The sequence below is a fragment of the Gallinula chloropus genome (assembly GCF_964237585.1).
Source record: "Gallinula chloropus genome assembly, chromosome: 8".
NCBI classification, from domain to species: Eukaryota; Metazoa; Chordata; class Aves; order Gruiformes; family Rallidae; genus Gallinula; species Gallinula chloropus.
Window position 1 is genome coordinate 14,442,294 of NC_140093.1, and position 144,179 is coordinate 14,586,472.

The 144,179-nt window shown below is 41.5% G+C and overlaps 1 protein-coding gene and 1 long non-coding RNA gene across 2 annotated transcripts; both read right to left on the reverse strand.

The window, feature by feature from the left end:
* Positions 1-993: 993 nt before the first annotated feature.
* ATP11B (ATPase phospholipid transporting 11B (putative)) lies at positions 994-60,112 on the reverse strand (the record flags this gene model as incomplete). Its single annotated transcript, XM_084267570.1, has 27 exons — positions 994-1,630; positions 12,771-12,936; positions 13,537-13,640; positions 13,928-13,993; positions 17,178-17,316; positions 18,169-18,296; positions 18,588-18,647; positions 19,722-19,867; positions 21,032-21,134; positions 24,652-24,805; positions 25,055-25,258; positions 25,959-26,140; positions 26,281-26,384; positions 28,154-28,253; positions 28,522-28,719; positions 31,255-31,405; positions 32,553-32,634; positions 33,189-33,253; positions 35,984-36,031; positions 37,280-37,383; positions 37,508-37,636; positions 37,808-37,915; positions 42,001-42,081; positions 45,134-45,223; positions 46,019-46,135; positions 47,559-47,665; positions 59,992-60,112. The coding sequence occupies 27 exons, from the start codon at positions 60,110-60,112 to the stop codon at positions 1,412-1,414; spliced, it is 3,276 nt and encodes a 1,091-aa protein (XP_084123696.1). The 3' UTR covers positions 994-1,411.
* On the reverse strand, positions 26,516-28,105 carry LOC311194254. The gene is made up of 4 exons (XR_014617436.1): positions 28,095-28,105; positions 27,641-27,813; positions 27,180-27,248; positions 26,516-26,581 (listed from the first exon to the last, which is right to left on the reverse strand). It is a non-coding gene; the product is annotated as an uncharacterized lncRNA (long non-coding RNA).
* Positions 60,113-144,179: the final 84,067 nt, after the last annotated feature.

Below are 144,179 nucleotides of genomic sequence, written 5' to 3' on the forward strand. Positions count from 1 at the left end.
GAAAAAAAACACAGAAAACTTTGAGCAATTGCCACCAAACCCTTTGATTTTTCAGACCAATTAAATGCTCACCTTGTAGATTAAAAATTCTATTAAATTGTTTATTTTTTTTACATCATGCCTGCTTTCTATACAGCAAGAGTTTGAATTAAAAATGTACTTAATCATAACAGTTCGTTTCTCATATGGAATGAAACATTTTGCATAATCATACCCTAGATTTGTAGGAACGTTGAATAAATTTCCGAAGCAAGCCAGGAGAGAAAAAACTGACTGAAACCACAGACACGGTGTTCAACACAAGAGTTTGAAACAGAGATGTCCTACATACCAAGCCAATACCTAAAGGCAGAATCAGAACTGACAGTGCTTGTCAGTGAGGGTTACCCAGACAAGAGTTTGTACTGACTGAATGATATCACAACCTTTAATCAAAAGGGACAAAGTTGTTCGGATGCAAAATGAGTTTCCTTGAAAAATGTGTGAAGTGCAACTTCTTCAGGTTTGCCTTTTGACCAGTGAAGGGCCATGATATCGTTCAGGGACCGAGAGATTACGATGTACAAAAGACTATTTTTGTTTCTACCCCCAAATATTTCCATGTTTGTTAGCTGTCCTTCTGCATCTGGACATGGGGAGATGGCACAGTAGCGGATTTAGCAGGAGCTTTCTCAGAAGTATTGCTCCTTAGACATATTTGATTAAGGTGTTTAGCTCATTGAGGTTTGTTTCACATGTGGTTTGTGAAGGAAGAAGATTTATTTAGCACATGCTTTGGAATGGCACACATGACTTTGACAATATACCCTCTAGAACTGAAAAAAAACGTTTAAAACTCTTAGAACCTGAAGGCTCTGTTCAGTCAATTACTCTGATTTTAGAAATAGATTATAAAAGTTATACTACAAAAATATTTCATCTTCGTATCAATCAATGGCTGAAAGGTTTAAAGACTCTCCTTCTATCAATGAAGTTATATTTAAGGGGGGGAGCACGAGTCTTTTGTATATCTTCAGGAGTAACACAAGCTCCAAGGTAAATATTTGGAGGTCGTACATCAAGAATCAAAGGGAAAAGTCTTTCAACTTTACAAACAACTCCTGATTTGTGAAGGCAAAAAAAAAAAAAAAGAAAAAAATCATGAAAAGGAGAACAAAACCAGCAGCAAGGATTGATTTTTCTAAAGAGAAGAATGTACAAAATCAAGAGAAATTACGATTGATACAACACAGGAAGGTGTAATAAGCAAAACTAAACATTGTAACAGAAACCTTTTGAAAACGGTTTTCCCCCCTTCCCAGCCCAAAAGAAAGCACTCAAAAAGAAACAAGGAACTATTCTTTTAGGATGAAAAAAGTACAACAAAGAGTTGCATTTCCTACTTAAATAAGCGAAACCTGCAGCTGGTTTGCTAGACATCTATGGCTGCAGGCTCATCGGGTTCCAGTTTATAGGAGAATCGTCTGCAGCAAAGGCTATTGAGAGAAATGCCACACCTGTTGACCCGGGTCGGGCTACATCTCCCCATCAGTCGTTCCAGCATTCTTCTAAGAGATGTGCATGCTGTTTCCCCATCTGAGAAGCAGCACATGGAGTCCAAGCAGTTGATACCTGAACTTGCCTCAGTAAGCTGGAAGGAGGAAATAGAAAAAAAGCAATCAGTACTCTTAGACTCCAGCAGTGAAGATATTATCAGCAAACTCAGCAGGTTTTCTTAAAGCTAGAGTGTTGAATACTTTTCAATTTTATTGGAGAACTACAATGATCAATAGCATTACCATTTCCCTTCCTAAGGTCTATATATGCTAAATTTCCATCTTCCCAAGGTTTGCCCACAGCCTGGGTGAACATATGGAAACTGTTTAGCACCTCTGCTGCTCATTGTTGGAAACAAACTGGTTAGTAATTCTCCGTGTTACAGCTGTGATGAACCCCTGGGGCAGAGCATCGTGCGGGTTAAGCTGCGATGCTTTGATTTACCTCAGCAGAGGTACAACGATTTATACAAGCTATGGGTCTGCCCTGTTTTAAGGGGAATGTACCAGGAGGAAGCTCCAGCCCAGGGCTGCAGGTTAAAATGCAACAACCTGATTGTAAGGAATAATTTTTCCTCAGGAAGTACAGAGTGCAACTTCCTACAGGGATTTACATTCTACCTCCACCACAGATACCCTTGGCTTGGGGTAAGGGACAAAAGCACATTCCCAGCTTAGTGAACATCTTTTATCTAAATGTAAACAAGGCTGATGTTAGAAAGCTTCAGTCATGTTCATGCCAGCACGAAGAGTAATTCAACATTCACATAATAAACTTTCTACTGTTCATTCTTAACAGGTGAGAAAAAGACCCAAACAAAATGGAAGTAACAGAGATGCAGGGGTTTAAGTGAAGTGACATCTACCAGTGTGCTCCTCTGCAGCATTTCTGCACCCTAAGCAACTAGAATCTAACAGGAACCTAAGTACTGCTGGAGAGAGGATATCCCAAACTGACTCCAGTATCCTTTCAAGCGAGTAAAAATGTGGAGTGTGGAGATGCTTAATTTCACTTTAAATTCCCCACAAGTGCATCCTGTCAAATGCTGATCACGCAGGCTAAATTTAAGCATCCATTATCCTCCCCTCACTCTCAGACACCAGTGAATGAGGAAATCTGGGAGGAGGCATCTTCGTCACTGACAGAACACACTCACCAGCTTCCTCCAACTTTTCACCATATGACCAAAGGCTGCTGACTGTTGTCTGAAGAGTTTGGTTTCCAACTCCAATTTCTTTCCTGCCACCCACACTTGCCCAGAACCACAAGGAAAGAAAAGAACCTCAGTTTCCCACGGGAAGGATTTACTCTGAGTGGACACATCGCTTCCTACCCCCTGCCCAAAACATGTAACTGGACAGATTACAGCTTCCTAATGGAACTACTATCCTACAAAGGAGGGGCAGCTAACAGAAAGGAGAGGCATGTGGAAATCCCAGCAAGTAGGACAAAGGGGAACATGCAGACAGAACTGGTGTTTCCATGCATCTTTTCCTATGCCTGTCCGTCCGCAGCTCTCTCCCACGTTCACCATGGTCCCTCCAGATCTCCTGTCACACCACGTGACACAATACGTACAGGACTGTCAGTCATGAATGGACAGAAGCCATTACAACCTGAAACCCAGGATTTGACTGCTGCAACTCAGAGGGCGTTGTGCAGGCACAACACACACTTCTGACTCACACTCACTTGGAAGGTCTTCCGGACACAAAACAAACATTCACTGCAACAATGCCCTTCTGTAAATACCAGAAGACAGGAGCAGCAGCATTACAACTGACAGTTCCATAGGGGGTTTTGATTAAAACCAAACCAAACCAAACCAGAAGACACCTTGAGTCCCTGCATGCCCTTATTTGATGACCGTCACAACTGGTCACAACCCTGCTGTTGCAGAAGACACCATAAGTAGCAACAGCACAACATGCAGCATTGCAGTACTAGCAGATATGACCTTCACACGACTTCACACTGTGCTCACAGTGTATCAGACCAGAAGTTACACTGAGCAGAAGGAATTCCCATTAGGAAGTCAGAAAGCAAGCTCCCTGCTGCATACACAGTGATCCTCACAGCTGAGATCACAGTAATACAAAAACTCTCACATTCCTACACTTAGGAGTTTGAAAATATTTACCCCACCCATTATCTCGAAGCAAACCAAGGAACACCTTAACATTACTGCAGAAGATCCTGTTACAGTGGTTGTATGTAGGATCAGACAGACCAGACCTCTCCACCGCCTCCTGCAATCTGCTGATCTGAGAGCTAGCAGCCTGAGGTATCACTCAAAGCATGGCAGAAAGAGGAACCAAACTAGCTTCCATGGAGTGCACCGCTCAGCTCTGGTGCTTCCTCTTCACTATATCTCCTTTGTTCTTCTCACATTACTCACAAAAAGCCAGGGCCATGCTTGAACCTCAATTTACAGAGATGTTGGTATTGACCCCTTTTTAAAAATCCAGCAAATGTCACCTTAAGATAAGCCTGGAAACAGCATTTATGTTTTATCCAACTCACAGTTAAGTGTTTAGTAATACTGGGAGAGCATCAAGGACAACAGAAGAATAAATTCAAGTTTTATGTGTAGGTATATTGTGTATCCCTCCCTGGTGAACATAGGTTTTGGTATTGACATTCACTACCTGGAAGGAAGATAAGATAATTATACTAAAGAGTCCCTTTTCTCTCTTTTCTCTCTGTGGCAGCCACGTATAAGCATAGTTTAATATCGAAGTAAAACCTGGCATGGTAAGGCAGTAGAACATACTGGTCTCTCAAGACGTGAAACAAACTCTCAGACAGCAAAAGGCAGGAGAGACAACGCTTTAAAAAAGTATAGAGAAATATCTGGTATTATTCACATCTGGGCTGCAAATACAGTGTTTTCATAAGGCAAGATCCAGGATCACAGCAAACATAATACTTCATATGATAATGGCCCGTTCCATGTAATAAATAAAAAAACAACTGAAGCACAGAATTAAAGAATGATTCAGCTTGATAAGGAAAAAAAACTATGATGCAAATTTTCTTGTAGATATCAAAAATATGGGTATTTTGGAGATGGCTCCATGACTGTCTATATATGACAGATATAAATAAATATATATACACACACGTAGAGTGGGAGTACTACCTAGTGAACGTAAGAACTGTCGGGTAGGCTAGATGGATCTAGCAGTTGCCTATTGTCCTCCCCTCTGTGCCTGCTTTCAGCAAAGTCACATGCTGAGCTGACTGAACCCTTATCTTCTTCCATCTAGAAGGACAAAAAAGCAACAAATCTTATAAAGCACCAGGCTTGCATTGCTTTACAACATTTTCATATGAACTTTCACTTTACAGATCTGTTCTTGAAAGAACAAGGCATATTTACAAGGTAATGAGGTAATGTTTTCAAGTTAATAGGTGGAGCAAATGCAGTTTGTCAGTGCAACAAGTATTAGAAGCGTTCAGTGGTTTTGGGCACTACAGACTACAAAAGGGAAAACACAACAAATTTTAAATGTATTTCAATTTTGGGAATTTTGTTTTCCCCCTTTCCTGCTTGGTAGAAAGGATCATTTCAGCTTGTCTTATTACAGGGTATTCTGTATGCCACAAGACAGACGTTTCAACTAAACACTTAATCACACTGAAATACAGAGTTGGGACTTTGCTGAACAGGAAATGCATTAAGAGCACGGAAGCATATTTCTCCAGAGCCCAGGTCCTAGCTGCCAACATGACTGATGCCACATGGATGTTTCAGAAGATATATATGAGACTGTTGTTACTATTCAACATTAGGTTAAAACTTGCTCCCTACTATAAAGCTCACTTTCTTTAACCCTTAATATGCTGCATACCAAAATCCCAAGCAATTAGACAACTAATCTAACAACTTTGCTGGCACTTCTGTTTTCAATGTTTTTCTAGTTTCTCTGATTTTCATTGCCTTGAACCAAATAAACCTAAAAAATGCCAAATTATTTCATTCCTTCAAAACCATCTTCGGGTAAGTAAATATGTGCACTTTTGTGACTGAAGATAAATATGAAATAGTCGATTGTTCTTTCATTTGTTCCTCCTTGGGCGACAGATTCTGTGGATTAGCTAACAGATGAGTACACACTATGCCAGCGCAATACACAAACCTGTAAAGGAAGATATTACCCTTGCTCCAAGTTTAGCATATTAAGATGTGCTGGTACACTTCACTAGTGCCAGTGCATGTTTGCACTTGAATAGCCTTCTTGGAAATGACACGTTCCTGACAGCAAGCATATGCTGTACAAGGAACAGAAACCTGTCTGTTCCCAACTCCTACCCAGCGGGGTTGGATGGGAGATGAAAGTTATTAGGAGGGGAATCCTATGAAACAGTAACTAGAGGAAAAATACAGACAAGCAATGAAGGCCATAAAGCCAGGGCCAGAGTCTGGAGGTGTGGGGACAGCTACAGTGAGCAGGTCTATAGAGACAAAGGGAAAACAAGGCAACAATAGACTCATGGGCCTGCAGATGGGGAGGGAATGTGGTTTGGCTGTGCTAAGGGAAATGCTACAGCTTGAGAGTCCCCAAAATGTTAGACACCAAGAGCCTTCCCTGTAAATAAAACCCTTTGTTGTGTTTTACATTTCCCTAGTGCTCTGTACAGTCGTAACACACTGCACAAAGGTAAAAACTCTACAAACATTGTTAATCCCATCCCCATCAGTAGAATTAAAGCATTTACCTGAGCCACACTTCTCACATGTGGTGTAAGAATTCTGCCAGTTCTTATGAAGCACAGAGACAGGTCTACTTACATACATACATTCATAACAGCTTTGTTTACAAAGAAAAAACTGAAATGGGACACAGTGGGGCCCAGTACCCCATGACCTGTATTTCACATCTTCCAAGAACAGGAGAGACAGCTACAGAGGATACTCAGTCAGTCTCAGTCAAGCATAAAGCCTCTGCCTGACCTGTGCTGCCCGATCTCCTCTTCATCCCAAATTACAGACGTGACAGCACAGTTCAGAGGCAAGCAGAGATTAACAGGAACACACAAGACCGCATTTCTGACTTACAGGAATCACATGGACACTTAAAAGACCCCCCCCTCAAAGCTCTTACCCACACACATCACAAATGTACTTAATATAAACTGGAACTTTTTTCACAGACTGTGAAGCCTACAGACATAAAAATTCATTCTAGCATCCTACTTGTCTTATAGTTTGCATTCATAAAGGTATTTTCCTTTCGTGGGCACAGTACAAGGCACAGCTCAGTTTCACCTAGGCTATACTCCCTTACGGTGTTTAATAGCTATTTAACAAACAACAAAAAGCTGCCAAAGTCTGTTCATCGCTATACATGTATTCTGCAGTCACAAAGGATACAATTACTGGGTGGGGATGTACAAATGAGGCATAACAAAATTCTTCACCTGTTTTGTGTCACGTTCCTACAGTTTTCCTTGCTTTCCCTGCTCTCCTTTTGGAAAAACAGCTGCCTTGGACACCACAGAAACCAAACCACAGTCTTCACTCCAAATGAGTTTTTATTAATTCTGTTTATTAATTGATTTTCCTTTTTATTGTTCTAGGTAAGGATCCACAGGACAGCTTCTGAACTTCATCTGAAAGTTCTGAATAAAAATTAGAGAAACCCGAATCCTTGTTTCTTTCTTGCTGCACTTTACAACTTCATCTGTATAGGATAAGACACTCTGTGCTTCAATTTCAGGTACCTTACTATTAAGATACTCCAGTTACTGTAAGACACTCCAGTGTAAAAATTCTGACACACAAGACAACTGGATTTGCAGAATCATTTACTACTCATGGGCAAGACAAATTTCCCTTTTTTTCACCCCCTTGCCTAAGTGTAATGAAGAAAATCCTCTTGTTAGTAAGAATTCTGCTGTTTTTTGTATTTTAATAACTACAGTGCTGCCTTTCTAGACAGCTTTGTTTTTCTTTTACCATCCAGTTGCATAGCCCTTAAAACGTGTTTAGTTTTGGCAGGTTTTACAGAATCTTTCATTATAAAAGCTCTAGTGTATATATAATGAACCTCAGAATTCACTTTAGTAACTCAGTGAGAAAAGAGAAGTCTACGGGAAATGTAGACCAAGAATTTTAAAAGCCAGCTTGTAAAAGTTTTTGCAGAGGAATCTCCCCAGTACGTTGCTAAGCTGCCTAAAATTGAAGAGGTATAATGCAGTTTTCCTGTTTTAAAGCAAGTAAATGCCAAATTTAAAAAGAACCTAACCAAAAAAGCCCTTGCCACTCTCTCCCTGGGGAGCTGGGAAATCTGCTGTGTATCACAGTGTGACAACTAAGAGCTAAACGTGATCGCCACTGCAAGCTTTGCCTTGCAAAGGCAAGTCAGCTTCCTGTCTCTTGCTTTCCCTCAGTAAACAAACAGCCAGTAAGTCTAAAAAATGTAGGTTGGTTGGTTTTCATAGCACCTGTTTGCATGTTTTTAAATGACACAGTCACCGTCAAAGTATTTAATAGGAACCAGTTCCTGGCATTAATTCTTGCTACACAAGTAGGTAAGATTGGGTTAAAACATCAAATAGGTTGAGGCATTACTGATGCATATGAGTGTTTTAGCCTTACAGATGCCAATCAGCATTTGATAGCACTTCATGTACTGAACTCCGTGCGTTTGAAGAGTTTGAGAATCACAATGGTTCACCTTACACAGACACATGTACCCTTTGATCTTCTGACAGATTTTCTAGGACTTTGTAGCCAAATGCCTTTAGGAATATGTATCCATACACATTGAAAACAAACAACACTCACTTGACAGATGCACAAAACAAACACAAAAAGCCTCAGCCGCCACAGGGGTATGAACCCACCCAAATTTACAACATTTTCTGCTCTTTCAACACAAGTGAAAGCAAATTAAAATGGCAAACAACTCGCAAGAAATTACTGTCTGGACCTTCCTGTCACAGCCTTAGAAAGCTGAAATTATCCAACATGCAAAAAGCACTATTAATGTTGATAATAAAGAAATTAAAAGCACTATGACCATGCTAGAAACGGATTATTTAGAAATGGATGCAAGAAGAGCTAGATCTGTATTCTGAAAGTTGAGCATCATGCTAGGGATGTTTTTTCCTACAAAGCACGTCCAACACATGCTACTTAGGAGAAGCATTTACTTAAGAGAAGCATTTGGCTCAAAAACACAGAGCAAAGCCAAGAAATAACCAAACTGAATGTATCTGCACTACAGATATTGCCCTCTCAACCCACTAATATTCATGCCTCTTCCCATCTCTCTCAGCGCTGGTTAGTTCACCTTCAGCATGCATAAGAGTTGATGAGGAACTGTCCCTCCTACTCTACCTAATCTTGCTCAGCTGATTCCTTGCCCTGGACAATGGCTGCAGTGCGATGAACTCGTCACTTAAAGCAACTCTGTTGGAGTACATCTACAATTGGACAGAGAAGGGATGGAACATACATGTCAGTAAGTAGCAGCAGTAATTTTTCTAAGAGAAAGACACAGGACAAGACATTGTTATTTCAGTGGAATACACATCATATACAGAACATAAGCCTGGTACCTTCAGGACAGCTCTTGGGATCATCACAACCAGCAGGACCATTCTGAAGTGTACCTTAGCTTTAATACCAAGAAGAGGGCCGATAGACTTTTACATCTGTACTTTAGCAGACATCTCTATTCAGTATTACTTTCTCCCCTCAATAGTGCTGTGATTTATATTTACCCAAAGATTTAGATTTGATTCAGATTTACCTTACTCTCCACTTCCTCCTATAGGATTCTGTAGCAGACCTATAGTCAGAAATTACCCAGAAGCTACTTCAGGGCAACAGACCCAAGTCAAACATAAGAAGATGGATTTTCTTTAAGGCCAGCAAAAAAACCTGAGAACACTGAAATAAAGTAACATGCACCCTAAGTCCCTCTGTAAGAATCAACTCTGGCTTGCCTGTCAAATTTTTTTACATACTGACTTCCCAAACTGGAACAGACAGATTTTTAAGTTGTGACAGAACATTTACATTTAGAAGTTTATCTTTAACTGAAATCTCCAGGTGTTTCTCTCACAGTAGTTAAAATCCTTTGCTCTCTTACAAATAACTTTGCTACACGTGACATCTGAGGAGAGACAGACTGCCTCTGATACTATGACCTTAAGCAAAATAAAATACACAGAATCAACTTCCTTACATACTCAGTAGAGTAAGACGGATGTCTACAGGTACAGTGAATTCACAGCACTATGTGGGTAACTTGCAGAACTACTGTGCTCTTAGTTTTGGGAAAATTAAAACAGGGACAAGAATTTTCAGTTGAGAATCCTGTTTTGCTCACTGCTTCTGGGAATGTTTTATAATTTAAATAACAAATAGCTATGAAATCAGGAGTAATTGATCTAAACAATTTATCTTGTCCTGATAAAAAGTTAGTAACTGTAAACTAAATTTTTCCTTTCCTGAATATGTAAATATACTAATTTAGTCCTACACTTAAACATGAATAATTAAAACTACTCAGTTACATGGACAGTGCACCTACACTACAAAAACATACTTAAATTCACTCCTTCAATGACTTCAACAGAAAATTTCTCAGTGTTTAGACAAAGACATACTCCAGACTCATTCCATCTGCAAGTCAGAGCCCTCTCCTCTGCTTTGAAACCGAAAGAAAAATATTTAAACAAATCTAATGAGGCATACTCAAGAAAGAAGCACTCTGTCACTTCTTGACAATATATGTGCTAAGTTGGTCATCTGTTCTAAGGGATGGTCAAGATCCCTCCTACTTCCTCACTACAAGAACAGCTGATGAAATTCAGTGGGGTTGATTCAAAGTAAGAGTGGGGAAAAGCTCAATGGACTAAATCTCAAGAAAGGAATAAATAGGTGTCTTCCTTTCACAAGTAGAATTTAACTACAATTTCACTATCAGACAGATTAGACTGAATGGCTGCTGAAGTATTTTTGTTCAGATTTTAAATACTTCAACTTTGCAGATCAGGAATTAAAGTGTTTTCAGACAGACAGTATTTTGGTAAACACAAATGTTAATGCTGGTCATTCAAGGTGCAAAGTAGAATGGGAATAAGGAAAATACCAAGATGACTATTAGAGATGCACAAAGCAAGCTCCCAATGGCTGTGAACCAAGCTATAGCCACAGGAAAGGTGTTAGACATTCATCAAGATTCTTAAAGGCAAGAAGTCCAACTATGTCCTTGACAACACAGCTGGAATGGAAGCAAACTGAACCTGGAAATTCTTTAGGATTCAGAAATCAAGAGACTGCAACAAGTATTATCAGAATAAAGCTAAGGAAAATGATGCAAGCTTTCTTCTTGTCATTTCAAGCACTTAGGAACCTGAAAAACATCAGCAAACATACCAATACACTGCCAAGCAGCTGACATACTGGAAGGCAGGAAAGTGTTCAATCAGGATTGCCACTAGTTTGTTTGTTTGAGGTTTTGGGTTGGGTTGGTTTTGGGCGGGCGGGGGGCGGGGAGGGAAAGAAGAGATAAGTTACATTACCTACAGGGTTTTTTTTCCTAAATTAAGACTCCCTAAATAAAAAATTGCAATAACATGCAATCAAGAGTCTTATCAGATCTAGCTGAACAGTTTTCTGAAACTTATTAGATATTTACCTTGTCTTTCAACTACTAAATTCCAAGACTGGAAAAAGCAGCTATTACAGTTCTGAAAAGGGACTAATGGATACTTTGGCTAGGAAGAGGTTTGTCAGCATGATGCTGATCCTAGATAACATGAAAGAGTGTCTCACATGGATTTATTTTTTTTAAACACACAAATTAGAAGGATAATTTAGTCAAACAACATGCACTCACATCAAAGTAATTTGGCAGTTAGGTGCTAAAGGTAACAGTACTGATGTAATGCAGATAAGGGTTCTGTATGGGACAGAGCTCAGTGTAATGTGGATTAAGCAACCAGGACACCACAAAATCAGTATGGTACAGGAATGGGCCAAAAACTGTTTCAGAACAGAACTGCATGTGGGAGCTTTGTCAATGGGATTCTCCATTCCCGTTCACTTTTTTCCAGGCCCTACGCTATCTGACTGCTTATCAGTGACCTGGGAGAAACCAACATCATCACTTGTAGATGAGGAAAAAAAAGCAGATTATGACAGCTTATTGAAGTATCTTGTTTTGTAAGCTGAATACAGCTGGGGGATTCATCATTTCCATACTTGGCACTGATGTACGCTGTGCTGGAATATTGTGTCCACTGGCAAAAACCAAAATTCAAGATGAGGTTTAGGAATGGCAAACATTACAAGAGAAACACAAGAGTGATTGAAAGACTGGAGAACAAACTTTTTGATAAAAAATGGAAGTCCAATCTACTCTTCAGTGAGAAAATTAACTTGATCATAAACTTAACTATGAATAAATCAAAAAATTGTTAATGGAATGCTTTTCTACAGAAAAACTGTAATAAGATAAAGTGCTGAAAGCAGAAACCAGAGACAGTAACTACTAGAACAATGGGTCAGAGTGACTTCTCCCTGTCACTAAAAAGAAAACAACACTCAAACATAATAGAGATACTGACCTAAAAGAGCCTAATTTCAACAGAACTATTTCAAGGTGTTTTCGCAGCCTGTGTCAGGCAAAAGGACGATCCTATTATCACAGCTTATCTTTAGACCTCTTCTAGGAATTTATGAAAATGCCAGACGGGTAATTATCCTTAATGACAGAATCAACAACCAAATGTGTGATGTATGATATGATCAAGATTTAAGAAATATTGACTAAAATTTAAAGTCCTACTAAAGTACTTTTTAAAATTATTGTTTTCATCACATTTTAAGAACTATTCAGTGTCAATTGCAGTTGAAGAGAAAGCTTCTAATTCCTAGGCAAAAATCAGAACAAGTTGCCATCTTTAAAGCAGTATAAAAATGCAGATGATCCTCTCATACAGTTGCAAGCTGAGATACAAAAGACTGACCTCTTTATGAATAATTCTACTGTTAATATGAATTAATTAAATATAAGTTATTTCCTTATAAAACAATGTCTTCATTTTTAAATTTTAAATTAACAATTACCTCTTGAATTGAGAACACTTCCATGCATTAAACATGACAGCAGTGTAAGAGGATAATTAAATATCACAGGAAAGTAATTAGCTTACAAGACAGAACAACTGTGTAAATATTGATCAATTTGGATACAAAAGTGTAACATTACCTGAGCTTTTTCAGTACTTGTTGGTTGCAGATGTCTGTACAGCACTTTCTTCACAACATCAAGAAACAAACAAGCAACTACTATGAGGATTATGGCAAACCAAGCAGAACCACTTGACAACAGTTGAACAAATACAAAGTACATGTCCTGGGTATGTAAAAATGGCCTGAAAAGTTAAAGAAGTGGCAATTAGTAAAAGGAACTTAGAGAAACAAATGTACAGCACAAGCAGGCTCAGTGAATCTCAACACACCTAGCAGCAAGTCTCTCAGGATACAGAGCTACAGCTACATGGTGTCCATATCCATGCAGCAACTTGTCCAGCCTGATCTGCAAAGAACTACTGGGGAAGCAGGGTACCAAAATTTGGTGGCAAATATTCTGGTTTAGTTTTAAATTGTGTTGCAGGAAATCAATCACCATCCTATCCCTCCAAGACTCCAAAATACAAGCAAAAATGCATCATTTTACAGATTCAGAGCCCAGTATCTTCATTTTGGTTGCCAACATTTACCTATTTACATCACACCTTTGGGAGCCTATCTGGTCGCAAAAAAAGTAATTCCTGTCCTTGTGCATGGGGCAGCTTAGCAGCACTGCTCAAATTTCTCAAAGTATCACCAAAAGTGAGTGACTATGCAACAGCTGTCACAAAATTCAGAGCAACATGGTAGAACATAATACTTTGGTGTTTTTTCGTATCTTCACCTATCATATGTGCTATACAAAGGAAAGGAAAAACAACAAGAAGAAAAGAATCACTCACCAGATAATTCCCCCATAAAACAAGGAGAATATGAAATAAAATACAATGGATCCCCAAGTAACAAAATGGTTTATCCATGTCCAGAAGTGAGTTTCTAGTGCCATCTAAAACAAAGAGAACATCAATGAACTTCCTTTTTCCTCCCACTTCACAGAAAATGATTGCTACTGGTCTGAATTTAGGAACTTTCAGCTCAAACACTAAATATGGTGACATTCCAAAATTACAAGGAATAATTTTAACCACCACTGAAGCCAAACATAAAAATAATTTATCTGGAATCCTGAATAACCAATTACTCCCATATAACTTTTGAATCAATTTTATATTATTGTTCTATTACATATTCACCTACATACCCAAACACAGAGAGCAATTGAGTGTATCATACCTTCATCGTAACAGTTATAACCATAACGGTGAAGACCAAGGTACCAAATGTCCAGTTTCCAAACATCTAAGAATATGGCAAGGCAAAAATCATGGAAGAAAAAGAAAAAGAATCAATTAAGAACATTCCTGGTAAGTTAGATGCTTCTCGACTCAGCAATATTAATGAAACAAGTCTGTGGACACAAGCTTGTGACAATTAATCATCATGAAAAGCAAGAAGGATACAGCACAAAGTACTAGAAAAAATACAGCTTATGAGGGGAACAAAATTAACAAGGCACAAGTCACCTTCCTTCTTGGTTCAAAACAAATCACCAGAAAGACTACATGAAAGATGAAGAAAGTCCAAAACGGTAATATGAAATGGTAGGAAAATGAAGATATCAATTTGATCAATTAAGTATAAACATCAAATAGAAAATAAATATTGGATAGAAGGTATTCAGTTTAACAAACGTACAAAACACTGAGTTTAAACTTTTCATTTTCAACATGCAGCATTACCTGGAAGTTCACTTTTTACCCCAAGCACAATTTTACAATTCAAAAATAATGGTGTCATTCTACTTTAAAAGAAATAAAGACACTTTGTTTCAAGGCTAACACACAATTAATTAAGCTTCAACTCCAAACTGCTGTATCTGTCACTTTTGTATTCTCTTGCCCACGTAAATTAAACTATCAAAACTCTGAACAAGTTCTACAACAACAAAATCTCAGCTCTGACAACCAAGCAGGGATGCTGAGTTTGTCATCTATCTACACACATGCTACTCAGACACACGCTGCCATTCTACAACAGGTCCCACACTTTGCTCCTACAAGCGGTCCGGGTGCTGAAACTACGACGTTGCTGTTCCGTAGCGATTATTCCCACTGACATACTGAACAAGGACTAAAGCCTCCACTCGGTATTTACCAGTGGCAAACTAAGCAAGCAAGGAGAGAGGTACCACATGCAGACAGGCAAAGTCATCCTAGAGTTGATTTGTTAGTACAGCACAGAGGCACAGTACTGGGATTCGCACAGTTGTAGTCCTTGTTACAGAGCTCTGACCAAAAATTCCCAACAGCCTGGTGATAAACTCACAACTGCTCTTCTCATCTTTACACAAGATACGAAATTGAGGCAGCCGTGAGTCTGGATTTAAAGTTCATTTTCAAGATCTCTGTTACAACATGTCTTCTGAAGCCTTCTATTTACTTTTCACCACGACACGAACCTTTAACAAGAAACATGCTTGTTAATGACCTTAAGGTAGAATTAGACCACTGCTCCTGAGCGACCCGTGAAAGAAAGTGTCTTTGCTAACACTGCTCTGGACGGCCACAGAGTTAGAATGCACAACGCAAACAGGTTCTTGCCACCATTTTATTTTTGAACACATTTACACTGTGGATGCTGCATCTTTTAAGCCTGTGAAGTGACAGATACAATATTTTGTATCTCCTCCTCTTCTAAACTCTTACCATTTGCCTGTTAGGTTTCAATATCTGACGACATGCACGGCATGGAAAAGGGGGGAGAAAAAAAGAACTAAAAGATCAAATTGTTGTACAATCCGTTGAGGCAAGCCTAACAAGCTACCAGCATTATCAAATTATTTACAGTCCCCTTTACTCTGCTTTGCTGACAAGTGAGAACCCAATGAAAATGTGAGGCCTTGCATTGACAGTACATGTTCACACAAAGTGGTCGCTTCTGGAGGCCTGTCACAAGGAAGCACTTCAGCAGTACACGAGTTTTGTCTTGGTCTTAACTTTGGCTTTTCAAGGCACACATTAAATTTGCAACATACTTTATACCGTACATATATTACTGCAACACAAGCTCCACCAGTCCCAATCTTTTAGCAAACACAAAGAGGTAGAGAGTAATTCCAAATAAAAAAAATTGAAAAACTTGGAATGTAAGATCACATCACAGAAAACATGAAAAGCCAAATGGCATCTGAAAACTATTTCTAGAATGCTCATTCACTAAGCATAATTAAAAAATCTTGAGGTTAATTTAGACAAGAAATAATTAAAAGAAGTTTCTCCATAAAGTCTGTATTAACACACTAGCCTAGATGTGTGGTCTAGGACATAATCTGTTCCTCAAACTAAACATTCATTATTAAATACAATGAAAAAATGGTTCCTGCCTTGTGGACATTTGCTAAGCTGTTTTGAAATGAGGTGCTTCGTCAACCAATACAGAGGCACAGAAATGGGCTGATTCACAGTGTAAATTATTTCATTATACGCGTACTGACAGCCCTTTACCAATTCACAAGAACATCAAAGTCACACAGCTTCTAGCAAATGACAAGAGAGGATACATTCCTATCTGCACCTAAGAGAAATTTTAATCTGAAGCACATTATTTTAACATTCTTATCAAACATCTCATGCTGAAATATGTACTCCAGCTAGCTGCACCACTCTCCTTTTATTGCTCCTTTCTCTGCAGGGATACCAGTCACCAGTTTGCATGCTCACTGGTTTTGGTCACTCAGGACAGTTCTGTCCATTGTCTGCACACCATCAGATGCAAAACTTTTATTCTTGGTAACCTCCTTGAGCTCATGCCCACCATCTGTCAGCAGGTGACCACTGCAAAGCCAGCATGATGCTATTTTTGTACCTCGTGTCACAACTTGCAACTCTACCAAGCACGAGAACAAGCAAGTATGAAGAAATGAGTAAGGATGAGGGGAACAAATGTCACTACCCATAACAGTATTATGAGAGAAATCAGAATCTAATTGTTCTAAATGGGGTTAACTAAGAACTGTGAAAAATGAGGAAGCAGACCTGTAACAGTTTCACCCACGTTCTAGTTTTCTGAGTATGATTGTTCCTGTTAACTTTTACATCTTTAAAACAGAAAGAGTCAAGCTGGTATTTGATGATTTAAGCTATTGTCTTAAAAACATTTATGGAACAAAAAGTGTAATTTGAAAGCAGCTTGCACTACTTAATTTTTAAGATTCCTGAGTCACTAAATAATACCTTTTCAGAAGAAGCTTTAAGATTTTCACACTTAAGCCTAGTTTTGTAACAGATGCTGAAGAAACAGCTTCCACACAAAGAAACATCACTCTTGATAGCACACATGAATATTGGCAAAACATTACATAGTTCATAAAAGAAAAACAAACCCAAACAAACCCTAAGAGTCTTCTGACACAAGAGGACTTTTCAAAAAAACATTTAAGAAATATCACCAAAAGTACAGTGGTAGAATGATAATTATATTGTACCTGGCCATTTCCCAGCAGAGAAGTATCTTCTCCCATTAGAAGATATGAGCCATAAAAGAAAACAAATGCATGAAAGAAGCCCAAGATGGTCCAGTAAAGAAATGGTTTAAATCCCAGATGGGCATTTTTACTGATGTCTCTGCAGAAATAAAACAGATTTTGGATTTCAGATTATCTTTATGTAACCCATTAGCTATTCACATTGCATGACTGTTCTGCTTTGAATAAATGTAACTTTCAACTGTACCAAGATACATTTAATGAATGCTGACATATGAAAAAAATGTATAAATCATGAGCAAAAAAAGAAATCCCAAGTCCTCATGATTTGCCTCTGCTTTATAGAGGGATCACCAATGGCAAGGGTCTTTGATGGGTCAAATTCAGAACAGCACAAACTAGAAATATTTTCCCTGGAGGTGGAATTTCAAGAGGAAGAAAAAAGTCAGGTCTCTTGATGCCTACCTCTTGTTCTGCTTTAAAGACCTTTAGGAAAAGAGAAACATCTAATAGACATATCTTTTTCACAAAAATATATACTTTTTTTTTCCTCAAAGCAGCAGCATGCAGTGCAACATGCAACCACTGGGAGGACATCTAATTCCACAGGAAATCACTTTGCCTCTTAGTAAAGCATTTTCATGGTGATTCCTCTAACCAGTGTCCTAGTTTTTCATTTGCATATCTGAGTGATTTCAACCTCATACTATAATGAAGAAGGGCTTCCAATCATGTAAGCTGACCAAGCGCTTAAGTCTCTTCCAGTCTTAGCATGACTGCCATAAAAAGATGCCTCTCAAAATACTCATGTTAATTAACTCTTAGGATGAAAACTATGTAGCTGCAGTTCTTCCCTCCAGAACAGTTACTAAAAATTGCATAAATTACAGATAAAAACACTGTTGGAATGCATATTAGCAAGTTCTGATTTCTGCAGATGCCACTGTTGTTCTGATGTGTTACTGTGACAAGACATGAAAGCCATACGTACCGATAGAGCACAGGTTTACTCTGCAATACATGCGGATGCACATGCTGCTCAAAAAGACTGTATATGAGGACAGGCAAGGAAGTGAAACAAATATTGTACAAAGTCAGGTATACACTGTCATAGAGCGTCTGAAAAAGGAAACAAAAATTACTCTGCGGCTTGTAAAGAAAAAAGTTGTCTAGATTTATTAAAACACTAATAGCAGCAGCAAGTCATTAGGTGAATTTACTGGTCAGAAAACCAGCTATACTTGTATAACCATGCAGTAACATCAGGCTATCAAATATAAAATATTAAGCTGGGTATTTGTTAACTGTGAAATCTGTGCTGCTACTGAGTAGTTCTTTCCTGGTTTTTTTTGTTATTTATCCTGAGTGTTTCATACACATTTACCAAGGTGTAATGCATACAATACTTACTTGTTGTGAAAACAAACAGAAGAACTGATATAAAAATTGTGGTGTAATAAAGCACACATTCTGAAAAAAGAAATAGTGAAGGATAATGGTTAATCCTCAGTACATCTCTCACGACCCTAGAAAAAATTGATAACTCTTACAGCTGATAAAAACACACAGGGAGAGCATAAAGCATGTCAGCTTTTTACTTGGCTATATGAAGCAATATGCTTTGCTTAACAGCATATTTTTTTTGTTCTTTGGGACAACAAAACTGAGAATATAAATCGTATGTACTTGATTAACACATCTCATTATGGGAGTACAAGCACTATTAAAGGAGGGGAAAGAAATCCATTTTCCCATCAGTTTCTTTTTAAGAATTTATTTGCAAAATAGTTTCCACATTTCATTCAAGAAAGCATGTGCCCTGCTCATGTGAGCTTTTTGCATGGAGGTAGACAAAGCAGAACCCCAAGCCTAACACCTGTTATCTTCAAATGAAAGCAAACAACAGAAGATAAAAGTGGCCTGGTGGTCAATGCTAGAATTGCTCAGAAATTTCAAGTCAGATAGTGAATTATGACTTATCAAAACTGATGATCAAGTAAAAGTTATTAGCCTTGTGTTTCAGTGAGCCCAGCCCTGCAGTGTCTCACCCCAGGATTTCTTGCATCAGTGCTGGGACTGTTAAGCTTTAAGGTGAGCCTGCCGGCAAAGAGCACCCTCTCCCCCTTCCTGTTGGTCCTTTCCTCCCTCAACTACCTCCTGTGCTTTTTCCTTTTCAGAAATATGAATAAATTTGGTTTATATTAAATCAGAAAAAAAAAAAAAAAGGTTCTACTTTTACATCTTGCTAAATAATGCATTTAATTTCAAGCTTGTAATACTGGTCTCAGAGAGTACATACTACTGCCTCCCAGCCTAGGCAAGCTCACTGTGGTATATTTAAAGCCCATTTCTAGGTGGAATTTCAGAGTTGAACTCCTGCATTTGGCTGTAAAATATATAAAAAAAAAAAAAAAGGCCCAGAAAACATGTTTGAACAGAGACATTTAACCTGTTCCAAACAAAATTAGATCTGAAATAAATTTCTCACTGGGAAAAAGTCACACATTTTTCTGTAAACTTCACTAGTGCTCTTGGAAGACTTACCTTATAAAAAAAGTACTGTACAAGGGTTGCTATTCTAATATAGTAAAGGTGCCCATGAACAAAAAGCAGCTTGGAGAGGAATTTAAACCGTGCAATTGCATAGTCACTGTTTCTTACAGCTTGTCTTCCTTCTTTGCCCATGATTCCTGTAGTATTTGGGAAACAAAACAGAAAATAGGCTAAATATTGTAAAAAGTAAAGTTACAGTTCTGTTTTCCTGCACTTCAACATTACAAAGACTTCAGCAACTTTCTTCTCTTACAATAACAGTTTACTTACTCTAATGGGGTGACAGTGCTTATCACCCGAAACATAGATTTCTAAAAACTATTATTAAGATTAGGATAAACAGAGAACTCACTACGTACTTTTACAGAAGAAACTGGCCCAGAATTCCAGAAAACCAGACACTTAAAAATGCTGGTTGCTTTTTCTAAAAAAACAAAACCAAACCCAAACAAAACCCAAAAAAGCTAAAGGTCCCTTGCCACCCTCCATGGCAAAGCCTTGCTAGTTCTTACCAACATACATGTAATGTCTAATACATTAATTACAATAAAACCTTGGGTGATTTTATTATTAATAAGCTTCATATAATTTTATTTTAATAAGTTAGCTGTATTTGCTATTAACCTGAAACCTTCTCAAGCAAGCTATACCCATTGCCTTAAAAATCACAGCCACACGATTTACATGATAAACATTATATACACCTTTCTAATCACAAAGGTGACAGATTAAATACCCTGATCTACCAGTACCCAATGTAAGAACCTTCAGCATTTACTACTAGAATAAACACCATCCAAAGTCAGTAAAGGAAATACCCAAACACTATGCAATAGGTACCAATTCAGTTGTGTACATTTTGGTTTGTACTCAGTTATACAAACACACTAGAAAAAAAGTTTTAAAAGTCCTGTCCAGATAACAGAAAATAACATAAGTGCAGAAAACTACCAAGCTTAGCTGAGAATCCGTAAGTTTATCTTAAGATATGTAATGAAAGGCTTCTCCTCAAAGACAAACTAGGCACAAATGGCATTTCTCTAGTGTTCTCAAGGCAGCATTAAAAGCAGGAGCTCCAATTATAGGTGGACTACACAATAAGCCTAACACTTGTGAAAGCAAACAGCCTTCAATTTTAAATTTCAATAAAACATTCCTATGAGTGACTCAGGTTAACATCCTGACATTCATAGGTGCAAGACCATCAGAAGCTTATCTGTTTTTAAACACTGTTCTTGATCTTATCCTTTACTAAAACGTGCATCTTATTGCCTTTATCTTATCTAACAAAAGTGAGTTACCTATGCCAACGTGTGCTTCTTGTATCATGCTCACATCATTAGCACCATCGCCGATCGCTAACGTTATAGGTTTCTCTGGAGAGGTTTTTAACAGTCGCACTACCTGGTGGGAGGAAAAAAGGCAGAAATTTTTCAAATTAGTCTATCTACAAACCATGCCTCCAAATTCCCATGTATCTTAGTTACCTATGTGTAAACACATTTACTATGTTTTATGAATGTGCACACTTGGGTAAAAAGCATCTTTGGCATATCACATGCACAAATACACTGCTCCTTTAGAAAAGCTTGTGCTTTGGGGCACAAGCCTTGTTTAAATGTCATGCTGGACTTGAATTAATTTTGCAGCACATACTTAGATGGTCTTTCACAATACTTATCTTGGTGCCTTATCATGCAAAACAGTCAAGTAAATATTGCATCGCAACTGTTACTCAAAGAGTAGTCCAGATTCAATACTCTTTACCAGACATGCCCAGACTCTTCACATTTTCAATAGTTTACATAGTAAAGGTCATAGAGAAAACTTTGTTGGCAGTACAGGTAGATGTAAAAGAAGATTAATTTCCTTTGTTTTACTTCTCTGAAGAGATGAACTACCGATGGAAGGTTTTAATTCTGTTCCCTGAATTCCACTCTGAACAACAAACAGTACCCCACCCTGCAGAAGCAAAGAATGTGGTGCTAGGATAGAAAGGCCATAACCGAGCCATGTGCATTGATTTGAGAATTCTTCATACATGGAATGAGATGACAACTCCATGTCTTCAACTGCAAGAACAGTAAAGAATGAGAAAGAGACTACTAAAGTAGCAGAACACCTGGTGCACTCATGAGACAATAGAAAAATATTTGTTTGAACTACCCTGAAGATTTAATCTCAGTAAAATCAGCTGAGGAAAATACGTGTTTAGACAGAAATTTCCACACAACACAGAAGTACGGTGCAAACCAGGCCTGCTAGTATGATCACATATGCATTGTTAGCACAGGCAGTGGGATGGGAACAGCCACTGGAGAACGTAAATGCTGTAAAGAACCCTGAACCAGCATCCAGTGCTGTTGGGAAAAAAGAAAATAAGTGATATAACTGCTGGAACTAATCACTGCAAAAGAAGAATAAACCCCCCCAATGTATTAGTGTGTAAAGATCAATATATGCTGCTATTAAGGAAAAGTCTTTTTTTATTATTTTTAAAGCAACACTGTTATCACCAATGGTATTCTCAGCCATGTTCTGCAAAGTAGGAGAAGACAGCACAGAAGGAGGAAAAAGGTTGTTTATGTAAAAGGTGCTAATGCCCCAGGAAGAAAGCAGATCTCTAATGTAAGCACCAACAATATTCTAAGTAGACAAGGGTTTCCCAGATGAGTTTTTACGTTAAGGAGAATTATTAAGTTATTAACTTCCTACAGAGCTCTAACAACATACATTTCACTAATTCAGTCATAAGTGGGCTGCAGAGGTAAAGGTGTGAATGCAGATCCAGAAGGCATTCTAAGAAACTGAAAACACTTGCCTATGAAAAGATATTGCCCTCTGCCTCTGAAGTTCCAGAAAACCCAAAGGGTAAATACCAAGAGAGCAAAAACTGTATGTGGCAAGCAGACCCAGACAACTGCATTCAAATAACGGAGCTGCAGCTGGCTGCGTCAGTCCATTGACTCAGAGTGATAACTCACTTAACATGAGGAAAACAATGGTGATTAAATACAGTCCACAGTTCAGAGACATCCACCAGACTGTTGCAATACACTATCTCATTGCAGGTACTGATATTCCAAGTTTAAAGGTTCCCTATTCCTAAGGAGTAATTATTTTGAGTATGTTTACCATTAGCTCTAAGTAAGCAGCATTAAAAAGCCTTTAAAGCATCCAAGGCTGTAGCATGTCACCCAGATCCTCCCTCAGGAGACATCGAAGACTGCAGTAATTCAGACAGACAAATATCCACGCCAAAAGGTCAAGACAAATCCTCTGGCAAATTTTACCAACAGCAATCAGCAGCAGCTCTGAATGACTGACATGAAAGCTGTTTAAGAAGGCTTCTGAGCCATAAAATATACAAAAATAAGTAGTGAGACCGCTAGCCATATATTAACAAGCATTAAAATTAAAGGAAGTGATGAGGGAAATATTAAAACTGAGTTTCAGCTTAACCTTGGAATAAACCTCACAAAAAGTGTGCCTAGAGCAGAAAATCAAACGCAAGGGTAGAATAAACTGCAATACATTTCCTTCCCCACCCTTCCCTCCCACACTGTACAGCATTTGTCTCAGTGATTTATAGACTCCAGTGTTTAAGATTAAAAAGTCACTTCCACAAAAATTAGGTTTCACTGTAGTTCATGACAAAACACAGGAAATAATGGAGATTATCTGCTGGACAGGATAAGAATTAAGGAAGCATTACTGGCTGCTATTTGCCAAACTTGGCAGTACAAAACACATTGCAAATCAAGTTAAATGACAAAATAAGAACAAGGACACAAGACAGGCAAGTAACTACACCCTAAAGAGAGGATGGCAAAAATTTCAGCTGAGTGAAATTGGGTACATCCAACTGCTTTTCACATAGCAGTCACAAACAACTTGTAGCATTTTACTGAAACTAGTATTAAACTAGTTTTTATATACAGATGAACAGTTTCATGGTGAAGTGACTCTAAAGACTGCATTTTAAGTCTGGCTAAATGTTGGAAGTGGGAAGAACAATCTCAGAACAGGTCACTTATAGTATAGTAAAGCAGCCCACTCTCTTCTGCACATCTAGTACCTCACATAAGTGTTTCCCAGTGCTTGAAACAGATGTCTTTTTTCCTTTTCTCCTTGACAAATTGTAAAAATACAGTAGGGCAACAGTGTCCTTTCAAAGATTTAATACTACTGGAAATACATGCAAAAAGCCTGAAAAGCATACAGATAAGCTAGGAGCACAGTAAATTAAGAAATATTTCAAGACAGGTAGATCAGTGAAGAAAAAAAAAAGAAAGTAAGAAATGAAGAACACTTCAAACAGCAGAATAAATAATACAGCTCTTTGGACCTTAGCTTCTCAGAGTTTAAAAAAAATTTAAAAACTGAATTTAAATTGTATGTGATGTGTATTTGAATAAAATTAAGTACACGTGAAAGAAAAATGGTCTTAGAAGAGAACATTAAGGCAAACCTGCCCTGGAGACTGTGTCCCAGCTCCCCTTCCATTCTATTTCCTCCTCAAACTCGAGTAGTTTTTAAATCTTTAGAGAAGCTTATATTTTTTTTCCCCTTTGTGAACTTTCAATTTAGCTTTTTTCATGTTGAGAAGTGATGGAACAGGCAATGCAAAAGCATACAGGTGATCCGGACAGCTACTGCTTTACAGAACAATCAATACATCGATTAAAGATCAGCCTTTTTCTTGCACAGTGGCAGTATTTTGACTGTCTCCTCCACCCACTCACAAATTTTCAAAGGCACACAGAAACTGAGCAAACTACTCCAGATTAAATGAATTTAACAAGGACTCAAAAGTCACACAAAGGGTCAGGAAAACAAACAAAACAGTTCCAGAAACCCTTGCTGCTTCAAGGCATGATAAAAATACCTACAGGACAATCCTGATTATAATCCCACGTACCTTTGCTTTCTGAAGGGGTGCCATGCGACAGCACAACACTGCAGAACAGTTTTTGCAAACTTCCATGAACAGCTTTTCATGTTCCCTGAGTGCAAGAGAGAGGCTGGTCCCATCCACCACCAGTCCATGCTGGATAACATGGTCTTCCTTTATTCTATTCAAGGACAGAAATGTTGGCTTTGTATTGAAGCGATGGGAAAAGTTAAATTTTGTTATGAACTATGGAGGTGCCCATACAATAAATGTTAGCTCGTTACACAGACTGCTTCTTCAAGTCGTTAATAAACAGATTTCTAAAAATCAATGTGTTTGGCACAGACAAAGAGATTATGCTAAAATTTGAAAATAAAAGCAAGCCAAGCCAAGATCATCACTAAGATCATGCCATCTCAGGTATTTTTACCTTTTGGCTAGCTGCCTCAGTTGCTCTGCGCATGTACTGTCTGACTTGTGCTGCACAAGCTCAAGGATGTTCATGGTTCTGTGGAAGTGTCCACATGACAAACTGACACTAACAGCCGTTTCGTGCTTATCGCCAGTGAGCACCCACACTTTGATACCAGCCAACCTGAGCGCTTCTATAGTTTCTTGGACTTTGTCCTGCAGCCTAGAAATGAGAAAAATCTTAAATAAGCAATCAAAAACTTCACCAAAAGAGAGCTCACACTAACCCCACTGTCAGGATGATTTAAGAGTGCATTTCCAATGTTACATTTTCACAGCATCATAGTCCAGCAGACGATGTTCTGTTACCAGTGATAAAACAAAGGCCTTGATGAAACAAAAACTGAACTTCAACCTGGCTGAGTGGTCAAAACTCTGTAATAAGCACTTCTTAATTAAGTACCATCACAGCATTTGAGAATCTTTAGAACAGTCTACAACAGTTACAATCTACTGGGGTAAAGCTTTTAAGTGCTCCATATACACATTCCAGTGTGCAATACACACTCTGACTTACAGAACACACACCATAGAAACAGAATGCTTTGTAAAGTAGCTCTGTATAGAAGTTTTCCCAAGGAATTAGCCATTACCCTAAATATTTACTGCAATTACTGTTTCACACACATTAAATCTCTCCCAATGAAGCATACTATACGTCACCATTATTATGCCAAAATCAGATGGTACAACATATGTTGTGAACGCTCTGCACTCCAAAGAGCGGCAAACACACTACAGAAGAACAGCACAGAACCTTTGCTGGTTGCAGGAGAGTTTTTCATTGCACACATCCCATTTCAGTTATAAATCCTAAACTCGCTATGGTTTTGAATGTAGTTAGCAGAAACTCCATTGCATACTTGTCTTCTACTCCTGTAGCCCCAAGTAATTCCAGATCCCTTTCTATGAAGTTGAATACATCTGCTAATCTTTCTTCCCGTTGTTGTAAGGCAGTCCTGGCCTCATGAAGGCGTTTGCCAATTTCTTGATACTCCTCAGGTGTGAATCTTCTGTAGGCTACGCACAAAGTTCTTAGTCCTTTCTGTGAGGAAATAAAAGACTGCATTCAGAGTAGACGAGATTCTGATCTAACAAGGTGTCACCTGCAATTTCTTCACTTCAAGTCACAATTTGTGCCACAACAATTTTCTTCCCATCAGCTGGGCAACTGCAGACACTTACCAAAGCAAATTCATCCACATGTACCCTTGTTTTGTCTATTTCTCCACTCTTACTACGAGGAAGAATAGAAGATTCTGCTCCTTTTGTAAATAAAAGCTTTTCCCCTAAAAAGCAAAACAGAACAGAAATTAAGAATACATGCTATTTAAGAATACATGCTATTTAAGAAGTTCTCAACTGCAGCATGTGCAACTTCCAATTACTTACCAGACGGGCTCTCTACTTACCAGAGGGGCTCTCTACAATGACACTCATTCGTCTGCGATTTGGATCAAACTCCAACACATGAAGCAGTTTATACCTGTATTTTGTATTTTAAAAGAAGATGGAAGGGGAATAAAGCATTTTTTGAAATAAATTTCCAGATACAATTACTTATAAATACACACTTAACACACAAAGCTTTGCCCAAAGTTTCATTTTTATACAGAAACGCTATATGCTACCACTGTTGAGCAACAATCACTGTGATTGGTGTTTGTGCAACTGATTGCTTTTCATCACTTTATATACATTTAATTCTGTTTTATAAGAGTTTCTTATACTAATAGGAGGATTTTCTTGAATACTAGCTTTACACCTTTTTAGCACAAACTGTAAGACCTGAATAAACAATCCAGTTTTCCAGCTCTACTACAGTCTCAACCTTTGAGGAACAGAAAGATGCAAAGCATAACTAAAGTGTGCTTTAGAACTTCCACAACATTCTTCATCTCAGTATCAATTGGTAAGGAATAAGATGCAAGCTAACTTGAAGGCATCAAGGGAAAAGCTTTAAAAAGAGCATGTTGTGGAAAAGGAAGGTTTTCTTAGGCACAGAGAGGATTAAAAGGAGAACTTTACATTAGTCCTCACTACTGTTCTGTCCTTCAGAAGAAACAAGGAATAAAATTTAATACCTCTCCGGTTTTCCAAGGCTTTTTACTTCCATAGTGTCCCCACTAGTTCCAGTAAATACTACTCCAACCCTAAAAGTAAAAGGAAATATATATTTTATTATCACTTTAGACACAATAGCTATTGATTGTTAGGGATGGGGGGGAACAAAAGAAAAGAGACTCTTGCACCTCTTTACTGCTCTCCATTTCTAGATGAAATGAAGAATGCCCACTTTCTACAATGTTTTAACAGCAACATACCATGTCCCCTATAACTTCGCAAGGACTTCCATAAATATTTTAAATCATCACTTTGTAATACACCTGGGGTTTTTTGTGTATTTGGTTTTGTATGTTTTCATAACAAACTGACAGTGCCAGGCTGTGGGCTTTACAATCTGAGATTTAAGGTTGCTCTTACCCCAAATTGCCTGTCCTACGTGGCAATTTCTACATTAGGTAGTTTTGGCATTCCAACTCACCGTCTTGCAGCTTCAACTAAAGCTTTCTCATCTGGTGAAGAAGCATAATACTCCAATGGGGTTGCTATTCCATTGGCGTGCCAGGGACCATCAGCACCATCTGTCTGATCTGCACTGATCTGTACTGTATGACAAAGACAAACTGCTTTCAAGAAGAGTTCTTCTTCTTTCATCTGTAAGAAAGAAAATTTATTTGTAGCATTTAGATATAAACACAGCTTTGAACACACTTAAAGAAAAAAAAGTTTTTACTTAAAAATCTGGCAAGTAGTCCATGTTAAATAATCACATCTCAACGTGTTTAAGTGTTATTGAACAAATAACATTTATCATTTCAAACTATTAAGGAATTCTGAAGTTCTAAAAAATACTAATGCTAGAAGAATATTTCTCTTAAGTAAAGCATTTTCTATCTAGGATGCCTACTGGGGGGCGGGTGGGGGGGAAGTCTTACCAAACTATGCCTATTTCCATCTGGGGAATCTTCAGAAAAGCCCTCTGGAGTGAGTTTACCGTTGACCTCTTGGTACTTTATGCCATTAATGGAGCACTCGCGAAACTGCATCTCATTTTCAGTTAATGTACCAGTTTTGTCTGTAAACACATACTCTACCTTTTGTAAAATAAAACAAAAAACAAACTTGAAGTTGCATATACTTGTTAGAAATAATAAACCCAGCACCTCAACTTGCACTCTCCACACCTTTTTTTGATAATGTGTGAATTTTAATTTCTGCCACTGAATATTCATACCTTCTTTTCAAATAAATCATGGAACAAAGCACAACCAATAAAAGGTCTGCAATAATGCATCTTCATATCAAAAAAAGTAGAAAATAGAAGGTTAAAATAAAAGGAGGAGAAAGTATTGTTTACTCTACCTGTCCCAGTTCCTCATTGAGGTCTGAAGTATTTACTTGTGCTCTCTGGTTTGTTTCTTCGTGATAGAGGTCAAGATCCCAGCCAATAAAAAAAGATCCAAGAAATTTCTGCATCTCAACAGTCACATAAAGTGAAATAGGTATAATAAAGTTGTAAAGTACCAGAAAAGCAAGAAAATCAGAAATAAATCTCAGAATCTACAAGGGAAAAAGAGAAAATGTAAAGATTACTGCAGTGATCAAGTGAAACATGGTTACTTAGTTATGTTTCAACATGTATGAAAATGAAAAATTGACAGAGCTGAAGTAGAACAAGTCCCGTGTACACAAGAGAACACACAGTGACACCACCAACGTGGGCATTTTCAAGTTGACCTGGTAATGCCCCTTCAGACTGATGCAAAAAGACTGCTTAAGCTACAACTAGGTGTTTCAATTCTCACATTCATTAATTTTTGTCCTTTCTACTGAATCTGTCAAGAGGGCTGCCAATTAGTATTAACTGCTGTGGTGATTCTGATTTCAAATAAAACTCTTGAAAGAGCTGGGTCTGAAATAACTGACATGTTCCTCACTCCATCAAACAGCACCATTCAGAGGCTTTTTGAGGAACCATAAATGGTGAAGGCAAACAACTGGTAGTCCATGTGGTCAAAAGGTATCTGCAAGTTTTCCATATTGGATTAGGACAGCAGAGCAACAAGAGGGTTCCTGTCTACTGGCATTCCCCAGCAACATGGGCTCTCCAGACTACATGACAGAAAATGTGGTCTCAAACCGCTGTGTTTGACACATCCATTTCACATAAATACCGTTGTAGTAGGATAGAAATTTCTCTTCACTAGGTACAATTGAAACAAACTCTGAAATGCAGCATTACAGTCTCTTTGAAGTGTCTTTTTCATTTTCACAACAAACCCAGTATCTAACTTGTACTTTGGGAAGATTCTTACCAACACCTGAATATTGAGCCAGGGGGATTAGAGATGAGAAAAACTGGGACATCTCTTTCAACTCTACCAGATATCAGTGTAGGAAATATTTTGAAAAGATGGAGTATAAAAATAGTTAACAGTTTGCAAAGCTAAATTGTGTGTTCTTCCTAATTAGGGAGTCTTGTGATAATTACTTAATAGAAGTCAGTACCAGTGATTAAGGTGTCCTTCCTGGCAGTGTTGAAAGCTGGGTTGGAAGGGGCTTTGGACAACCGGGGCTAGTGGAGGGTGACCTTTAAGGTCCCTTCCAATCCAAACCACTCTGGTTTTAAGACTATGTAAAAGAAGATATACTGAGAAGTGACAATTACTAAAGTTAGCAAGTTTATTCAAGCACTGTCTACTAAATACCAGTTGGGACAGCTGAACAGAGAAAGCAGTCCAAGTAAGGGAGTCAGCGCACTGAGAAATGCAAAGCAGATAGACTGTGGAAGTAAACAAGGAAGAGAGAAAAACAGACATGATAGGAGGAGAGTGACACTGCAGAAACAGATGGCTCCATATGCTCCCGAAGGCAAAAGGATTGAAAGATAGGGTAAATACTTATCCCAATTCTATTTGGAACTCAAGAGGCTCCACAGGTTACCTTAATTTAGATAGCAGCTACTTGGAAACAAAAATTTGACTGAACACTTCAAGCAGTTGGAAGTGCATTAAAAATGGGTGCAGGTACTAAAAATGTCACTAAATTTGAAATCTTTTACATTAAGGTAATACTTTTCAACAGTAACACTTTTATATTAAAAAGTCACTATGTGATAATCTGAGATAATAATTTTACATGAAATGGCACTGAAAGGTATTTTTTCCAGTTAAGCCACAAAAACACTTTGCATGACAAGCTTCTGAGAAAGTTACATGTTCTACTGAAATGCCAGTAAGCTCTTAACTCTCCTTGAATGAAATACATTCTATATTTACTTCTCTCTCCTTCCTGAACCCACTATGTACCAACCGCAAGTTTGGCTCTGCTTGGGAAGCTCCAAACTTGGGATTTAGACTTTTTTGTAAACAAGGCACTTACTGAGTATATTCAACTCTCAAGTGTCTGGGAGATAAGGAGAGTGTTGGGGGTGGATGTTAAACATCTGATACCACATCAGATGTGGAAACTGGATTTCAAATTCTTCTTTGCTTTGAAAACCTCTACTTAGAATCAACTCCAACCAGCTCCTGAACTGCTTTGGAATAAGCAGACTCATATAGAAATCAAAAATTAAAATACAACACAGAAAAATACAGAACGATTAGAAGACGAGACCTCAGAACTGCAGATTCAAGGAACACTTCAAAACATCCTTCCCATCTCCACAGAAAAGCAAGAAGGCAAACAGGAGCTTGAGCAAAATTACAGCCTTACAAAAGTATCTGAACAGACTCAACATCACAGAACATCCAAAATGCCTTAACTGTGAAATCAATGTAATCGAAAGTGCCTAAGAACAGCTGCCCTCCTCCTCTTCTCATTTAAGGAATGACGAAGGACACCCAAAAGAACAACTATAATAAGAACACAGAACATCACAAGTATGTCCTTACAAAACCCAACATTTTCAAAAAGCTTGGTCTTTTCATAAAGGAAAACAAAGTCCAGCCAACAAGAGGGGTAAGATATTTTTACACAAGGGTGAGGCTAGACAGGACTAACTTTCTTACTCAGACAACAGCATACAGACATGTCAGGGATCATGTGGTAAATGGGGTTCCACAGATATGCAACTAGGTAGAACTACATTACCTTACTGCTGTTTCTTTCATGCTCTGTTTTTTCATTATACCAAGGCTCATCCCATTTTTCTTCAGCTTGCCACGCATACTTTAAAATAGTACTCAGAATGGCTTCAAAGAGGAGGATTATTAGGTAAATAATCAAAAAGGAATTCATGGACCTACAAAAAGGCAAAAAAGGAAAGCATCTTCAGTTTATGTTACTTAATCCATTAACACACTGGCTGCATGAATTGATCAAAAACTTACTGCACGATTTATTTTTTCCAAGTATTTCCTGTACTTGACACAGATACAAAGTTGCTATGTGACAAACTAAGTCCTACATCTGATACAGATATACTCTACATTTAGCAATATTAAGACCAGATTAAGGTGTAAGAGTACCTCAACAACTGAATTCTGTCACATCTGTCCTTCCAAGATTTTGGGGACCAGCTTATCCTTCCCTGCTTCCCCAAGTATCTAGCAAGGCTGCAATTGCCAAAACTGCCTCTGTGTTCTGCAATGCTAGCTAGATGATCTCTTCACCCTTTGCTTTGATGACTAAACTTGTCTTCTGCACTCTACAGTTCTATTTGTATCTGCCTATAAAAGAATAATCAATCTCATATTTGCAAAAGAGGGTTAGGAGGCTATCTTAGATTTTTAGTAACTGGAATAAAGGCAACTCCTTTTCCTTTCAAAATCATTCACAAGGCTCAACATACAAATGTCTATTATACTAACACCAATCCCATAACTACAAGCATAAATTTTTAAAACTGAGCCTACAACTTGTGCTAGAAGCAAAATTCATTGCAAAATAATCTGGATAGGCTATATCCTTTAGAATAAAGAGATATTTTACATTGTATCAAATACTAGGATTCAGAACAACTATTTGTAAACAATTAAGACTTAATTTCAATACATCCTCTTTAAAGGTATGATGCATTTTTACAGTAAAGGATACACAGAACAGCAGAGGCTGGGACTGTTGTCAAAACAGTCTCTGAGCATATGGTTCAAACAGCATTCCACCTATCATTAAATGTCCTCTACATCTCAGAAAAAGAAACTTCCTGAACTAATATTTTTCTGCTTTACTCCTTTTTATGCTTTGGTATTTCAACTCTGTACACTACTGAAAGAATCAATATAGGGTGAAATATCAAGAAACAGATTTTATCTTTATAGCTTCCTACTGAAGGCAAAGCAATTGTCTTGTCTATAACCCAATGAAGACATCATCAGGGTTTTAAAGTTACCAAGGAAAAACTAAGTTAAAACTCTACAAATAAGAAAAATATTGGAAAATAAACATACTTTTCTACTGCTGACCGTTTCTGAGATTTACTCTTGTAATTTAATGCCATCTTTGTCTCCATACCTGTATATACTGCAACACCTGGGAAGGAAGGGGAAGTGAAAAGAGTTACACTTGATTTTCTGAACCTATACAATTCACAAAGTTTTTCATTTTAAGAAACACAGGATAAAAAAAAAAATCAAGATGTAATATTACTTTTGTGTTTCTTACAATGGTGAAACAGTATGTTGTAAGTATTTGCAATATTCTGCTTTAGTAAAACAGTACTACTGAAGTAATTTTACCACCTACTAAAACGCTGTTCGTTATGATGACTGTACTGCTTTTCAATATGTATTTTATGGAAATCAGAATGGTAAATCTCAAGAGAAAGTCTTGAACAATGGGTAAGACTAACAACAGTCATTTATCCATTGAAGTTAAGCTATTCCTTTATCAAACCACTTCAAATATTTTCATGGAGTGGAGCTGGAACTTTACATCCTTAGAGATTCTTCAGCATATTATCATTGCTTTCATCTATAATCGTTTCCCCTCAGGTAACAGTCAGCAAGATTATTACTATTTCTTCGGTGTAAGTAGAATTAAAGCACAGTTCATTGACATGTTTAAATATTTAGGTGTCTACAAACCAAATATTTCTTTAGTGTTTTTTAATCTTGCTCCACGAAGTAAGAGACTTTCAGGTCCAAGAGGTCTAGAAAGAAACAGATGTATCAGCACATAAAAATCAGATGTTCTATAATCTGTAAGACTAATGAAATCCAGATTCCAATGCAAAGTTGTCCTATATCCTCTATGAAGTCTCACTGCAACAACTCCAACCCCACCCTCATTCAGGTCCCTCTTCAATCCTCTTACCCCTTGTACCACACCTCACCCACGTATCTCCATGGAACTCCCTGTTCCTTTCATGTCTCCTTTGGTCCCTGTTAACATCTCCCACCACTATTCAATATCCCATAATCAGTGATTAATTTATATACACCACATGGCTGGTTCAGAGACCTGCAAGTTACCTGAGAAGCCAGCAGGCAAAATACCTGTTGAGTTCAGAGTGCAACAGTAGTGCTATTTTAGGTTTGGGTGTTTTATCTACCTTACTTCTAGCCCTGTGTCAAACTGAAACCATCTACCAAGTACTGGTACCACAGAAACAAACAACTAGATGAGCACAGCACTAAAACAGTGCAAGTTCTGCTTCCTAACACAAGAGTACAATTTCATAAATGTTTCTTCCTCACATCTATCACACCACAATAATATAGTTAACTTTGTCGATGAAATGAATGTAAACAGCACTGTAAAAATAAAGGTCATGTAAGGTTAGAGCCATTTGTTCTACTCCAGCAGCTGTATCATCTTTAGCAACTGCATGGTTGGTTTGAAATAAAGGTGGGGAGCATTCACTGTTTTTGCCAGTGTTTCAAATGAAAGCACAAATTGAACAACTGCAGTGGCCAGCTTGACATACTGGGGATAAGCAAAACAATTAAAGACTACCACGTACTACAGCATACAAGCCTTCGGGTTTGTCTTAGTTTTCCATTAGCTGTACCTCAAGCAGTCCATAATCACTATGACATAAACCAAAGCTTACACTTGAAGTTCCTTCAAAAGTGTAACCCAGAGTTACTAAAAAAACACCCAACCCCAATCCAAAAACCTCCAAACCCACACCCCACCTTCCACAGGTAAACATTTACCTTAAATGTTCCTGCAAACATGACTGCTACCATCACAAATACCACATGCACCGATGATACACATGGATTATGACAATTCTTTAAATTACATATACATATGTTAGTATTTTAGGTTAGCTTTCAAACTTCAACTGAAAACTTCAACTAAAAAGAACTAAATGCTCAAGCATTTAACTTTTTCTTGTGAGAAACCTAATGTAAGTTTCCAGATTCAAATGTATTTTGCAGTTTGTAAAACCAGTCTGACAAACCCAAAACACAAAACCTGAATCAGTGCAACACAGACTAGACAGATTTCTCCTTGACAGTCAGAAGATCCACCTCCATCAGCAGCCAGAACTTGCAATTATTTTTCATGCTCCCCTTAAACAGACTCTGGTATATGTTGTCAAGTAAACCTCTCAAGCTTCTGAAAAGCTCTAAGTAACACAAAGTGACCTTAGAAAACAGCTGAGTGGTATTCTGGAGGGACTTGGGTGTTTTTTTTTAAGGGGATGACTAAAGCACTGGACTTGGGGCCACGTGATCTGCCTTCTACATTCCCATGTTTCCTGCTAAACCACTGACAAATTGATTCCCTTGGAATTCCATGTTACTCCTAAAATCGACAGATCTTTGACAGCCTCATAGGAGGCTCTCAGATTGAGAAACTTTCAGTTCTTCAGGCTGATGGCATACATCACATGGAAAACATTACTGCTTTAATGTTTGATTCAGGTAGAAATGTTATAAAAAAAAAATTGTGTAGAAGATAAGACTGTGGACATCACAAGGGTGAAAGAATCCTAACATATGTACCTGTTTGTGACATTCATAAAATGTGAATTTCTATGTGATGTTTTAAGAAGTGACCAAGTTTTTTGAAACTTCGAATATCAACAGCTCTCAAAAGAAGGAAAGTTAGTATCTTGTGTGATAAATATTGCTGAAGATCTGGCCATTTCTTGGAAGTGACTTCCCTGTCTGTGTTTCAAACCATGAACTTTCTCACTCCTGATCTGTCCTGTTGTGGTTGGGGAAAGTGAACAAGTGGATATGCCTGGCTGCTCACTGGGGCCAACCCACCACAATCAGCAATCTTTTGAGGAAGTCAGCATTTAGGTCTGCAAGTGGCTCCACATCACTATTTTTATATTTTCACACGTGTTCAAGTGCATGCTGCTTGCTATGAGCACACAGGGAAAGGCTGAGAGCACATGATTATGTGCACACAACTACTCCATACGTAAGCAGTTACTGTCCCAATCCAGACAGTACTGTAGTTTGAAACAAACACTAAGAGCTACAAATTTGTATCGGAGGTTTTGTTAAAACAGACCAGTCATTTCCCTGAATTTCAACTGCAAAAACACTCACTCAGTGCCTCTGATAAACAGATGACAGAAACTGTTGCAGTCTAATAACATTCCACTGGAAAATGTTTAAGATCAATATGTTTTAAATACCAAATCACAACAGTTACCAGCTGATTACCGGTGCCTAAAAATTATCCCCTTCCGAATAGCCCAGCTTTCCAGAACTGACCCATTAAATCTGAAAAACTGGGTACTAATTAACTGTTTCATTACTTTTTTTTTCTAACCTCCATCTGAACCATGTAGCTACTTTCAATAAGAATACCCCACACTTTCATATATACAACAGGAACTCTTTTTTGTTACAGTCATGATTTTACCCACCACCATCTGGTCTAAACATGAATTTTATAAAATGGAACTTACCGGACTATTTCTTCAGTTTGGTGACTTACAGTTATTCTTCCAACAAATCTATTAAAGATGGACATATATTAGAAACACTTATATAACGATTCAAAGATGTAAAAAACTCTTCTATATCTTACCAAAAAAGAGTCACTAATGGTTCACAAGTACAAAAAAATCAACTTTTAATAACAAACTAAACTAATATGGCAACACTGACAATAATTTTACAAGAGAGATCTACCAACAAAAACATTTATCCTTTTGACTAATAACATCAGAAGAGATTTTTCTTAGTTAAAACAGATTGTGACTTCTTGATGCTTCAGTACAACATAAATCCTTAGCAACTACCATAGCCTATTAACCATCAGAAATAGTATTTTATTTAATGAAGCAAATCTACTCTGTTTTTAAAATCTGACACGTGCCTATTTAGCGTGATCCCAGCTACAAATAGGACAAACTTCTATTCTTGTACCTTAACTAGATATTTTCTACAAACTGGAAGTCAAATATTTGAACAGCTGTTCAAACTAAGTATATTGGCTTTTAAAGAATTTAGTATTTCTCAAAGATCCCAAAGCTTACTTAAGAGTCGCTGCTGTGATATACCTGGATTTTGAAAACTACTACTTGATAACCACTATTTTCCATTATACGATTCAGGAGAAACCTGGATAGGTATATCACCTTTGTCACCTATGATGCTGTTTTACAGAGTCCAAGGTACTGCTTGCTGACATTCAAAGTCTAAATCAGAAGCAACTATTTTTAAGCTAAATTTTTGCTGCTGACAAATGGGACCTCAAATCTTCTTCTGAGCATAACTAAAACAGATGTGATCAACAAATCCATAAGGGTACAATAACTTGGTATGGTTTGAGTTAATCCTATTTTAAAAAAGTAAATTTTATGAAAGAAAACCCACAAAACCAAACTATATACTAGTGAAATCTCCTGACTGAGCCTTACAGGAACTTTCTCCAACCTGCTCAGACTGATGGGCCATTTAATTTTTTAAATTTGGAAAGTAGTTTATTGGTTAGAACAAAAATATACATAAAAAGCCATTATTAAAATACAAAAGATATTACCCAGTGATTGCTGATGTACTACTGAAATACTCAAAATTTAACTTGTCACTTGCAACTTTAAGTAACTACATATGTATAAACGTGTAGGCTAATTATTAAACCCAAAAATTTAAGCAGATGTCTGAAGCTATTTTAATTACAGCAAGATCCACAACATTCCTAATATTAAACACTTCACTTTGATTTAATTTCAAAATATTTACAAATAAAGCAATACCTGTATAGATCTGCTTCTGGCTGTTGACATTCGATAACAGCTACAAGTTTGTCCAGGTTGGCAACAGACTGTAACACTGCTGTTTCTGGGACCGCAATGTGTGTCTGGAAAACAGCGTCCACAAAGTTAACGACACAGGAGTAGAGGGGAGAGTGGTGTGCTTTGATGGGCAGAAGTACAAATGGCATCACAAATTAACTACATTCTACTCCACAGCAGTAACCAGACCTTAAGATTGGTTTCTCCATCCAAACTTGCAGTCGTTACATGGCATGAACCGTCGACTCGATCAGATGACAGAAGCACCAGATCAACAGGAAAAGTCTCATCTTTGGCTACTCTGACAATGTCACCCACCTAACAAAGTGAACACAAATGAGAAGTGTACAAAAGGAGTTTTAGAAGAGAAGAAACCATGTCAGCGTTGTTATCGAATCATCATGGGACAGGTCATGATGATTAGCAAAGTAACAAGAGCTTTAGCTATGCAACAGAAACACCATTTTCAATGTGTCCTTGGGCACATACCCGAATGTTTTTAGATCTAGTTTTCACAAGGCCACCACTTCGAACAACGTACACTGGAGCACCGTTGACTTCATTGTCTGCTTTATGTCGTAGCCAGTCTTCATAACCCTGTGGAAAACACAAATACATTTTTTAAGCAAGAAATATACAAAGTATAACCAGCATCTCCTAAGCAAATGTTCTTTGAATTACTTTCTGTGTAGCTTGAACAGTTACTAACTTCTCCTGAGTTTCTACTACAGCTGAATCTGGGAAAACGCTTCATTTTCTCTCATTTTACGCAAATTAGTATAGGCAAATGAAGTAGCAAAATCAGTGAAGAAACTTAAGTCCCATGTTCTGTTACAACAAGCAGGCAGTGACATTTTCCACAGATGAGATGAAAAGGCACTCATTCAATCTTTTCTTTATATGGATTAATATACCACAAGACTGAGAAAAAAAAAAAAATCACTCCCAGTCTCTCTTATGGATTCTACTATTTAAGAGAAGTAACAGACTGGAATGACTTCCTCACCTTATGCTATATAGCACTTCTTACAGTTACTGCCATAGCTTATGCATGAAAACTTAAGATTTCTTAATTTTACATGACATGCTGCTCACACATCAGCTCTGTGTAGCAAGAGATGACTGAGAAGATTTTAGTTCCTTGTGAATCTTCATGCAACAATTCACAGCAACTGAGTTTTTAATGGATAAATTAAGCAGTTTTCCTTTACCCGTTATCAGGCATCTCTAAGCACCCTTTATCCCATGCACACACATGCCAAGATTCATGTGACTGAGTCCAGGAATGTTATTCCCCTCGTATTTTCCTAAAACTATTAACACATTGCTTAATTAATCTAATAACATGATTGGCAAGAGCATGATCCCCAGGTCTAGGGACTATTCAGAAAGCCCCGTGAGCAAGCACAAGAAACGCATCAGTCTATGCAGGAAGTCCAACTACCTCTTACATCTTGGCAAGACTCCTACAACTGACTTGCAGTAAGAGAGACATTTCCTAAAATGCTTTTCTATAGGCATAAAAAATGTGAGAGTTAAAATCATTTCCCTGGAATTTTGCAGATGGAAGCAGGGGACCCTCTGAAACAGCAGGCATAATCCAAACTCATCCTAGAACACTACAAACATTTTATATGAAAGCCATTATACAAAGAGCATTAGTGCAGATGCAGTTTGAAGAATTCCACGGTTGACTGGGGTTCGGAGAAGAGTTGTATGATGAGGTTAGCATATCAGAAGTATGGTTTTGCAGTTCTATCTTCATGCACCTCCACTGTTACTAGCACAAACTACACCATGATAGGGGAGGGAAGAGGAGACTTTATATGCCAACTGCTTAAAAATAAGTAATTAAGTGTGTACTAAAAGCAGACACAGAGAGAATCCTAAAGCCCTTAAGTAAGATGAGTCCTTCCTAAGCAGTAGGAAAAAGCAAAAGTTGGTACCTCCAGCTCCTTGTTAAAGGTGACTGACAGAAGAGAGCAAGGATTTAACTAACATCCCATAACCTTGGGGCATTTGTCTCATAAACCTGAACAGCTGAGCAATATGGGCATTTGGCAAAGAACTGAAATTTACCTTCTTTAGAAAGTACAGATTTCAGCGCTTTCTCCATCTGACACCTATTGCTTACAACACAAGGGTGACACCTCACACCAGGGAATTCTTGAGAGCCAACATACTGTGGTCAGTTTAAATTCCCCCAAAATTTACCTACTGCGGCATTTTTGAGAGACTTCCTTATCCTTGCCTGCAAATTCTGCAAAAACTCTGTTATAAAGGAAGATGCAATAGGAATACAGGGAATGTTCCTGAATTCTATGATCAGGAACTAATGATAAAAATACCTTAATTAAATTATATTCTTAAGCTCTGATTAAATAACTGCATCAATGTACTGGAGAAAAGGACAAAATTAGAACAGGCCTGCATATTATTTACCAGGTTTTTCATTCTCAGTTTAGGTCTATATTTATTTAAAACTGACAAAGTAATGGTTTCTAATTTACCTGACAGTTGTGTAAACATCTGTCTCCAACCAGCTTGTTTGCTATATACCTATGAAGTTATTGCAATGGACTTAGTTCCCTGAAGTTCCTTAGGACACGCCTTTACTTTGCTATATTTTGGTTTGGGTTGATTTTTATTCGATTTTATAATTTTGGGCTCCCCCAAGGACTGCATACGCATCTTCAGAGGCATAAGGAGGCAAGCGCTCTGGCTAACAGGATAGGCAAAATGACACAGCATGAGTTGCATCACTTTGCAGTCTTGTATGTCCTTCTTCTGACCTAGGTGCAATTACACTTCTAAAAAGAAAAAGTTCTACCTTCTTGGCTGAGATTAAAATAAACCTGAGTTTTGAGGTTTGATAGAGGTGTCACATGAACTGGCCTTCTGCAAGTAGGGAAGAGTTTTTCCACTCACTGCTAAGCTTCTCAAAACAGCATATGGTTAATACTTCCACTTTTTCCCCCCTCATCTTTTCAGAGTTAAACATTTACCCTCATGTAACTTTGTACAGAACCAGTGCCACGCAGCTTTCAAAGGGGGGTTCTTCCCCTAAACCCTGCTTCCTATTCTGCTTCTGATTTGAGAGAAAATGGGATCTGATTTTTAGACCATATTAGGGTATTTTCCCCTCCACCTTCCAAGAGATTTATCTTTCTTCTTTGTCCAAGGGCAGCCTGCTGGAAACAGCACACTGAACTGTCTTTCCAAGATAACAGCTTGTAAATACTGTTTGCCTACTTTGCAGCAGGTAGGATAAAAATGAGAGTCCATTAGATCAGTTTAGGTATTTCCAATAATCCTTGCAGAGACACTGAGACAATCAGAAACATGCTTGATGCTTGGCAAGCCACGAATGATTTGAGACTTCTAGAAGGAATGCCAGAATCTGTTCCTTGCATTTGATGGCAAGATACTTAAATTTCCCAATATACAATTGTACATCTGGGAACAAGGTAGTAATAGATTATCTTGGACTATTTTAGACTTATACAACTACAACTTCTTTCTGGAAAAAATAAAATCTAATCTTTAGCACTAAGTCACACAGTCTGTTTCAGTTCACACAGCTTTAAGGGGTATTTTCCGTTGCCTGCATTTAAGTGATTTTTTTGGGGGGTGATGATAGCAACTGTAAATGAATGGGATTAGGGTTACATACGCAAATTGCACAACAGCAAAATGTTAGTTCAAATGTTACTCAAGCATTAAGGTCCCCTCTGCCCCAAACACCATTCTTTCTGGTTGAAAGTTAGAGCTATTTTTACTTTTGCCCTATTTCAGGATGGCTTAGAGTCTTACTGGCACAGAAGGCAAATTGAAATTCCAGTTGTAGCTCCATAGCAGTCCCCTGCTTACTTTTCAGTTGCTATGACTGCATCTCTTCCCCAGACAGCACTGTCAAACCCTTTGAAAAGGGGATAGTTCCTGAACATTACCTCCCTGCAGAAGAGATTATAGTTTCCATCCACATCACTTCTTTATTCATGTGCTTACTTCCTCCTCTTGCTTTAAGGGTTTAAAAAAAACAAACCCACATATTTCTTTGTCTTTTCCACATTCACCTTCCAAAGATTCTGTGTCTTAGTAGAACATACTATGGTGCTTGAACAAGATTTCTGCTAAACTCAGATTTCTATTTCAAGTGCATAATGCACTCCAAAATGTTTTATGTAACCAAAGAAAGAAAAAAATGCAGCTTTCTAAAACTGGACCTTTCACCTGGTACAGAATCACAGTTAATATATATTTTATGCCATGAAACATGCTCCTCGCAGCAAAATTTGCCTTCTAAGTACTGACAAACATGGATTGCACCATTGTTTCATCTACCCAAGCTCCTTTCTCAGTGTGTCATGTGGGAGGATTGGTTTTAATATGCAGCGAGGTGTGCCAAAGGAATAAGTGAGGAGCTTTCAGAAAAGGGCTTATAACAAGTGACGTGCAATGTTTAGACAAAAATGCTGTCTGACAGTCATTCACTGTCCATTTAAGGGTACCACAGTGAGTCACTGAGTGCTTGACAACTAACCAAAATGCTCAAATTCACGTGTCAAACAAGAAAAATTATATACAAAATCCTTTCAAAGCCCATGCTTTATTTAGTTTTAGTATCTTGCTAAGACTTTACCTCAGGAAGACTTCATGTTACAAAGAATTTTCCTTTTTACCTGTTTTATGGCTGTCACAGTAATGACAAAGAATAATGGCAATCCACTGGTAATAGGACTGGTAGGGGTATCTATCATGAGCTAAAAGAGAAGAAAATATGAAAATTAGCCCCAGCTTTATTTTTACAATTATACTTAAAAAAACCCCCAATGAAGCAAGATGACAACTATTTTCCAAACTCCCCATTATAACCTGTGAGTATTTTTACTGTGTTTTCTGCAGTATTTCTGTAGCAAAACTGAGTTCCTGACACCTAAATAATACATGTCAGTAATGATGCAAACAAAGGTTCTAGAGCACAGGGCAGACTTAATTACATTTGTAATGCGTGTGCCAATTTTAAAAGTCCTTAATAAAAGGAAGATACGTTTTCATCCTACAAAGATGAATTTTAAAGTGTATTACAAAGGAAGGAAATTACATTTCTTGACAGTTTCTACACTCTATACAATCTACTGTTTAACAGCAATGTAAAGTATAACAACATCCACATCAGCACTAGAAATAAAGTTAAAAATAGTAATTCCAACAGTTTCAATATTAGAGAACTGTCTTTCTTAGACTGTTCCTTTCTGGCTCTCCCAAGTTAACATGCAGTTTTAACAACTTGTGCTATTACTGCAGGCATGCCAAAAGTGCAGTGTATATACTAAAATTCTGTTTGTGGGGGGGATGTTAGTGGTTCTTCTCTGCTGCAGGAAAAAAACAACATAGTCAAGTGCTATAAAGAAAATATACACAAGAACTATTCGAAACCACAGACACTGATTTGATTCACTTTACCTGAGACTTATGGCATTGCTTTGGGAACCATTAAAGAAGAAAAAAATAATCATAGATGAAGTGCTGAATAATCATAGATGAAGGACCTCAAGATAAAACAGATTATGCCACCTCACAACACAGGCACGAGCATTTTTTCCCCCCGCTGCAACAGACCATTGACAGAACACAACAGAAATCAGACCTAGCCTACAATATTGTCTCTTCTTCAGCTGTCACATTGCTATTTCAGCTTGGCAGCATTCTGTCCAAGGAAACCCATACCAAAACCATCTGATTTTTGGCTGGATAGGGTTAACCATGACATTTCTGCCATCTACACTCTCTACTCCTTTCTCAAGGGAGGCTCATATGTGAAAATGGAGCAATTTTTGTGCTGGTGGAATTGTGAAGGCAGCCTGCTCCTTTTGCCTCTTTCATCAGAAAGGCCCTTTGCCTGCTACAGATACATCCACCACACAACTGGTGTGGAGTCTCACACGACCAAAATGCAGTCTGTCACCATGTTTCTGGCATGCATATGAGAGGTGAACAATGTGGACTGGATTGTGCTGCATGTTTAAACCTCGCAGTAACTTGCCCTGGCTCTGTCATCCCCAGTGGAATAAGGTGGTAATGACAGACACCGCATCTTGGTCACGTAAGATTCATATGACAGAGAAAATGCAAAGCTGATCAACTTTTAAAGGCCTTACGAAAATAGAAAAAAATTATGTCTCTAAATGTGATTTGAATAAACACAGAATTTTGTTTTAACAAATGAACAAAAGGCTGCAGCTTTTCCCCTTTCATTTCCAATACAGACATTTCCCACAGAAATTAGAGCATCTGCTTGAGTCACAAACTGAGAGAACAGGATTACACTCTGAATAGAAGTTCTGCCTTCAGATTTGTATTTGTTCAAAGATATAATATTTATGTATTACTGAAACCCAACAGTTTGAGAGGAATGTGACTCAAAATTGAATTAAAGAGGTAAATTTGCATTAAAAAGAAATAAAAGTTTAAAAACGTAACACCATCTGTGGTTACTTTAACTAACATTTATGTTTCATTTCCAGCATGCCCCTATCTTCCTCATGGTACAACATATTAAACAGCAACAAACTTCACAATAGGAATGACAGAGTCAATATTATTAACGTGGAATACAGAACAGGCAACACATTCTGATAGACTAAGTTGATGACTTTGGTAACTCTCAGCACAGGGATTTCCAGTCTGTCAGACATTCTTTCTAAATGTGAATAAACAACAGCAGGGGACACAGGAGGCAATGGATTATGACCTGCAGAACTGGCCCTGCTGCTGACATTTTGCACACTCACAGACAAATCTTAACAATTCTTTGATATTTCTACTTTTTGCCACAAGCAGTACCATCTTTTTCAGATGTACTGTAAATGTTAGTTAATTACTGAGGGCTGCACAAAGCATTCTATCTTATAATGAAAGGAAAGTCTGTATACCCCAAAACCTTGTCTTAGATATTAATTTGTCTTTCAAAAGCTCTCTCTCCTCAAAAGCTCTCTCACCCATCTACTAAATCTGCAATAGCTCAACAGAATTCAAGTCCAATTACAAAGTTGGATGTGCAAAGAAAACTGACAGACTGTCATACTTACATTTTAAGTATGTTATACTTATGTTCATGGTGGATGTTCTTAATTAGAGTAAATATACTCTACTACAAAAGCTGCAGTATTATTCTTGACCTATACTGTATCACCAACAGCATTAACTGATGTCTTCAAAATTGAAAAACTGCAAATTCTAGCTGTAAATTTGTGTGTTCATTTTATACAAATTGAATTTGACAATCTTAGAACTGTGTCAAACCAGTGTGTTGATTTATAAGAGCAAGACTCCACCTACAGTGCAACTATACACTAATCTATGCTCAGTTCAAGAGCAAGCATATTGCCCAATTTCATGCAAGTGAACTTGAATGTCTGTATTTCTACACAATTATGTCTGAGAAGCACTTAAAAAGGCACAGAGTAGAACTCCTGGTTTATTCAACCACCACCAGTGTCCATAAAAATCAAAACCCATGTATTTATTACTAACTTAACAGATTTAAAATTGTATTTTGAGGCAGACAATTGAGTCCCAGTACTGTCGGTACAATGGACTTTGAAAGAATTTGCATTCACGAAGATAAACCCTAAGGGCAACACTTAAATTTGGACAAAATTCTCTTTAAAGTTATGTTATTGTCCCAGAGAAACTGAAAACCTGTTTTTACGGACAGAATACATCAGTAGAGAAGTTAAATTCATAGAACAAAAAAAACAGTGGCAGAATTTACAACATAAACTGCAATTTCATGAGTATTATTCAACTTACCTGAACCAAAAATATTATCAGAAAATAAAAGTTGGCTACTCTTCTGAACTGCTCAAATAAGTTTTTGGGAACAAAATTCCACACTGTATACTGAAGGGAAAAAAGAGAGAGAGAGAGAGAGAGAGAGAGAGAGAACAGTTATGAGATACTGAACAATTTTTCAATGAAATTTAGTTCCACTCCCATTAAACTCTCTTAACCGAAACATTTTTCCATCTCCCTTCCCTCAAACCTTCTTCCAGTCTTGCCATAGTCCTACTCAGAATTGCTGTATCTTTCCCCCCCACCCCGGTACAGCTGGTGGGGAAGCAGGGGTAGCAACTGCATTGCCTTTACAGTCAAAATGTTCTCCCCCCAGCTGGGATAGGAGCAGCTGGAGTCATTTGCCACTTGCATCCTGGGTAGCAGAGAAGAAATTAATTCTTGCAGCGTTTTCCCTCCTACACTACAAGAAGACACATCCCCACCATCGGTTCTACTGATTCCAATCCAAGGTCACACCAGGAGGGAATCTGCAGTTCCAGGCCATTGCTGATTTATTTTGTACAGAGTACTAGCTTGCAATTCGGCTATAAATCCTCACAACCAGTTTCATCTTTCCTTTTAAGTGAATCTCTGCATCACATCCAGACATAGGCAACAACTGGTTCAAAACCTACCTTTCTTCAGAAATTCTGACCAACATGCTTAATTGTTCTGTACTAAGTGTCTGAGGATACAGAGATGACAGCAGGAGAAAAAGTATACAGGAAGCAACCTAGCCTCTTCCTCAAAAACTTGTTTCGTTTTGAATATTTCATATGCACCATTAGACATAAAGTGTGTAGCGAATGTGTATATTAAGTAACATATAAGTGGTTTTCCCATGACAAATGGATTTCTTACCTTGGATGATATGATTCTGTTGTCTGCAAACTTCTGAGGAACGTAATGGCCATGCTGGGGAAAACGATTTGCTATATAAATAGTTCTTGTATCGCTTTGATGCGGTGGGTCAAAACCCTAAAATGCAAAATAAAGATGATAAAGAAAGACTGTTTTACTAACTGTAGTTTTGTAAAATTATCATCTTTGTGCTGAAAAATGATATCCAGATATCAAGCAGCTTATCAAGTTTCAGAATAGCTGCATTTGAATGGGAAACAGAATTAAGGTGTAAGTCAAAGTCTGTGGAGTCCCAAAAACTGGGGGAAAAAGTCTCAACTTTGAGGTTCTGTACTCATTCTGGAAAACAAAACACAAAGATCCTAAGTCTCCAAAGGATAGAGAATACTTGCTATCATGCAGACTTGAAGCCTTGGGAAATTTTTTTAAAAAAAGAAGAAACAGAAATGGAGATTAAAACATATAAATTACAGGACCTCACAGTGAGAACAGTAAAAGGTCAAACCAAACAAGTCATACCAGCACGCTGTGATAACAACAAAGCATATGCACCTGACTAGAACACAGTATTTTTGCAAACAAGTTCTACCTCCAAGAACTAACCTTCTGTCTAACTTTGAATGTGCTTTCCTGACACTATAACCAATTCATACCTGAGCAGCAGCAACACAGAAAGCAAACTCATAAATAAAAAAAGCACACTCAGAAATAGTTATCAATTATTTCCTGCCATAACAGAAGATCTGAGTGAGGTTCCTTGGAGACAAAGTCCTATTTCAGATCTAATGCTGAGTACTTTCATCAACTGCCTCTGCGAGGGGAAGGGGAATGCAGATAGTGAATCTGCAGATGCCACCACTGCAGGGTTGCAAGAACACCAGATGACGAAAGGAAAAAATTCACTATCATCTTGACCAAGCAGATGCACAGAAGACTGAAAGATACAGCAGTCTGACACAATTAACTGCATCTTCAAAGAGAATAAAAGCCCGTATAGGTGTTCTGTAGGAAAAGATGAAGAGGCTACAGCTGCAAGTAAGCATGTAATGTCACCTCATTGAGAAAAATGCTTTCAGATCTAAGGAGGCTGGCAGAGGAGTGGGAGCCACACTTGAAGCACTGTGAACCAAATGGATGGCATCCAGGAATGGAACATGAGCCATGAGAGACCCTGAAAACATGACATATAACGCAAGGCTGAGCAATCTGAAAACCAAAAAGCAAAAAATCAAGAGTCTTCTAGCCTAAAGGAGAGGCAACTTGGGATACACTAGCACATCTTCCAATATATGCAAGACTGGTCCACCGCAAAAGGGGTAATCTGAAGGACAAAGCACACAAGTAGGCTTCAGTTGCAGCTAGGAAAACTTAGTTTGGATATTGGAAAAACAAAGAAAAAATTCTTTCCTATGGAAACGAATAATTAAAAACTAAAATAAGTCACAGGGGAAGGTTGCAATGTCTCTGTAACACAAGGGCTTATATTTAGGTCATTCAAGTCTATCTTTAATTGAGCCTTTCCTGGGGCTACATGACTCACCAGAACCCTTCCTAGCTCTAATGTTCTGACCTGGAGAAGCAGGTGATGGTAAAAGACAACAAGCAAGACAGTAATACAGTAACTCAGGTAACAAGACAAGTAAGTTACTAAAAGAAAAACACAAAAGCCTTAGGGCCCGGAACAAACTAGTGAAATTAAGTTTGGACTGTCAAGTTGTTCAATAGTGAATCAGTGATTGTCCAGAAGTGGTGAATTTCTGCTTGAGCATCAGACATTCCTTACTCTAGGGCCACCTCTGCACTGCGTACACAGTCACCTTGTTCTTTGACACCAAGTGAAAGGACAACTGATGAAGCAGGTAGAGGGCACATTACCAGTTCCACTACTGGAGGTGAGGAAACTACCTTTGCAGCTGTATTGCTCCATTCGTGAAACTAGGCTCAGACAGTACTCAGACAAATAAAAACTGACACTTCACACAGCTCCAACAGAAGATACCTTTGTACCAGTTAACCAGAGAGAGTGATGAACGAGAACAATGAGCTGGTATAATCAGCCTAATCAATAAAGTTCTCTATCACAGGGCATTAGGCATGTTCACATTCAGTATGGCATCATTTTTAAGTAAAGGATTAATTTAAAAATCCTCTCAACCATACAAATTTTTCTATTTGGCATCACTACTACAGAAACATTCTGCTTCACAAAGAGGTCCAGAAGAAACAAGGAAGAAAGGGGGATTTTTCAAAGAGATCTGAAGGAGAATAAACTTTAGATGATAAGCAGTAGAAGGCTGCTCTAGTCACATGTTCACTATGAAATCTTGTTTAAATATAAAAGTGGAGCAGGGAGACAAAGAGTAGATAGGGGAAATGACTGGAAGAAATATCTAAGATACCAAAAGAAAAAAGAAAGGAACTGTTCAAAATTTTTAAGAAATACAAGTATGAAAGTAAGATGAAAAAATGTACCTGCTTAGTGCTGACACAAAAGCTACAATGTTTGTAGCAGAAACATTTTGGATACCTGACATCTGAGACATTATTTCTAAATTAATCCAGAAGATACCACAGTAAAAGTGTTCTGAAAGCATGAAAGGAGAGGGGAAAAAAAAAAAAAAAAGTTGTTTAATTAGTAAGACTAGGTACACAGCTCTTTTCTACCTCAGAAAATGTCTGGCACTCACAAAATGCCAGACATCTTCACTTTGGAAAATCATATTCTACAGCCTGAAAAAATTCCACTCTGAAACAAACAGATGTAAAGCAGGAAAAACCCAGAAAAGGCAAAGAAAGCAACTGGCAGTGTTCTGATGGTGATAAATGCTAATCTCCATGCCACTCACTTAATACTATATTAATAGATAAATGAAAAATTTCAGTGACTAGGGAATTACTGAATTTATTCTGAAGTATTTACATGCCCTGTTTGTTTTAGGCCACTCTCTGAGCATGTGGAAGTTGATGAGTTTCATGACATTTTTCTTATGATGAGTAAAGACCTCCATGCAAGTCAAGCCTGACTACACAAGCACTCCTGAAGCAGACTCAACAGACTACAAGCGATTGATGTCTTTTCTCAATCAGACTCCCAGGCTGTGTGAGTTCACAGCAGCAGTTATGCAGGTAAAACAGCTTGAAGCCACCGTCTCTACATATTTAATTCTGTTTTGCTGAAATTTATCATGGAGAAAGTGCAGAAGCTGTGTAGTCAACAGATCTGTGGAGATAGTCATGCCCAAGCAAGGCAGGCTGGGGACAAGGACCCCTCCAGTCTTCAGATCTATGGTTGGAAAAGGACACGTCCTTTACAACCATAGTGACTTGCCCATGATCACAGCAGGAAATAAGAGTCAAAGTTAGGAACAGAACCCAGGTTTCCCAGGTTTCATGTGTGTAAGTACAAAAGATCATCTGAAATTACCCAACATTATCCCTCTCATCACATAATCAGCTGCCAAGACTGCAACCAAGCAGACCTTGCAGAGAAATTTTAATTACACATCTCTCGGAGGAAAATTCTGCCCAGACATTAAACTTACTTGTTCAAGGAGTGAAACGCCTTTAACTTCCCTGTAACTATGTGGCTGGTCACAGATGCTGCTCCTGACACAAAGCTGATTTCTAGACCAAATTTCTGCCTAGCAAAGGGAGTTCGCTACAGTATCTACATGCAAGCCAGTAAAGAGGAGCACACTGCTTCCTAATTTCACTTAGACAGTTCTTTCTAGTGCCACTATCAAACTCATCTGCAAAACTAGGGTAACATGCCCTTGTCAAAGGCTTCCTGCAGCCAAAGCACATAAGCAGAGAATCACTAAACTAAATTTTGAGTCTTGCAAAAAGATCCAGTTGTCACCAGTAACTTTCAATAAAAGTTAGTTTTCCTGCAGAATCTAACAAGGTGTTTTCTACCTAAGCCCATAGATAATTGACTAAAGAATAAAGCAGAGTTTATTACAAAACCTGGTATTAGTAATCAGGTGGTTTTCATGAATCAGCTGTAAGTAATATAAAATTTGACCATTAGACTGACTTAAAAAAATAAATAAGGTTTTCTTCCCTTCATGCTGCAAATTAAATCACGATTTATTAGCTAAAGTTCAGGGATTCAGCTGACGTTGTCAACATAAACCAGGCAGAAGCGATCCCAGAATACAGCTCTCATATTTAATCTTTGATACCCACCCCCATAGAAATTTTCCATGCATATAAACTTGACATGTTTTGAAAATAGTCTAAACAAATGCCATTTACAAACAACACACAGATGTTTGAGTCAAGCTGATTTATAAAGCACAAAGTGATTCCTAGTTTTCCTTTTTTTATAAATCTGCAATGATTTTAACCAAAGGCAAAGTCACTGTTACTAAGCCTCTTCAGCACTGATTTTGTTAGTGTTCTGAAAGTTAGACAAAGACGGCCTCTGTGTAATAATTAGGTTCCCTTAAAACAGCATAGAAAGCATGTCCTGGGGAACTTAGGAGGAATTTTTGACTGCAGCTTTATGCTATTTCTTTCATGGGCATCAACAGCCAACTCTCCTCCAAAACAACCTCTTCCTGCATTCTGTCTCCATCTCCACTGTTGAACTAGGAGAACTGCCTATGCAGCCAGATGGTAAAGTGGACTGGAAAACTGATCCAACTGAAACACCAGTTACTCGGTTTTGGTTTTAAACATATCAGATGCCTACAACAATTGTATGGTCTTTTCACTAGCATGATGGTCTGACAAAAGGGCACTGTGTGGAAGAAGAGTTTTATATTGCTGCTGAGGAGGCGTTATTAGAATGAACAACGAATTGGGCCACTGAAGAATCAAGCAGAGCAAGCAAATGAGAAGCACCAGAGAAAAGAACTGTGCAAAGGACAAAGCTGCTCTCCCAGTACCAGCAAGGGTAAACAAACTGGGGGGGGGATATATATACCCTGTCTACTGCAGACTCGTATCCCTTCAATACCCACCCTCCCCATGCACACTGCAGCACTCTGAAGCCAGACAGCAGTAATCTGCAGTCAGGACTAGTGACATGAGACCAGCACACAACAAACAGATTGCTGTTCCAAGCTCTGCAATACCTGCACTGATAACTACAAGTCATCTGACAAGCAATGTTTGCTTATGATTTGCATAAAGCTGGTACAGTTTAACATGATCTCCCCATGTTTCTTATTCATCATTATTCACAGCTGGGAGGGGAGGGGGCGGGAAGCAACATTATGTTTGCTAAAAGAACTTCTGCTATGTGACCAGTTTTTAGTAAAAGGGTTTGAAAGAGGGAAGTCTCAATTAGAGCCTCTTCCTCCTTTTGAAAACCACACTGAACACTGTTAAGGAGTAGTTCCCCCAAAAGCCCTTTGGACACTACACACTAGTTAATAAAACTAATAAACACAAGAAAACTGTTTTAGGAAGGTTTTTTCCTAGGGAGGTGAGTGACCATGGCCACAGAAAGACAACTCCAGTTTCCTGGCAGACAGCCCAAAAGCCAGCTATTACACTGCTGCCAAGATGTATTTTGATTAAAGGTGTTTTGAGGAAATGGATTTTCTTGCTTTGGATCTTTTTCTGAATATTCATGAAATACTTTTCCCTTTGTCAGACAAGATGATCTATTCACACTCCATGCACATTTTCAGGAATCTGTAAATTTGTACTGAAAACAGCCAATAATTCTTCCAGGCATATAACTGGGCAGTAGTCAAACTGTATTTGTCATATCAAAGGTTAGCGTGAAGGAAGAAACAGCCTCTCACAGCAATTTTAAACACTGCTCTAACAACTGAAGTAGTGAATCAGCTGAAGCACCCTGAGGTTTACATACTGCCATGCAATTTGCTCCTCCTCTTTTAAATAACACTGCAGTAAAGAAATAAAACAGTACTAAAAGTCAGGCGCTATTTGTGCAACTTCCTCTTCCCTCTTACTGAATCTACAGTTGTTTAGAACGTCTGAAAAACCATGTTGTAACCTCCCAAGAGGCCTACAGCCTGTATTATTTTGAGAAAACACGCACTCTAGGAAACAAGGCCTGAGAAAGCATGAAGTAATAATCCAGCCCTTTACAAAGTTAAAAAAAATCTAGTATCATACTTAGAAAAGTCATCCTGGTGCTTGGACCGAGATCCTAGTTACACACAGGTCAAGCTGTTCTTTTACCTTATTTTGTAAAAATGCCCACAAAAATGACTTGGAAAAATCCCTACTTAAAATGTAAAAAGTCATCTATCTTCAGAAATAACAATCAAGCTAGAGCAACCTCATTTGCCAGTACCATACATCCCTGTGCCAGTTTCGCTCTTCAGGTGGCTTGTGCCAAACATACTGGTCTTGTAGCATCAGTCAAACCAGAAAAGAAAAGGCAGTTGAGTGGTTAGTTGGGTTTTTGAACACGGTGCTCTCAGATAAAACAAACCTAACTTTGTTTTAGCTTTAAACCAGCTACTTTTTTGTGACTTCTGTCTGCAGGAATATTAGAATTTTTATGCAAATGCCTGTAAGGTATTCCTCATTTGTTGCTTTATTATATGGAAATTGCCAATAATGAACAGATCCAGTGATACTTTGTATGAATGTATTACAAAATTTTAACAAAAATCACTGCTAAAGAAATAATTTTGTCAGTCAAACACTGGACCAAGAAAAAAATTACAGGTTAGTAATGCCAGCTCCAGCAAAATTAACTTAATGGGATTTTTCTGTCAATAAGAGCTTACCAAAGCCAAAACCCCACCTATTTGTGGGTTATCAAGACACACTCAGCTTTATCGGTGTCCTCTAATGGCACGTGCTGTGGTACTTGCTACAACAGCAAGTTTTTAAAAATATGGCTGTCTATACTGTTGCAGAGGGGAAAATGTGCTAGTCATAAGCATTGAATTAGGAAATCACTAAATGAAAAGAAAATCACTTCAGTCTCATAGCAAGAATGAAACATGCATGTGGTAAAGCAATCTGCACCAGAGATGACAGAAAACCGAGACTTTACAATAAATATGCCTTCAACTTTATTAAAGAAACCAATTTAGCTAACAGTCAGGTTCTGAGAAGCAAGCCTCAATCACAAAGACATGGCTAGTGGCTCCCAAACTACTTTGCAAGGCAATTCAGGGCACTCTATAATTTTTTTCTTTTAAATGAAATGCATTACGATAAAGGTCCAAGAGGTCAGACAGAAGCTGAGGCTTGGCAGTAGCCACAGTCCTAAACGTTTTGCTGTGATTCCCAAAGCAGCCTATGCTCTAAAGAAGTGGGAACGAAGATGTGTTTGAAGTTCCAACAACAGTGTTTTAATTTCAGAACTAACAGTTTTCCACTGTGGGCTCCAGAAATTAATTATCCTTATCTGCAGGACCATCTCCCTCTCAGACACATACCAGTGGAGACCAGGCCAGATTTTCAAAGCTGAAGGTTGACTATAGATACTCATCAGAAGGTAACTATAGGGCACTGTATACGGAAAGGACCGCTGTCACAAAAATCAGTAGCCACTTCTAAAAACTCTGCTCAATACATATAAAGCACTTTGAACATGGGAAGTGCTACAGTTCTGCAATAATCAATCACACAGAAAGAGCAGTTACTAAACAAACTCACACTAAGAAATACAGAATCAGTACAGTAAATGAAACATTCAACACACAAATACTTCATATACCTTGAATATATCTAAAAAATCCATTCTGCACAGTCCCTGGATTTAAGTATTACAGCAGAAATTTTTTCCTTTATTTTCAATATTAAATATTAAATCTGTGACAGGTTATGAACTTAATTTTCACTTAAAATTAGAGAGTAATTCCAATCTCTAGCTAACAATTTTATCATATACAAAAAATTAAATTTATCAAGCCCATGATGGGACAAATACAGAGGAATCAGAAGTTCCTGTGCGCACTATTACCTTAAAACGAAATGCTGTTTACTCACTGCTCTGAAGAGTCATTTGTAAATCTGTTTCACACAACCACAAAGGGCTCCTGTTCTGGGTTACCCACAGGAATTATTGAAAACCACTATTCCCAATATTTATTGGTTCTAGACTGCAATAGCTACTTCGGCTGACCAGCCCCGACACTGCAAGTTTAATCCACGTATTCCTTCAGTGTGAAAAAACCCCAAACTCTTCCCCCAAAACCACACCTAGATAATAAATCTTAAGGCTTTTCCAAAATTATGCTGTCAGTTGCTCTAATAGTTTTTGCTCAACAAATTTAATAAGATAATTTATTCATAGCTAGAACTGTCCAGCTCTTCCTTTTAACGTTTGATAAAGTCTGCTCTGCAAAACTTAACATTTCAGTTTTCAGTCTAGCCCATTCATCAAATATCACTTTAAGTTTTAATTCCATTTCAAACATGATTTATGATCTAAGTAATAGTTTAATATCCTGCTTTCAGACATGTCTACGAACCAGATTATCCTTAAAGCTTGCTAAATCTTAAGCCTCCCTTCCATCTTGTTAGAATTCTTTTTCTAAACAGGTAAAAACATCTGCAAAGATCAGCACAGCCACCCATAAAATTAGCACTAAAATGTGCAAAGGGGATAGTAAGAGACTAACAAAATGTAACGTTAACAAAATATACTTATTCGTATAAGCTGTATAAAGCTCCTTTCCTTGATAAAATATTTCAGGATGAAAACAAACAGCTTGCCTTTTGCCTACATCATTATCACTTCTTCCCATTTACAGGAAAGTTCCCCTTTTCCATGCTTATTTTTACTTAAAGAAGAAAAAAAAACCCTCTTAAGTCACAGTACGTGGGAGGCCAAGGAATTGCAGGGGTTTCTTTTTTAAATCACGGGGTGACTGTCAGTCCTACTTTCTACCTTTTCTGTACTATTGCTAAGTGGGATTTTTTTCCAACAGCAGTGGAAATGAGGTTTTTATTAAAAACAAAAATAATCAGGCTGCTAATGTCACCTGTGTTTAGCTAGAAGACATGACCTTGCATTCACAGAGGCACTCTGTCATATCCACTTTGCTGCAGTTCTTATCTGCTGGCTTACAAACATTTTGTGGGAGATATTAAAGAATGTTGTTTAAAGGCATACTGCAGATACCTTCTCCCCAGTGAAGCAGTTACAAAAAAAGTCGTAACTCCTGGGGACACCACTGCACAATAAAGAAACAGATTGAGATCACTAGTCAAAGGCAAAAGTCACAACGGTTTTAATGACATTTAAGCACAGTATTATATTTTCGCCTTATAACTCCTATCTATCCACCTAGATCAAAACAAACAAAAGTGTAATGAATTCGGCCAACCCATCCAAAATCTGAAAACAAAGAGCAATGATATCAAAACTGCATGTTCAATGTTATTAAACTCAGCACATACCTATTTGCCTTAGATTATTAATTTCACCTTCTGATGAGAGGTCAAAGACAATCTCTTAGCAATAAACAAAGAGGCAGCCCCCTCGCCACCACCTACTGACTAGAACCCAAAAATCTCTTGCTCTTTGTCAAAAAAATAATAGTTTTCTTCCTCAGTCACGTAAAACATAGGCAGTGGCTACTAAGGGAGCAGGACCCTGTTAGTGCAAGTATATCATACAGTCAATTCAATGGTCATATTGCTGTATGACAGGTGGAAATTTGGCACAATAAAAATTTGCTGCTGAAAAGGCTTTGGGCTTGTGGATGGGACAAGATATATAGATCACCATTCAAGTCTCACAGCAAGGCAGCACATCCAACAACTCTGATTTTCCCATTTTTAAAATGCTCTTTGGAAGAAAGTGTCAAGACCAGTTTGATTAGGTTTCAGTAGGAAATTCTTAAATCGAGAGTTTGATTTTTATGAGGTAAGAATTGGAAACTACACACAGGACACAACGGATGTCTCTGCTTGGAAGGGACAGCTGGCTGGAGACAGGGCCAGGTTCCACGTGCCTTGGAACACACTGTGCTGCAAATGCATTAGCTGTCAGCAGTTGCAGAACAGAGAGAAAATAAGGATAAGAGACCCAAACACAATGGGAGGACTAATCCAGCAGATCACAAAATATCTCTATGTAGCTGTGTGAAGCTACATGATGGGTGTCATTAACCCCCAGTTTTCAAACTACTCTAGCCAAAGTAGTGCAGCCAACACCCATCTCGGTGATCCTTCAGTGACAATACAGAAGGTATCAGCTGGGCAGTCTGAGCCAGAGAACTCTTCTGAGCAAATAGGGATTTGTTTTTCTAGTATACAGTAACAAACACCCACTTAATTTTAGACAAAAAGGGAACAGCCTTCAATGACAAATAAGAAAAGAGGGAGGAAACTACTCCGGAGATGCATCCTGATTTCAGAAGCTAGGATTCTCAGTCAGTGGAATAGTTCAAAGTACTTTCAGAATTCAAAAAGTAAGGGAATTCTCAGGGAAATAAAACAAATTAGTAAATGTATTGGCTGAATTCTATAAAATTTAGCTAAAATAATACAAACATGCCAGTGCAAACAATGAGATAAAATCCCACCCACCTTGTTCAGAATGCCATTAACCACAAGTTATCACAGAGTAACATCTGCCCCTCTCAGAACATCTTAAAAGTATACCAACACCAGGAAGGAAAAAGAAGAACATCCCAAACACACAGTCACCTAGGACGTGTCCCTTAGTAGAAGTTTTTCGTTAGAACACATCCAAAAGGTGAAGGAGGACACTCCCTGCATTGTCTGGGGTGTGACAATACAATCAATACAATACAGTAAAAAAGTCCCTCTCTCCACCTCTCAGTGGAGTCTGCACAAAACTTTTGGACTGAACTTCTGACATCCCTCCCAATCTGAATCCTTCTATAACCGCAAAATAAAATAGTTTGGTAACTAGGTTTTCCAAAGACTCCAATCCAAAGGAATTGATCTGTTAGATAACAGATCAAAGGTTCAACCTCCACTTAATCATAACTAGAACGAAAATCCAGAGACTATTCTTCACTTGACAGGACTAGTAGCTCCAAATCATGCAGCTAAGACTATACATACAATGGTATTCTGTCCCAATTTTTTGAGACCTCCTTGCCAGACATCTAAAGCTGTTATTCTCTGTTTATAGCACTGCAACAGTTCCTGCCCTCCATGAACACCATCAGCAGATGAGCACAGTCCAAATGCTGTCATAAATCTATCAAGTGAAGTGGTACAGAAAGTCACTGAGCAATACAAATGCCACTGTTCGCACTCGTTTTGTACTGGTACTGCACAGCTTGACCAGGAGAGCCATAGTACTGCTCTGCTGTACGCAGATCAGCTGTGTAGCCTAACCCAACATATTTGGAAATGCAAACAAAAAGGACCACACTATTCCTGAATATTAACGAGGCTCCCTATCAACTGCTGTTTACCCGGGTGCCTTTCTCAAGCTGAGTTGGCTGTGCCTGTGGGTTATGCAACCCTCAGCAAATCCTCATGCCTCCTGTCTTTCTGAGATCTCAAGGTAACAGAGCTGGAACTCAGGCATCTTTCCTGCTCAAAGCTTGTCCTGAAATATATCAGCTATTTCAAAGTACCCCATTTGTCTCTGCACTTTTGTATTATTAAAACTTAAAAGTACATTACAATTATATTGTAATAATATTAACTAGAAAGCTGCATGCTGCTAATGATGTACTACATAGTTTATTTAGTATGGGACAGCATTAGGTGAAGAAAAAAATTATAAACTGTGATGTTAATTGTTGCTGAGCGAACAAAACAGACCAAAGGCCAAGATACCAAAACAAACTGATTTGTAAGAGAATCCCGTACAAACACTGAATCCTCTGCAACAGTATTACTGTCACCACTTTCTGTTATACAGCAAGCGACTGAAAAGACAAGTAGTACCTCAGTTAGAAAACTATTTTTGGCTTGTGAGACCATAACAAAAATAAAGTCTTATACTCTCAGGATGTCTCCTGTTCTCAGAGGATTAATCACTCCTTTATGTAGCTATAGAGGGATGTATAGATCTTCACAGACTTAAGCACAGCAAAGTCACCACTTACATAACTCAGCTGAAATATCTTGAATTCTCTAACAGGTTCTGTCACCACTCACTTCAAAAAACACCGGTTTTGTTTTCCCCACCCCTTTCACAACTTTTGACAATACAATCCTTCAAGGCCTCACACACTCAGGACAATCCCATTAATTCGTATTGGAAGTACTGTCCTCTTAAACAAGTAGTTGCAAACATTTGTTGGTTTCATACAGAAAGGACTTAATAGCTACCTAAAAGAACTTTTACCAAAGCACCAGTCCCTCTCCCTTTCGCCAATCCCTTACTCTTTCCAAGTAAGGGACTGGTGACTTCCCTTTGATTCTTTCTAACACTTCTACACACCAGTGTTTTTCTTTTGTACTACTACAACATCCCACTTAAACCACTCCCAGGTATTTGCCTGGCTCCATGTGGCAAAAAACCTGTTGCCACATCCAGCACAGGCACAAACACATGCTCTGAAGGCACCCAAAATAAATCAGCCACTGATTTTGTCACCTTTTGATTCAAATAGTCTGAGTATTCCTTATCACAGTATAAGCAAACCCACTTCTGCCGCCCCACTCTTCCCACTCAACTCCAATTATTTCTCAGCACCTTTCCCCAGGTTCTCTGCCCTTTGACATTCTTTCAGAAACTAAACATTACAGACATATGGCAGGATCTATGTTAAATCAACAGTACACACAGAGACAGTTGTCCAACTGTCCCCTGGAAGAAACATGCAGTGTGATACCTAGCTTAGGCTCTTTTTCATCTTTGTGAGTTGTGAAACAACGAAGATATTAATGTCAATCAGTGAGGCATATATATAAGAAAACACAAAACATGTATCATTATAAGAATTGGTTTGTTAGTACCACATTTAAACATCTGTTCAAGCATCTTGACTTTTCATTGTCCCTTCTGCACTAATCCTTCCCTGTCAAAACTAGTGCAAGTTGTAAGCAGTTATTTTCCCATCAAACAGTTTCCTTCAGAAGAAAAATCTCAGTGCTAGGCTTATTGCTCATTTTGTTACACTGAGTTTCTACTTTCTGTTAAGGGCAAACATATTTCTAGAATGCAGGCCAGTGTACTCTCAGAGAGAAAAGCAATCATGTCTGATACATGAGTTCCTAGCACTGATGCAGTTCTTATCTAAACTCTACAGAATGCTGATTTTAAAACCACACAAAAACCTCAACCCAACTTCAAGTGGAAAAAAACACTAGCTACATTACACCAAACAGGCTTTATTCTAAAAAACTTGTGTATGACTGTAACTGAACAGAAGACTGCGGTCAGACCTCCGCCAGAGCAATTAACTTCCAGGTCAGTGACTTGGTGTGACACCAAACTAGGGAGCACTGTCAAGCTGGCATTGAGAGCGTCACCACAAGCTCTGTGCTTCAGACACAGATCCGGGAAAATCTGTGCCCCATGGGAGAGATGTTAGAGGAAGAAAAGGAGAGGAAAAAAAACCCACCATAAATATTATCTCCTTTTCTTTGTGTCGTGGTTTTACCAAGACACTTTGTAAAAAGCTACGTAACAAATTAAACCATTAATGAGACAAAACCTTTATCCATTAAAACATAAAAACCTAACCAATGTAAGTTCTTGCACTAACCTGGGCAACATCTGTGATGCGACATAACTCCAGTGAATGGAAAAAATAAGTTTGTAAATACAGCGTTTAGAAATAATTTCTCCTCTGGGGCAAACAGAAGGGTGCAGGATACCGGCCAACACTTCACTCACACCAGCCAAACTCCACTTCGTCCCTGCTACAGCACCGCTGACATTACAGTCGCGACCACCTTATTTCCCTTGCACGCCGTAATAGGAGCAGAGCAAGTAGCGCCTATTCAAAGGCAGACACCTCCAACTGCCGCCTTTTTCACGTGGTTTCCCCCGCGAAAACCATTTCACGGATGTTTTTCTTCAATTTCTCGTCACTTTCACAGCGTTAACCCCCGCGGCAAAAGGCTGCGAGGTTCTGGGGTACTGGGCAGCGAAGGAGGCGGCTGCATGCCGGGTGAAAAGGCCTCGGAAGATTTCGCAACGTGGAGAAGGAAGCGAGGCGAGTGAACCCCGAAGTGCCGGTCCACTGGAAAAGGCACCGTCATTCCCCCCGGAAAGAAGTTTGTCCCTCCCGAGGGGGGCACAGGTGAGGTGCCGCGTCCTCCTCTGTGCCGAGGAGGTTTCAAGAAAGAGAAAATAACCACCGACCAACCAGGCAACAAAACACGGCAACAAACACCAGGAACACCCCGAACCCCCCGATACGTGCTAAAAATAGTTGTTCTTTAAATTCCAGTATCGATCCAAGCGAAACCTGAAGTCTCCCCAGCGACACCTCCCCCCTCCCGGCCGCGGGGAAGACTCTCCCTCCTCCCTCACCCGCCCAGGCCCTGCTGCCCCTCGGCCCTGCCGCCCCTCAGCCCGGCCGCCCGCACCCCCGCTTCCTCCGGGGACCCCGCGGCGGCAGCGGCCCGGGCAGAGCCAGTGGGACGGGGCCGCCCCGGAGGGCCGGGCCGATACCATGCCAGGGGCCGCCCGGGCCGGAGGTGCGTGAGGCGCTGAGAAAGTCCCCGGCCGCGGCCCGACGCCTCGCCCTGTTCGCCCCGCGGCGTCGGGAGCCACTTACCAGCTGCTGCCGGACCCACCGCAACATCCCCGGCGGCGCGGGTCGAGGCCCCCGCGGCGGGGCCCCCCTCGGCGGTGCCGCACTCTCCGCTGTCGCGGCCGCTGCCGCCTCAGGCCAGCCGCCCGCCGCGGCTCCTCCCCATGGCGCAGGGTCTCGGACGCCGAGTTAGGAGCGGCGCAGCCCCCCCGGCGCCCCCAGCCGCCTCTGCCGGCGCCCCGCCGCCGCCATCACAGGGCCGCCACTGACACCCCGCGGCTCGCGGAGCCACCGCCCGCCCCCCAGGAAGTGACGTCTGAGGGCGGGGAAAGGCGGGAAGAGGGGTGGCTGTGGAAACGGCCGAGGGGATGGCGGCGAGGTAGCTCGAGGGCTCCGGGGCTCGTTAGCGCGGTGTGGACTCCAAGCCCTGGTGCCTACACTGGCCCCAGGTGCCCCTTCTGGATCAGAGGGGGCAGGCGCGGACCCCAATCCCAGCTGCCTCCTATAGACACTTGGACGGGGTGGCCTGGAAAAACTCCAGCCTTTCCCTGAGGAGCTCAGCCGCAGTCTGTCAGGTCTCTGGGCCTGTCAGCCAGGGCGGCTGCAGCTCTGAGACTCACCTTTCCCAGTGAAGCTACCGTACTCCTGCATTGTTTTAACCATTGTTATCAAACCACCCAAAGAAACAAACCATGCGCATCTTGGAATGAGTGACAGAATGGTCAGGGCTGGAAAGATCAAGTTCCAAGCCCCTGTCATAGGCAGGGACACCCTTTACGAGCCCAGGCTGCCCAATCCCCTGCCCTGAACCCTGCCAGGGAGGGGACAGCCATCACCTCCCTTGGCAGCCTGTGCCAGGGCCTCAGCACCCTCGTAGTGCAGACTTTCCTCCTAATACCCAATAAATCCAATATACAGTTAAGACTGAAGAGAGGCCAGATAACCAGTGATTTAAAAAGCAACTGCACAATGTGTAGGTATGTGAAGGAAGGTGCACATGCTGGGTGGATCTGGCACCTTTTTTCCTGTTCCTGGCAGCATTGTGCTAAACTGCTGTTTGGTTAAACGTGGGTGTTAACATGTGTTCATGTCAGGCAGTGATCTTGGAATCTTCCATTTTACTCTGAAAACAGCTGCTACTTACGAAAACAAAACTGTTCAGCTTCTAACACTTGGGCACACAGATACAAATCTGCAATATCTGGGCTTGTGTGGCTAAGAACTAAAGGAGATTATTTTAAGAGGTAAACACCTGGTATTTGTGACCAAATGCTGTTGTCAGTGAAGTCAGTGACAACTTTGACACTGACTTAAAGTTCAGAGTACTATTCCAGCTGTTCCCATTTGCTCCTGGGCAGTTAGTTATGAATTAGAGTAACAAATCATAATCATGTCTGCCACAGAAATAATGTAGTTTAAGTGTTCAGTTAGAAATTTAGAACATAGCTCATGATTTAAGATTGATGATATAATGTCTGAGCAACTGAATCTTACGGTGAATGCTGATGATTTAAGCATCTGCATTTAATTAGAAAAATAGCCTCAAAACAGTGGGGAATAAGACTATTTTTATCAGGCACTTAGGAAAGAAAATGTTAGCAAAACTCTGTATTAAATGCTAGGCATTATTTCAAAACATTTAAATACATCAAAGCTGAGTTTCAAACAGCTTGCAGTACCCTATTCATCTAATGCAAAGTCTAAAATAACAGAGTGATTTCATAGCTATGGCGTGTTGCCTGGAACATGGCCCTAAGCCAGAAGCTTAAGTGATAGTCTCAATATTCTTGTGCTCCTCCTTTATCACCAGGGTCCTGACCGCTACACACTAAAAATCGTATGCCATTTCTCTGAAGTGCAAGTATATTTGTCGCTGTGTCCCTGCCAAATGAGTTGCACCTAATGCAAACCTCTATTTCCAGGGCTTGCAGTTATGTTACATAAAGCTACTTTGGGCTTCTCGTTCCATGTTGCTGTAATGATACTGTTTCACCAGATAGAACTTGGAAGCAGCTTACAAGTGATTTAAACCCTGCAGTTTAAATTTTTCATTTTATAAAGTGTATATTTTAGTGGGTGAAAGTAAATTGATAGGATGAACTTATTTTGCTGTGTGCAGCAGAAGGATCTGACTACATTCCTTTTCCAATAGACAGCCAAATTCCACTAGCATTCTAGCTACTAAAATTTTGCACTTTTCAAATTGTTCAAAAGCCCACACTAGATATTTATGGAGTTTTGTCTCACCCTTGAGAGGTAACTAGCTTTCAGAAGAGAAAAACTGAATCAGAGCAGACCAGCCAGATATTGATTAGCCAATAACACTCCAAGGCTTCTGAATTCAACAGTCACCCATATTAAGAATTAAGATTCCCACACTGGAGATCCCACTTTAAAACATTGCCCAAAAGCCTTGCCTGAACTTGCACAGGTGGCTTGTATAGGGAAAAAAAAAAAAAAAACCAACTGATGAAGAAAGAAGTCACCTTCTGATATGAAGATTAAGTCTAACCCATCGCATAGGCTTTCTTGCCAAAACTCCAAGCTTTCCAGTTGAGTATCTGTGAGAGCAATGATTTTAGATGTTTGTTTAGCAAGATGAGGACACAAATGTTTGAAATAAAAATGTGTACACAAACATAAAGCACACATCTAAATATTAGCTCCAGCAAGCTTTTAAGTAATTCTTGTGTAATCAACAGTGCTACTTTTAGGTTTATAAAATTAAACAACTGTCACCACAGAATCATTGTCAAAACATGGAAGCATCGAATTGGCACTGGAGCTGCTGATGTTACAGCTGGGCTTTTTTCAGGACAGGTATTCACACATTTCCATTATTACTGAATTGTATTTGGGGGCCATTCTTCAGCAGGATCTGGTGAAGGGGTGGCATGCTGTGTGACCACGTCTAGTGTATGATGAGATAAGATGGAAGTAAGGCACCAGTGCCAGAGTTGCCTCCAGCATTCCCATCTTTGAAAACTTTTCAGCTTGGTCACTGAACCTTTCTTTTCCCCTGCCACATCCCTGGGTGCATCAGCCATATCCCAGGTTGATGGTACAGTGAAAACAAAGCACAAACTAGCAAAGGGGACTGGTACACTTTGGAGCACTCCGCTGCAGGGCTGAGTGGCAGCCCAGATCTTGTGTTGCTGCTAGCGAGCACCAGTGTCCTTTGGGGCCAAACAGAAAAACAGCAAAGCCTGAGAGGAGCTGAGCAGGGATGGAGGTTTGCTTAGCAAAGGGCTAGTAATAGCTTCTCTTATGATACACTGTTTTCCTGGAGGAGAACCCCTCTCACTTGCTATTTTGTTTTTAATTAAGTATTTTGTCATTTCTTTAAATTAGTATTTTAATCTATGTATCATTTACTTAGGTAACTATAGTACTAATTAAAAATGTACACTAACTATAAAAATGCCTGTTTTGTTTCTAATCCATAGAGAGAAAGAGCTGCTGGAGAAACACGAGGTTTCTTCAAGGCATCTTTATTCCACAGGCATTCAATTACTGGCTGAAGCACCAATTATATATAGATAATCAGTGCCTGATTTTCAGTCACAAGGCCCTCCATCTAAACACGCATGTGGATTCTTGCCTAGAGCAACCAGTCTTCAGGGAAAACGTAAGAGTTTGAAAAGGCACTGAGCTTTTTAAAGGAAAACCTTGTGTGTATCTTTGTGCCCTGCAAGAAATAAGATCAGATTAAATTACAGGATGCACAAGGTGACATTTCAAAGACACTTACTGGGTCTACACAATTGTGCATTATTTTGTTATTTCTTCCTGCCAGATCTCTCAGTCGCTAAAGCCTGGATTCTGATGTAAACCCTCACATTTCTATTATTGGGTTGTTTTTTTTTTTTTTTCCTTTTCACTTGAAAGCTTTGTTTATAATGTAGAGCTTCAACACCTGCCCAATGCATTAAGATCCACAGAGCGAGATCCTAGAGCTCCAGATTAAGGGCTCCATGCAGCTTGTAGGAGGTCAGACCTGTCAGGTCCCCAGCACACATGCAGAGGACCTCGCACTGCACCACACTCCACACTTACCTGGCTGCCCAGAATAGCCTGGTCTGTTAAATGCAAGTCAAAGAGTTTAGGGTCAGTGCTACCCAGTCTGCAAGGCCCCAGGATAACGTCAAGCTGTGCAAAATGTTATCATTCACCCTCCCTTTCAGCCTTGCTGTTAACTCTTTAATTACATGTTGCCTGTAAGCTGTAATGTTTGGCTTGCGGCTTTCTCTAGCACTGCTTTTTTTGCCCTAGGGAAGCAGCCCAAGATTAGAGGGAATAGGAAACATGTAAAAGCTATCCCTTCATGAAGCTCAGTATAACCAGGATGAAGAATAAAATTCTGGTTGTTCATACCCTTTTTTCCCCTTTTTTTAAAAGAGGAGCTAAACTTTGATTCCACAGCTCACAAGGTTTGGAACATCTATAACGACCCATTCTTAATGGGAAGTGGAGGATTCATAATCTTGCAAAACAGGTCTTTGTGAGGAAATGTGTTAAGATTAGTCAGTTAATTGCTATTACATCCTGGACAGTGACATCATTCTGCTGTTCTGTATTATAAACATGGATAGCCTTATCATATGGGAGTTTTTCCTCCAGATTCTTTATTTAATCATTTCTAAAAATACACTTTTCCAGCTATTTCATTCTTATACTTGCCCTGTTAAAGTAATTTACTTTTCTAACGTATATGTTTAAGAGATTATGGGGCATGTTCATACAGCACTTCGTGGTTAGTCCTTGAAAAAGATTGCTAGGCAGAAAAAGATGCATCTTGATGTTGGGATTTCTTAATAAGCCCTTATATTCTACAGGGAAGTTTGTTCTTTTTCTGGGTTTTAGCATCTCAGTTAAGACCACCGAGTGGATAATGAAAGACTGAATTCTGGAGAATAAACACAGGGACTAGTATCTAAGTCTCTTGACGCTAGTCTCTTAGGACACTGCCGTGACAACAGTAAAACAAACACGTACTTAGGTGTGTGGTGTGTTACTTTGGAAAGAAGTTTGAGTTCTTTGTGGGAAAGGAACGTGGGAATTCTGTTCATGGCTCTACACACTCTCTTGGCTTAATGTCTTACTTCAAAGTAGTGCAACATCTACTACGTGGGAAGCTCTTCTGGTAGTGAGAGGTAGGATTTCAAACACCCCCATGTAGAACCTCAATTTCCCATGTCTTGGGGGACAGACTACTGACTTTGATAGAGGTTTTCTGAGAGCACCTTCTGGTTCAGGCTTCAAAAGTCACGTAAACAGGAAAAAGTTTAACTACTAAATCTCAACGGGGGTTGGCTATATTATGTATTTTTTATATTTGCAGGTCTTGGCTTTTCTAGTCTTTGAGCTAGCTCATATAAAGCTAGTTTACATACTGCACTCAGATTACAAAGTAGATGTACCTCAAGGTGTCTCTTGCTGTGCTTTTGGCTGGGTTGTAGCCAAGTTGAACACAGAAAACCTAGCTTGGATGCTTACGGATCTTACCACTTCCAGCAGCAATGAGCTGTGATTACACAGGCTCCTCTTTAAGGGTCTTCCCTTCTCTCAGCTCATCCAAGGTTAAGTTCAAAACAAATTAAGGGTACCATAATTCAGCATGTGCATCAGTGGTGACAGGGATATTACTGGGTATCTGTAAATTCATTCCTTTCTCTGTACCTGCTTTGTACAGGTGTCTAAGAGTAGCAAGGGTTACTGCCTGCTCAGGCATGTCCATGACAAAGCACAGGGCTCCGCTGTGTCTGGGTTACGCAAATGCCTCAGCAAATAAGGCAGACACAGCTTGCAGGGGCAAGGCAGACACCTTGGAGAGGTAAAGGAAATTTCAGTGCCTCATCTAAAACTGATACAGCCACCTTGGGCTGTAAAGGACAAAAATAAAAAAGCTTTGCCAATGCTGGCCATGAACACAGGTTTCAGATATATCAGCAGGTATGAGAAGGTCTCACAGATCAAGACAAAATCACCAGCTTGCACTTACCTAACACTGTTGAGGCTCTTCACTAGTACATCTATAAAAGCAATTTTCTTTCTTTTTAAAAGAGACTCATTTTATACAGAACAAGGATTTAGCAAAAGCATTTGCCAGACAGAATAAGCTGGAAAAACACGTCTTCATTCCAAGGCAGTGTTTACAGTTCAGTTTTTGGCACTTCAGAAATTGTAAATTAATCACATCTCCAGCTGATATTTGCTATGGGATCTATCTGCATCTCAGAATGAGTATCTTCAGCCTCTTAAGCATCAACACCCTTCCTACTGAAACCAAGTGCTAACATGTGTGCCAATAACACACCAACTCCAGGCAGATCTCCAGGAACTGTAGGTGTATCCACCAGCAATGCCATGCTGTCTCCAACAGCTGCTAACCTTCCTCACCCCATCAAGGCCTGGGGGCTCCATTTCACAGCCTAACACTGCCCATCCTGCCCCAAGAACGCCCTGGGATGCCAAGTTCCATCCCTGCCTGACTGTGGACCTGTAGATCTACACCCTGACCTCATTTCAGATCCATCACCATAAATTGATTATGTGGTCTCTTGATTGAAAGTGGCCACCATCTCCAGGCTGGCCCTGCTCCCTTCACTAGGGCAGTGGAATAGGTCCTGGCCTGTCAGCCTGGGGATGCCCCACCACTCCCTGGCCTCAGAGCCCCTGTCCCTGGTTTGTACTTTCCTCAGTCCCAGATGCAGCACATTGTAATTTGGTTTAGGTCAGCACTGACGTATACTGACTGTTTCAAACAGCAATCACACAAGGGGATTTGTTAGTTTTGGGCTATTTCCCCCCCTCTTTAATTTGGGGCAGTCAAGTGTGGTTTTACATAGTACTCTTGGGGAATGAAACACGACTGGCCTCTGAGATGGAGTACCACAACTAAAAGATTATTTTTAGCACAAGTTGTACATCATATGGCAAGAGTATCGGTAGTGTAACAACAGATCATGGTGCTACTGATACCACAACACCTCTGCATTTCACTTCTGGCTAAGATTCAAGAAAAGTTATGTAGGCTCAGTTTCAAAAATGTCTGTAATTTCAGGGTCCTGCTTCAGAACTAACTACACTAATGAATAAAATCACAGGACCTGTTCAGTGTTGACTTCTTAAAGTCAAGCTTTATAAATCTGAAACTGGCTACTCAATTTTGCTCCGCATATATATGATTTTATTTTAAAAATCCATTTGTGGCCTAATATTCTAGAAGTAGGGTACAATAATCCACCAAGCAGGGATGTCTGCAGACAAAAATAATTAAATAAGTAGCTGTGAACATGACAGATGATGTTCCTGCAGCCATGAGACACAAAGAAACATACGGCTGCTGTCTGAAGTTCCTGCAATGCTTTATGTCTTCAAAATGTAGCAAAACATTGGCTGATTAACATAATTAAAACATTGTACAAATGATTCCTAATTATTTTTGCACATGTAAAGGATGATGCCGATGTGAAGTTTTTGCTGTGCGTGGTGAATACCGAGTTCTCATTTTACTGAGTACTGTAATCAAATTTAGAACAAATGTTATATAAGTGCATAAGCAATCCTAATCCTAATCCCTTTTCTGCTGTCTCACTTTCTCCAGCTAGGCCTGTTGCAGCTGTAAATCTATAAATCTCCCATATTTCATGATTTCCCTCCACATTTTTGTTTCCCAATCTCCTGTATTTTTCTGGAAGCATAGGGTTTTGGTTGATATTGGTTCTAATGGAATGAGAGGTCTAGTTTTTGGCTTTCTGACAGCCTCCTTATTGTGTTTGATCAAAGCACAGGTACTTTACTGATGCTATTGCTATACTGGTGCCCAGTCTAGTAAAATGTTAAGCCTCACCCTGTTGAGGCACCTATTGGAACAAATCTAGAGGTCTTTAAACAGATTTTTACTCTGTCCTCAGTTGAAAGTCTATTTTTTTTCACTGCCTTATTAATATCAGTAGAGGCTGCCTGAGGGTGTGTCAAAAACACATAATTCAAAATAGCCAGAAGATATCACAGACAGCTATAAACAAACTAGTTGGTAATCAATCAGTTCTAGCTTTGAAGGACTAAAGTCTCTGTGGGCCACCTGACCCTGCTTCTGATTTCACTCTAGGATTTAATAAGAAATTATTTCACTGGCTCAGTGAAAAAAATGTCCAGGAGGGACAGGACCCTGTACAGATTTAAATGCTGGACTCAGAAGAAAAACAAGGGAGAGAGCCCTAGCGATTGTGTCATGAAGCATTTCTAGGAGATGTTTTGAATTTACCAGCTTCATAAAAGTCACCAAAAGCTTTATAAAATAATCTTCATACAAATTAAATCACCTTATGACTATTATTATTATTAATTTTTATAAAAAAGTCCCTTTTATTGAGCTGCTTCTTTCATTTGGAATATTTCTAAGGGTGCACAATAGCAAAAGATAAGTATTACAGCTGAGTGGTTCACAGCATATAATTTATCCAGCTAATTTAATTTCTTTGTATTTTGTCTACAAATTGCTTATAATTTTATGTAATTAATTCATTACATGAACCTAATTGCTGAAATAGCTGTGAGATCGTCCAGCTGAAATAAATAGCAGGCTTTTTATTTACTGGAGTGGGAACAGTGCTAGGCCACTGGAGTTTTATCCCTACTAAATGTTATCTAAACGTTACCAAAGTTACTCTTTGCAAGTACTGAAAGAATGAGCTGCTTCATATTTGACATATTTTCCTTCTAATTCTTGCTTGCTAAAACAGAAATAATTATTAAGCAAAGAACACTCATGCTTATAAATTGGAGAACGAGTCCTGCAAAACAATGATAGTTAAAAAATAAACAGTTGGAGAATATTTGCACTTCCCCAGTTTTGCTCATTCCTCGAAAAGATATTCAGATATTTCAGTATCACTGACATTGGTTATGAGTTAAGCATCTATTTTCTAGAAAATAAAATGGGCAGTGGTCTTCCAGCCCCACGCAGGACCTGCTGCACCAGCCAATCCTGTTCATCAGCTGCTCCTAAAAATCAATTACAAAGCCTCAAAGCATTAAGCCTTTCTGAACCTCTAACCTAGATCTTCACTAGAAGGTAATTTTTTTTGCTCCTTATCTTGGCACAAATATGAGGAACAATAGTGATCAATAGCTCTGTACTATCTGAAAACAGTCTTTCTTCCTTAAGCTGAAGAACAGCCTGTTTATTGAAGCTTGCTCACAAAATCTGGGGCTATTTTTGTTTCTCATCTGGACTTTTACCAGTTGGCCACCTCCTTTCCAAACTGCCAAGAACCATACAGGGCTGGTACTTTAACTGAGGCCTTTTCTGTGCTGCATTGAGCAGAAAAGTAATTTCACTTACCTTGTACATTCACTCACCTTACACAAACCTATGGGTTTGTATCACCCATAACAAGATAAGGGGTTTTCCCCCATAGCTGTTACACTGGTGGCTACTGCAGGCCAAATCAGTCACTTTAATATTCAGGCAATCTATTATTCTTAAGTAATCCCTGGTTTTTAATTGATTTTTTTTTTTTGTTAGCACCACCCAGTCTATCTAGTTTACCAAAATTATTTTCAATTTGCCTTCTCTCCTTCAAACTGCCTCTTAGCTTGTTATGCTCCTCAAGTATACCACCACAGTATTCCCTAATCTGGATGTTTAATAAGAATACTGATTAGTATTGGACCCAGAAGTGATTCCCACAAGACCCATCCCTCCATTTTTCACAATGAAAATGGATTTGACCAGCACTAGCTCTTATTAACAACTCAGATTTGAGCTATCCTTAAATGACAGTGCGCCCGACTAGCAGCGCTACCCTGAAGCCCTTCTTGAGAGAAACAGAAGTCCAGGTTAGGCAAAGAATTCATTACAGACCGTGCAGATGGCTAAAACAATCGTTATTGGACTGTGTTGGGCCTTTGGAGAAATGCCCCTGAAAGAACCTGAAACTGATACAAAGTGCCTTGCCTGACTTGTACATTTTTAATGATATTCTGGAAGGTAAATGTCGGTGGTGCCAGCTGAGTTAGCCTGTCTGCCTATTGCCAAAAACCTACTGCAGGTGACCCAGAAAGTACAGCAGTTCACAGCAGAGGTTAGATCATCTACACAATTCCTAAGCTTTCTTAGGCTCCTTTTTCACTTCTCATTTTATTGCATTTCCAGCTCTGGTGCTGGATTGATGCTACCCTCAGGAATACAAGTCTTGGCTGTCAAACCACCGTGAAAGCCACGCCAAAGACGTGCTCTTGTCTGTCTTATGTGGTCAGACCAGCAGGCATTTCTCATGACATTTTGGGAGAAAGACCAGAGAAGTTAAGGGACTCATTGACATGTTGAAAATTCAATGTTGATCCAGGGTTTATTTATTCTTAATAGATTTTTCTTTCTTGACCTTACCTGTCGTTCAGTCTGAATGCATGTATCTGAGCTGATTAAGGAACTGGAGATTTTCCTGCGCAAAGGCACACAAATTAAAAGGGAAAAAAATCCTTCTTTTGATAGGAAAGGCTGTTGCTTAGACAAGAATCTGTAAGGAAAGATTATTAACTCTTATTTCAGATTTCAGAATCTGATTTTCATTCTGAGATTGAAGCACATGATTAACAGTGTAATTTAGATATCAGATTTACCTGTTCTCTTCTGCTGCCAGCCTGTATTTGGTTTCAGGGTTCTAATGTTGACTATTAACCTATTTAAATATTCACCACCGGCCTTCTGCCAAGGTAGATTAATTCACCATCTCGCATCCCTGTCAAGTTGTCAATTTGTCTGATATTTTTCAGCTGCCAGTGCCCTTTATAGTGACAATGATGGCATACAGCTGAGCAGTTTTTCTGTTGGTATCTTCTCTTACAGAAAAGCTCTCCAGTATTTGAGCAGCTAAAGCTTCCTGAAAAGTAGTTTTTAACCAAAAAGCAAGAAGTGTGTACAGAAACGAACTGATGTGCCGTTTGATTTATGACAGCAGGGGCCTGTAATGCCAGTATGAAAGTTACCCCTAAAGCTAAAAAACATTATGACATTTTATACCTGTTTTATTTTTCATCCAGAACAGTGAAAGGCATTATTACTAATCATGGAAAGATTCTGGCTTTCCCCCACCAGTGATGTGCAGAATTAACCCCATGTCAGTCTTTGATAGCATATGGAATTCTTAATAACTAATTCTAATCATTCTATTTATTGAATTCAACATTATTTATGTTCTAATTCATACCAGCATCTTAAATACCAGATTTCTTTTGGATACCTCAACTTCTAGAACATATTTCTGGGAGACCCTTTAATAAGAAGCATTTAAGACACTCCTACAACTCATGATTAATATGTTTTTCATGATGGAAGTCAGCTGCATCAAGTGCACAAAGCTTCTTTTATAGCTCAAGTACTTCCAGCTTCCATGTGAGTATTAAATACACAACTAAAACCATTTCCCAAAGCAAGGAAACACTGATGAAGTTTAGAGAAACAAATGTTTATCTATGTATTTTGGAGTTACTTAGGAGTGGTAGCCACCCAGGAAGAAGTCTGGTTAAGCCAGTGTGGTTAAAACTGTTATGGTAAAGGGGATGAGGATGGAGGCCCTCAAGTTCCCAGACATGCTTCCTTCCCAAGGGGCTGTTTTAGGTCAATATAATACTGAGAAAAGGGGTTTTCTCCTCTCTTATGCATGTACCAGAAAAGTGCATCTGATGTGAAGGGTGAGCAGAAGGCACCCCAGTCTGACAGCAGGTCAGAGCCCATGATTCCCCATTGCAGCCTCAGAGACTCCATAAAGGCATCACCAGAAAATGGTAACCCCAACCACTTGATAAGTAGTCTTAGCAAGCTCAAACCTCTCTAAATCCATGCACACAAAGACTTAGAAGAAACTTTAACTAGAGCTGAATTTTTTCCCTAATTACATAGAGGCCCTGACTGCTGACACCTACTGACTTCCTGGCAGTTTTGCTCGAAGCCTAGAGAAGGAACAGTTTTCATTTAGTTAAACACAGTGAAAACAGAAAAAAACCCATTTACATCCAAAAAGACTTATGACTGAGATCATTAGTGTGCTGAAAAAGATGACTACACACACACACACACACAGAGATAGTTAAAACAATCCTCGAGCGTCTGACCCGCACCACGCCGGGCAGATACCCTATCCTGTTTGCTAGAGGCAGTCTGCGTACGGTGATTGATTTCAACGCAGCCTGCAGTTTTGTTTAGCAAGTGCTGCATTAGCAAATCTATCATTAAATAAATACGACACAAATGTAATTCTACACATGAGGATGCTCTCACAAGGCTTTGGACACGTTACAAATTGGTACACAGGTAGACTGCGCTCTCTAAGATCAGATAGCTCAGGCTGCAGCCTGTACTGTATACATTTCCGCTCCAATGTAACGATGCTGATTGGTTGGAGTTTTTTATATTACTCTTAACCTAAACCAAACCACAGAAGGTCCCATGAGAGATCCCTACTTCCTGAAAAACAATCTGTTTTTTTTTTCAGTTTTACTAGTGGCTGAACAACTGTGTTTGGAGAGAAAAGGAAGGAAATGGTGTGTAGGTAGGGAGACTCAATCTCCAGGGATATCAACTCTAACTGGTCCACAGCAATGTACCTCTTTCTGTCATCCTCAGGCTCCAGTGCTGCTCCTCCAGGGACTTGGCTATACAAGCAAGGTCAAACCAGAAATCTTCAGGACCAAAGTTAATGGGGTGCACGTTATTTTAGCACCCAAAGCATAGCCTACTTTTGGGTGCAACAAGGTATTTTTGTTCCTTAAACAAGAACCAATTATGTACTTAATGACTTCCAATGAGGTTGGAGCATAGCCCTCCCTTACGCAATAATTTCTAATAACGTCCAATATTTTTTTTTTTTTTTGCTAAAAACAGAGTCAAGACTTTAACTGAGTCTTGAGGTACATGCTGGATTTAGGAGTTTTAATTTAAATTCTAGAGAGTCCAATACTAGCAGACATTGATGTAAATATTTACAAACTACTGTCTAGTCACCACCTCACCTTTGTGCTAATCCCCTAAACGGATTAAGCTTTCTGCAATTTTCACTGGGAGCTCTGTTTGTTTTCCAGAGCTCACTTTACTCCTACAGCTTGGTTTGCAGACAGGCAGTGCTTTGTGGGGAATCAAATAGCCAGAAGTGGAATTAATAAAATATTACAGATCAAAATCAGAAAGAAGGAAGCACCTGCAAAGGCAGAACAATGCTTGAGTGTAATTGTTTGGTATGGGAAAACAGTAATGCTGCCTGGCACGTCCTGGCAAAACCAGAGATACCACACTGCCATGACCCAGGTCCTGTGCAGCACATGGTGCCAAGGGGGTTTTGAGGAAAACTTCACTCCGTGACACTTCAGAGGTGAAATACTTAAGGTGCTGCATGGTACAGGGAGAGAGGCTCTTCCCATAGGTGCTATGGAATGAGCACAACACAGTGCTTTCGCAGCCTGCCTAAGATTACAGGAGCCACCCCAGGTACCACCACTGCTCCACTCTCAGCTTGTATCACAGTGGAAGAGGCCTGAGACCCCCATCAGGCTCACACCTGACTTTTGTATGTATTTATTTTTTGTTGCCCAGCTCACAGCAAACTCAGTGGGGAAGCTGGGCCTGCACGGAGAACCCAGAGCAGGCCCGGGACCCCGCTCTTTTCAGAGGCACAGCTTGCGGTTGCAGCTGCGGTGCGACTGGGGCAAAGCCTCACCCCCTATGGATTCCTCACACCTCCGTACAGGAAGCGGAAAAAGGATGTCACACCCTAAAAAACAACCCTGTCCAACTGCCTTCTGACACGGACATAAATGCAACCTCCGCCTGGGAAGGCGACAGGTCGCTCCCTCCCCTCGGCAGCCCTGCACGCACTGCAGTGAATCCGGTTTCTCCTCCTACTCCCTGTGAGCTCACGAGAAAAATATTGCTGCCGGGAAGCAGCAGTTTGCAGTGGAGAGGTTTGCAGGCACAACTGCGGCTCTGGACCTGCCCCACTGTGTTCAGGAGGGGGGCTCAGCCCCGCCCCAGGTGTACTCCAGTGCAGCCCTGAGTTTTGAAAGGTGATGGAGAAGCAGCACGATTTTTCAGAGGCAGAGAACTAATCGGGTAATTGCCATCACAGTTACACACTCAGCGTTCCATTGTTTGCACAAACGAATCACAAACAGGAAGATTGATACCACTGGAAACCCTGGGCTACCTCTTGAGGCAGAGATAATTGTTCATCACAAGCTTATGCAGTCAGTAAACAAACAATAGCATCCTACACTTCATTTGTCAGCTACAAGACACTGGTGGTATTCGTGTTTTATCTCCACACCCATCTTACACAGTGCTGTCATGCAATTTGTGCTGATTTTTTCTTTGAATTAGCAATAATTGTAAGTAGAAATACACTACTGAGGAAATTATATGGTCGCTTGCCATTTCCCCAAGCAGCACATTGCTGCTCTCTGTTTCAGTCCTCATACTCATCTGCACCTGCACAGGGAAACATTCAATGTGGATGGAAAAAAATTATCAAAAGCAAGCCAAACCATTCCAGAGAAGAGTGTATTTGTAAAGCTCAAATATTCCTGTACAATAAGCTGGACTAATCGGATTATTGGCATTTCTCAAGTTACATTGTCAGATAATGGTTACAAATCAGAGAATTTTTTTCCCAGTTTGAAGCACAGTGAAGAATCAGGAAAAAAAAACCCAAAAAAAAAACCCCAGACATTTTTACAATCTACAAGCATTGGCGCCTGTTTGTTCGCCCCAGCAAGGTCACAGGAGCTCTCTGGTCATTTCTAAGAATTCAGACACCATGGGAAGACTGACCACTTCCTGCACGCGGCAGAGACCGTTGGTTGTGGCATTCAGCACCTCGGCAGAAGATGACACAATATTCAGCTTTGGGGAAAGCTAAACTCCACAAGACACTGGTTTTAAGATTGCCATTCAGTGGTCCTTCTCTGTGGACCGTTCTCCCTGGCACCACCTGATTCATGGCACCCAGTGCAACACAGAAAAGCCAATATGAATCTTTAATGGCATCAACTTGCTAAAGGATGCCTTGGGACTGGGGTGATAAATTTCTGATCTTATGTCATAGACTGTACAAATGGGACATGATCGTTTACTCTGCAATGCCTGAAGTAATTAAAGACATGCCTCCAGCTATTTATAAACAGCTTTAAACTTCCACCCATTATGCTAAAACTACTTTAACTCTGCCTGGTCTTTCTTTCTGGGCCCTGAACAGCATTTACACTGAAATAACACAGCCTCAGTTTCACAGCCTACAGAGAACATAGTTCCTCAAAAACTTCCACAAAGCATCTGTAAGCTGCAGCATGCCTACAAATTTCAGTGACACTATCCAGCTTGGAGGGCAAGCACAGGGAAAGAAAACAAGGAGACTTTTTAGGCATTAACTTATGATTTAAAAGCTGAATACTGACCTGAACAACAGAAAGCTAAAACTAAGTGATTTACACCAGCTTCTGTCAGCACAGTCATGAGTAAGCACAGCCAAAATTCATCATCACGAAAATATGAGGCAGGAGTGAAAAGTTGTTGTAAGTATCCCATGCCACTTGTTAGCAGCCAAAACACTAGGAAAAATGTTTAACTTTGGCTAAGGAAGAGCTCATGTGGGGAAGGCAGGGACTACTCCTTATCAGTGCATCTTCACCCCAGCCTCTATGAATAGAGATCCTGGATATCTCTACAGTTTGGCAGGATTTCCTTTTCCTGGTCTGGTCCTGCGTCTTGCACCACATCACACTATTCTGCAAGGAACACACTGTCTTAAAGGTATCTGTAAGCCAACTCCAGCTGTGAAAGCTGATGTAATAGAAACAAAAACATGTTTGTAAAGACCCTGGCACTGTGGAATGGGATCTACTAGTTTCTTCAAATAATAAATTATAATCCCTACCCTAAAGCATCCTACTCATCTGTTACTACACCCTCTGTGTAATTTCCAGTGCCTGTGCCCATTTATTCCCTGTACTCTCATGCTCCAAAAATCTTTTAACAAGCTCTGTAAAACTAATCTATATACACACATCATAAACACATCGCATTGCCTCATCTCAGAGGCAAGGCAGTTCAACACCATCCTTTCCACCAAGCCTCCCACTTCAAATCACTTCTTGCCACTCTCCTGATTCCTGTATTACCCTCTCCCATGCGAGGTGTGTTTGTCACACTGAGCAGCTTCAAGCTGGGGGCCCTTTCCCGTGTTACCTCCCCTGCCAATGCAACATCTCAGCCATGTAACTAATGTAAATGGTTCTTTCATGTAAAACCCAGCTCAGTTGTGCGCTCCAGGTTGAGAAGCACCGCTGAGTGACATGAGCCATGGTGATGGATTCCCCTCTCGTTCTGCTGGAACTCAAGAGAACCAGATCCTGCTGTTACCAGTGATACAGAGGCAGATGCTGGCTCTGGTCTGGGACTGTCGCTTTTAAGGTTCTTTATAAAATAATCACTCTATGGAAAGGCTTTGGCAAAGTCAGTCTCTTATTACAATGCACTCTGTTACAACCTCCCTCACTTTCTGGCCATTCTTTATTTATACCACTCAAATTACATAGCTCATTAGCCTGTCATTTATAATAGAAGGCCAGTTGAATTTAGTTTATTTACCCTTTAATAATTCCTTCTGTTTTAACAAAGTGACATACGTTTGGTCTGCTTTTGCAGAAGTCTGGAATGTAATGGAAACAAGGGAGTAAAAACCAAAATCCATCAGGGCTTTTAGAGACTTTAATCATTCACATAAACAGCCAGATGACTGCAGTCATTCAAAGGAAAAATAAAATGAAAACACACAGACTTCCCTAGGCAAGTGGATAGCTCTTGAAATGACTAACCAGATAGAGCTAGTTAAAAAGGTGTAGACTGAACCACGCTGGTTTTAGAAACTCTGATGAGAGCTAACACAGAATAAAATAGAATGATTTCCAAGCATTCTGGCTGCACTGAAACAGAACAAAGCAGATTGCTTCCACTAAGGAGGCTTCAGCTCTTACTGCTCTTCTTAAAGGGCTTGTTTCACCAGGATTTATTATTAATGTGGACATGAGCTTGCCAAGGCACTCAGCTTTATGTTAAGAGGCCTCAGTGCAGATTTAAGGTGCCAATTCAGTATCATGCATAACTTCAATCAGATGCTTGATTTCAGGCTCTGCTATTCCCACTGCTGGTCCAGCAGGAATAATCATTTTAAACTCGTACCACAGCATGAACTGGAGCCCCTGAATTAGGGGCTTGTCACATGTGGCATCTCGTATCTCATGTCAGAAAGGCCACACCAATAACTGGGCAATTGCTTCTTAAGTCCTTGCAGATGGATTCCGAGGACATATACTGGAGACCTACATCTAGGCAGTCTGATGTAAAAATTGTGGCCTAAACAAGTTGTTAAAAGGAGTAAAGCAAGTTTTCCACCTTAAAATTTGCACTGTGACTTTCCGCATTGGGATCAGCAACAGGCCAAGTTCTGTGGAAAATTAAATGCTGTCTCTGAACAACTGCATCCAGTTCCAAGAACAGAGCTGGAAGAAAGAAAAGGCTGACTGTCACATGGTGAGATTTTCAGGCAGACCCTGGCTTGCAAACCTTCTGGTGCAGGTGCTTGGAGAATGGTATGGGCTTCTCCAAGGCAGAGATGTGCCCTTACACCAGAGACAGCTAAAAGTAAGAACTGAGGTTCCTTGGCAAGTGTTCAGTTAGAACTTGTGAAACACGATCATTTAATGTTACCCAGAATCTCATATGATGAGCTGAATACTGCAGGTGGAAGCAATAGCTCCTGCCTTATAACTCTTGATACACCTCTGTTGTTACACAAGATGTGGATGGATTCTGCTGTGTAGTAGTACATCCAATTGAATTACTTTATCAAAGTGCTCTTAACAAAATCACAGTGCAGCTAGGTCAGGATAAACTAAAAATAACTTCTAGAACAAGCTATCGGAAAACTAATTAGTTTTGGGTCTAACCCAGTACTCGCGGCGTTCCATGGAAAGCCATCACTGGTAAGCACAGGGAATGGCAGACCAAGTCTCTGCATGCTGCTTTTACCCCTGCCAAATTATTGCATAAGAGCAAATCCAGGATAGCACCACTAAGTAAAGAACTAAGGATCAGAAACTGGATCTCCCTTTAGCAGCTCATTTCAGACAGTTGTTCACCAGTGCTGCTTCTCAACTGAAAACAAGTTATTGAAGTTATTTTACACTTGTGCTGTACCCTGCCAGAGGCAAAACATGAGTTAAGTTTGCTGTGTGTCCTCAGAGTACTCTGCTGTGTCATGAAGGCACCTTTCCAGCTCAGGGCAAGTTAAGGACAATGTCACTGTGAGCTTTCTTGCTTTTGCTGCTTTGGTTCAGGACCCCAACGTTGCTTAAACTAGAAAGGAGAGAGCATTAAAATACATGTCAGAGTAATCCAAGGAGAGAGTGTGAATGACTTCTTAAGCTTTCATAAACTCTCAATCCTTTTATATTCTTCCAGCAATATTCTCCTCCTGTAGTGGCACTAAGCAGCCCTAGACCTCACAGCTGTGGAGTACCTGCCTCAGTTGAGAACTGAGTTGTAATGCTTTACTTGGGTATAACTTTACTGAGGGAGAGCCACAGTTACTACAAACCACTGTTGCAAGTCAGTTGTGCCACGCTGATCTTCATCTGCTCTGGAGCTGCTCTCACCAAACCACTCGTCAGTTACACCAGTGAAAGGAGAACATCAACTACTAGTGATGACTAACATGCACAAAAGTTTGTACACTTCTAAGGCAACTGTTTCCATAATGCAAAGAATACACACAAATAATGCCCTTACATTCCCTGCAGCTCAGTAGCTCACAGAAGGGTGCAGAACTAGAGTTGTTTGATTCCAATTTCTTTCTTACTCATTTCCATGCCTCAATCCAAGATCTCTCTTCTAAGTGTGTGGATCACTTCACGGCGGGATCCTTAGAACCCAAGCAAAGGGAGCAACCCAACCCAAGCCACGAGTGAAATGGAGACCCAAGTCTGTATCCCTTCTCTCCTAGGAGAAAGGTCTGACTATCAATCAACAGTGTCCTGTGGTATGCAGCCCGCCTGCTGAAACAGATTTCTAGTGAATGAAAAAACTGTCACTGGGACAGAAGGAGAAGCTGGTTTGCATCACATAGCAGTTTGGACTCTCACTCGAGGAGTGTGTTTCCAAATCTTTGTTCCATAAATGTGTTGGACCATCTCTGCATTGCATGAGCAACAGAGAGATTTAAAAAGATTCCTTCTCAATAGCCCACAGCCCAGTGACTACACACCTCTAAGTACTTCTGCAACACAAATCAAGAATTGTCATTCAAATGACAATATTACAGCAATTAAGACTTTAGCATGGAAGCTCCAATACTTTTTATAAGCGATACAATTCAGATGATTTATCATTGAATCCATTTAGTTTTCTGTCCTTTCATCTGCTTGAGTGTTTGTGCGAATGGGGCTCATGACCGACTTTATAATAATCAAAATGTAATTAGTCCCCTACTTCAGATCATAGAATTGTAACTTTTTATTTCATCAGTATAAATTTTTAAGTGGTAACATCAATGAGGAGCAGCTACATATCAGCTGAGCTATAAAGTGACCTACATCAGTGGTTGATCATGCTTCTTGATTAGTGTAAGCTTTAAAGCTCATAAGCTGTATTCTGCACTAAGACAGACATTTAATAAGAGTGATAATTAGCTAGTAGCTTGCAGTTTTCTAGTACTAAAGTCTACCTAAGAACACAACAAATCTTGACTTCTCTTTATACACAATGTTAACTACGAATTTTGAGCGACTCTGAAATTACACATCTTCACACATGAATCTTGGGTACAAGTCTCTCCTCATCAATATATACTATTAACATAACAATTACATTACCTAAGCAAAATTGCTAATTTAAAACCTTTAAGAAATCTTGCCTGAGGTTGAGTTGATGGCTTTCTTGAATCTACAGGCAATAGCCATAAAGCCATCACATATGAAAACAGCTATGTAAATCAGCACATACATATGAACAGCTGGCCTGAATCGGTATTCCAAGAGTCAGCAGCCGATTAGGGAATGAGACTAAGAACAAGGGTTACAAAGAGGGAGCCCTCCTTGTAATCTGCTGTCAGGTTTAGGCAGCATATTTGGACCCTGTAGTTGTCAGCCTTCTGCAGGGTGGTAGTTTTGAAGTTAATCTCAGCTGGGGGTGGGGGATGAGGAACCTCCAGGCTCTGTTTGTATTTCTTAACCATCCCTTCCAGTACAGACACACTGTCTGTGTTACTGCTACACATTTTCCCTGCTCGTGGCTAGGGTCAGTCTGTCTGCAATGGGAAGAGTGAAGATGACAGTGGCTGCAGAAATGGCAAGAGAAAGAAAGCCTCTGGCTGCAGGAGAAGCTCTGGGTTTTTCTAAGGCAGAATCCCCTGCACCATGCTACTCACTTCTCATACCCAAAGTAGTAGCTGGGTGCCCAAGTGGAAGGAAGTTGCTCTGTGAAACAAGGTCAAGTACGGAGGGGATAAAGTTTTAAACTATTTAAATGGCTAATGGTGCAGACAGGCAATTAGTGGGACTTTCAGATTGCATTTCCTAATTACATAGCTGAACACTTGAACACACTTCATAAAATTCAGTCTTTCTTCCTTCTAAGATCAAAGCAAGGGGAGGACAGGACAAATTAGAAGCCAGCATGTAATCAGGCAGCCTAATTTTGTGTGCCTAAATAAGATGCTCATGTGGAAAAAAAAAGTGCAGTTTCTTACATTTTCCCCAGTTCTGCCTGGAATTGCAGCGCTGAGCTGGAGGCTTCAGCTGGGCTGGAGCTCACCCACAACCCAACTCAGCTTCCGAGCAGCACGGGCAGGCAGCCAGCAGCCGTAACCCCATCTGTAAGTCAGGTCCTTAGCCCCATCCCTAGGTGTGAATTGGAGCCACTAGGCAAGGCTATGGGGAGGGGAGGCTTGTTTTAAGACAGTTGTCATGATTTCTTCTCCATTTTTCACAGATTCATTAATATTGCAGGCTGGACATGGTGGCAAGACAAAGGCTGCCTACAGACTGGGGGTTAGGAGTAAGACCTTGAGTGTGAGATGATGGAGACTTAACACGCAGACCCATAACACATTAAAAAAAATCAAAGGCTTTCTGTGATTCAGAACAGTTTTTTCTGGCTAGTTTAAATATCTGTGGCAGACAGTGAAAGTTACATGATGTGAATACTCCGTCAGAGACAATTATTTTGCTGATTTGTTCTTGTGACAGCTCAGTTACACACCAGCACTTACTGAGAATAACAGAACAAAACACCCCCAAAACAACTTACAGCATTGCCTGAAGTGAAGTGACAAGAGAAATTCGTCTCTGGGGAAAAAAAGAAGAAAATACATTTAAAAACAGGGGCATTAGAGGGCTCAGAAAGTCACTGCTGAGCGTGGGAGGGCAGGGTGTGAAGGTAGCTGACAAACTAACATGCTGATTGCAAGGTGAAGCTCTCCCCTCTAGAGGGTAAAGCTGCCTGAAGAAACACAACCCAACACCCAAGAACCTACTACATAGCTTTGGCTATCCATTTTGCACTGACTCAGACTTCCACATTCATCCATAGCTGTTGCCCTGTAGTTGAATCCTTATCCCCAAGGGTGAATTGCTTCCCATCTCTAACTCTGCAAATCACCACCTCTAATCTGTGCTCCCCTGAGCCTGATAGTTGTATTTACGGTATGCCCTGAAGCCTTGGGCCTCCCCTGTCCCATGTCTGGAGGACTTTCCCCAGCTGAGAGGTGCAAATCCCTGCAGGCATTATCATTACTGCAGGCTGGCAGATGGAAAGATGCCAGCTAAAAAGGGTTTGGGAACACTAGGCATGCTCTTCTCCCTCGTTCCAGCCTCATTTGAAAGCAGAAGCACCCTCCTCTTCCCCCTCTGTGCATACAAATAGGAAATAAACAGGAATGAGAATGCTTTAAATAGTCAGATCGGAGATGTCTGTCTGACAGCTGCAGTGCTCTGTGGGGAGGAGATGTTCTGGGTACGTGACAGGCTCCTTACCTCCCTTTGAGCAAATCTTGGCCTTTTTCAGATTTCAGTCCTGAACACGCTTCCCTTCCACATTTCTGGGTGCCCAGCTTGTGTGGCCAGCCTGAGCCTGGCTGATCTGGCAGCTAACCCAGGGCAATGCCTTGGGAAATACTGAAGTCCAGTGACATTGTCCAAGTACTTTTCCCTTCAGAAATGAGCCTCAGAAATACAAAGCAGCACTGGGGGGTTGATCCTGAATTGGTGACATGTTTGTTTGTGAGCATTCACAGGATAACTGTTCCTTTGCTTTTCCAGGGCAATAGCTGACCAGGTTCCCTGGCCAAACCAGCTGTAACTGCATAATGAAAACATCAGGTGGATCATCGCATTATCAGCTGACAGTCAACCTTTTTTATTCCACTGCAGCCACAGACCATTTTGAAAGCAGCCCTCCAACACTGAGTGGGGTTTCTCACTACCATTGTCTCTTTGAGTCCAGTTGTAAAGTTGTACTATTTTCCAGAACAGTTAGAAAGCATTAGTTTAAATCCCTCCGATTTAAAAGAACAATGGCCAATCAGCTGATTGGCAAGCAAACAATGTCACCATTAGCTTTGGAAACCAAACACACTTTCAAAATAACCAGCAGAAGAGAGGAGAGAAAAAAGGCAATGCCTTTTGTGACTGAAGCTCCAAAAAGCTCACCCATCACTTTGGGTAGATCCCAGCATACATTATTTATCCCTGTAATCAGTACATTGGGGAGCTAAGGTAACAGGAGCCATTCATGAGGGCAGCCTTCGCTGGGGAGGACACGCACAATCAGCTGAACATTTTGGGTTCAGCCACAATTAAGCACTTTGCAAGTAGACCCAGAAAACTGACACCCATGGAGCTCTGCTGGTGCCTGCTGAAGGCCCAGAGGTGAGCCGCTTGTCAAGCTCGCAGACGCGCCTCAGCTTTCAAGGATGTCTGGTGCAGCTCTGGCAGAAGTCTTCACTTACAGCAGAATAACTGCTATGTCAACAGCAAGTTTCCAAATCTCCTGTTCAGGAGAAGGGAAAAAAACCTCTTTTGCAGAGTTTGATGATCATCACTAAAATTCAGCTTGAGGAGCACCTTGAATTTTAAAGCTACTGAATTGCCTAGCAGATAAAGCTTCGATTTACAACTAAAGAGTCTGGAAATAATAGCTATTACCTGATGTTTCCCTAAGGACTCATGCTTGCTTAGCATGCTCTCCAGCTATGCATGCATCCCATCGGTGTTACCATGATTTACAAGGCATGTCAGCCAAGGCAGGCCGAACTAGAGGCTGTATGGACTCACAGGAACCAGCCAGGTGGTCTCAGTCCTGTAGTCAGAAATCTTGAATAAAGAAGCATCACTTCCCTGTCACAGATTTAATGTAAATACAGTTGAATTCGGATTAATACTATACTTTTCTGCAACTGTAGAGAGAAAACAATGCTTAGGAAAGGGCCACTTCAGTTAAACAAGCATGTTCCCAGCTTTTACCTGTATGGGAAGGAAGCAGCCACATTTTTTCACTTGTGAGAGCTTGTTTGAAAAGATAGATTTATTATTCCCTCAGCGATGTAGAGAGGCCCAGGTCTGGGAAAGCCAGCAGTGTTCTTAAGTAAAGCTTAAGCTTTACTTCCCTGAGCCCTGAATTCCTTCTGCAGATGGTAATTCCCTCCTCCCTCCCTAACAGAAACTCCCTTTCAGAGAGCTTTAAGATTTCACTCATGGAAATCATAGAATGGCATGGGTTGGAAGGGACCCCAAGGATCATAGAGCTCCAACCCCCCTGCCACAGGCAGGGCCACCAACCTCAGGCCTGGATCTACACAACGTTGCCCAAATCCATGGTATAAAAGCAACTGAAATTAACATATGCCAAGGTTGAGAAGGGCACATACAGTTTTAACAACTCAAAAATATTGTTATTGCTGATTTTCAGAAGATACATGGCTTGTTTCTTTTCTATGTGGACAGTAAAATCAGATTACTGGGGGTTTTTTTCCCCCCAGGAAGCACAGCTGAACTTCTCATTCCCATCAGGCTTCAACAAAATATTGATGACTACCTGTTTGGTCTTCACAGAACAGTTTTCATATCTGCCCAGAATCATTTGTGGTGAGTTTGTTACTGACATAAAGCATACTGTAACTGAGCTACAGAGCCAACACGCACCACAGCCTGACCAGCAAGTGTTACTCCTTCGCCCAACACTGTTGTCACCAGAGGTCAGTGGATTCAGACAATCTGCAGTCAAATTGACACCCATGCTTTGGAAGTTCCTTCCCCAAACCACACAGCCCAAAGCTTATGCTGGAGCACAGCTGCACTGCAGACTTCCAAAATAAAAACACTCAAAGCCATGCAAATTGCCTCATGTCATATATATATATATATATATATATGACATGATGGCACTCTGCAAACCATCGTGTGAAACCAGGAATCCTCTCAGGAGGAATTAACCCCTAACATCTCTGACTTTCTACTAAGAAATAATTTGTTGTTGCTGCTGCTGTTTTCAGCAGAGGAAAAGAAAGACTATTAACGCCATGGCATGGCAAGCACGATGCCGGTGGTGCAGGCCAAGAGCCAGGTGCAGGCCAAGAGCCAGGCACCCACTGCTGGGTGTTGGTGCTTCGAACTGCGTGCTGAGCTCCCAGGCCGGGAGCGGAGGGTCGGGGCAGAGGAGCTGCAGGTGCAGGGCTGTGCGGTGAGGAGATGTTCAAGCACCATCTAGTGGAAAAATCCACTGTGTGAGGTCAGACTTGGACACAGGGAGCGTTGGGAGCGATATGCACCGGGGAAAAAGAAACCAACCCGGGTACACGTTTGATTCCCTGGCAATAAGTGTTCTCCTCCTCTTTGGGAGAAAGCCAGGCTGTAATCAGACTGGAGAAAAGAAGCTGGGGCTAAGAGAAAAAAGGGAAAAGGGTGACTATCTGCTGGGATTTAAGCTCTCTGTGCATATATTTCACTCTTCATTCCTCCTGCCATATCCACCTTGAGTTTTTCCCATCTTCTCACTGCTGCTTACAGCCCTCCCCATCAGAGGCCATGTGCCAGGTGATACAGGCTGACCATGTGAGCCAGACCAAGGAAATTAAGGAAAAGCTTTTGCTCATCTGCCACCATATCAGACAGGAGGGTCTGACAGGGTAAACCATCCTTTCCCTTGCAGTGCCCCAGTCTCTGCAGGCCTCCTCCCCAACAGCACAGAGGTCTCACTCACTGGCTCTTTGAGCAGTCCCTTTACAGCCAGGGCTCCCCCCACAAGGCCAACATGAACAAAGCAGTCCTCTGAGGGCACTACAAAGGCCTAACTGCAATGCCTGGGTTTTCCAGTAGATGCAGTCACAATGGCAGCTATCACCTTGCTCAGCTGGTGCAACAGAGGTCCTGGCTGGAGACCTCTGAGGCTGCTCTGGCAGCCAGCATTAGGAGCACCATCAGGGATGCAGGCATTAGGAACACCCATCTGTGCTTTACCAGAGGGATGTAGAAAGCTGACCCAGCAGAGCCACAGCCAACATTCCCATTCCTGTTTACTCATCTGTTGCCACCTCTACTTAGTGCTACACTTTTTATCTCTCCAGGCCCACATACTCAGCTAAAAACATCACTTAAGTGTCATACTTCAAAAAGTCTACCTTCAACAAAAAAAACCCCAAACAACCAAACAAGGATTTGTCCCCAGAAAATTTCCTCATTGCTTCCTTTGGACACAGAATACATGCATATCAGGATATAACCTGACAATTAATACAAGATTAATCTGTAGATTATTGTATTTTAGCCTCACAAAGATACTGCCTATCTTTTACTGCTGGCCAGAGCAGTTCTCTTCAGTATTGGGTCATGAAACTGCAGAATCTTTTAACGTGTTTCTCTTACTTTTCATACAGTTCTTTCCTGAGGACAAGACAGTGAAGGAAGTCTCATCATGAATATGGATAGCAGCATCTTGGTGTACTCTAATGGTCACACCTTGTTAATGCCATTACCAGAGTTTTTTTTTAAAGGCAGGGATCACTGAAGAGTTACAGAAGGTTCACACTGCAAATGTCACAGTTCAAGCAAGTGGTTACAATAAACATGGTTTCTTCTGTATCCTATACTCATGCCAGGCTGATTCTTTCTAATTTTGGCCTTGAAGCAGCAAGACTAAACAGTGTCTTCTCTATGTTCTTCGTGTCCAAAGGGAGAAATGTGTGCAGGACTCACACAGACTCAAGCTACCTTGACATTTGAAGGTTAGGAGCCAGAAGGGACTAATGCCCTGAACTTGTACAGTGAGAAAGACCATGGTTTGGGCCCAACTTGTCCCAAGACGCCCAGAGCTTCTGCTCAGCTTCCAGATTCCATTAACAGATGATGTGTGTGTGTAAAGCCTCCCTATGGCTCCAGAGAACCTTGATGCAGAGCTTTAGAAAAATGGAGATAAAAACTTAATACCATAGGTTATTAAAATCTCAGCACTTCTCTTACTGCAGTGGCTTTCTGCAATATCTACTAATCCCTTTCCTCCATAAAACTCCATATCCTATCTCACAATATACTTTGCTGTGCTACTGCTAATCTTTAAATTTGTGCATGTTCTTCAGTAGGTGGACATTAACACATGCATGGTGAGAGCATTAGAGTATGCTGCCTGTGTTGGCTTCAGCAGCAAAGTCAGGGCAAGAAACGCCTCTCCCACCTTCCCTACCATACTAGTGCCCTGGGGCTGGGGTAAGGGAACTGCAGCAGGGGAGGAGGAGGAAGAAGCAGCAGGTTGTATATGGGAAGGGAATTTACAGCTGTGCTTTCCTGCCAAAGCCAGGGTGGTGCAGGTGCAGAGCAGCAGTTCGTAGAAATCAGCTCAGTCTGAAAATGGGGGTATGTTTTCTGCACACTGAAACCGCTCCTGGGTCTCTGCTTAGCAAGAATGAAACAAGCAAAGAGAACTATAAAGGCTGGTGTTATGAAGTGAGCTGTGTTTACAACACTTACAGGTTCAGCAGTGTCAGCTTGAGTTTTGTTCACATCTCTACCAGCAAAGATAAGAAGAAACTTGCATTTCTTATCCTGAAAAACACCCATACTTTTTTCCCCCTCAAGGGATGCTTTAAAGAGATAAAAATGATAAAGTTTGGATTAAACTGTATTTGCCTATGGAAATGATTTTTCAATAAGCTCTGTGGTTGGTTACATACAAAACAGAAGTTCATGCTAAGTAAAGTACATGTCCCTGTGCAGATGGTACATTGTTCTGCAAATTCTCAGAGAGAACCTGCCTCATGCATTTTGCTGCACTTTTATTTTACAGTAAAGGTAAAATGCTTGTAAGTGTAAGAATGCAGCGGTTGATCATACTCTAAACTCAAAGAACTACTTCTAGAGAAGAGGTTTTTCAGAGAAGGAACACAAACCACAACATACATTAAAAAAAACAGTTAACTATAAAGAACACAGGAGAAAGGAAAAAAAAATACAAATTTGGGCAGGATAAGAATGAAACCACAAAAAGTCATAATGCACCAGTGCACACAAACAGCCATAGGCTGTGGCATGGCCAGACCTATGTATATGGCACAGCAGAAGTTAACTGTGAAGTTTAGGTCTGATCCTAGCTTCAGATCATCTGCATCTTCCCCTTCTCTGCCCGGGCCCATTCTGTCCCCTGTTGAAATCAGAAGCAAAGGAGATGCTGGTACAGCCAGGACAGTGTGCTTCAGTGTGTAGGTGGTGCTGTTTTTCATTTCACACAGCTGCAATCTCCCCTGCCTTTGTTTCACTTTATCAGTAGTTCAGGAGCTCACATCCACCAACTGACTCAGTAACAGGAAAGCTCGTCCCCCCTTTTCCAGCTGCTGCCGTATTATCAGGACAGCAAGAGAAGGCCTTCAAAACGCTTGCCCAGCACTTTCAATTGTTGTGCTGTAATGTGGCTGCTGTAGTCACTGAATATGTAGATTTAGAAGTAAGTTTTTTAAAGCAGCACTCGGGAGGTATGCGTGTTAATCCCATTATCTGATAAACGGATTTGTGAACACACCTCCCACCATCCTGCATTAATAACGTATCCCTCAGTGTCACTGGGAAATGTAATTTAAATGCTTGTGAGGAGTCGATAGACCACATGTTCAAAACCATGGAATTAAACAAAACAAGTTTATGGAAAGTTGCAACGCTGTCAAGATCTTATCCCCCGCTCTCTCCTGCTGGCTCCCCCAGCCTTTTTTCCAAGTCACCAATTAGACTCACTACTGATTTTCTGCACATTTGTCACATGTGCTACCACATGCAACTGGTCTTCCCTGAAGTCTGCAGGAAACAGAGTCCTGAGCACTCCTGGGACTTAGGGAATTTTGATTCCCATCCACAGCCAAGCACTGCCTCCATTCATTCTTCACCTTCTAAAACGCAACAAATTCTCTAATACAGAGGGGTGGGGGTGGTGTGTGTCACATTCACATATTTACTTTAATAGGCCTGCATGCTATCAGCATTTTCCCATCACAGTGAAGGATGGTAAAAATGACACTTTGGGGACCAGACAGTCGAAACAGGTGACAGTGAAATCAGGCATTTCATATGCAGGCCATCAGTCCACACTCAGTACAGGCTGCAGCAGCTCAGACCAGCGGTTTTCATCTATCTGTACTGACTGGATGTGGAGACTAGTCTGACGTTCTCCGTATCAATGCATACTGTCAGGGAAGAGATGCCTATCAGTGCCCTTTCAATATTTACTGTCAGTTGACTAGATTGCTTCCTTAAAAACCTATGATGCATCGGAGTGTGAATTTTAGTGGGTAATGCGAGATCTGAAGTTCATCAAGGCAAGCACTTTTGACATGCCAGACTCAAGGAATTGGAAAGAGGTGTGTAAACTAGAAATAAAATATTCATCACAATCAAGTGCAAGAAAGACATGTACACAATACTCACTGCAGCAGTTCAGGCCAAGTATTAGCTCTTTAGTATAAAGGTGACTCCACTCACATAGCAAAACCCAGAAAAAATAAAACAGTTCCCACGAATAATGGATGTAAGTGTAAAATTTGCTTGGAATCTATGGGAAAGAAAATCTTTGAAGGACATTTTTTTGTCTTAGCCTGAAAAAAAATCAATATATGATTTGAAATTCAGACAATTTATCTGCAGAAGTATAACTCAATGAGGTTTCCATTGTCAATATAACCATTCACAGCTACTCTGGTCATTCACTTAGCTCTTAAGCACTTTTAATTTCAGAAAGGTATCATGGTTTGTAAGTTGCATGTCAAGGCTTTGCAGCATTGGCTACCATCTTGGGAGCTTCTAAGTGCCCTCAGTAGGCAGGGTAAGTTACAAGGGATCAGGCTTTTAGCAATTTTCCCTCGATATTCAGATGTATAAACAAAAGGAACCTGTATCATCAACTCAAGGACTTGATGACAATATACGCACAAGTTGCTGGGAACAGGCTGGAGTACAAACTCGCTGTCTGCCGCACCTCACCTCACCACACAGGCAGCCGTGGCGTGCAGGAGAGGCTTGAGTAGCATCCACTCCCACATCATGGGCTCAGGTAAGCAGGGGTCACATGCCAGAGACAGCCCATCTATTTCCAAGGACTCATCGTTGACATTACTGTCCTACATCCTGTCCTACTTTTCCAGAGAAGTCAGCACAGATGCCTATGGGGTCAAGAAGGGGTAGAGGGAGAGACCATATGATACAGTGCTCCAAATGCTCCAGGCGCAGTCACCGCAGTGAGTGGGGAGAGGGAAGGTGAAACAAGCAAGTCTCATGCTCAGCACTTGAGATGTAAGAGGCCGATGGTGTGTCCTTGTAGTGACAGGGTAATTCACACCCTGTGAAGAGAGGAGACAATCCCTTCCACCCATCACGTTAGGTGGCCTCTTTTACTCCCCACAGATAAATACCTGGGGTTTGAGGTCTGCCATTAACCGGGGCTGGAGGCACTCAGTAACAGAGCGCATTTGTTTCTGTAACACACTTGACCAAGGAAGGAAAGAATTGTTTCAAGTCCTGGCAGGCCCAGCTCTATGATCCTAGCATTAAAGAGGCACTTGCTTTCCAAATCAAGGAGAACCAGCTCAGCTGGGGGGTTCAAGTCCAGCCTTGGAACCAACAAAGGGGCCCAGCTTTTTGCCAAGCAAACTACTGCATGGAAAGGCTGGTCCGTCCCTGAAACCGGGTGAGCGTTGGGAGAACTGGCATCTGCCCCCATCCTTAACAGAGACCTCCCTTTAAGATCCGCGCCAGCACCGCAAAAGCACGTAATTCCCGTTAACTCTACACAGGCAGGGAAATGGGCCCGGCAGCCGCCGTTTGAGGCCAAGCCCGGGCTGGCTGCACTGCGCGGCTCGGCCCGCTAAAGGGAGCTCCAGGCTCAGGGCTCGGCGCTGCCGCCGGTGCCAGCGCAGCCCTCCCCGCCTCACGGTGCGTTTGCAGGGGCGGCTGTAAATGTACAGCTGCCCCCGAGCTCGGGGTTTGCAGCCACAGCCCCCGTGGAGGATGAGCGCACCCCGAGCCTGACTCGGCGTTTCACCAGGTATTTCCTGGGAACATCTTCAAGATCCGTTTTGTTTTGGAGCCAAACAAAGTCGTAGGTGTTAGAAAGTACTTATAGCCCAAGCTTGTCAACACAGACACAATAAACCCCAATCCCATTCATCCCTCTTTGAAGTCTGAGGTTTTTAAAACACTTATGCAACACAGAGCACTGCTTACCACAGAAACGCGCCAGCCTGAAATCAAGTCTGCTGATTTAATCTGAACAGCTTTGAAGGGGTGATGTCTGACACCTGGATAAGTTAGAGTCACAAAGCCAGGGGCTGCTGAGTCGCATGTTGCCCTTTCATACTGAAGCAGTTTGACGCCTGTAGCATCGCTGGTGCAATCGGTGTCTGTCAGTGCAAATACACGGCAACAGGTAAGCCAAACAGCTCAAGCAGAAGCATCCACGGGACTCTTCTGACTACAGAACCACCACACACACACAGAAAGGACCTAATTGGTTTGCATCAGCAGCACGATTTAAAAACCAAGTGGCTACAAACCCCAGGGACCCGCATCCACTACGTGTGGCAAGCACAGCACCATAATTTAAGTGTCCCTGAGGCAAAAAAAAAAAATCAAAACAAGTCTAACAGCCAGAAAGGACCTTCACAGGCAGAGTGATGGTTGGGAAGGGCTGCTCTCAGGGCCAGGGAGCAGGCGGGAGAGTATTTCTCATTTTGTTGAAGTGTTTCTAGCAGGTGATGGAGCTATAGAAGGAGCTGCTCTCCTGGTATGAGCAGTGGTGTCCTTCCCAATTTTGCTGGCCCTCCTGAGGGAGCTCTGATTAGCCAGTTTTGTTCAGTCTCTGCTGGAGTCAACTGTTTATTAATAAGTGAAACCTCCTGTTTTTCACACTCACTTCCTAAAAAAATAAAAAAAAATACATAATCCTTGGGCTTCTGGGGGGGACGGGGACTGGTTAGAAACACACGACCTTCAGGTAGTTTTTGCATATTCTTTGTCTTAAAGAGACTCACAAGTCAATACTATTTTAGTTATCATTATTATTTGAATTCAAAGCAGTACTTATGGTGCAGCAAGCAGTAGGGACAAGCAGGCAGGGTCAGGAAGAACTGCAAAATGTCTGAAGAAGGCAATTCCCACCAGCAGTCAGTCTGTCAGGCCAAGCCCATGCCTGTATAGATGCAAAGCTGGGGTTATGTCAGGCAACTCATGATTCAGTTATTTTTAATTACTGCAGACATTTGCAGGAAAACAGCTTTGTGCTGCTTAAGAAGTCTTCACTCCAGCACTGGCTCCTCACCTGAGGAGCCTTCCTGCAGCTACAGGGGAGATAAGGGACACATTTTGGCCCATCTTTGAAAAAATCCCAGTCAACTCCATCCAAGTTGATGGCCTGTGGGTTTCTCAGCTACCATTCAGGGAGAATAAAACCCTCCAATCAAATCAAATAACCCCCCCCCCCCAAAAAAAAAAAACCAACCAGACCCTGTGCTTAATAAGTTATCTGCTGCTAACCCTGGCTGACTGCTCTCCACAGGGCATGGGTAGTTGTGGCATCAGGAGGGAGGTGGGGAAAGGAAAAAGCCTCCTTAGTTCACACTAGTGCAGCAGAGCTCATTATGTGCCCTGCTGCCTATTGCTGCAAGAGGTTAGAAATGCTTCTTTATTTCCCCTGCCCTAATGCACTCGCTGCCTTCCCCATTCTGTTTATTTTGTGCCACCAAAGCAGTAACAATCAGCCCTGTGAAACATTATTCCCCAGCCTCCTTTCTGAGGTGAGCACGGTCCTGAAAACAGGAGCAACTTCCAAAAAAAGAGAAGAAATTACTGCCACATCAATTTCTATTCAAATAGCTTGGCAGATTTCTCTAGTTCCTTTGCTGGAGACCAAGGTTCACTTCCAGCTCCCCAGCCTTCAATACCTCAGGACAGTGAGTGCTGGCACAAACTGAAACCTGGTGACCTTCCTTTGAGAATATTAAGTCTTGCTGGAGTTTCTGTGAGGTTAATCGATTCCACTCAGTCCTCTCTCGTGAAATCCTCAGACAGGAAAGAATAAGGAGAGAAAAAGCCAAAGATTTTCTTGCAATCTTTATAGCCTCAAGATTGCTTCAATTTTAGTGATACTTGCCTCGGTCTCACTCTCCTTGGAAAGTATGCTTCTAGATACTCATATTGTTCCTTAAAAAAACCAACACCTAATACTGAACATTTGATTTGCTGAGAACCATCTGTGCCACATTCAAAGCACTATATAGCAAGGTGCAGTGCAACATCACATCAATTATCAGAACTGCTCAAGATGCTGTGTTACCTACAACTCCCAAACCTCATAGAGAGACATACCTTTTATAGCCTGGCACCCAAACCCATTGAGTGCAAGGAGACTGGTTCAGGTGGCTATAGTCACATGAAAATTGGCAGGCTAGACACAGGCCAATGGAGCCATCCAGGCAACAACAAGCCTTGTCAACTTGACAAACCCTCTTTCCTCATGCCATGGTTGCCAACACCACTTCTGTTGAATAGGCACTCAAATGCAGTTTTTGTTACTGAGGGGCCCAACCCCCTCATTGTTTTGCAGCAGCTGGAGCTCACTGGTGCCTCAGTATTTCTCTGTTCCTGATGGGCACCATGGACTGGCCTCCAGCTTGGCCCACGCTACCTCTTGTGGTGACTCACACCGTACCTGGGGCAGTGGTTGGACCTTTGTCTAACATGAACTCTTCATGTGATGCAAATGCTGCATCAGCTGAAACACTGATGAAAGCAAAGTATTAACATCCTCTTAGATCACCTGGGTAAACCAGTCTCCAAAAGCCTGCCCTATCAAAGGCTCTGATCTTATATCAAAGTTTGGCAACACTGCAGGTTATGTACATGAGCACTTGAGTTGTGTACGTACTATGGTGCTGAAATGGGGTCACTGGCTGGCTCAGGACCAGAAAGAACCATTAGTTCCCATAGGTCCCCAGCATATAAAGCTGCAGAGCACATGAGAAGTCATTAAAAACATTAGAACTGACCAAAAGGATTTTTCTGCTGCCAAACCATCCCCATATGCCAATGTCTGCATCTTGCCTTCTGTGATCAGTCGTGCCTTCAATTTGATCAGGATCACTGTCCTACAAGTCCCCAGCCAAACCATCCAGCAGCATCAGCAGGAGAATTCATGTGGGATAACTGGGCAAGGACTGCTGGCACAGACCTGCTTTGCACAGCGCTCAATTCCCTAAATAGCAGTATGCATAAAAATAATTCAGTTTGGACATCTAGAAACTAGAACCAGAAAAGGCATAGGACCATATTTAAACCAAGAAGTAATTTCTAAAATGGAGAGCGATCTCTAATTATTTGCTGCTGTTCATGGGGCTATGCTGAGATGGTATTTCACATCACTTTCAACCCTCTGAAATGCTACACAAATGTCACATGAGTAGCTGAAATTTTGAGCACCACTCTTTCCATTCACCCACTTTAAAAATCTTAATTTTTCTTCTATGTTACAGGCACTGATCAAGGGTGCTATATAATCTTTGGATTCATCTCTGCAACAATCATCTAATTAATTAATCATTGATAATTAAAATGACCTCCTTTTGACTGATACCTGATCCCAGAAAGTTTCAAAAGAAACTTGACACATGTTGTGTCATGTTCCAGCATAACCCACTACAGGTATGTTATCATGTTATGCCACATCTGGTTTTCAGAGAACAAAACAAACCAAGGAGCAAATTAAAGGAGGCACCAGTTGTACACGTATCAGATCTTGCCAGGTCAAGTATCTGACAGTGTCCAGGAGGTGAACTTCCAGCGTACTTGTAGGACCATTATTAAGCCCAGAAAGGGCATTATTTTTTGATATGTCCAAGCAGGGGCATCTGATGACACTATTATCTGTGCAAGCCCTGCTATATTTAGGTGCTAGAGGAACACTTTTACAGAAAAATCTGACTAAAGTGTCAGATAAACTGAAAAGAGGGAAAAGTATTCCTCACTTTCACCTGTGCAAGCACTTTCAGTGCTCATAGACATCGAATCTGGGATGTGCAGACCATAATGAAGATGAATGAACCTATCAGCCTGTACGTCTTATGATTTTCTTAAACAGGTGCCCACATTTTACATCCCACACCTCCTCTGCTCTCATTCCTGGTGAACGTGGGATGGAAGAAAGTTTCAGGGTTCCAGGTGCCTCAGATGAAACATCACCATGAGAAGCTCAGTTGTCCGACTATCCTAAATACCACTGTCTGGGGAAAGCTGCTGTCCCAGGGCAGTCCAAACCTCAAGCAGTGAAAGCAACATGCCTCAAAGTTGCACAGTACTCAGCCCTTGTTTGCCTTTTCTAGGTGTTGCCTTCTCAGTCGTATGCACCTGAAGAAGCAGTGCACAGCCCTGAATTTGCCCTGTGAATTCATTAAAATACAGTGATTGTTTTCCTCTCTCTTCACAGGTATTTTGTCATTTTGAAGAGGAAAAGCATTTCATGGGAACAGGAGTGTCAGCTACAGAGTTGGAGTCCTACCCTTCTCACATTAGCACAACTGAGGAACATTCCCAGTGTGCTGAGGAAAGCTGACTGGTGAAAGCAGAAGTAAACACATCTATTTTATGCTGGGGCTAAGTAGGAGCTTTTTAAAACAACACAACACACCAGCGAACCAAGGGGTTTAGGGGCAGAAAAGCTATGCAACAGTAATAAGTTGTGGGTCTCCTCCCAATGGAATATTGGTTTTCAGTATATAATTAATAACAAGAAAACTGTATCCTGACTTTGGGGTCCGCGTGAGCATCCTGGAACAAAAAGGGCCATAAATTAGCATCAATTATGTATTAAAGTTCCAATTAACCTGGCTGACACTGATATACTTTAACAAGGTACACTTAGATAAAAGAAGCAACTCTCTAATTACTTGGAACAGGACCTTCTGACCCATTCTGCTCTTTTATCCCAATGCCAACCTAATGAGGAAGGAAGTGAGAGGTAGGAAACTGTGCATAAGGCAAGGCTGTAGCACCACAAGATGCCCCTTGGGAAATGCTTTTGCCTTCTTAAAACTGCCAATGATTAATACTTTATCACTCTTCATGCCTTTTAACTGTTTTCAGAAGAAGGGTGTTTTAGGCTGAAATTGCTAATATTCATTTTAATGTGGAAATCTGCCATCCAATGAAGGTCCTGGTCACCTATCCCTGCTTTGTGGCACACCACATACACAGTAGCTGGCAATGGCACACAAGGTTCCTGTACACAGATTTGAAGCATTCTCCTTGAAGTGTCTCAGTCCAGGCAAGAGAAAGCAAGCCACAATTAATTTCACACCTTAACCAGAAGAGTTGGGCTAAGCATGTTTTTCAGCACTGAAATTTTTTTAAAAAGACCAAGGGCAGAAGGAAGTCCTGTATAAAACCTGCACTGCTAGTAGGAGAGCTGCAAAAAGGTGAGGAGTGAGGACCAAGTCAGGAGGTACCCACAGAGCCTCTAATAAGGTACATAATTTTTCCTCCTTTTTATGTGCTTTGCAATCAGGTAACAATAGATAACCAGGGGAACAAATCCACATACATCTCCTGTCCCTTAAAAAAATGTGGATAGTTGCAGAGTGTACAGCCAGGCAGCCCAGTCTTGTTCAGTTCTGTTCAGTGCTCAGCTCTTCTATCCTGGAGTGACCAACCAGACTTTGAACATATGCAATTATACAAAGGGCAAAGAGGGCTGTTTTCTCTGGTGTTTGGATTTTTTTTAATCACTTGAAAATGTTGTGCTTTACTACTGAATAACAGCTCTCCAGAGCAAGGCAATTCCTGTAATGAGAACTGTAGAAGAACTTGTCCTTGCAGAGCAACCCTTTCTACATGCCAACCCTTTCTCTGTGTCATGTTATCAGCCTTCTAAAGAGTTTTAAATTAATGATGACACTGTCCCCTTCTTTATGTTTTTTCCAGTGCAGTACAGTGGAGTCTTGGCTTTCACAGTTGATCTCCCACTAGCCACCCAAGCCTGACTTCTGTCCTCTGGGAGGAGAGGTGTTGGTGGAATCCATCAAAGGCACCTCCTAATTATAGTCACAGTCTTCAAAACTCAGAGGGAAGCAAACTCGGCACTGGGATTTCAGCTGGATGACTCCTGTGGTGAGCGCTTTCCTGGGTCCTGGCAGTCAAAGGTTATCTTTCACGTAAGCCATGTCAAAGTTTTGACTTAAACACATTGGGTCATGCTCTTCCCTAGATGGAATTTCCCCACAGAGGGAGGGAAATTTTCTCTAGTGCTGCTGAAACACACAAAGGTGGAAGAGAAGCTTAGCAGCTCCTGGGCCCTGAATTGTGACTCCTCTCCCAAGCTAGAGATGTTGGCTGCAATGTGCTCCGTTAGCAAAAGCGGCCAGCAGACAGTTTCCCAAATTACAGCCTCTCCAGCGAGATTTTCAGTATTTCTTTGCTTTAGTTGGGAATTTTGTCTTTATCATCTTCCCCCTAACTTTGAGCCACTCTGCCAAAGCCAGCTGAGAATGTAGACAGACATGTAAAAGAAACACTCATGTCTCTTTAGTTGCTAAAAGGGTCAGAGTCAGGTCACCTGCAAGATTTGAACAGTTCATCGATGTCTCAAGCTAACGCTGCCACATGCATTATTCTCCTCCCCTGCATACCCTGCATTTTCTGGAGGAATATGTCTGGATCATTCAAATGGCTCGTGAAGATTGAAAGTGAACTTATACAATCAATTTTGGCCTTTTGTGACATCCCCAGTTACTTCAGAAAGCCCTTGTGGAAAAAGACACATCCACAGTTCATACATGATGCATACCCCTTGATCCATCTCCATTTAAACCAAGGTCTAGTTTAAACATCTGTGGGAATTGAATCAGACCGACAGACTATTATATACACACCATAGGGGACTTGCTCATAAGTCTCTTGTGGCAAACATGCTACTTATACAGTATCCCATTCAGATAAGTGACCTACTTATTGGTTGCACGTTGTAAGCTATTTTGACGAGAGCAGTGTGATCCTTGCTGTTCTGCTTTGAGTAAACTTTAGCCTTTGGGTATAAGAGGAGGAAAATTCGACATCCATGTAATAGAGGACAGCCATATACATTCAGAGTGGGATTTTCAAAACCATTTGTCCCTGGCCTGAAATCAAACATTGCTAGGACAATAGCGAGCTCTTTAAAAAAAACCCTGCCCGAAGTATACTAATAAAGTACTGTGTTGTGGAGCACTCAGGGGATTTGCAAAGCAATACAGACACCAAAGAGGACCAAAGCCACAAGCAGACAACCTCACCTCCACCCAAACACCCATCTCAACATTAACAGAGCTGTATCAGTCATGCTACATGCCATGCCACTGTATCCTTTTTGGTTCCACACACATCAGTTACCCCATCATTTCATCAACCTCATCAGTAAGAGTGAGATGTGGAAAGCAATTGCAGGAAGGAGAAAATTCACAAAGCCTTGATTCTCACAGGAACATGGTCACCTAATAAATACCTAAGTGGCTTTATTCTCTATCATGCTGGTTAGAAACGGGGCAAGAATATCCAACAATATTTGGCACTGCTCAGCTGCAGGTATACAGGAACACTAAGGGGCACTGCCATCTCTATTTCTTACTGTGTGAAAAGAAGTTGTCCAATTCCTACTGGAGTATCACTAATGTGAAGAGATGGTAAATGACAGGACATCAACTTTGCCAGTTTATGCTGCTGCTGAAATAAATCCATCATCTTTGTAAGAGCTTGCTTAGAAGTGAGGAGATGTGAAATCCACCACAGTTCAAAGAAACATCCTTTTAAAATGACACATGAACATTCTTCTTGAGATTTTTATCTCTCTTCCTTCCAGCTTTACCCCTACATCATTTCATTCAAAGTAAAGCATCACGAAACCCCAGGAAGAGCTATCCTTATCAGCTAGGGCTGTCATGGTACAGGTGCCTCTGTACAGTATAAATACACACACACCCTGGTGCCCAGTTCAGCTGGCTCCATCCAATGGTGAGGAGTATGTGAAAACCCTTCAAAGTCTTCAGTGAGCAGATTGTGACAGTTTACTCAATCTTTTGTAATTCCTCTGACCCTGCCTTGTTCAAAGGAAAGCTTCCCCCCCCTTTTTCTAATTCCCTCCACTCCCTCTTTCAGAGGAAAGAGAGAAAATTTAAGTGCCCTGCTTTGACAGTCAGCTTGCTGCTTGCGTGCAGTCAGGCCAGCTGCCTCCCCGGATCTCCACTGCATTGTCGATGTGTTCCTCTTGTGCCAAGACAAAATTTATAAATAGATTTGCCCAGTCAGTAAGCCCTTTCTCTTTAGAAAGACAGGGATTCAGGCAAAAAGAGGATTATTGATAACATGCAATATCTTTATTATGGCAGAGACTGCCACTGCTACTATAGTTAAGGACCTGTCAGCATTTCTATTGTAAGGGGTTTTTTTGTGCAAGGGTTTAACTTGGCAGTAAAAAATTAAATATACTTGAGGCTGGACTTTCTTGCAAGAATGCTGCAAGAGTGCTAGACACAGGGGTCTCTCCTCCATCCCTTCCTAATTACCAATGAATTCAATGAGTTTTAGAGCTTCCCGTATGAGTATGGATCTCCTGTTTTCCAAACAGTAGGGAGTAACACCAGATCCAGCATCAAGTACTACAGAGCAGTGAGTACTACAGGGTCAAGAGAAAAAAGGTCCCTTGATAGAGCCACTGATTTTTTACTAAGATTTGTGAACAATGGGTGTTAAATTGAGGACTGGATAGAGGGATGGGTGGATGGACAAGTGGTAGATATATTTTCCTCCTCCATGTGTCTCAGTGGGATGCTGCATGCCTCAGACAATTGACACAGCGGCACATTTTGCTTTCAGGATCTATAGCTTTACTCCCTCAGCCTGAAGTCAAACCCTTAATATTAGGAGAACAGAGGTCGTTTCTGAGTGTTTTAAACCCTGTGTAAGTTACACAAAGACCTTTACACAAGGTTTGTATCTCAACATTCGTATTTGTGGTCAACTGATTAGTATCTTGTGTGCTGAATCTTACAAAATACTTCTGTTTTGTCTGTTGACAAGATCTTCAAATCCTATTGCTCCTTTGACACATAATCGAAAGTTAAAACAGCACATTTCTCTCCACTCGTATTTTTATGATATGAGGATTTAGCTAAGACTTTGACACCATGGAAACTAGACACAGGACATGATCCTGTGCTATCTAAATATAACCCCTGACTTTCAATCACACTTGCCTCTTATATTACATGAAAACTGCTTTTTAGCTGCCTCCATCTACACAACTTTTTTGGCCAGTAGGATCACCTTGCACCCATTCCTTAGCTTTCATCACCAGCCATTACCACTTCAAGAGAGAATCACATACATTGAGTGCTGGGGAGGCAATTCCAGAGACCAGGCCCTTATCAAACTTTGATGTAGAATATCATTAGGGTAATTCTCAAAAAAATAGAAAGCATTTTCTAACCCTTCTGAGTCCCAAGTGCAGCTTTAATTAAGAAAAGCAAATTGGTTTTTTCCTTGTGCTGCAACAAGAATGGGCTGTCCATCAGCTCCTCCATAAATCTTTGGTATTATGGGCTTTGACCATTAGTTTTCAGAGCTTGTTACAGCTCAGAATCACAACACTCATTTACACTTCTTATCTAGAGGGCTAGAACATGACCATTAATTTCTTTTCAAACCACCAGATTGTCCCTTGGTTATTGCTCATGCAAATCATGCTTGAGTAAAGGAGATGGGAGGGACAAGGCTGAAACAACTTAATGAAAATGGATTTCCCATTTTGGTGTGGATTCAGATAGCTGCACTTCTGGACACAGAAATCTGTACCAGTCTCTTTAAACCACCTTCACAGGCCAAAATAGGTTTTCCTACAACTGTGGAAACAGGACAGAGTGTTGAGGCCAGAGTTAAGCAGCTCAACACAGCTATCAGGTAGTGCTGGTCCAGACATGGACACACACAGTGCTCAGCGTGGCAGTAGGGCTGCCTTTCCTTTCCACTCTACCAGATGCAGCAAACAGCCCTAGGAAGACCAAAAAAATTCCCCTCCAGACAATCAAAATCCAGTATTTCTACCCACTGTGGCCTGACTGGCTGCTTTTAAACAGCACGTTTTAAGGGCCAAGATGTTATTTTGCCTGCACAAACCAATGGAGCCAAGAGCTGAAGGAAGCAGGCAAGACATTCAGGAGGAGTGGGAACAAATGTCTTAAATTTTTGAACCTGTCTGTTCTGCCAGTGACCCATGCAGCGAGTAGCTGTGTCAGCTAATCACTTAGCTGGCCATTGCTGACAGACAAATACCTTGTAGTGACATCTGATGGAGCTGTTACAAAGCACCAACCTTTCAGGGGCCTGCAGGCTTTCAGAGCTGCAGGTCGTGCCTGCAGACTTTGCGTGGAGGTGCAGCACAGCCCTAACAAGTGCTCAACACCACACATGCCAGCTCAGAAGTGTTTGGATGAACCCTTTAAAGAGAAGGCGTTTGTGTTTACTCGGGCATTTTTATTTTAATCCAGTGGCGATAATTAGCTGATTAATATCATCACAATCATCAAAAGCAATAGCGTGTTTTCAAGGAGCATGCAACAATAGCCAGCCACTTCTACAGCTTTAATTGTAAAAGCAAATAATTACATCCTTTTCAAGGCTTGAAGAGAATTGCTTTCAACTGTAAGCAGAAACTTCGAAAAGAAAATTCTCCAACACAATACTCATTTTTAAATGGCCACTTTTCCTTAAAAAAAGCTTGTAACAGCTGTGCTTCAGGTGCGTATTTAGGGAGTAATTATGGATATGGACAGTACCCAGGCAATCAGATGAGGCTGTGCTTATCATCAGGTATTCCACTGGGAGGAATGCAGATACCCTCTGCCATTACTCTACAAACCAATGCAATGGCTGGGTCATGTTATTTCTTTCCAGCTCCCTCCCAAATCTCATGTTTGTGTGCAGTGAAACAGAGATTCATTTCAAATTCTGGATGCAAACCATAGAGGAAGGCCAAGCATGACTGTAGCTCCGTCGTTTGCTGCACAAACCTCTTACTTTCTGATGGAATTCAGTGCCTGTGACTGATCTATAACACAGGTCACCAAAGACCATGCAACAGACCAACCTCATTACCTACACCTCCCATCTGACATGCTCAGTCAGCAGGGTTTTTACATCAACTTTCTTCTACCCTGACTTCTGAGATCTGACCCAATCACCCCCAAAGTGGCAAGAGAACTACCATATTTAACTGGACTACAACTGCAAACAAGCAATACCCCATTCAGTAAACAAAGTTTGGTCTTAAGTGCCTTAAAAGCCCATTATTAAATGCTTACACAGGAACAGGCTTGCCAACCTGTGTGTGAGGTATGAAGTATCTGTGGAGTATGGAAAGTCCTCCTCACACCAGCAATCTTAAGCACTCAGCACTGAGCATTGTTGCTTTGCATGTTTCCAGCTCCTGAAGCAATTCCAGGCAGACATGCTGACAAAAGAATAATTTTATCAGCATATGGCTGATCACAGCATCCAATTCCACCAGTATGAAATGGCCCCGTAGCGCACACTAGCATTTCTCCATACAAGTGAAACAGATGCTGTAGAGATCAATGTAATAACAGTTTAATTAATTTTAGTGTCAAAGTCAAATGCTTCCTTATTTCCAGTTGACACACGCTTAATTTCATGCCTGGCTCTATAAATTTTGAAATCAGGAGGAGAAAATTGATCCCAGAGTTAAACACTGCAGAAAGGCCTGATGAAATGCTAGAGAAGCCCTTCTCCATTTTTGTTCATAATCTTGAAGTCATAATATTGCCCATTATCCATGCAGTTACAGCTGCATTTTTACAAAGCAAACCCCTTCATCTCTTACTACAAGCAGTCCTCTTGCATAGAGATGTAGTAGCATCATGGTGCTCCAATCCCAGACCAATATCCCACTGCAGATGACATACTGGGCCAGGAGTCAAGACACTGGTTCCAGTACTCATTCTGGAAAGTCATGTTTTCTGTCAAGAAAAGGTACGCTCAGTGGACCTCCTGAAGATCAAATTATCACTAAGAAAACCTCATTGCCTTAGAGTGAGATCTCATATCCCACAGCACTGGATAAGGGATCAACATTGTACAGCTCCTACCCCAAAATGCTAATGGCATTCAGCAGATGAGCTGGAGAGGTGGAGAAAGGGAGGAAGTGTATGGCCTTGGACAAGTCATTTTATATTTCAGGTCACCAATAGCACCAGGTACTATCTGTGCATTATGCTAGCAGAAAGGTGGCATGTCCTGTTAGTGCCCTGCTCCCCAGCTCCAGGAAGCAGATGTGGGGAAACCAGCACAGGAAACCCAAATGCATTCCACAAGCAAATATTGCACTCTTCTTTCTGGTCTAGGGAAGTGAAGTTAAGCAGTTTATTAGCAAGACACTTCTAAGAGATTGAGATAGTTGTGGCCTGGGTAGCGCTTGGGTTGTCACAACAGCGAGGAGAGGCAGAGGGTGGTGAGCGATTGCTTGCTGCACAAAGTGTTATTATGCTGAAGTGTGTTCAGCAAATGTTTATTCCAGAGGCAGGAACTACTAGTGCCTGTAGCGGTCACTTAGGCCTGAAACCCAAGACTTCAGTGATTTCATCTGAATGCATTTGCTGAGCAGTGGGTGACATTCACCAACACAGGCAGCTTCTCAGGTTTCAGCAGGAACTAATCTACCATCCTCCTGCATCTATCACTGCCAGTGACCCAAACTAAAGAGCATCATGCACACCCCGCCTGCTCTGACATGCAGTGGGGTATCACCTCACAATTAGGACTCTTCATCCCAATGTATTTCATTAGCAAGAGGAGACGGTGGCCAGGACTCTGCACACGTTGTCAAACAAAGAGTGCCCAGTTCACAGCAGGCATGGCCAAAGAAACCCCCTACCCCTCCAGCAGTCTCCTCCCATCTTGAAACAAAGACAGGTTGAGGGGAGAAGTGGTGGGGATGGGAAGGAGGGAACCCTTAGCAATGCTTAAGCAAACACATTTGGAATGAGGCTTAGATTACTACACATGTCAAGAGGCTTTTTCCCTCCTCCCCCACCTCCTCATCATGTTGGCAAACTGTTGATGACCACAGGCATGGAGGCCTCTCAACAGGGGACCAGCAGAGACCAGAGGCAAAAGGACAGTGAGGGGAATTTGTTGTGCAAAGGAGAGCATCTAAAAAGGCACATCCTCTGGGTGCTTTTGTTTCAGGGCTACGCTTGACTAACAAATCCTGTCATGCTAAGATTGCAGGCTGCTGATATCCTAACAAAAACAAAACCAGAGCATTGCCTGTACATCCAAATGATTTCAGGGAAGAGCTGTTAACAGCAGGATGACAAACACCATGGTCCTTGAGCTTATGTGTGCAAATCTGAAACAACTCCTTGCGTTAGGATATCACACAGAAAAATCCCACAAATCAAACACAGTAATACCAAGTGCTTGTATAGCATGTTTTACCTGCAGTTCTTGGAGCGATTACAAAGAGACATGAAGAAGAAAGGCTCATTACCACTATTTCACAGATAAGGAAACTGTGGCACAGAAAGGAAGTGATTTGTCCTGCAGCCCAGTGGAAGAACAGGGCAGTCAAGTCAAGCCTCTTAAGTCCCAGTCCGATGCCCTCTCCCCTGAACTATTGTAGCTGACTCTGACCCTGCAGGAACTTCACATTTGTCATTATGCTTTACACCTTGATCATGAGGCTGGGTGTCTTCAAAGCACTGCCCTCAGCTCCTTGGCCAGGAGAGGAAAAAGCTCCCATGTACCTAATCAAATATAATTGCCATTCCTGGAGAAAAGAGATTCCTTCTCAACTCCTCTGGATGATAATTCACCCTGTGTTCAGGTGTAAATGTAATGCTATATGTAAGCCAAGATAAAAGTAACTCCTCTGACCACTTTTAACTCAACATCCCTTATGCAGTCATACATTGCTATTGAAATAGTACCAGGAATTGGCTGTAATTTTGTTGTCTATTAATATAATTTCATATAGCAGTTTTAAAGTATTCTTACTAAAATGTAGGCTCCAGAGAAAACTTGTGTAACAATAAAAGCCTTTCACCTTTAGACACACAGAGCAGAAGATTAGTTTAAATCTTGAACTGCAACTGGGGGGACCAGTTTCCAAGAAGGCACTGGCCCAGTGCATACCCTGCGTCCTTCAGGGCTCAGGCATAGCACTGCTATCCACTGCAGCTGCAGTTGTACCGCATGGGAACAGAGAAATAGCCAGGGCAGGAATATGGGTCAAAATCAGCACTTAAAAGTTAACCTGGAAAACAGTAAATCACCAGTGGAGATCCCCAAGTGTGAGCACAGAGCGCTTGAAAAGAGGGATGCTGCTTAATAAGTCATCTGCAGGATCCTTCCCGTGATAAGCGGTGTGGGTTTAGGATGTACACATGAATGCAATCTCATGAGACAGATGAGAGCATCCTGGTGGGTAGACAGCAGGTTTCTTCCCTGCGTTGCTACTGAAAGGTCATTACTGTGCCCAAGTCAGGCAGTTAAATTATCAGACATGAGCAGTTAACAAACGGAGCCAGGGAGGAACGGATGTTTTCCCTTAGGCACCTTGTGTAAACTTGCAGCCTGCTACGCACTAAAGGTGGCCATAGGTGACTTGTAATCCAGGCCAAAAGCAGAAAATCACAGGATTAAAAGTGGGTGGTCAGATCATTCAGGGGAAAAAAAACCCCACGATACCCGCTCATAGACGACAAGCAGTTTTGCAGGGAACAAAGAAATCTCTCCTAGACAAAATTGGTCTGCCAGGAACTGAGCCCATCTAGCTCCTCACCTCCCCACCACCCTCCCCATATCTTCCCCTCTAAAAGGATCTTTTCTGGGATTCAGGGAATGCGTGTTTATAAAATAGTTCCATTCAATTAGGGCACAGAGTACAGCAGCTTTATATCAGAGGCAACCCAGAGCGAGAGCTCTGTGGAAGTGCAGGTACACGGTAATGATGACAACCCTGCACTGGTTGTAGTGTCATCACCTCTTATTCTTAATCAAAAGGCTTCCAATCCCTTCTCGACGTGTGCACTCGGAAATGAAGGGACTGCTGGAGAATCATTTGAATGTGGCAGCCCTAGATAATGATGAAACGAATAAAAGGCTGACTTTTTTGTTTAGGTTTGAGGAAGAATTCAGGATTCCTCTCGTGAAAAGGCAGCAGTTTAATAGCAGTGAGGCACAAGGGCTTCTCGTTATCCGCAGAGGCTGCTGTCAGCGCAGCGCTAATGGCCACGACATGGGCTTCCCCTGAACGCTCCCCATGCTGCGGTGCCCTGGGGAAGCTGCGCACCGGAGGGGTGAAAGGAGGCTGCTTCAAGAGGCTTGGTGTGGGACTGGGAAACAGCACCAGGCTCGAGTGCTCATGCTTTGTGGAAAAGGCAGAGGTCAGTTTTTCCTTGGCTGCCCTGGGTGATGCAAGCCACAATCCCACAGCCGGCCAGCCAAGCGTGGTGCAAGGGTGCCTCTGCCCCCCATCTTCTTTATCTCCTGCTGGGGTGTCATCTTCCTAAGCAAATCTGATGCTGCATGCAGTGGAAAGACCATGTCAATGAACCTCCATGGAGTAAGGGCCTTGGACAGACACATACCATCACTGAGCCTGGAACCAGCCCATTGATAAGCTGAATCTTCCCTTACACTGCCCTGCAAGGTTGGCTCTGATATTGGGTTTGGGTAAAAAAAGAAAAAAGGAAAGCAGCTGAGCACTCTGTTCCACTCTGTAGCTCATACATTGCTCTCACAACCTTATTAATATTTCTTGCTGTATGCTTTTACAGCATCTTTTGTGTACTCCAGTAGCCAGCCACTGTACCCCATAGGACCTGTTGTCCGAGGGAGGTCAGGGATGTGCTGAATCACCCACCGGATACCTGCTGCTTCCATTCAGGAAATACCAATGCTACGCGAGGCAAGAGCAGTAGTAAAGGCTTTTTGTTTGGTTGGGTGACTTAAAATGATGTTTTTTTCAGAAAAGTAAGCTGAGTAGCAGACTTTTTCAGTGACTTACGAGCCCATGGAAAGTGAAGGTTTTTTACCAAAAAAATTCCTGGCATTTGCAGAATTGCCACTATCTTTAGCATTCTGCCCAGCCCTTCTCAGGCATTCCCATTGATCTACGCCAGAGCAAAACATGCAAAACAAAATTCAAAACAACTTCTGTTCAACAGTAGTTACTCTATTCGCTGCAGTAACATTTGCCCCAAATGCAGAGCTGGGGAGGTCAATAGTTTGGCTTTTTGTGCTTCAGCTGCATTAATCTAACAGTTTGCCATTCCCCTCTATCGCTATATATGTTCAAAGCTTCATAAGCTATCATGAACAGCCTGATCTCTGACACGCAAGACATGTTAACAACAGCTTTGCCCATTCAGAAAGCCAGCAAGAAAGAGAAGTCAGACCTTTCAATGTATGTTAAGTAACAAATATAAGATCTCCATGATGTCCTGCATGATGAAACACCTTACAGCAGGTTAGAAAAGGAAGTATGTGGAATCAATACATTCCTTCTCACAGTTACATAGCTGCATACATCACCACTTTTAACTTCACTGTCTTCAATCCAGCCCACTGTGTCCACAAGTAATATCATAGGGACAAGGCTATAGAAAAGCCAAGGACATTATGAACGAACAATGTGGTTATTCAGCACATACATCTAGGGTTAGGGCAGAGTGACCAGTGATATGAAAAGCCCAGAACACTGTGATGGGATTTCACTGCATAGCAAAACCTGTTAGAAGAAACACCTAATAAGAAAAAGCCAGCTGATAAAAAATGCTCACAGAGATCAGGCAATAAACAGAGCCAAGCAGAAATACAGAACATACATGTACTCAGTTTCAGGATTTCCCCTCCACCCCCCCTCCAAAACCAAAGCATATTAATTAAGACATCTATATATGGTTTCCATAGCAAGGGTCTGACAGCAGGGACTGGGCTGCAGGAGCAGCCCCTGTGGGAAGAGACTGGGAGTTGCCCCCATGTCTGACAGAACCAGTTCCAACCAGCTCCAAGCTGGACCCACCACTGGCCAGTGCTGAGCCCATCAGCAATGTGAGCAGCACCTCTGTGAAAACACATTTAAGAAGGGATAACTAGCAGTGTGCAGCAGCTACAATAGAGAGGAGTGAAGAAAAAAAAGCACAAGAGAAACAACTGTGCAGACACCAAGGTCAGTGCAGAAGGAAGGGGACAAGATGCTCCAGGCAGATTCCCCTGCAGCAATTGGAGAAGGCCACAAAGCTGGTTGTGTCCTGCAGCACATGAAATACCACATCAGAAGAGATACACATGCTCAAACCCATAGAGGACCCCACACCACAGGAGGTGGATGTGCCCCAAAGGAAACCACAGCTCACAGAGAGCCCACTCAGGAGCAAGTTTTCCAGCAGGATCTGTGGCCCATGGGGACCTGTGCTGGAGCAGTCCATTCCCAAAGGACTGTCTGCACTCCATGGAAAGGGCCCATGCTAGAACACTTCCTTAAGAGCAGCAGGCCATGGAAATGACCCAGTTTCTGAGGGACTGTGTTGCATGGGAGTGACCCCAGGCTGGAGCAGGCAAAAAATGCAAGGCATGCTTAGCCAAGACAAGGTGTTACAAACTGACCACAAGCCCCCAATCCCCTGTGCTGCTCAGAGAGGAGAAAGGAGGTAGAAGAGTCAGGAATGAAGGAGTGAGGTTGTGCCTGGGAACAAGGACTGGTGAAGGTGGTTTTGTTTCTGACTATCCTACTGTATTTTTTAATTGGTAATAAATTAAGCTTCCCCCAAAATTAATTATTTCTGCTTTGCTAGTGATGCTAATTGGTAAGTGAGCTACCTGTCTTTATCTCAGCCCATGAGCTTTTGTATCTCATTTTCTCCCTGGGCCCTGCTGAGGAGGAGAGTGAGAGCACAGCTTGGTGGGCATCTGGCTGACAGCCAAGGCTATCCCACCAGGACAGCATTATCTCCTACACAATACAGAACAAAACAAAGCTCCACAGCTCTCTAGAAAGCAATGTTCACTCCAGAAACATACTTCAGACCAAGAAAAGTAAAACTATCATAAAAAAAGGAAGATATTAGAATTCAAATAGCAAGCCATCAACTGCAAGCAAATCACCACATCTGATAACTCTTACCTAAGGGTTAGGCTGTCTCATGGTGGCTTTTATCCTCCTTTTATCCTGGTGTCAGGTCTTTTATCCTCTGAAATTACTCCTACAAACTCACTTCTGACCAAAAGAATCAATCCCTCTTTGTTTCTTCTTTTATAGCCTCTCCACCACCCTGATAGGCACAAAGTTGCCTCATCTGTGGAATAACAAGCCCAAATACCCTGCTTTGCTATTGGCCTGCTTCTTCCTCAGTTGTTTTCAATTGAGCAATTAAAAGGTTCAACCAGCTCAAGGTGTTCTCTACCTGATTTGTAGGTAGCATGGAAACAGCAAGAGGTCAGCAGATGAATGACCATGTGACATCTTCAATCAGCACCAATCCCTGAGAAAACATTTTTGTCTTGCCCTGTAATAACTGTTTTGGGTTGAGCTGCAATCGTTTCCTAATAATTTTAAGCTTTACAAGTCATAAAAGTATCCATATGGACTTTCTGCATGAGTTTTGTGAAACCAACCTATGATCTCATAATCAATCTTATAAACTAGTTGAGGATCAGTCCTCATTACAGGCTTAGCTGTAATCCCCTATTTGTATTAATATATTGCTCCAATTAAATGTGCCATTTTTGGTGCTAATGAGTAAACTGCAGTGTATTTTACTTAGACAGAATAAACATCTTGTAATTAGCACTAACCCACCTCATTGCAATGCTGTGGTCTCCTACAGATGCCAATAGTCGTTGCTGGTTGATAATGGCAGGGGCACTACAGCACAGTCCTCACACTTTTGGGAAAGCCTGTTGTCATCATGCAGTGTGCTCCACAGAGGCTCCACTGGAGCCTGTTGGGACCCCTGGAGAATGGAGTGGTAGAAAAATGGAGTCTTTCTGAGTAAGCCTAAAAGTGACTGACAAATGGTGTTCCTGAGGCATTAAAACTGCAGACTTGGGTGAAGATCAGTGAATTAAGCAAACTTAAAAATGACACCATCTCCAAACATCAAATTTATGTAATGCCATTTTCTGCTTCAGAAAAGTCCAGCATGTCTTCCCTAGAGACAAAGTATTTTGAGGCAAAATACTCAGTGATTCAGAAACCACAAACCAAGGCAATCTGCAGGAACGTAGAGTGGCAGTGCCCGCTCCCATAGTCCCTGTGGGGCAGCAGTCCCAGGACAGCGCAGAGCCAAGCCAGGTCCTCACAGGTGCCAGCTCCTGCAGGTCCTTCCCGCAAGGGATAGCATTTCAGTATCACTGGGCATCCCCACAGCCAAGCAGCAGCTAGGCTGGTTATAAAATAGATGTATTTTAAGTGCACTGTCCTACTTTGTTTGGTGTAAGGGAAGAGATTAGGGGTGGGCCTGCGGCCAGACGTTGCTCACTCCTCATGGTATCCTTTCTCTAGGAACTATTCCTGGTTTTCCATTATTTCTTTATGAGTGTAGTAAAAATCCTCTGGCATGAATCTTGTGGTTTGCAACCTGAAGAGGCACAGCTGACACAAAAAAAGGTGAGTTTCAGACAAGTTTCGAGCAGTTATAAAAAACATATTGCACTTCTGTTTGGTTTAGATGATGTCTGCTGTGTTCAGACATACAGGAAAAAGACAGAGGGGAATGGAATGGAAATAAAAATGTGTTCCAAGTGTTATGTACCTGGGATCAGCTTGCTTACAGCAGGCCTAAATTTGGTCCAGAGAATCAAAACATGATGCGGCAACATAAATTAAACAGGCCTTCTTCAGCAGTGCAGCATCCATAACCATGTCACAATAAAATCATTGATGATGGACTGAAAACAAGGTAATTTTGTCACCTTCATTTTCTCTCTGTTGAAATGGGAACAGGAACGCTGCAGTGCTGGAGATGGCACCTGCAGGGTTGTGGTGTAGCAGCTGAGGAAACCCTGGTTGCTCTGAAAGGGATGGGAAATCCAAGGCTTCATGTTTTCCAAAGAGACTGAAGGAACAACAGAACATGTCATCTTCTCATCAGGGGAAGGTGGCATGTTCTGTTGTTCTGGGGCCTGTGGGATGGAGCAGGCACAAGTATAACAGCCCAATTTTTATTTTCTAAATACTATGAATTAATGGCATAATTAAATACAGGCTGCTTTATGATGACTCCCTCACACCATTTCAGACAGTTGCCCAGTTATTAGCCCAGGAAGGCATATTTCTCTGGAAATTCCCCAGGAAATGCTGCTGTCAGCTGTTGTGATTTCCATACAGCTCACTCAGTGGGATACACCACACAGCCCAGCACTGCAAGACCTGGATGCTCTTGTGCAGAAGGAGCCATGCACCAGCATGGGAGCTCCTTGTGCTGCCTGCTGCCTCCTGTCATGGCAAGAGGAACCTCAGCCAGTAACCCATTTTGGGCATCATTAGCAAAGATAAATGAGCAGGTTTAGGTGTGAAGGGATTTATTGAAGTATAATGGAAGAACAGTAGCTCTGCATTCCTGGGACATGTCAGGGACGGCTTTTCTAAGAGCAAGGGAGTGGTGCTGGACCAGGGAGCTGGGAGGCAGCAGGCTCCCCTAGTTAGAACTCGGAACCAGAAGCAGGTGTAGCCTCTGCTTCCACTAGGGAAGTCCTGAGTCACCTTGAGAAAAGCACGTACTCTGAGTTTCCCAGCTGTAAAAATTGCAGAGCAAATTGTATCTTTTTCTTCCAACCTTCTGCCTCATCTGTTTAGGTAGTAAACTCTTTTCGGGGCAACTGCATGGGGGCCGCAGCCTCAGCGAGGGGACCTCACCGCTGCTGGAATACAACCAACCTCAGAGAGATTATTCTGTGACTCTCTGAATTGCTTTTCCTGCCGTTTTGGTTGCGAAGTGCTAGTGGTGTGCATGAGAAGATTTTCAGGCTATTGTGCTTTTATTTTGGACTCAGACCTAGATCTTATCGCATGAAAATGCCGCAGCTAATGCATAGTAGGGTGTGATATCCTGCATTTTGCACCTCTGTATCATTAGCTGGAGGAAAGGGGGAAAAGGGAAAGAAGAAAAAAAAAAATCCACCTTTGTGTAACTAAAAACCTCTCAGTGGGATTTGTTTAGTGTGAAAGAATGATTAGTAATTTTTAGTGATTAGCAATTTTCTCCCTCAGGTGGCTTTTCTGCATTCCCGTAGAGCTCACGTACACAACAGACCTGCCAAATGGGAAGAAAAAACTGAGACAGAAAACACCACACAGCAGTGAAAACTCTAGCAGGCATTTAAAACAGATATATTTTACTATTTTTAAACATCAGGTCTAATCAACAGAAGGAATATAATCCTTTTTCTTTCTAAATCACTGTGCAAAATTCCTCCTAAATACCTCCAGATCTCACACGGTGATGACGTAATCAACCTAGGAAGCAAAAAGATATCTACATAGATCTAGACATAGATTATAGATGTAGATACAAGGAAGAGGAGGAGGCACATCTATATCTATATCTAGATATATAGATACATAGATGTGCTTTCCTCTCTTCCCTGCACTGTTTAGAACTGAGCAGAGATGAGAGAGACCTCTCGGTTATGCCAATTTTTCTCCCCTGTGACACGCTGAGGAAATTGTACTCTGGTGCCTGGTAGGACTGGTTTCCTCTGCCCCACTGTGCAACAAAAAAAGTGATTATTTTTAATGTGGGTTAGAAAGAAGCATTTTTTTCCTGTTCTCCTTTTCCCAATTGATTCTGCTGCAGGAGGAATCTTGCTTTATTTTATGAGCCAGGAACACGGGGCCAGATTTACACGGGGGTATCTTTTACTGGAGACGGTGGAGTTGCAGCAGGGATGGATTTGACCCATGATCTGTTATTTTTTCCCTTAACTGCAGCTCGCCTGCAAAACCTCAGTCATTACACCTGGTTAGACTAGAGACTCGCCAACCTGTGTGGCCTCAGCATTTCCTTTTATGAATCATCCCCTGTCTCATATAAAGAAATTCAAGACAAGGTGAACATGGCTGCTTAGTTTGATGGCAATCACACGCTTTGCTCACCTCAGGGCTGTGTGTCTACCCCTTTCCAGGAGCTGGGAAAATATTCTCAGCTTAAAACATCCCATTTAATGTTACCTTTAGAACACAAACGAGATCTCCACTGCATTTACTGTGGGGAAAGGTGCTGGGATGAAATCGCTGGAGACTGTAGTCCTACACATACAGAAGTGGTGCCATCTCCTCCTGGTTGCTTCATTAATGTCCTAGCCTGGTAGCCCACTCCAAAGAACAAGAGGGAGAACTAGTGTTTACACCCAGCCAGCTTTAAACCAGTAAGGGCAGCTGCAGTGGTGGGTTTTCACACAGCTGTTTCACATAAAATGACCTGTGATCTGATCACGTTGTGAAGATGTCACTGGATGGTACCTGGTTCAGTGCCAGCTCCTAAAGCTCCCAGATGTTTGCTCATGGAAAGCCACAACCTCCTTCAGGACTGCATGTGATGGAGGTAAAAACCTTATTTTGTAGCACTCCTGGAAATTCTGAATGGGCAGCTGGGAGGGAAGTCGAAGAAATGTGGAGTCTTTCGTAGTTCCTCCAGGCTCTCACTTCAAGTTTCTTCACGCTCTGGAGCCTCACACTGCCCAGTACCCCAACTTGAATCACAGCTTGTGGTGCAAACAAATCCTATGCATGCAGAGAAGTAGATTTAAACAGGGAGCTTCAGCAACATGCTCAGTGGTTCTTTTTGTTTTGTTTTTGCTCTGCTGTGTTGCTTTTGAGTCAGAGGAAATTATTAGCTCCTCAAATTTCCCCAGAGCTCTGGAATGTGACTACTTAGTGGATGAGGCCACTTTGAAGAATGGGGATGCAGGCAGCTTGTAAGCCTTGTGTTTCACTTTTTTTGTGTGCATACTGGTTGTTTAAATGGATAAAAGACTGCTTCCCTCACTAGACCAGTAATTGCTGCATTTTTAATGTTCAGATACAGGATACACACAACATTTCCCTCCATCTCTTCTTAAAGCTGATATATTGTTTTGTGGCTTTGCATTCCCACTGTATCATGGACCATGTTACCAGAGCTGGTAACATCAACAGATGTCCCCCGTGGACCATATTCACAGAGCTGGTTAGAAAAGGCTTATTTTCTCTCAGAACCACTGGAGACAGCCAATGGATACTGAAAACAGCAAATCAGCAAAATATGACAATTTAACATTTTAACTCAAGGAAGTGCTTAAAAGCAATCAAAGGGAAGATTTTCTATCTTTCCTTGGGAAGACAGAAATAGAGTATGGTGTCTAGAAATATTGTACTTTTGTTAAGTCCAAAGCTGGTTTTCACATTAAAAGACATCAGGAATGGAAGGTTTCCAAAGCAGCTGTTATGTTGGTGCACACACACACACACACACACAGATGTGTGGTGCTTCACGACCAGCCCGTTTCCCCAGCTTACTGCTTGCCCTGGATCTTCATTCACCCAGAGAGCCCGAGGGATGGATGTTAATGTGATTATATTTTTATAGCCTTCCCTGGCTGCCAGAGGTTCCTCATCTACCTGAGTAATGCAATTTTGCCTTTTTGGCAATGGTGTGTGCCCATGCAGCCTTCTTCTCTCACTGTTTGGTGCATGTGTATTTGAACAGGTCCAAAAGGGGCTTAGGAGCACTGGTGCGTGCTGCTGTCGCAGAGGGGAGGGAATTTTGCATGCTGGCAGCAGCACTCAGCTTTAGGCAGGATGCCCAGCAACACCCCTCCTTATGCAGTACCTGCATCCCAGGGGAACTGGCAGACCACTCTGAGCTCGGCATGGTGCCATTAGTGCACATGGATACAGGAGCACACAGGGCCAGGAGGCCAGGAAGGAGCATCCAACAGGTTTGCTGACAGCAGGATGGATCCAGGCTGGGAATGTTGATATGTTTGGGCTGTCACAGCAGACTGTTACAGAGATATGTCAGCCCTCCTCAGACTTCAATGTTCTTGGCTGAAGAAATTATGATTTCCTGGTGGAACAGGAGTTTCATTTTTTTAGTATTGTTAAAAACAAAGCCAACACTTTACTACAAATGTCTCCATAAAGAAGTGAAAGAGGATTCCACAGAATGGGTAATTTTCTATTTGTTTATTACTAGAGTTAGCAGATATTTACAGGGGATGAGAGCAGCATTTTCCAGGTGCTACTTCTGTTTCTTCCTGCTGCTTTCCCCAGGAGTGGGATTCTTGATCCATTCAGGCTTTTTTGTTCACTGTTTTTTGCACTTGAAACTCACATAGGAAGAGTCTGACCTCATACACTGCTTTTACATCTCACAGGATCACTGAACCCAACAGGATTCCTCCCCATGCACACTTTAATAAGCAAGAGAATTAGTATCACCTTTCTGAGAAGAGAAAAATGAAAAGTGTTTGATTAAGTAAGGATTTGACTGACTAAGAGAGGTTAGCTGAGGAAAGAGCTCTGAGATCCCAAGAATAAAAGCACTGTGGAAAATCAGTGTACAATGTACAGTAATGGAGGGGTAGACTGAGACACAGAGTAATCACAGTGCTCTAACTAAATCCACGTCAGCTGATGGCCGTGGTGAGGACCAGTACAAGATGTTGCCTTCCACCGATTGGAATTGGTCCAAAAAGAACAGTGCATAAAAAGAAAAATGAAATAGCTTGAAGGAAGCCTTCACCAGGGTAAATACAGTCATGCTGGTGTTTACTTTGGAGATAGAGTGTATACTCAGGTGAGAAAGTGTCCTGACTTGCAGCATACTTTAGCTTGCCTGTGTACAGAACTCCTTGGGCTTTGCAGGATAATTGCTTCCACCCTTCTGGAGGAGAATGACAGACCATCCATCTGATGCATGACAAAAGTGAAGAAAGAGGCAAAACACAAACTTAGCAGAACAACCTGCCATAAAAATCAAATCAATATTTTCCTCTTATTTGGAACGTAATTAAATGCTAGAGTTCAGCTTTCCTGAACTATGAAAAATGGATATTTAAAATTTAGACTACAATTCTAACATTCCTCCAGACATTCTTCAAAATGCTCTGGCTGAATGCTTTGACCATGTCAACATAAGACCTGGGTCTAAACATTCAGTCTCAGAGTGCTCCCACAGCCAGCACACTGACAATACAGGGCCTGGAGCTCAGGCAGGTCATGCCATTTTCATCTTTCTTTTCCTTACCACCTCACACAATTCTCCTCTTCTTCATGACTGGTCTCTATTTTATGAAGAAGCTGATAACATCCTGCAGGACAACTACCACATTTTCAAACAGCCACTTTCACATTTTCCTGCTAGCTGCCTCCTGGACAGAGAAGAGCCACTTCTGGAACTGTGTTTTTGCTCTTTTCCAGGCTCTTTTTCAATGTGCCTCCAAGATCTCAATGGCTTTTGCTCCTGCCCCTTTCTGTGTCCTGTATTATCTCCTCTCAGCCCCGTAATGGGATGCATACCAGGGTTTGGTTTTGCAGCAGGACCAAGACTGAAGCCTCCATGCTCTACCACAGCAAAAATGCATTTTTCAATTAGATCCAGCATGCTGGGAAGAATATTCCATAGGGAACATGCAGCCCTTATTCTCATCTTAGTGACTCTTAGACAAGTCATGAAAGAAACCAATGCAATCATGGTTCACGAGTTCTTGGCAGTGCTTGCTTTAAATGCAGGCAGAGTTATTGACTGAGACAGAAAATCCACAGATTTCAGCAAGATAAACCAGCCTGGGGTGCATGGTTGACATGGACATGGTAGACATGCATAAGGGAGAACAGATGTAATCTGGAAGAAGAGTGGTTCTGACTAGCTACAAGGAAAAACTGTATCACCATGAGGACAGTCAGGCTTTGGAACAGGCTGCCCAGAAACGTTGTGCCTTCTCTCTCCATCCTGAGGTTTGTCCTGAACAGCTTGCCCTCATCTCAGATGACCCTGCCTGGAGTAGGAGGTTGGACTGGAAACCTCCCCAGGTCCTTTTCCACCTGAATTGTCTCATGATCCCATAATCCGACAGCAACCAAGGGACCATTATCTGCCTGCACTGGGTGATAACAGCAGAGAATCATCCTGTCCAAATGTATTAGGCAGCATGAGCACCCTGCTCTTACTGACAGGATCCTTGCTGCCCTATGAAGAGGAGCTGCAGGGGGAAGCAGATACTAAGGGGAAGCAGATATTAAGTTGCGAGGAAAGGAGAAAGGAAATTAGAGGGATTTTCAGAAAAAACAAATGCAATTGCACTGTAGAGTTGAGGTGTTCAACCCCACTCCCTGGATCTGCTCCCAGCCTGCAGTGATGGTCTAACAGGAGGATGAAGGAGGGATAGTGAGAGGGGATCTCAAAACCTCCACTTTCCCACCCACTCTGCACAAAGTCAGCTGAATGTCTGTATTTTGTTTAGAAACTGAGTTACCCAAGTTCTTACCTTTGTTGCTTGAATTTTATATCCCCCCCCCCCCGCCCCAAAAAAAAAAAAGCTCCTAGGAGTCTGAAGAGCTGTTCTCTACATAATTGTTAGCTGGGTTCTGTTTATATTGATGTCTTCCTCCAGTGCTTTGGCTCAAATTCAGCTTGACTCCAAGGGATCCTGACAGCAAGTTAGAAAGCATAAACCTAAGTCCTCCAAGTGCTCTTCAGGATATCCAGTCTCCTTTAGTTTTCAGGAGCATATCCTTCCTTCTAGAGCATTTTACCCTTGACTGAGGCTATCATACCCCAAATTCCCAACCTGTTACTTCCAACTGAGAAGGCTCTTCAAGCCTTATCATACCTCCTGCTCTCTCTAGACAACATTTAGACTTCTACCACCACATCCCCAAGGTCATCATCCCACCCTCTCAGGATGAGAGTTTTCCATGGAGCTTATACTCTATTCTCCAGCATTCAGACACTCTCTGCCAAACCTCTCACCCCAAGTGCTTTGCAATTATTTTTTTTACTTTTAGTGCTCAGAAGCCTCAACTGATGACACAGCCAAGGCACCTAGTGCCTTTCTCTCCTTTTCTGTGCCTGAAGAGGGGCAGCTGAGAGTGCAGGAGGTGATGTGGAGCCTGGTACACCTTTACACATCCAGGCAATAAGTATTTCACGTTGTGCTGCTGTAACCTTCTGCTGTTCAGGCACTGAGCTGGAGAACTGGTTCTCCCTTTTTGCATCTGCTGATGTGGCTGGATCCGTGCCCACGCACATGACACACGTTCCAGCTCGGCGCTGGCCACCGCATTCTGCATCTTCAGCTCTGCAGCGATTTGGAAATAATCCCATTTCTCAGTCAGGGCTCTTTCCAACGTGAAATAATATTTCTCTAGGACAAAATGGATAAACCGCACGGACAAACTTCTTCCAGTTTGGGCAATTGATGCCATTTGTCCACGAGGTGACACTGTTTACCTACAGATCTTGTTCTATTGGCGAAACCCCACCAATCTTTCAAAAGTAGCATACAATACGTTTGGCTCTTAAAGAAAAAGGAGACTGGTCGCAGAGGAGAAGGAAAATGGGCTGTCAGCGAGGTACAATTAAGGGCAAACCTGCAGTTATGAGACTTTATGGGCTGGTTTCAAACTATTTACTAAAATGAATTTTAAAAGCTGCTTTTTATCAGCCCCACTTCAATGCCTTAGGAAATTGTTTTATTTAAAGAAAGAAAGAAATAAAAAAAAAGGCAGGCGCTCAGCATTAGCACAAATCTCAGCCTGGCCCAGATTTTTGTCTTGGAGAACAGCATGAACAGAACTGCATGGTAACAGAGCCAGGGAGGAAGAAGAAACCAGAAGAATTTCTGCAATCTCATCTGAGGAGAGCTTGGTGGAAAACTCTTCCTGTGCTGTGAAAATGTTAGGATTTCACATTTTCTCCCCAGTCTTACATAGGATTAGAAATGGCAATCTCAAATTATGCAAACTGGTAATCTGAAAAAAAACCCCAAACCTGGTTAGATGACACTTGGATCTTAAAGAAACATTTTGGCATTATTTCTTTTATCCTCTCCTTAATATATTTTTCCTATAGAAACATGTTTTTGTATTTGAGAAATTTTTTGCTGACCAAATGCTGACCAAGCCAAAGTGTATTTAACTGAAAATAAGATATACCCAAACCAAGAGCTTCCCACAAAACGTATTCGGTTTTAATTGATATTTTTGAAATAGGAAAAAAAAATCTTAATTGGAAAATTCCTATAGAAAGCTGCTTCTGCTCACTGCTTGGCAATGGCTCGATGGAGAAGTGTTGGGCTGGTGATGATATCAGGGCAGCCTGTGCTAGACTTACCTGTGATCTGGAACTGGCACTTGCAAGGAAACCAGACAAATTGTTTTGAATTTGGTGTGTGTTTTATAAAAAACTTATAACCTACTAGTGTCAAGGGAAGTCTGTGGGAGTGCTGGGTGTCCAGGATCTCTAGGTACAGGCTGGGCACCTCTGGAAAGCAAGGAGGATTGCACAGAACGTTCCAACCCAGTCCTCTCCCACTGTGAGTCAGCCTTTTTCTTTTGGTAACCACAGCCCATAAGAAGCTTATGGCCCAGTTCATGTTTAAACATGGCCATGGTTTCCAGAGATTGCCTTTAATTCCAAGTAGAAACCAACTGTCTAGCCACATTCAAATGTGGGATGTGGTTATTGCTCCAAGCGCTCTCACAAATAGTTTTGAGGAACATTTCCACATGATGCTGCTCACGCTTGTACAGGAAGATCTTTTCCCTGTCATTTGGGCTACTGAGCATTTCCCTTGTTGGTTCTGCAATAAACAACTAGCTAAATTAAAGTTGAGTTTATTTTCTGAACTCATCTTCCTCATCTGCCCTCATGAGACCCTCCCCCCCTCAAGCCCTAAGGTGCCCAGCCTTGGCAAATGGTAATGAAGCAGAGCATCAATGCTCTGAGATGCACATCCACCTTCCCACACTGCTTCCAACATAGGCTGGTCCCTATTAAAGCCAGAAGACCCCAACCATGTACCCCAACCAAAGCAAGATCCTCCTCATGCTTCCCCCTGAGCACTGGGCTCTCTCTTCATTTCTATTTGCTCATTATGTCCATCACTGGCTTTCTAGATATCTGCAGGTATCTGGAGATACATTAGGTTGAGCCCCACTCATCATTGCTGGGAACACTGGTTCACCAGAAGTAACGATGGAGGAAGAAGCAAACCTTGTGACCAGAGCACAAAAGATTTGAGGACAAGAGTGGTACAGGGATGCTCTGGGGATTTCTACCCAAGCTGGGGGACTGCAGCAGAACCAAGGTGTGTGTGGACCTCCTGCAGAACATGCTAGTGCTGCTGTTTGTGTGACCCACCACACGGCCTGTGCTTCAGACACTACCTTTCTGAACTCTGCACAGCATAATTGATAATTGTGCAAAAAGCCTTGGGGGCTGGAGAAGATAACAGCACTTTTATAAGAGCCTAGAAGACACTGAAAAATTTGATGGCAGTTTTGATGTAAAATGATTCTTTTTCCCTGCTGTTCAATGCACACAGTAGCTGCTGGCACAGGTTCAGTGGTTAGGTGGATGACATGTTATTTTTACACTTTTGAAGTGGTTTTTTGGGCCCAGCTCCCACACACATTACAGGGAGGAAAAGAGGAACGGGGGCTGTGTTAAGGACAAGCAAAGCTCCTAATTTGTCTTGCAGAATGGGCAGAACGAAATTGTGTTTCGAGGTAGCCCAAAGTTGAACTACAGCTCTGCTCTCTGCAAGCCTTTGACAACGTCACACTCTTCCAAAATAGTTTCTACCATGGGGAAGGCACTCAGGTTAAGTGCCTTGGTTTAAGATGTGGAGCAAACCAGCACAGCAGGAGCTTCTCCTACCAATGTTCTTCAGTCTCAAATGGGAACACATCATGGATTTCAGCCCCTTCAGCTCTCCTTACTCCTGAGTGCTACAGACAGAAAATATTTCAATGTGACAGCTTTGTGATGCAAAGCAGAAAAAAATGAAGAAAAAAAAGGAACTAGTTCTCCAGAGAACTGAGTTTAACAAACTCATTGCATTGATGCCACTACCCAGATTTGAGACTGCACCTCCAAAAAGCAAAGGACAGCATCTAGTTTGTTTAATTTTGAATATTTGCATATCTTTCTCTTGCTGCCTTCATATCAGATCTGCAACAATCTATTAAAGCTTTCATTTGAATAGCCATTATATGCCTGAGAATGGAGACTGGGCTCCTTGGGGGCGCTTAGGAATAAACAAATCATTTGTGGCACATGTGTTGTTCAAGCTCCAAGCAAGGTAAATGGAAAATACAGATTATGGTGCCTCAAGTCCTCTCCATTTTCCCCTCTTGTCAAACATTCCCAGATTCTTCAAAAGGAGAATCTAGCCATATTATTAGCAATAAAATGGCTTATAGCTGAAATTTTGAAAAGATTTAACAATGTTCTTTGCAGGAATTGTGTTTCTCATTACATAAATCTCCAGGCTCTCAGGCAAACCACCACCACAGCGAGCCATTATGTCCTGCTGTGGCGGTGTCTCCACTTCAAAAAGGTAAAGATTCAGGGCTTTTTGACTTTCCTGTTTTCCATTCTTATTCCTTTTAAAGAAGAAAAACCCACCACAACCCACAACAAACCAAACAATATATTCACCACAGAAAAGTCCCCGCAGATTTATTTGCACCGGGGTAGATTCAGTCCCCATTTACACCAGTGACCCATGAATAGCCAGGGCTGGAGAGGGGACATCGATGGATGGTGGGAGGGAGATGGGGGCGGATGCATGCTCCAAAAAAAAAATACATACTGTCCAACAGCAAAGTCAGGAGCAACCTCCTTGCCCTCTGCTGTGCCCCCTGCGCCTGCCCTTTAGAGCAACATAAAAGCTGAAATTGCCACTTAGCTTAAGCCAGAGTGTTTCTGTCAATGCTTGTGTCCTTTCCCAGCCTGCCACCCGAGAAAGATGTGTCCTGCAGGCTTTATCCCTGCTACTGATGTCTGCTGCGGGTTGACCTGGCGCCTAACTTCTCCCCATTTACTGCTGAACCCGAGATGGTCTTGGTCAAAGGCAGGGTGGGGATCCTTGGTCATCTCCTAACGTGGCTTGGAAAGCAAATACCAGGAGTAAAATAAAAGAAGATAAAGTGAGATCCCAGCTACCAGATGCTGGAGCTGATGCAACTGAATTTTTAAATCTTCTGTTGAAAAATATGCTGTCAATTGCCAGGCAAATTTCTCAGGTTGATATGGCAACTGGAAACACTGGAAATCAAAAAGCTGAGCAAATGTTCTTAGAGGAGAAAAATAGTCTCGCTCCTGATCAGCAGGGATTTCCATGCTCCATTCCTCAGCCTGCTGCCTTTTAAATTCACAACCTACAGGAACAGCAGTGTCATGAGATGACGCTGATTTTCTTCCCCTCATCAGAGGCTGTTTCTTGGAGGCTGCAGCAACACCTTTGGGCTTTTGTGTGATGGATCTATAGGCACAGCATCGCTCTAAGCCTCTCTTCAGCAGTGGCATCCACCTGCTAGCATGGCCCCATGCCCCCACTAGAGTAATAATGTTGCTCTTTCATTTAACGCTGCCAATATGTGGAAGGTAGGATGGGAAAAGAGACAGAGCTCCTAGTTATCTGTATGATGGCTGTATCACTTGTATCACTTCTAGTCTCAGTGGAAAGTTAGTAATGTCCCAAGAGTCCTTATCCCTCCTGAACTCGTCCTGTAGCGTGGCTCAGTGGGAACAGGTCAGCAGCCCACACAAAGGGAATGGCTCAAACTGGGCAGGAGAGCCGCCAGCTGGCAGGTTGGCTGGGAACAAAGGGATTAATGACCCGTAGGTGTCCAAAGAGCAGCTACAGGAAGAACATAAACAGTATTTGCTTAGTTTATGCACTGCTTCTCCTCCATGCCCAGCCAATTTAGTACGACAGAGGAGAGGGAAATGGTCATTAAGCACCCAAGGCTGCCACTTGGGAAGAAGAACTAAACAGGACATTCACGTTCGTATGCCAGCATCTTACTCCAAAAAGATTTAGAAGAGAGAATTAGGATGAGAGGAAAGAAGGAGTAGGTTGAAGGCAACATGAATGCTGAACTGGCAGTTCTAATAGCTAGAACAAAAATAAGGCACCCCAAGATAAAAACAGATGAGATGATTAGGAAGTTATTCACCTCTTAAAATAGACCAGGACTACACTTGTCTAGTACTTCACCAATATTTTTTTCCATTTATAATATTTTGCTTTCAACCTCAATTGCTTAATAAATAATCTTTAATTTACCAATAATGGTAAAAGCGACCTGTCCTTGATATGCTAAGAAAAGTGGTGGGCATAGCTGCCAGAAATATGGGGCAAAGGATGATGATGCTTATCATAACAGGCTACAGTCTGTGACAGGCACTCCTACTGCCTTGTGCTCAACTTCGGGGCAAGTGGATGGAGGCATCTGCCTTGTAAGGTGTCCTCTACAGCTCTGGACAAAGCTAGGATACTTTTATGGGTACTCTGATCACCACAGAGTTTGACTGGAGCATGCAGTCCCACACAGCATAGGATGCAGGGGCTGGAAGAGACCAGAGGCACCTGGGGAAGTTTTAAACTTGGGGTCTCTCTGTCAAGATTCAGAGAGTTCCGTGCTACTTCCCATCACAGCCTCTTTACTGATTAATTAGTGCCCTAGGACAGGGGGCTGCCCATTATGACCGTGCCAGTCAGGACAGCAGTGCAGAACACCTGGCAGGACCCTGCTTTCTGGGAGGACACCTTCTCAAGTGGACAAACCCTCCTTCCTCTTCTGCTCTTCCCCTTGCTGATAATCATACAAAGCCTCTCCTATCCAACTGACCATATCTTCTCAAGCCAGAGTCCTTGAAATCAAACAGAGGCAATTAATATTTATCCCCTGAGAGGGAACAAGAGAACATTAAAATAATCCACCTCAGAAAAGCAGGGGGGGGCAATCAGCTCTTATATTTATTTTATCTTTTCTTTAAACAAAGGGTTGCTATTCTTTTCTCTCCCCACAACGAAGTTAATAGATTTATTCATCAAGTTTTCCAAATTTAGACATCAAACTGATGTTTTTCTCCCACTGCTAATTTTATTCTTAGCAGCACTTACATAAAGGCAAGTATTGCAATATGACAAAAATACAAACCTCCTCTGACCTGGAATGTACCAGCAGGTAAAGTACAGGGGAAAGTACAGGCAACTTCTCAACCAGGCTCTCCCAAACAGCAAATCTTAAAATAGAACTCAGGTTTTTTTAGTGCTGTTTTCTCTCAAGATCTGCATCTGACCTATCTGCCTTTGTAGTCGGGCCCTGGACTACTAGGTTGTGCCCTCACATTAACACAGAGTCTCTGGATGATGCTGTGTTTTGCAGGAAGGCCAGGGTTCCTGGCCCCAGCTCAGCAAGCATCATCTCGTGCCCATATGGGGTGCATGCCTGTTTCTAGAGGCTGTGTTCATGCTTTGAGTTTGTTAGGTGTCAGGTTCTTCCTAACTCCTGATTTCCCTCACAGCCTGTTTCCCTGCAAGCATAGTCATGCTCAGACTTATGCTGTGCTTCCATACTTTAAATTTGTGTTCTTGCATCTGGCCCAGTTTGGATGATTTGGGCAAAGCAAAAGAGGCCCCAGCCCTGCACATTCCTCCAGCTCCTTCCAGGTACACTCGAAGGATGTGGCCAGCAATGGTCTGGAGGGCAAGTACACAGCTGAGCAGCTGTGCCTCCACAGTTCTTGCTGAATGAGCAACCTGCAAGAAACACTCATTGCAAGGTCTCCGCTTTTTTCTACCTTTTCCATTTCCCATACTGATGCTGTTCAGTGTGAAAAGGATGCTGCCTGCCTTAACCACGTATGGGCTGCCTGCTAAAGAGCCAAAAATACACCTGTGCATATGCCCCAGAGAAGGAACCATAGGGCCAACTTCAGGATCCACTGTAGAAAGACACTGAGCAAGAGCCAAGACCCTATCTAGTTTTAAAGCCTGCTGAGCACACAAGACACTCCCACATGCAATTACCACTAGGCACAGGGCGATTTGAGGTGCTGTCATCAGTGATGGTGAACCCTTTCCACACTGTTCATTTATATGACAGCACCTGTTACTGTGCATCCCGTCCTGTGGCATCCTGAGTCTTTGCCTGGCAAAACAAAACCCAGCCCCCAGTAAAAGCTGCAGGTTTCCACCAGCTTTTGCGACGCCTGAGTCCCACACATTCCCATTGGCCCCGGTCGTGCCTCATTAGTTTGGCTTAATCAAGTGACGAGCATCGCTCAAGGCCCGGGAACTGCTGTAGTCAATGGGGTCTATTCTCCGCTGGATAGACACATGTCACACCCATTAGCATCAATGGGAGTTACAAATGCACAGCGGAGAAAGGCCCCAATGTGTCTAACGCACATTAGGAAGGAACAGAGGGGCCAGTTCAGCCCTGGGGGAAGAGCCTGCAGCTCGGTCATGCCTTGCAGCGGAGCTGAAATTCAGCTCAGCTTCAATCCGACCCAATGGGATGGTCACCAAAACAAAACAAAGCCTCACAGCCAAAACCCCAAGCAAAAAACTGGTATCACCTGGTAGGTGGCCAAGTCCTACATAAAATGCCCAAACAAGCGGGCTGAGGGCCATGACATGCTGCAGACAGGTGTCCACAGAGCAGTTCCCACCTCAGGCACCCATGGTGAATGGCATCTGTCAGGGCTGCAGCCTTTCGGTGAGGCAGCACCTAGAAAATTTCCACTTGTGTGGTACTTCCATGGCAAATAAAAAGCTCCCCATCTTTAGGGCTGTCAAAGTGGTATTTCTCAACAGACCTAAAGCTAACTAAATAAATGAAGGGGGGCAGGACAGAGGCCTAAAGACAGCCTAGGGGACAGCTAAAACAAGCAGGCTGTGTGTCAACGGCAAGTATAAGAGAGGGGCCACCGCATCCTCTGTGCGTGTGTTCAGGCCCCATCCTTAGCAGTCAGAAGAGGGATTCTCCATTGCAATCGGCCTTCCCCTGCCAAGGATCTGGTCTCATATGTGTTACATCTGAGCCAGAACAGTTGACTAGATCTTTGACTCCCCCAGTTTTGTGGAGGCTTGTTACGTTCCTTTTTATTCTTTCTTTTTTCCATTCAAGTTGCAGCTCATTATCAGTGAAATTTAAAAGAAAATTTAAACAGTTATTTTGGAAAGGCATATATTTCTATATCATGCCAACTTGGGAGTTCTCACCTACATTCCCACTGTGAGGAGTGAGCCTGGCAGGTGTCATGGCACATAATTCAGTGGAGTCCATCTCAGAAATGTCACAAATGGTTCTTACAAATATGTAAGCCTTTTCAATTTGTGCTTAAATGAATACAACCCCATAAATATTATCATCTGATGCTTGGGACCTATCTATGCCTCATGACATTGTTTCACATGTTGGTGTATTACCTAGATAAGGGGCATGGTCCTTCCTGAATCTGCACCTTTCCCATGGAAATTTCTCCTACAGCTTTGACGATATTGGGCTTAACTCACATTTTATGAAGCAAAAATCAAGTCCAAAATATCCCTATCAGACTACAGGTATTGCACTGGTGCTCCTAGAGTTAATAGCCATAATATGTATCCCAACAAATTGTCTTTAGCTTTCTCCATATGTTAATTCCCTCTAATCCTGTTATCAGTACAGGTAGCTGGACAAACAGTATGATAATAAAGCGGTATTTATAATACATGTCCTTCAGTCCTAGATTAACCACAAGATTCCCCAAGCACCTAGGGATTTGATTTACCCACTGTGTGCAAATCGTCACTAAAAGAAAGTATACAGGAGCAGATACTTGCTCCCACGCTGTATTGTTTACCATCCGCTTCCCCCTGGATCTCTACCTGCATCTGATCTACACATTTATTCTCGTCCTCGATGAGAGTTTAATGCAGGGTCTGAAAGATTTGGGCCATTATCGACGCGCTGAAGGAGTTCTCTGTGAGCATCAGACAAGTTCCTTCATGCCTCCCAAGTGCTGCCCCTTCCACCACAATCAAGAATTTTAAAAGCCAGAAGAAGAAAAAACCAAAGCAGCTCTTTTTGCCGTAACTGCTACAGGTGCTTACTTAGTTCTGGATAAATACAGCCCCCTTCCCCCCCCAACCCACCACCATTTTTTTTTAATTCCTCTCAACGTGTCGTAGCTTTATATGAGGCTAATGGAGCAAGGCAATGCTCAAACGTCAAATTAAACTGCACAGCTCTGTAATCACTCAGACTGACATGGCATAAAAGGATAATTAGTAGTTCATTACATGGAACATTGTTTGTTCAGCTAAATTGATTTCTCTCAGCTGCCCATGTTTTCTGTTTACTTAGTGAGTGCTCCACTGCACATTCTTATTTGTGAACTAGGAAATCCCTTCCCCTGAACTTTTTTTTCCCCTCTAATCAGCACCGAGTTTTTAAATATAGTTTGCTGGAGGTAGATGAACCTCCAAAATTACAGACAGGTGCGTGGCAACAATGGCCCGCGTGGAGTGATACGCAGTGCAAAATAAGCTGCGGTTAAGGAGACCTGCCTGAGTATCCCAAAAAGGGCCATGTGTGCCCACCTGCTTTGTACATAGAAATTCCTAGCCTGGTTGTTTGCTTTTCAACTTACAGTGAACTTGCCTTTCTCTCCTAGTGGAAAGAAAACAACGAAAAAAAAAAAAGAAAAAAGAAAAAGTGAGGTTGTAATCCTTTGGTGCTGGGAGTGGAAATTCAGCAACAAAGTCTTCTTTAAAGCCTCCCTTTTGCTCACTGAGACCCAGAGAAAAGGGGAGATTGTTGTTTTAAACATGCTTTTCTTTCTGCTTGCAATTAGGGCCGAGGCACAACTACCGAGCTTCAAATGTTTCTAAACTAGCTGCCTCACGAAACCTCTCGACTCAACTGAATTTCAAAATCCTGACAGTAGTTACAAGCAAACGTGTCGGAGTTATCAACTCCCACACTTCCAGTGTCAGTCTCAATACATTTCTGTTTTGCTTAAAGCCCTAACTTCTGGAGTAATTTTGATTACATTTTACAAAGCATTCTTGTTTAGGTAGAAAATGTGATCCCTAATGAGTCAGAACATGGGAGAAAAACAGACAAATTACTTATTTTCAAAGCCTGTTTGAAAACTTTTGCTTGGGTGCTGCCTACAGCATCCTGGCTGCCACTGAAAGACACGGGCTGCACCCCTTCCCCATGGGCCTTGCAGACACCACAATTTTGGTGCTGGCATGTTTGATTTGGAAGGCACGACTGTTTTAACCTGATTTCTGAAAGAAGCTTACACCGTTTCTTGCAGTGACCCTGCAAGAAAAGAGGTTCTCACTTTCTCTGAATTACAGTGACACTTAAGGGCAGGCTCCTACCTTTGATGGCAATATCAAACTAAAATATTCCCACGCCCTGCTGCTTGTTCCAGCCTCCATCCCCCCTGCCCCCCTTTAGATGTGTTGCCACAACACTGTGAAGTGGATAGCAGAGCTGATGCAGCCAAAAAAAAAATTTCCATTCATGCCAGGTTATTTTCCGGGAAGATGAGATGCCTCAGCCAGCTCACAACACGGCCCCACAGAAGGCTGTTTTGCCACTTGGGAAGGGGGCATGGGGACAGGAGGGAGCAGCCAGGATGAGCTGGTGGGTGGGAACTGTTCAGGCTCACGACTTCGTGAGAAAACAAACTTGGAGCTGTGGGTAGATCGACTCCTCACAGCACTTCCACCCCAGCTTTACTCATCACCTCTGTGGAGCTTAAGGCGGTGCCACGATCCGCAGCACATCCTAGGCAGCTATGTGAAAAAGCAAAGCAATTTTAGTGCCATGTAAATCTCTCCAGATTTTTCCCCCTGTTCTGTCTCAGTCATGTGGCAGGGAGCACTTCCACTATGTCCACAGGAACAACTCGTTTCCTTTTTCCTTTAATCACTACCTTTTTCTACCCACCGACAGCTACCCTCAGCATCCTTTGACTTATCCCCATCACCTAAACGCAGATCACCTTTAAACTTACATTTTTCCCACCGTGACCCACTTCCAACCACGTGGTATGAATATATCAGGGTCTCTCTTTGGGGTACCCCTCAGCAGCTCCAGAGGACATTTTGGTGTCCACACACCCATGCCTTCCACAGCAAAACTAACACATCTAACGGCTCAGGACGATAGGAAACCCCCATCTCCCTTAGACACATATGTTCCCCTGAGTAACTATTTCTTTCCTCATATGGTATGGGCAGGTTTGCAATTAGTCTCCCAAGGAACCAGTCTGTACAGGGCCACACCACTGGCACACGCATGCATGGGCCTGCCTGGTCCCATGGGAGGGGAGCACCACGCTTGCTCCAGCCCCCCCGCAAACTCCCTCTCCACATATGCAAGTCTGGAGAGCCATGGGATGGAGACGTGTTTTCTCCTGGCTAAGGCTGGGCAAGCATTAACCATTTTGGCTGCTGAACCAAAGGTAGAACAAAACCAGTGTATTTTTCCTTTCTTGACAAAAGAAAAAAAAGCAAAAAGACACTTGTGCTTTCTGCAGAGGGATATGATCGATTTGACTCCTTCTGCCCTGAAATGAAATAAAAATAAAATTCTTTTTGAGTAGTTATAAGAAAAACAAAGGATGAAGGATAAGCCTTGAAACATCTTGTCAGTGGTCTCTTCCTTCAATTACCAGCTCAGTGACAGAGCCTGTACCAAAGGCATCAACGATTTCACTCCAATTTCTTCCTCTGCTCAAACTATTTGAAAAAATTACTTGAAAAATTTGATTTCCACCTGTGATTACCTTCAGTGTGATAGAAACCTCATTTTTAGAATGAGAAAACTATTTACTAAAAGAAAATAGGTCCAGAGTGCATCCTGACTGCAAATACGAGCATCAGCGACAACACTCCTGTGAGAGTGACACCACTCAGGGACCACATCCAGCAGCACCTCCTCAGCAACGATCTAATTCCTGTAAAGGAAATGGAGGTTTTTCTGCAGCCTGGCATCACCCTTTCAAGGCATTGTATAATATTTGTGCTATTGCCTTCTCCAGTAGCACTGAGATGCATTTTACTGCAGGGCTGATTTCTCTGATGTTATTTTCGTTTTGGGTCCTGCTCTGTCCCTGCTCCCGGCTGCCCAGAGCGGAGCCAGCAGCTGCTTACTCACACCATCACAGCTTGAACTATTTCACCTTGCTCCCTGCCATGGCTTGCTACTTTCTGTCATACTAATGAAGCTTCTTGCCTGGATCTGGCTGGTGCAGCATGGGTGAATCACTGCTGCTGCCATGCTAAATGCTTCCCAAGAGGATTGTGCTGCTCTCCAGCGATGGGTACAGCTCTGCAGCAGATCCTTCCCATGGAAGCCCTGGTGAATCACCGTCTCTTCCACCTTTACTGGTGTTTCCTTGATTCTGTGGTTCACTCATGCCACTGTGAGAATCCTCTCTTCTACTGGCTGCTTGTCAGGAACGTGGATTTGGAAAATGGAGAGGTCTTGTTTCTGCTCTAGACCGATGTGAGCTCACATAGCTGAAAGTCCCAGCAAAGCACTCAGTCTTTAAAAGGTTTCAGTCAGTCATTCCTATTTCCTTTCTTCCCCCCCCCCCCCCCCCCGGAAAACTCCTGCAGCATGTAGCCATTATCACACTATCTGTCCCTGGACAATTTGTTCACAGCAAATTAATTGCCTGCAAATCAGTTGTTTGATCCAAGACACATCTTTAAAGGGAATTTCCACAGATTGTTCCTGGCATTTAATACAAAGTTACCAGTCATAACAAAACCCAAATCAATCATTAGCTCATCTACTATCTCAGCTGTCCAGACTTTTTGCTTTGCTCCAAGGGTCCACATTTCCAAGTATTTGGAAAACTGCACCTTCCTCCAATCGGGACATTTGGGTTTGGACACCTCATTGCACAGACTTCTGAAAGTGTCTGGCCTGGTAACAGCTCTGCTGGAGCCAGCATCTACCGTCCCCACGCATTTCCCAGATCCTACTGCCCTGTCAGCAACCAAACTTCTCCTATGGTTGTTCAACCACCCAAAATAGAATGTGCAGTTCTACAAGCTAAAGAAGCTAATGAAGACTCTCATTATTGCCTTTGGTGTCTGAGGATGAAGTTGCAGTGAAAGTATTTGACTTAATTAGTCATTTATTTTTTCCTCTCCAGTATTGATTTTCTACAGTTTGGGCCCCTGCCTCAGGACTAATTGGAAACCTCTCAAATCCTGTAAGAACTTATTGATCATTGAGACCTTTATGTTCTTGTCAAGTTCAGCTGAAATCAGCAAATGAGTTCAAAAGTCATTAGCAGGGGCCACACAGATGGATGCAGACAGCACACCTTTGTAAACTTTCGGTCCCACAGGAAAAGAGATGGGCAGAGATAGCAGTGCTGAGCACTGCAACTCCCACTGCGCCACCTCATCCTGCCAGAAACGCTCCACCAGACTGGGAGAGGGTTTCTCATAGACACTGGTGACAGTCCTCCCTGAACCACCTCTAACACTCCTTCATGTGGTATTGTTCACAGTGCTGGTGTGTAAGTGAACTACTCCTACTACATACTGTGCTACTGCAATCCCTTCTCGTACGCTTGACTCAGATTCACTTGCTGCATCCTTGGTAGTTATCTTCCACAGTGGCCAATTCCTCTAAACTCTTGTACTGGAGGCTGAACAATGTTAAGGACAGTTAATTGCTTTTGCCTTTCTTTTAAGCTACTGGATAATTTTTGCAGCCCAAAGATTAACATTACCCTTCCCAAATGATTCCAGACCATTAACCAGACATGCATATATAAAAGTAAAAACTCCAACGTTCAAAACACACTAGTGTGTACTGAGTAGACCGGAGCAAGCTTCTAAGGATAAGTCAGTGCTATCACAAAAAAAATTGGACCGATACACAACATTTTGCTTGCAGACAGGTGATGAGGAGAAAGCAAAAGTTCAAACACTGGTGAGAAGCTGCTTTGACATCAGCAAGGACTGGAAGACTTACAAGGTAGGTGGGTAAGCCAACTCCAAGCTGTTCCACCAATAAACAGTTAATTTTGAACTGGTACCTTTGAAGAACTTTAGCCTTAGCTAGGGAGATCTATAAACCACTCACAAAGCTCACCAGTGAGTAGGTATTAAACACCACCAAAGTCCCTTCTCCACATGGTATAGAGCTCTCTCCTTTCTCTTGGAGTATTCTGCACAGAACAGCAACGCCACAATGAATAATGTTTCTCATTATTCATGAGGCTGGAGAGGAGTGTAATGACGACACTCTTGCTTACTTAAGTTTCTTTAAAAAAAAACTTGAGGCAGCCAGAAATCAGCAATCTCTTAGGGCAATGTCCATGCCACTCACTCCTGAGAAAGGGCTGCCTATCCCTTCCCACTCCTCATCCAACTGGCTGCTTATGAACTTGAGAGAATCTAACTTCTCCCATCGCGCTGTAATTAATGAAGTGTTACAGTGACTGACTGCTAGCTCTTGTGCATTTGCTGCAGAGGCTGCACAAGGAGAGGAAACAAGTCCTGTGGCACACCCAAACCCACTACCACCAAAAACCTTCTAGGACTGGGTGGTGGAAACTCAAGTCTGATACTGAGGCTTGTTGGTTTTCCTAGGTTTTAGACCCTGATCACACAAAAACTCATACATGCATAAAGTCATGAATACAAATGGTGTCTCTGAAGCCAAGGGAGCTTTTCACATGAATAGATTTTAAAAGAAAATGCAAGGATTTACAGGATTAGGGCCTGAAATTCTTGGCTCTATGTCTTTCAATGGAGTTGTACAGTGCCAGTTACACTCGAGAAATGCTGTAATTTTACAAGACTGAATGTTGTCAAATGCCAAGAACTTCACTGGAGATGAGATCTGGGGGTCTTCTTATTGGCCAACCTGATGAGATAGGATTACACTCCAAATGTGCCAGATTGCAAATCAACCCTATAAAGATCAGTGATCCTTATTTTCTGGCTGATGAAAATTGGTGTTTGCTCCTCTGACTTCAGCTTCTCAGCATGGTATTTTTGACCATTATTAATATTTTCGTCCAGATCTGGTATCTAAAAATATTTGCTCCTATATTCACTTTATAGTTCAAGACTGTCATCCCTGATTTTAGAAATAGCTATCTAGGAGAGCAGAAGTGGTAACCCTAATTGCTTCTGAGGGTACTGTGGCTAGCCATATACTAATTCAATGTTCCATCCCTGGAAACTTGAATAAGAAGATACCAGAAATGCCCCAACAGACACAAAAATAAACAATGAATTGGATAAATACACCTTATTTCCGCTCACCAATGGGCCTAGTTTGGAAATGGCCTGAGGAATAACTTTTTGAGTTCCCAACCTGAATTCCTAGTGTCACATTTAAATCTTTTCCTCATCAGTTACCAACACACTACCAGTTAAAGGATTTTGTATCCAGCTCAGGCATGTGATTCTGTAACCTGCAGTGGGGTCACCCCTAAAGCTTTCTTGTTCCTCTCCACATGAAAGTGATTGCAGCCATTTCATCAATGATTAATCCAAGCCTGAATGAACAGATTAATAAAATTAAAAACTAGTAAAATTTCAGTAGAAAGGAAAGGCCAGTATAAATCAACACAAATTGGTCAGGGATAGAAAGATTAACGTTCTCTCCCTTTCTTACACTGTAACACGAGTGAGGTTTTAGGCCTCCAATTTCTGGCGAGCAGATCCGAGGCGGGGGGGAGAGAGGGGCATGTGCGAGTGTAGAAGGCACACAGGGTGCAGACTCCAGGAGTTAGGAAATGGGAGTTACGGAGCAAGATGGCCTATTTTTTATACTCTTTAATGTGAGGCCTGTTTTTTTTAAACCTCTCAGCAGGAATAGCAAAGTTTTCCAAGTCATCACCTAGCAACAAAACCCAGAAAAACATTTGCAAAGCAGTTTTGCATCACTGCCATCCCTGGAAGAACTAACTTGTTGAAGGCTGAATTTGCTATGGAGAGGGATTGAATGCTCTGTTCTTATTCAGAGTGCTGAGACGTGCAGTCCTCTTTCACAGAGAACAGAAATTCATTAATGCACATACACACAGATTAAGTGTTGCTTTGGAGGTGTTCTCAGAGTTTGTGGGCCACAGGGGTGTGGTTTCAACTGAAAACAAATTAAAACATTCTCTTATTTTAGTGTATATCATTCTGTGTTACAGGTTGCATTTACACACACCTGCATGGTGGATAACAGGATCAATATTTAATGTCAAAATATATTCTTAAGAGGATTTAATTTCAAAATAAACTATTTTTGATGAAAACAACACAGCTCTTGAGCAGAGCAGATCACCTTTGCTAGATCTGTTTGAAGTCACAGTGAACAGCCTATATTAATATATCACATATTTTCATGGAATTAAATAATTTGCATCAGTACATTTACATCAAAAAATAAAAAAGAGAGATTTACTGAAAGATCATCCTTTTCTTGTAAGATTCCTCCTCCTCTTCCCTTCTCACTGAACACAAGGAGTTTTGATGACCACTGAGGTCTTCAACTGTCATGATCGATGGGAGCAAGACCCTACAGAATCTGCTACAAAGGGTGTGCCCACACTGTGCAGACCCATGCTTTCTTAGATGTCCTCCAGTTTCCTCAGAGCACCATCAACAGCTATTTCCTCTCAGCATGCAGAGACACCAGTTCAGAGCCCAGAAACAATATGACCATGTCAGTGCAGCATTATGTTGTGTGAATGAGCACAGGCTCTTAGTAAGGCTAATCAGTCTAGCAGCATCACTGTGCTGACTTGTGCTTCTGGTTTTCATTAGCACCACCTATAAAGTTTCTGTACCATGTTGCACTGCACAGTGTAAGCAAATAATGAATTTATTTTTCCATATTTAGTCGTCAGAAAGGCCACAGATATTATTGGGCCAGGAAAAAAATAATCCAGCTAATAGTGAAGTTACTTACATTACTTATATCTACGCATTCATCTTCCCTTACTGCTCTAATGGTTCGAATACTAATGGACCAGCTCTGTGGCTAATATGGACAGGGAGTGTGGAGCTGAGCAGAATAGTCACATTGAATTCAGTATGGCATTTAACCTCAAAATCTTCCCAGTCCAAGTTGGACAGACACTTTTGAAAGGCATTACTTGTTGTCCCTGATTGCTTTAAACTAGGGTCTGCAGGAAGACAAGGAATTTACTGGAGGATATGGATCTAATCCCACATTAGTTATATGTAATTACTAGGCAGCTTTGCCTATGGTCTTCTTGCAGGATTGATTACATATCTAATTGCTGTGGGAGTTTTGCACAGCTTCCAAATATTTCCTGGGACAATTTTGGCTATTACCACCTTGCTGCTTTTCCTAGCTTTCATCAGATAGTGAAAAGCTTTTGAAACTCCACAGGGTCTGCAGCAAACAAAAATCACTCATGAGCGTTCCCATTTGTTGTGGTCTAACCCCAGCTGGTAGCCAAGAACCGCACAGCCGCTCACTTCCCCCTCCCTCCTCTATGGATGGGGAGAATGGAAAAAAACCCCACACCTCAAGGGTTGACATAAAGACATTTTAACAGGAAAACAAAGGAAGAGAATAATAAAAGTATATATATAAAGAAAAGAAAGCAAGCAATGCTCAAATGCAATTGCTCAACAAGTGAAAAATCCCAATGCCCAGTCTGTTTCTGAGCAGCAATCTCACCTCCCAGCTCACTTCCCCAGCTATATCCAGGGCATGATGCTCAATGGCGGGAACGTCCCTTGGGCCAGCTTAGGCCACCTGTCCTGGCTGTGCTCTCCCAGCTTCTCCACCTGGCAGGTCGTGAGAAGCTGAAAAGTCCTTGACTTTGCATAGACACTACAACTACCTAGCAACAACTATAAACATCAGTGTGTTATCAACATTATGCTCATTCTAAATCCAAACACAGCACTACACCAGCTACTAGAAAGAAAATTAACTCAATCCCAGCCAAAACCTGGACACCTTTTTATTAGGAAATGTTTGCAAACACAGAGCCTTTTCTTTGCAGCTAAATAAACGGTTAAATGCTGAGCTCTTAAAATCTTCCCAAAGTGTTCCTAGGCCTTGGGGAGCATTAACATAATCACAGGTTTGTGACCCACCCAGTAGGGGTTAAGTACTCCTACACAGTTTGTTCAGAGGACTTGCTGCTCCTTTGCTCCCAGCTTTATGCACTGAAGTCACTGGGGGTATCATGCATGCAATGCCAGTGTAAGAGAGTGAAGAATCAGGCCCTTCATCCCTAAGTTGTTCAGCAGATCCTGCTTTGTCAACTGTGGTTCCTTGTACAGCCAACGCCTGAACTTGCGAGCATAAGAGGGAGGACTGACCCTTCGAGTCCTCATTTCTCTCATTTGATCTCAGCAAACCTTTCATCCTGTCACTGCCTCCTCTTGTGTTGTGTCTCATCTTTTTAACATCTCCGTGTAACCTTGACTTAGTCACCATTCACAAGGCTAGCGAGGGCAAATGCAATCTATGGAGGGGTTGCTTTCCCCTCCCGAATCATCTTCAGCGTTACCCCTCTCTGCTCCTCTTGCTCTGATTTCTTACATTTCTTCCAAACTGTCACCAGGTGGACAGCGGTTGTTAGACTGAGATTGGGAAGATGGGTCTCTCAAAAATCAACATTTCTGTGGAACATATACAGCTGTCATTCATGGACTGCAAATTTTTGGCAGGATGAATTAGGATACAGGTAGACTCTTACCACTACCAAGTTGTGGAGAAAACAACAAACATGCCACAAACATCACAAATCCATCTGTAATTTATGTGCTTTCTACTGGATACCAACTTAAGATCACAGGTCAGCATTTTAAAAATGCAGTACACATTTTAAGTACTGAATACATGGCTTTCAGACATAGACATATCTGCAGCAGGATATGACACTCAGAATACCACATTCTGGAGAGGCCAAAGCTGTCAAGCAATCACAGTACGTGCCCAGGAGTCAAGATACTTGACTACTATTACTACTTTTCTTTAATCTCTTCTTGCAAAACGAGAGTGATATTCTCCTGTGATATTCTTTAGACTACTATACAGTTTTAGTGACTTTTGTAAAAGATACAAATCTTTAGGAAGATCGTGACACAGCAGAATTGGATGAGTTATGGTGCCATGATGGAAACAACTGTATATTCCAGGCAAAATTCAGATCCACAGTCTCCACCCAAATCACAATGAAAAATTCTTACACTCATTTTGAGTATATATGAGCTGCTACTCCATGCAAGCTACTGCCCAAGCCAGCTGCACCTCTATGACCATTTGCCTGGTTTAATCTTTACTTATTGCTTCATATTACTAAGTTCTCATTTTCTCGTATATGAACATATTCAGAATGACAATTGACATAGCTTCCAGCTGCCGGAAATTCTTCACTATAAGGGTGCTGAAGCACTAGAACAGGTTTCCCAAATAAGTGGTGGATGTCCCCTCCCTAGAAGTGTTCAAGGCCAGATTGGATGGGGCCTTGAGCAGCCTGGTCTAATGAGAAGTGTCCCTACCCATGGCAGGGGGTTGGAACTTGATGATCTCTGTCCCTTCCAGCCCAAACCATTCTATGGTTTTATGATTCATACCGAAGCAGCAGAAGAACAAGCAGCAGCATTTAAGGGCCACGTTAATAGTTTATTATAGTAAAGATGCTATCCTGGAGCCCTCATTAATATTGCAGCTGTCCATACCACAGGTAGGTGCATAATCAGCGATATAAAGCTTGTATACAACAGAAAGGAACAAGGTAAGATAAAATAAAAGCTGTAAGCTAAAATATGTACGGAGCTGACAACTCAGTGAAGCCAACAGAATTCCTGAAATATCTGTGGTCTAAAGAGTCAAATATAAGCCTTTTAAGAAAAGCTTAATGGGAATACACAAATGATAATTACTAGCCTGAGACAGAGGAATGATAAATAGATATGTAGAACTGTCTACATCTACCTCTGACCTGTGTATGGATCACAGGAGGAAGATGTCACCTTCTTAATAAGACAGGGCACAGTACCTACTAAAAATAGACAGTTTTGCAACAAGAGTTGAATACAACACACTGAAAGACTACTACTAGAGGAACCAGCGGAGAAGTGGTATATTAAACTTAGTCTAACATTAAAATGCAGTGCAAACAATAAGAGAAGCAACCCACTGAGAGATTATTCCATCAGTGTCATCACAGAATCACAGAATTGTAGGGGTTGGAAGGGACCTCGAGAGATCATTGGGTCCAACCCTGATGTTCAGTCATGACACTGAACTAACCAGCTTTCCAAGGTCTTCTCTTAGATGAATGATCTAATGACTTAGATGAAGTCTCTCGGGTCCAGCAGGCTTGGCTGAGCAGCGGGCATTACAGTGAGCCCCCTTCTTCCACTCTTTTTGTTGGAACTTGTTTACAAAAGTCGCTAATAATTAGCATCTCTGGAACATTACTCTTGCCAGGAAATTTAGTTCAAATTGGCTAATAGCTTCAGTTGTTACTGGAGAGGAATGAGTGATGTCCAGATCTGACTAAATAAAATTTCCTTAGGAAACCAGACTTTAAATTATACACTGCATTCTACAGAGGCGAGCTCAAGAGCAATCCCAGGAAAATAATGGAACAGTTTGTTCAGTATTTTAATAACAGATAATTAGTGCCAAAGACATAATTTATACCAGTATATGCATGAGGGTATTTTTGACACAGGTTAGGAATTAGAAAACCAGTCTCAGATTTATATTTGGTGGTGCCAGGGGAGGCTGGAAGGATTATGGGGCAGGCTTATGACAGCTTCTTAACATAGGATTCTTGAACTTTTCTACCACAAGTGAAATTTTGAGTTAAAACTTATGTTAAAAGGAATTACTTAGTATATACTTCCTATATTTCCAAGCTATCTTTGTGATGGTTGCAATTTTTAAGGAAGAAATACTAATTAGCAGGATATCTTTAGAGAGATGCATGGGAAAAAAAAGTATTCCTCTATGGTCTGGCAGTATTTAAAGATTTTTACACAACCTGGGTGATGATATACAATTGTGGCTGATAAAGTTTCAGCAGACATCACCAAGATTGGTTACTATTACAGAGTGAGCCAAATCTCCTGGTCAAATGATTGCGATTCAGTTTGGCTGCATTTAATACAGTCAAATGCAAGATGATACATCTGGGAACTCAGAGGGCAGATTACAGCTGCAAGATGGAAGATTCTGTCTTGGAAAAAAGTGACCCTGAGAGAGACTGAAAAAGTCAGTGGAGATAACAGTTTCAACATGAGCTCCCAATGCAAAGCTGCAGCTAAAAGGGCAACTGTGTCTTCTTGTAGTATGAAAAGGGAGGTATCAAGTTAGAGGTGGGGAAGTGATCCTGCCTTAGTAGGGAGCTACACTGAGATCATGACAGCAAAACTATGTCTAGTTTGGAGGTCCACTTGTTTATCTGGAAGCATTGGAAAGAGCTTAGACAGGAACCACCCAGGTAATAGAGGAGCTGGAGAACTAGACTCAATGGGCAAGATCTAAGGACCTCAGTGTGTTCAGGTGTTTGAGGAGGAGTTTGGGAGGAAGCTTGATCATTAAAAACATTGAATGAAGAGGTTCTTTTATGGAACAAGCAATTTCTCCTCCTAGAATTCATTTTTGGCATTATCTGTTGCCACATGAGCACAGCAGACCCTCCTGTGTTTCTCAGAAACAGAGTGCTACCAGCACCTCCTGGGAAAGTACTAGCCCTGATAAAAACAGATGCTGACACATGATACCAGTTTTACATTGAGCTCACGTAACAGCAGAATTGTTTTATTTCATTGTAGGGAAAGATTGTCAAATGAGACCACCACACTGCTAAACTTTCGTCATCTAGCTTTATATTGACTGGTAAGAAGGCCAGGCCTGCAAAGCACTGAATGCTCTCACCAATAGAGGAATTAAGGCTTTTTTTAGTATTATGATTAGTCTTGTATTCATTTTATAGTTCCATTTATATTAATTTTAGTATCATCATTCAATTTACTCAACCGGTCCAGTCTGTTCTTAGTTGTAGGCATATCTATATAATTATAGGTAAATATATAACATATCAGCTAAAGGGAATTTTAATAGTGCAAATGTCTTTGTAAAAGCCCTAGAACTGCACATATGGGCAGCATGGGGGGATATTCCGTTCGTTTCCACCATGAAAATAGGCTGTGTATACCATGTTGTTGCAATCAGTTTCCTCTTCCTCTCAAATACCTGAGTGAATAGAAATCCTAAGCTTTAAATTCAGAAATTATCCCAGTTTATAACAATAAACTGAGTTAACTCTGTTTTCTAACGCTCTACTTTTATTTCTAGAGAAGCCAGAGTGGAAGTTTGGAGCTGTCTTCACGACTACCTTAAAAAATGCATGGAAGCATGTACTGCACATAGCAGTAACTACACTGAGTTTCTGTTAAGTGATGCTCCCAGTTCTGCTGAATGATTTGCAGCTAATCCCCAAATACTTGCACTGGTGTTACCCCACCCACTAATTACCTGGAAAAAAAAAATCCCAGATCAGGTGTTCCTCCTGCAGTAATACCTGGCAGCAAACATAACCCAGACATTGTTTCCTGACAAGCTGTATGTGACGCATCATGTTGCGATGTGAGGGAAGAGACATTTTTCCATGTTTACCACCCACTGTTAAACCTGTGTAAAGAAACACTGTCTCTTGAGTTTCTCAGCAGAGAGAAACTGTTCAGACCTTTCAGACTGTCCAAACATTTTAAGAAAGCTGGTGACTGAGAAAAACGTGTCAGGCTTTTAAAATAAACCTTCCACCTAGAAATGTTTTCCCTCGAGTTCTAGGACTTAAAGATATGCCCGCTCATTAAGGATTATTTTCATAGCCTGCACGAGGTGCAGCAGTGATGGCAAGTCCTCAAAGATTTTGCTAGTCTAGACTTGAGGTCCAAGCCCACTCTTACTCTTGCAACTGCCTGACAGGACTCAGCAGATCAGTCTCTACACTTCCATGTCCAAGATTCTGGATACCTGAAAATTATGTCAATTGAAGGCGCCAAGCTAAGTTCAGCCCAGCGACTGTGTGCCATGCCGGTGCCTTGGGAAATTGCTGCAATTTTACAGGCTGGCTCATTCAGCAAGGGTTACCCAGCCCTTCGTGAAAACACTGCAAGGATGTCACAGAATATGCTCATAAATTGCTGTTGTGTTCACTTCTTCAGATTAAGGAAAGCAAATCTTTCACATGCTTGGGTTTGGAAACTGAAATATTTTTTCTGTTTTAATTCTCAGTGGCAAAGGCAGAATGAAGACAGCTTAGATGCTGAATGTGTGGTGGGCATAGCCTTGATTTTTGTTTAGCTGAAATTAGGAACAAAGGCAGAATAGTGTTTGACTGCTCAGAGAAAAACTGGTGATTGCATATTTCAAACATATCTTTGAACACCCTGTTCAAAGTTGTGTTATTATGGCATTAAGTGAGCTCTCTGGGGATACCTACCTGCTTTCCTGGGAAAAGAAACTGGGGGGCTAGGAGGAGATTGGGGGAAGAAAAGGCCCAAAAAGAGATTAGCATATGAGGAAAAGAGAATATTGTGAAAGAAATGTCTTCAATTTTTAAAATTTTTTTTCTTCTTTCCCTTTTCTCTGTTGCCAAGGAACCTCAGATCTAGCCTATACAGGAACCTTCTTTGGATCTATTTCTTGTAATAATCCTAATTGCAGCTCAGTTGGTGTGTGCAAAAATCCTTCTCCCCATTTAGCAAAATGAAAGGTTCCATCAGAGCAAGCACATCTGCATGTGCTAAAAATGGAAATGCAAGAGCAATGCAAAAATCTATTAAACAAATAATTTTTTTTTTGGGGGGGGGGGGAGGGACAGGAATCCAGAAGTGTCAGGGCTGAACCACATAAAAATGAAGCAAGATAAAAGCCTGCATCAGAAGTTTTCCTTTCCAAAGAGGTGCGCACAATAGTTGAAAGTACATATTATGCTGTATTGTTGTACTGTAGAACTGGCATTATAAAAAGTCTCCTTTGACTATTTGATCCCAAAGAAGATGCACGTGGTTCAGGTTTGTGCTAACATGGAAATGTCAAAATACTCACAGAGACAGTCAAAGCTGATGAGAGGCTGCAGAAAAAATAATAATTAAAAAAAAAAAAAAGACAGAAAACCTAAAGCCACATTTCACTCAATCCATTCCCTATCAGTCATCCTGGGAGCTGTCAATCACTCTCAGCTGCCCACTTCCTGAAAGGCCCAATCAATGCCTCCAGCTATACATGAGTGAGGCAGGTGTGCAATAGGTAGGGCTTTCAGAGCAATAATTTCAGAAGTCCCCAAACCATCCAGCCTTCCAAGTGCTAAGTAAATTCTACAAGAGAAGAGCCTGGGTACAAGTGAAGTGGCTTGAGCTGCACCTTAACGCCAGGAGCCACCCCTCTCCACATTCACAGGCTGTCATTCCACGTTCACATGTTGCCAGGTAGAGGAAATCTTCTTGCTCATTTGTTCATAATGATACTAACCTCAGAATAAGTAAGATCTTTGCAATTCCAAACTGATCTGTGCTAGAAAAATAATTCAACTTAAAACACACAGAAAGCCCTGTTTTTACAGAGAAAGAAAACCCTTAGAAAACAGAGAAAAATGACTGAAAAGTTCAGCATTCCAGTACCTTGATTCCTGATGACTTTAAATACTTTGAAAACAGAGAAATAAATGCTCTCATCCCCTTCATCACACATATAGCAATGTTTATCATAAAATTCTCAGGATGTGTCCTATTACTTTTCTTCCCATTGAAACTGCCTGAACCTGCTGAACTCCTTAAGTACCAGCTTGCTGTCCTCAAGGCTCTTTTTCTTGCACAGTCCTCACCTGTCTGGCCATACTAAACACCCTGTCTCATATCAGCAAGAATCAGACATGCAGCTGATGTAAATCAGATTCTGTAACAGCTCAAGATACCATTTAGACTGAAATGTTTTAAGAGCTGAACTGCTACATGCATGTACTTGGTATATCAGAGGCACATCGTGTTGGTTGATCTGTCACATATTTTTGATATCTTCGTTTACTCTGCAGTTCATTGAAAAAGTATGGTTGCCTTAGAAACCACAAAAGTGCAGAATAATTCAGAGATAAACCCAACTGATAGAATCACTCAGCAGCAGCTCGGGTATAGACAGCATTTCTATAAATCCAAAAAGATATATTTCATTAAAAGCAGAGGAGGAAGATCATTTCCTCATTAAAAAGCAGGAATAGAGAGAGGCGGATGATTACCCTATAGCAGGTGACAGCTCACTGTACAGCATGATGTGTTCATGTAGCCTCAGCCTGGGAAATGCCCACGTTTGGCAGGTGAAGCCCGTGGGAAAGGAGGTGGCTGTGGATGACGGGGAGTGCTCTGAGTCAAGAGCAGGCAGCGGCCTTCTGGGCCAGAATTTCCCTGCAGCTCTGGAAGGATGAGAAAAATAATATGTATGTGTATTTCCAGATGTTCCTTATAAAGCAGGCTCCCTTTGCCTGCTTCTGCTGGAGGCATTTCCCCATCCATGTGAAGCACTTTATTTAGGAAGTATAAATCTGCTGCCCACCCCTGCCCCCCTCTTCTCAATACCAAAATGCTGAAACTTGTCTGTACCAAGGTGATGATTTCCTATCTGAAGAACATAAAGCAAGCTCCCGAATGGAATGTGATCTCCTCCAGCTAGTAAAAGTTTTATAACCAAGGACAAAAAAGCCCAATAAAAATCAAATAAAAATCAGCCACTTCAGCTGGTGTAAATCAGCACTGTCTAACTCTGGTGGAGTTTGCCTCAGGCAGGGGGGGGAAATTTTGAGGTATTTCCACTACACGGATGGCAGGTTTATTGGAAGTCATTAAAACACAAGTTTTATTCT